General features: G+C 42.1%; 3 protein-coding genes across 4 annotated transcripts in view; 1 reads left to right on the top strand and 2 right to left on the bottom strand.

Moving 5' to 3' along the window:
• Htr7 (5-hydroxytryptamine receptor 7) overlaps positions 1–23,386 on the bottom strand; it is a 66,661-nt gene extending 43,275 nt beyond the window's left edge. The window contains exon 1 of the mRNA XM_059247135.1: positions 22,839–23,386. Within this exon, the coding sequence (XP_059103118.1) occupies positions 22,839–23,386 (548 nt within the window). The remainder of the gene's footprint in view (positions 1–22,838) is intronic.
• A 23,568-nt stretch (positions 23,387–46,954) lies between these two features.
• Positions 46,955–72,881, top strand: Rpp30 (ribonuclease P/MRP subunit p30). 2 transcript variants are annotated; one of them, XM_059258792.1, is made up of 12 exons: positions 46,955–47,082; positions 48,329–48,384; positions 50,108–50,164; positions 50,536–50,610; positions 52,985–53,056; positions 58,280–58,369; positions 65,572–65,688; positions 66,254–66,283; positions 66,634–66,671; positions 67,200–67,279; positions 69,576–69,674; positions 72,623–72,881. In XM_059258792.1, coding segments are annotated over exons 1-12 (798 nt in total). In that variant the 5' UTR covers positions 46,955–47,000; the 3' UTR covers positions 72,625–72,881. The 2 variants fall into 2 exon arrangements, with proteins under 2 accessions (XP_059114775.1, XP_059114772.1); XM_059258789.1 differs by lacking the exon at positions 72,623–72,881 and having other exon boundaries at positions 69,576–70,009.
• A 6,379-nt stretch (positions 72,882–79,260) lies between these two features.
• Positions 79,261–87,191, bottom strand: Ankrd1 (ankyrin repeat domain 1). Its single transcript, XM_059253758.1, has 9 exons — positions 87,165–87,191; positions 86,425–86,604; positions 85,384–85,521; positions 85,091–85,198; positions 84,066–84,164; positions 82,819–82,917; positions 82,555–82,653; positions 82,333–82,431; positions 79,261–80,009 (listed from the first exon to the last, which is right to left on the bottom strand). Exons 1-9 carry the CDS (start codon positions 87,189–87,191, stop codon positions 79,899–79,901), a joined length of 960 nt encoding a protein of 319 aa, XP_059109741.1. The 3' UTR covers positions 79,261–79,898.
• Between the last annotated feature and the right edge of the window lie 56,988 nt (positions 87,192–144,179).

The raw sequence follows: 144,179 nt of genomic DNA, 5'->3' as shown, positions 1-144,179 counted from the left end.
AGCAGAAGCCAGACTGTAGGTCAGTTTTCCAGAAGAGAAATGACTGGAGAAGGGTGGAGACTTGATGTGGAGATATGAACTAGGGCAGACTCTTTTCCATTTTACATTCTGGTATTTGATACTTTGTGGGGACACCCTGACCTAAAGACAGGCAAATCTAAAATTTGTAGGCAACTAGGAACAGCTGTGGACACACATATACACCAAGGTCAGCTCCCACCCTCTCAATATCAATATGATTCAAAAGGAGATAAATAAGATGTTTCTGCCAGCCAAGAACTTCATGCCCCTAAGTAAGTCGTGGCTACATTAGTAATTTGGTTTGTAATATTAAAATACATGATTCATCATGAGTAGATATTTTGCATCCCCTTCTCTGTGAAACTCAAGAGACATTTTTTCATCCCCATCTCTGTGAAACTCAATGATTAAGATATTAGGTTTAAAATAGACACTGTTGTGTCTAAATCCAACACAACAGTGTTAACACAATAGTGTTTGGTTCTAGGGCCCAAATTATCCTGGGTACGCTGATTAAACTCCCTAAGCCTTTCTTCATCTGTAAAATGGGAACATTAGAACTTACCATGTGGGGCTGTTATGAAGATTAAATAAGATGTTCATCAGGCAGCACAGGATTTGACTAGTAAACGCTAATGTTTATTATTAATCCCACACTGGGCATTTATTTAATAAGTAATTCTTGGAAGTCTGTTAATAACTGACCTGAGCTGCCTTCTTTTGCCTTCACTCTGGCTTTGGAAGCCTTTTTCACTTGACTTCTGGGGTTACCCAGAATGCTACAAACTGATCAGCAATTTATACTGGAGCAACACATTAAATGAATTTGTTTCAAGATTTATCACCTTAGACAAGATGAAATTAATAGCTTTCAGTGAGAAAACTGTTCATTTTGCAAGTACAAGTCTTTTGCATTGAAAAGAAAATATCTAAATAAAATATCAATCATCACATAATGCCATTTGAGAAATGTAATTTAGAAAAAGGAAACTTTGGCTTTTATCAAAAGGTTTTATTTTGGCTGATGTCTTTTATGGCTATATAATCCTATTTTTTAAAACTTGAGAGACTTTACTTTGATCTGTGGGTACACTGAGACGTCATGAGGATGGTCAAAAGGCACCATAATTGCAAAAGAGAATGTGAAAACACAAAGCAGTGATGATATGCTCAACACCAAGTTTTGAATAGCTAAATGGGAAGTGGGGAAGTCATATGTAAGGTACTGCTGGTGACAAGGAGGCAAGATTAAAAGATACCTAATTGATCTGATATATTTATTCTGTTTATCTGCATATATTTATTCTGTTCATCTGCATATATTTATTCTGTTTATCTGCATATATTTATTCACATTTCCAGAGTGGATGTTTGTGCCTGGCATTAGGCTTGAACTTACATAGATGAATTTTTTTGCCCCTGGGGGCACTGATCCTGTCATCAGAGTATCCAAGGTCTCCTAGAGAGACACACTCATACATAAACTTACCCATCTGGAGAGTATGATGGGCATTGTGCCATAATATGAACAAATCAATATGGGAACATGAATTCAGGAGACAGGAGAGTAAATTCATTAATTAGCTCTTGCAGAGTAACAAACCATTCTAAAATTGGTGGTTTCAACATCAGCTATTTATTCAGCTCACCATTTTGGTCCAGGCAGGTTTGATTCATCTTATCTGTTTATTTTATTACATGTCTCTGGTCAAGTGATAGATCTTCTGGTATCTGAATAATTTATGATAACTTCATTCATGAAATGGGCAACAGGCAGCCAAGTAAACGAGTTATACATCTCTTATCTGACCTAGGGTTCTTCCCAAGGTAACTGGCATCACAGGGTCCTCAAAGCAGCAACTAGAGAAATGAGCATCCTTTTCAAGTCAGATCACGTTTGTCAAAATCCTAATAGCCAAAACAGATTATAGGGCCAAGCCCAGAGCCCATATGAAAGGGCAAGAAAGTTCTACTTTTAAAGGGTTGTATGTACTGGGATGGAAGAAACTTAGGAGCATTTTCACAGCATATTACAAGCCTGTATACAAGTGAGACATCTGAGAAGAATATTCCAGTCTCCAAGAAATCTGTCAGAGTAGAAGCTATTCTCTGGAAGAATCAAGACTGGAGCTAGTGTGCATGGATAAAAATGTCTGAAGTTCAGCCAAGGTGTGGGAATGAACAGTGAGCAATGTGTTTAGGAAAGTTCTGGAGATAAAAATCAGGGTTCACCGTGTGATTTCCCATGTTGTGCAGGTATATTGGAAATATCTATGCTAGAGTGACTCCCGCCATATCACTCCCACTGTCAAGCTGTGCCTCTGAGGCTTAGAAACTCACCCAATAAGACTTCCAGAGATGTTCATATAATGAGCTATGCAGGTAAAACCCCATTACAATGATTGTCCTTACAGGAAGGCCTTGCTGACAAGAACATCCTGGGGATAAAATCAGCAGTGTCTTCATAAATCATATGAAGCAGAACTGTGCTTTCAAAGTCACAGACATATGCTGCTGGCAGCTATGCTGAAGGGAAGGAAACAGGCCCAGCAAGTCCAAACTGTGTCATCAATGGTGTGGCTTCCATGTCTCTTTTCACTTACCCCTGGCTACATGTTTTATGCTCAAGATTCAGGTAAATGGTCACTATCTGCTTCTTTGATTTGTTAACTTATTAATCCATTCATCCATTGAGCAAATGTATATCAAATACCTTCCAAATGCCAATAAGAGCTAGGAGAAAACAGACATGAAAAAACTCCCACTAAGGGTCTTACCATTTGATAAAGAGGAGACATAAATATAAAGCAACAGTCTCATATGGTGATGGCACAAAAAAAGAGCTTGCTGTACAAACTACACTCAGCCCAGAGACAGCATCCCAATAACCACTGTACTTTAGCTGAATCTCCAAGAATGTTTCAGAAATCAGCAGACACTGGGAGGGCTTTCCAGGCAGAGGAAATAGTTTGTACTGAGGCATGGAAGTAAGGGAAGGCATGGTTACACCCAGGAAGTATTACAGAGAGTAGACAAGAGCCAATTAAAATATGATGGTCCAACCATGAACCCTCCCTTCTCCAGGAGCAGAAACAGTTCCTGATTTGATGCAACCACATCTGACCTTGTCCATGGAACAGACTTTGGTCCCCACTTCTGACATGAGTAAGCAAGTTGTATAGTTTGAGGGACAGAATGAAATTTGTTAAAGCCTCATCAAGAACACATGTAGGCTTTTCATAAAGATAAATATGATTTATATATCCCCTTTAGAATGAAAGGAGAGTCAACAAGGACATCAGGGAATCCCCCCATTCAAACAACTCTCCAATTCTAGATGTCCTGACTGACTGGAGAACCTAAGTTCCTAGCGCAATGTTGAGCATTAGTGGATGTTTCATAAGAGTCAGACCATTGGCTAACCTCCTTACTGATATAATCTCATGAAACCACCATACTACTTTTATGGAGATATAGCTATAATTATAAATAATGAGGTTTAAAATTAAGGGATGACATGTGAAGTTACAGCTGGGGCATCAGTCAAGTTTGGAAGAGCCTGCAATCTACCCTCTCCTTTCTGTCTCAACAGACATCTTTGGCCTGAGACTCCAGGCTTGGGTCATGCTCATGACTCCAGGAACCTCAGTCTAAAGATCTCCCGTCTCTGAGTTTTCCTACCTGCAGCTTCTCTGTCTACAACCAGATTCATCAGACTTATTTATTCATTGAGGAATACATTTGCATCTCAACTGCTGTATGCGAGATTCAAGATATGAGACATGGCCTCAAGCCTAAAGTGTTCCTATTACAGTAGGATATTCCTAAAGTCACCCATCCATTCATTCACACTAAAATGACTAAGCACCTACTGTGTGCCCAGCACTCTGTAAGGCTTGGGATGTAGAAGCGAATAATGAACTTGAAGTTCTTGCCCATCCTAACGGAATTCAAGACATGCACATAAGCAATTTGCATCCGATATAGGGTTGGAATTTGGGTTCCTTGGTGAGTACCTGACAGCTAACCTTCTTGGAAGTGCGATTGCTACTTTAAATGTCCCACCACCATTGCTGTTCTACTTCTTTCCTCCATTCAAAGTCACCTCCATCCCCTGGACTTCCCTCTTACCACTTCCCTGAGACTACCCTTGTCAAGACCACCAGTGACTTCCAGATCAGCAAACTGATTACATTCCACCTTCACCAAAACACTCTCCCTTTAATTTCCTCTGTACAACCCAGGCATTTCTCATAGCTCACTGTCCGTCCTTCCTAAACTTTGCTGGCTCATTTTCTTCTCTTAACTTCGAATCACTTTATCTCCCAAAGGCTTGATACTGTGACCACTGGAATGCCTTTTCTTGTCTTCTCTCTCCCACTATTTCTTTTTTTTAAAAAAAATCATTACAGTGAAATCTGTCTCAGTTAAGTTTCTATTGTTATGAAATAGACCATAAGCAACTTGAGGAAAGGATTTATTTCATCACATAGCTTGTAGTCTATCATTCAGAGAAGTCAGGACAGGAGCTCAAGGTAGGAACCTGGGAACAGGAACTGGTGCAGAGGCCATGGAGGAGTGCTACTTGATGAATTGCTCCTCACAGCTTGCTCAGCCTGACTTCTTATAGCACTCAGGACAACGAGCCCATATGTGGTGTCTTGGTTGGGGTTTCTTTCTTTTTTTTTTTTTAATTTTGCAGTACAATTCAGTTTCTACTGCTGTGAAGAGATACCATGAAAACATTTAATTGGGTGGCTTAACAGTTTCAGAGGTTTAGTCTATTATCATCATGGTGGGACATGACAACATGCAGGCAGACATGGAGCTAGAGAAGAAACTGAGAGTAGAGAAGGAGCTATATCTTGATCCTGTAGGAAACAGGAAGTGATCTGAATCACTGGGAATGGCTTGAACATATAAGAGACCTCAAAGCCCATACCCACTGTGGTGATATTTTGTGTATGCTCTAACAAATAGAGCTTGCCTGAAGATCAGAGGGCAAAGCCAGTCACTAGTTAGCTTTAGAGACCAGGCAGTGGTGGCACACACCTTTAATCCCAACGCTTGGGTTCTCATGCCTTTGCTCCCAGTACCTGGGAGGCACACATGCCTTTAATCCCAGCCCTAGGGGGATTGAGACAGGAAGTGATATGGTTGGGCGCAGAAAAGGAATATAAAGCGGAGGAGACAGGAGCTCAGTCTTTTTCTGCTAAAGAGTTGGTAAAGTGAGAGGTGGTGACTATGGCTTGTTCCTTTATCTCTCTGATCTTTCAGCATTCACCCCTGGTATCTGGCTCTGGGTTTTTATTAAGACCAATTAGGATTCATGCTACACCCCACAGTGACACACTTCCTCCAATAGGCCACACCTACTCCAACAAAGCCACATCACCTAATAATAGTGTCACACCCTTTGAGGGCCATTCCCTTTCAAACCACCACATGTGACAATACTCACAGTGAACTGGGCCCTCCCACATCTATCATCAAAAAAAAAAAAAAAAAAAAATGAACCACAGGCTTGCCCACAGGTCAATCTGGTGGGGGCATTTTAAAACTAGCCAGAACAACACCCAAATTCATATCTCTACCCTTGACTTCTTTCTAGAATTGATACCAAATTTATCATTTAAAATACAACTCTTTCCTTTAACCACTGACTCTGCTACTCTCACATTACAGTCAACAGCATCACTGTCTCTTGGATTTCTTAAGCCAACAGCACAAGAGTGACGAATGAGCTTTCAGTCCATAAGCAAGGCCAACCACTGCATCTCAAAGACACATCTGGGATACCTCTACTTGTCTCCATTCTCGCCACCCTAAACCCATTTCAAACTACAACTGCCTCTTTCCTGAACCATTGCAGAAGCCTTTCAGTGGCCCTCCCAGTTTTTAGTCTTGTTCCCCTGTTAGTACCCATAAAGTAGCCACAATGAACTACTGGGACGGAAATCAAGCCTGCTAACCTATGCTCCAATGGCTACATCACACTTCAAAAAATTCACATTCTTTACCTGCCCTGAATCCTGAATATAATATCGGACTACTTTGATACTCTCATCTCCTCCAAGGTTTTACTTTGGGCCCTCCACCGCAATCACACTGGCCCAGGGCCTTCACAACAGTTGCTCTCTTTGACTGGAATGTTCTTCTTACTATACCCCTTACATTATTTATATCTCAGTGGATTTTTGTTTTGTTTTGTTTTCTAGTACATGCATGCGTGTGTGTTGAGGAAATTCCACATGTGGAGGTTAGAGGACAACTTGTGGGAGTCAGTTTTCTCCTTCCGCTATGTAGATCCAGGAATTCAGGTCACCAAGCTTGGGGAAAAGCCTCTTTATTAGTTGAACCATTTCACCACCCTTCGCATTACCTCCTTAGAAAGGTCTTCATGGTCACCCACTCTAATGTACTTCTCTATTTTAATTCTCCATGTCATACTTAGCCCTAATATATTGGTCTCTCTGTGTGTAAACTGTTTCTTGCCCATTTCATTTTATTAAAATATACAATCCCATAGTATAGTGTGTTTGTCTTGCTTAGGATATGGGAGAGTAAATGTGGTGATTATTTTATTTGTGCTCTAACAAATAAAGCTTGCCTGGGAATCAGAGGACAACACTAGCCACTATATTAAACATAGAGGTCAGGCAGTAGTAGCACAAGCCTTTAATCCTAGCATTCAGGAGGCAGAGATTCAGCCGGATCTCTGTGAGTTCAAGGCCACCTGGGAAGAGAACCAGGCATGGTAGTACATGCCTTTAATCCCAGCACTAGTTAACCATAGAGGTCTGGAGGTGTATACAGACAGACAGGAAGTGATAGAGCTGGGCAGAAAGAGGAAGTTATGTAGCTGGGCGGAGAGAGGAAGTAAGATGGCAGAACACAGAAAGGTATATAGGCATGAGCATACAGGAAATAGCTCTCTTGGGCTGAGAATTTCCTAGTGGTAAGAACTTGCATCCGGTTTGTTCTATTCCTCTGATCTTACAGCTTTCACCCCAATATCTGACTCTGAGCTTTTTTTTTATTAATAAGGCCGTTTAGCATAGCAATTCATGTTACAAGTAAACAATACAGATTAGAGAATCAATAAATGTTGAAGAAGTAAATAGATGAATCTCCTATAAATTCTATAATAATAAAGGGGTGTGTTAATGTTTCAATAGATATTTTAAAGACTTTAACTTTTGGAATTTAGAAAGAAAGCCAGTAGCATCATAGGAGCCTGTAGTACATAACATAGAAAACTGCCAAAAATGAAATCACAAGAAATCCATTCATGAGCAAGAAAGAATTTTAAGGACTTTTTCTGAGAACAGCAGAGACATTTTAAATCCAAGCATATAAAAATGCATTTCTCAAAATAAAATTCTGAAATATGTAGACAGTTGGACCATATTGACCACAGCTGGATTAGGGCATGCCCTGCAAGTCTCCCATGTTTCTGCCTAAATATTTATGGCTTCCTTTAGAGTATGGTTCTGCCTGATGTTTCAGATGACAGAAACATTCAGAAGGAAGACAGCTGTCTATCCAGATGTCTGTTGGAAAGTGGAAAGTATTAGAGTGTTCAGCAACACAGATCACCCCAGAATTTGAGTCAGAACAGAGGCCATGATGAAAACAAAAATAAAAATGGAAGAATGGGCAATAAGAATGTTCCCCCAAATAGAAGCACTATAGATGTCCCCAAAAGTCCACAGCTTCTCATCTTAAGACTGGCATCCCTAACTTCAACACACATCAAAAGAGTGACCCTTATCATACTTCTGACCTAGAGGGCAATCAATGCAGCAGTTCTTAAGAATTCTTCAGGCACAGAAAGCCTGTCTGAAAACAAATCACAGAGTAGCTGGTTTTTATTGATAGGAGAGCTAAAACATTCCAATTGTTTGCAACTAGAAGCTAAATGACTCATAACTCCTTCAAGAAAGGTCATACCACACAGGAATTAATGGTAATACAATATCTTTAACCGAACTTTTTCAAGCTCCAAAGTCTAACATGTGAATAAAATAATCCTGATACTCTCTGCTAGATAGCCCTGGAAGATGGGTGTGTGTCTTTATTCAGCTTTGCATCTTCAATATTTAAAGTGTCTAGGAAGCAAAGAAGAAAGATTTGCTTATCTCTAGTTTACTTATTCAATCTTTTAACTCTCCTTCCCTGCCCTCTGTGTCTGTGTGTGTCTCTCTCTCTCTGTCTCTCTCTCTGTCTCTCTGTCTCACTGTCTCTCTCTCTGTCTCTCTGTCTGTCTCTCTCTCTCTCTCTCACACACACACACACACACACACACACACACACACACACACACAAATCCCTACTCAAGTTCATCACTTACATTGTACCTTAAACCTGGGAAGGAGTGGGTCTGGTATCCCACAGTGATCTCATCTTAACCCTGCCCCAAAAGCTTGCATGGTAATCCAGTGAAGGACTCCCAGCTTATTAGAATAAGTGGGGCTCACTATTTTCTCCAGATTATACGCAGAAACTTTGACATGCAAATATCCTGAGCACCCAACACTACATGAGCCAGCCAGGAAAGGGAGTCCTGACGACAAAGGCACAGGTTATCTTATTAATTTTTATCCTACAAGTTTCAACTTACTAGGACTGTTCAATATTTTCTTAGAGATCCAATTCTTCTGTGCCCAGCAATAGACTCCCTGTTAAATAGAAATGCATACTTTAACACAATAATACTAACAATCACAATGGTTAACATATCAGCACTCAGTACGAACCAGGCCTGTGGTAAACGTTTATCCACATGCCACCCTGTCTATCAAAACCTACAAAGTGAAGCTTTAGTACTACCAGTTTTATAGGTAAGTATCTTGTACTTACCTCACAGAAGGGCAAGGGGTGTAGCTCAGACTATCATGCACAAGAGCCTAGATTAAATCCCTAGCATTGACAGCCCCCACCCACCAAAACACCAATGGCTTCAAATCCCAAGCCTCCATTCATTAGTTATGTGACCTTAGGAATGATTGCTAACCTCCTGAGCTTGATTTCTCTATCTTAAGAAAGAATCAACAAAAGCACCTTTACATGGGGCTCTAGAAAGGATTAAGCCAATGCAGCAGTACCTACTGTGTGTTAAAACTAATTTCAACCCCACAACTCTCACCTATAAACCTGACACCCCAAAAGTTCTGGTATCAGATCTTTCTCTTAAACTGGTTGTATCAGATTCCCTATGGCCACAAACTTAGCCCATAACAACAACATGAATTTATTATTCAATAGTTATTTGGGTCATAAGTGTGATACGCATCTTCCTTGGCTAATAGTGAGACATTAGAAGGCTGCAGTCCTTCCCAGACTCAAAAAGAACCCATTTCTCCCTCATCTTTTCTGATTTCTAGAAGTTACTCCCATCCTTGACTTGTTCATCCTATCTTCAAAGCTTAGCAGTGGTGGCTTGAGTCCTCGTCCCACAGAAGAGCACCACAACTGCTACACCACTGCATCGTCACCTTCTCTAACTCTCTTGCCCTCCTCTACCACATTTAAAGACCTTATGATTATATTGGGTACAACCAGACAATCCAAGAGAATTTCTCAACCTTAAAGTCAACTGGCTGGAAACCTTGATTCCACCTGCTACCTTCACCTCCCCTGATGCTTTTACTATATATACAAGGTCATATAGTTACAGGTTCCAGGAATTTGGATACAGGTGTACTTGGGAAAGCCAATTTTTTTCCTACTAAGTTGGTATTAAGCTTATGTGGCAGTAAAACATGATGTGAACTGATATTACTAATTTTTAGTCTTTAGTTTTTTAAAGAAGTGCAAACATACCCAGAAAAAAAAAAAAAACATTTTGGCATTTACATGAGTATCTCAATATAATCAAGATGACACATAATTAACTGTCATGGCAGATATATATATATATATATATATATATATATATATATATATATACACACACACACACATTCACTGAACTGCATTTCTAAACTCCAAAAAAAATTAGAACTCTGAAATACATAATGCCAGCTCAAAGGATTTCAGATATAAAATTAAGGAATTATGCTAATATTATAATTACAGTTGTTATTAATATCTTTATACTCTTATCTGAATGGGAAGAGAAAATGCTCTGTGGTTGACAGAGTTAACAGATCACGTTCACAATGCCAATGACAAAGGACCTGTGGAAGGCTCAACAGATCTAATGTCAAAGCACACACACATACAAAAGACCTAATGTCAAAGCACACACACATACACCCCCTTGCAATTGCTCCTTTCTCTCTGTGTATCCCTAGGAAAAAAATATTTACCAACTGTGGTTAAATAATGTGCTTCTCTTTCTCACCTTGGAGGGCTTTGAGTTCAGTATAAAAGTAATCATAATCATTAAAGGGATTAAATAAAAAGAATCATGTAAATCTGTCATTGGGCCTGGTATACAGTACACACCTAATAAATGGTATTTCTACTCCCAGCTGCTCTACCCAGGCACTGCCTTCATACCTAACACCTATGACTTTCTTTGTGAGATTCATGAGCTTAATTGAAAATGTGTTGATTCACTGAAAGAAAAGGCTTTGGAATTTTCATTTAATTTTGTTCGCATTTTTATCCTCATCTACAGCAATGATGGTAAAAGCCACCCCTGGCTTTCAGCCGCTAAGGCTTTCACATTACTGGCAACTTGTTAATGTCTGTGTTCCACAGGTGCAGAGAGCCATAAGTGACTCACCAGCTTACAATGCCTTGGGGGGAACCATTCCTTGGCTTTATCACTGCCTACTCCTTGCTTCTGTTCTCACTATGCAATCTCTTTCGTCCTAATTTGCTTTCCCAAGTAAACTCCACCTTCAACAAGAGGAATGTTCTGTAGAAGTTGGAGAACAAGAAGTTAGGCCCAGATATGTGGACTCAGGAATCTAAGACATCATTCCTTCCTTCTTCCCTCCCACCTTCCCTTTTCCCTTCAGTCAACCCACAAAGGCAACTGAACACTTACTGCTGCTGGGAACTAGAAATGCAATTTCTAGCTAGATAAGCCCAGATCCTGCCATGTAGACTGTACAGATGAGCCCATGAATCATGAAGTCATTACAGTCAATTTTCTCAAAACTTTAATTACAAATTGAAGTGACTGCAAGTAGGAAAAAGTGCAGAGTGATCTGAGACTATTTATGTCTGGGGATTCCAGGAATGCTTCTAAACACATTACCCAGTAGGCAATGGCTATAATGATGTAAAAGAACCAAATAAGCTTTGCATTCTTGCTATATGCAATGTGCATGGGTTTCCACAGCATTCTCACCTACAGAATAGTCTTAAAAGTAGTCATATATGTCATGTTCCCTTTTGATCAGAAGAGACACTCAATGTCAGATACTCAATAAATACACTTGCCAGGATGCTAGGAAGATTCAGTGATATAAATGGTTACTGTTAGATATCTATAAAGCTAAGTAACATAAGAAATACTCATGGCCGGGCGGTGGTGGTGCATGCCTTTAATCCCAGCACTCGGGAGGCAGAGCCAGGTGGATCTCTGTGAGTTCAAGGCCAGCCTGGGCTACCAAGTGAGTTCCAGGAAAGGCACAAAGCTACACTGAGAAACCCTGTCTCGAAAAACAAAAAAAAACAAAAAAAAAACAAACAAACAAAAAAAAAAACTCATGAATGGTAGATTATATCTGAAATATTTACATAAGAGAATGACACATCTACACTGAGGTTCGAGGAAATGTGGAAACATTTGTAGGAAGGACAATCAAGTTGGGGAAGAAATTGGTAGTTAGATGTAGTGGTTCTGATTGACTTGAACCATGTAATAAGTAGCACAGTAGCCATTGCTAATCAGTAGGAAGTTAAGGACTCCAGCAGTCCTTATTCTGGAAGCTGAGAAACCCTTCCTTCATACTCCTCCTCCTTCTGAAGCACAGTCCTTGACCAAAATGACCAAACCTCTAGTCACCAGGTTCCTATTCTAGGCAACAAGAAAGGAGAAAGAACAAAATAAAAAGGAGGGTTATGCTAATTGTTTTAAGGCATGCAAACAGAAAGCTGAAACATTAATAGCTCTATTAACATCTCTTGGACCAAATAGGGTAATATGACCACACCTAGCTGCAAGAGAAGCGAGGAAACAGTCTTTATTATAGGAAGCCTTAGCCTGAGGGGGGCGGGTATTTCCATACCTAAAGATGAAGGAGAGGATGGAGACTGGGGTGAGCAACTGCAGAATCAGCAACAAGGGGCAACGTCTTATTGACTTGGGTTTCTTCCTTGACATCCCTTCACTTGGAAGGCCTCTCTGCTCTTCTCTCTGAACTCACTCAAATGCTGTTATAGCCTCCATTCATGAGTGCTTTTCCTTTCCCTGGGATACTTTCTGGTATTTTCATCACCAATCTAATTCTACATTTCTATTGTGATCTAAGACAAGATTTACCCCCACCATTGGCCCATATCCCAACATCTATTATATTTCACAAATATGCTTTTTCTATTTTCTGTTTTATATTTGTTTATAAATAATTATTTATAAATTTATAAAACATATAAATATAATACATTCATATTTATATAAAACATAATGTATATTATACATTTATATATAAATATAAATATATATTGCTTTAATTGGTTTGAACATAGTTCCATCTCTGTAAACTGTATATCCTTAGACAAGTCACCTGTGCCCTCTGAACCTTTGGTTCCTCTAACAGTACATGGAGGTAAGAACAATCACTTCATAATGCTGCAGGAAGGATGAGAGAAGATTTGGTGTGTGGAAGTGGTTTATGAACAAAAAAAGCAACACTGTTAGTTAACATAAGAAGAAAATTCAAGTTGCTTGTGGGAAGTGTTTCCTCCCAAAAGAACAAGGGATTCTGTTTCTTCTCTCTAATCTTTCCTTAGCAAAGCTAGAAGATTCCAACAATTCTTAAAATGTATGTACAAGCCGCAAATTAATATAGAGTTGAGAAAGAAGGACTTCCTTCAAAGAGAAAGACGATCTGGAGAGGCCAGAATGCCCCTGCACTGCTGATAACAGCAGATCTAAGGCCAACAGCCGATCTCAGATCATCGAAGGCAATGAGTCATAGAACCTGGCAGGGAAGCAAGACTTCAGCCAGACACCAGTGGGAACTAAACACTGTGGCTCTTGGAAAAGCACCAGATGACTTCCTGTAACTGTGAACAACCCAAAGACGACCCCTGCCCCCACATAGGGAGCGAAAGACCAGGGACTGCTGACAGTTCTTAGAGACAATACTGCGTCTGCTCAGATTAATCAAACATCTCAAAGAGAGCCCAGTGCACTTCACAAGTTGGCCTCAAATAAATACTTTTGTTTCTTTTGCTACAAAATGACCTGTTTTGTGCTAGGAAATGCCTAAAGTGTGTATGGATGCTTTAACAATAATTTTAAACTCCAATTGCAACTCCAGTCCAGAAAGCGAGTAAGTATTGCAGTACCCACAGAAGCATGTCACCTGGATTACACTCTCTTTCCCACCTAGAAATGATAATTATTCTTGTCCTCCTTAGCCACATTCCCTCCTTATTTAAGTCACCAATAATACACATCCCTACACAATAGTGTCTATTAATTACTTTTCTTGTGCACGGAATCACATATAATTATTTCTTTGTACTTTCTTTCTTCTGGTCAACATTATGTATGTGACCTTAGAGTATTCATTGTTAAAATGATATGACATCTAAAATTTGATTTAATCAGTGCTGTGTGTAAGCTCTCTAAGTGGATCTGATTCATAGTCAATTTATTCAACTATCTCTATATACCACAATTTATTTACTCATTCTATTGACACATATGTGTATTATTCATCTCAAGCTCAGGAGTTTTAAATTGATGAGTACTATAAACATTTTTATAGAATGCTTTTAATAGGCAAGAGTCTCTCTTATATACACTTTTAGTAAAGTAACAAAGGCATAGTGTATATGTGTCCTCAGTAACACATGAAAACGGTAAAACATGTTAAATGGTTCATCAGTTTACAGTTCCACTGCTAACATAGGACAGCTCTCTTTATTCCTCATTCTTGCCAACATTTAGTATTTTTTCAGATATTTCATTTATTGCTCATCTGGAGGATTAGACATTTTTAAGCTTTCTAACTTAAGATCAAAGTTAACTACAATACAACATGGTAGTCCATGCCTGTAACCTCAGCACTTAGGGGAGGCCAAGGTATGTAAATTACCAGTTCAATGGCAGACTAGACTGCATTACAAGATCCTACCTCAAAAATAAATAAGTAGAACAAAAAACAAACCACCCATTAACTAGCAGAACTTCAAATATGAACTCAGCTTCACAAACACAGTCAAGCATTGCTTCTCCTCAGAGACTGGAGGTACAATCCAAGGGGTGCACTGTCAGCCAGTTTCGTCTTTATGGAAACACATTATTTGACCAAATTAAGATGGCCATGTAGTGATTTCAAAGAAAATAGCCTCCGAGTGGAGTGGCACTATTAGTGGCCTTGTTGGAGTAGGTGTGGCCTTGCTGGAGGAAGTGTATCACTGTGGAGGCGGGCTTTGAGATCTCATATACACAAAAGATATAATCCAGTGACTCAGACCACTTCCTGTTGCCTGTTTATCAAGATGTAGCCAGCACCATGTCTTCATACACGCTGCCGGATCCCACCATGATGAAAATGGACTAAACCTCTGAAAATGTAAGCCATCCCAATTAAATGTTTTTCCTTTATAAGAATTGTTGTGGTCATGGTGTCTCTTCACAGCAATAGAAACATTAACTAAGGCAGGCTATAACAACACTAGGTGATATAATTTTACGAGACTAAAATTGCATATGTAGTCCATCACTGATTGAAATGTTGTGATGGGGAGCTGGAGAGATGGCTCAAGGATTAAGGGCATTGGCTGCTCTTCCAGAAGAGCTGGGTTCAATTCCAACTACCCACATGGTAGTTCCTAAGTGTCTGTAACTCCAGTCCCAGATGATCCGACACACACATGGTGTACAGTCACACATGTAGGCAGCGCACCCATTCATATAACATCTTTAAATGTTGTTATGCAGAATATGACAATATTATTTAATGGTTTTTCTTGGAGTAGGGCTGATACAGGAAAATCATTTGGTATCATAGAAAAGAAAACAAAACAAAAAAATCAATATAACCAGAATGTAGAGAGCAAAACATAATATTTTACAAGATGTGGAGGAGCAAGACAGGAACAAATCAAGGTCCTTGTAAATATGCTAAAAGGGTTTTAATTTCATCCCAAGTGAAATGAAAAGCCAATGATGGGTTTTAAACAAGAAATTTACATGATGCTATTTCTATATTTGTATGTTTAAACTATTTCAGGCACACATTCACTTCTAGCTGTAATGAGATTTTCAGATGTTTCAGACCAATGTTTCCACTTAAAGCAACTATAAAAAGCATGATACAATACAAAGTGCACACACACACCTTCTTGTAGGTATCGCAGAACTGTTGAAACACTAGGACTTCGGGACTGAACGCGCTACAGAGACAGGAAGGTAGGCTAAAAGCCCCCTGAGTCATCAGCCAAAACTGGGTCAGGCCTAAAGGGCTGAGGATCCAGGAAAGAGCCTAAACACAAAACTGCTTCTAAGAGTCAAAAACTCCAGAAGAGCTTTTGGCAATCTTCTGGGACCAGAGAGACAAAAATTAGAGACTTGAGAGGCCAAGAACCCAGTGAGAAGGGAGGACCAGAAAACCAGGCAAGTACTGACCTGGCATCCCACTCAAGACACTGGCTGAATTCTGGAACAGAGAGCAGGAGGCCAAGAAGTGTGAAGCTCCCATACCGAAAGTTTTCAGTGGGAGTCTTGACAGCCTCACAGTTCTCAAGAGACTAAAATATAAGTAAGTCAGAGGGAGATGTCACTGAGAACACCCAAATCTCCGAGCCGAAATCCCAGGAAGGCTACATCCTAGAAAGGGGTGTCTGCCAGCGACAGCACTTCATCAGTAAAGTACGACTTAGGGGGACAGCTGGCGATGGCTCACCTTCATTGTCAACTTGATTGGATTTAAAATCACCATGGAAACATTTCCTGGTTGTCTCAAGAAGGTGTTTCCAGAAAAGTTTAACTGAAAAGGAAAGATCCCCTATATGGAGTCAGCATCATCTCATGGGCTAAGATGCTGGATATAATAACAACAACAACAATAATAATAATAATAATAATAATAATAATAATGGAGCGGGTAAGCTGAGCACCAGCATTCTGTCTTTCCTGACTGAGAACATAATGTGACCAGCTGTGTCATGATATTGTGAGCATGATTTTCACACTACAGGAAACTCTATCCCCTCAAACAACAGCCATTCTCAGGGATTGGGAGATGGCTCAGGCAGAAAACTACCAAACAAGTGCAAGGAGCCGAGTTCGGACCCCTAGCACCCAGGTGTGGCAGCATGTGTCTGTAATCCCAGTGCTCAGGCAGCAGAGACCACTGAATCTCTCAGGCTGGCTGGCCAGTATAGCCAGGTGGGTGAGCTCCAAGTTTAATGAGAGAACTTGTCTCAGAATAAAAGAGTTCTCCTTTAAATTGCTTTTCTTCCGGTGTTTGGGCACAGCAACGAGAAGCAGACCTAACAAAGAATGTTGGGAGCAGGAGTGCCACTGTTGTGATAGATCTGACGATGTAGTTCCTAGGCATGAAGAACCAGTCTGCAGGGGAGAATGGAAGAGTCTGGAGCTTCAAGCTAAAGACGCCCTCGCATGCTGTAAATGGAGCTCAGTGGGCCATTCTAGTAAGAGTCTAGAAGACCAGAATGCCAAGAGAACTGTGGAAAGTAGACATCTCGGTTCACAAGGTTTCAGAGTGAAACAAGAATTCTACCAGGACCTACGCTTAGAGGCCATTCATGTTATGTTCCTGCAAAGAACCTGACGCCGTTCTGCCTGTCCTGAGACCTTGAATGAGGATGGGTTTTTACACAATCGACTAATTTGTCTGGTAGCAGAAATTTCAAGACCGGATAGCCAACAGAGACACGACTGTCACTTACTGCTCTTACCCAGGTCTATAGTGAGCGAACAAGTGAAGCAGGAAGACGACACGGAAAACGCAGCTTGCTGAAGAAAGGCCTGAGAGAGCTTAAAGCTGTGAAGAGAGAGGGTGCCGAGAAATAGGCTGTGATTGTTGAAGTGATTAGCGACACCGTTAAGGGAAAACTCTCACCTGCAGAAAAGTGCTCTGGGGTAAGACCCCATCATCCACTGAAGGCTCCAGGTTATAATAATGTAAATACATTTAAAAGATCAGAGACTGGACAGAGAATGCTGGTGAAGGGATTCTCTGCTCCAAAATGAGCAATTAGGGAATTGTTTTCCCAGGGTCAGCCTCAAAGGTGTACAGGAGCTGCTGCAGTTATAGTCCACGGGTCCCGGGCTACATCTCGAGAGGCACTGTCTTATACGTGGTATTGATTTTTCAGGCATGAAAGATACAAGAGGGAACGGGGTCACGAGGACTTTCACTAAGGTTCCAGAGAGCAAATGAGGCCGGGCAATGTGTAGCAAAGTTGGATTTCCCCCCAAGAAAGCCTAGGAGACCATTTTATAAAGCTGGGAAGGTGAGGCTTATGTTGAAATGGAGACTCCAAAGGTTTAGAGATGCCAGGAACATAGGACATCCACCAAGGAAAGATAAAAATCACAGAGGAGAACTGATCCCCTCTCCCCTGACCAATGAAAGAGTCAGCATGTGCTGTCTGCGGCACAACTGGAGGAGCAGAGTTGCCTAGGGCTGTTGGTGCCCAGGTGATTCCATCATGAGTCCCAGATGGCAGATACGAAACTGAAGGGCTTGGTGTTTGCCCTGAATGGTTTTGGTTTTGTTCTGGCCTGGCCATTTCTTACTATCCTCCCAGTCCTGCTGGCATGTGAATGTTTAGTCCCTGCCTGTGTGCACTGAAGGCACAGACAGTTTGTTGTTGTTGTTATTGCTGTTGTTCATGGGCAATCATAGTTAAGATGTTCCTTTGAGTTTCAGAATAGACTTTCTGAACAGTGTTGGAACTGTTAAGTCTACAAAGACATTTAGAGATGAATGTAATGTATTTTGCATTAAGATGGAAATTAGACTTTGGGAGCCAGGAGTGGAATGTTATGATTTAAGTGATATAGTTGGATGTTGAATTAGAAAGACGTATTTGATGGTTATCTTCAATGTCAACTTGATTGAATTTAGCATCACCTCTGGGCATGTCTGTAAGAATGTTTCCAGAAGGTTTTAACTGAAAAGGGAAGACCCACCATCAATGTGGGCAATACTATATCATGAGGTAGTGTCCTAGAATGAATTACAAAGAGAAAGGAATAAGACGATTATCCATCTTTCTCTTCTTCCTGACTGTGAAAACAATGTGAACTATCGTTTTATGTCCTGGCACCATCCTTCCCCACAATGACGGTCCACACCCTCAAACTATAAGTCAAAACAAGCCTATTCTACTTTAAGTTGCTTATCAGATATTTTGTCACAATAATAAGAAAAGTAATACAGAGCCCATCCCTTAACTGAATTAAAATAATCAACCCCTCAATATGTCTGCTTTGCATCTATTTGAATGACATGTCACCTGCAGTGTCAGGCAGTTAACTGCTTCGTTCCCAGCTGATGGCACTGTTTGGGGAGGCTTAGGAGGTGTGGCTTTCCTGGAGGAAGTGTGTCACTGGAGGTGGGCTTTGAGAATTTAAAGTCTCTCATCATTCCAGGTTTGCTGTCTCTGCTTCTTGTTTGTGGTTCAGGATATGAGACCTCAGCTTGCCGCTCCAGCTGCCATGCCTGCCTGCTGCCACACTTCCATCATGGTGATGGCCTCTTACCCCTCTGGAACCACAGGCCCAAATAAACTCTTCCTTCTATAAGTTGCCTTGGTCATGGTGTTTTATCACAGCAAAGTGACTTGATGAGCAATCAACATTCAGAGCAGCTTTATACATAATAGCACAAACTAGAAACTTAAATTATATATGTATATATATATATATATATATATATATATAACAAGTGATTATATCATTGTACATTGACATACAACTCATAAATAAAAATAAATGAATAGCTAATTGGTTAAAACTGTAGATGAATCTTACGTACAGTATGATAAGCATAAGAAGGGGGATTCAAAGGAGTGAATGCCAAAGCTGAACATGGTAGCACACGCCTATAATCTCAGCACTAGGGAAGCTGAGGCAGGAGGATTGTGCAAGCTAGAGCTACATAATCACACCTTGTCACAAACAAACAAACAAAAAGAGCATATGCTATACAGTTCCAGTTCTACCTTTTTAAAAGTTCTAAGTCAAGCAAAACTATGTTATGACGCCCAAAGTCAGGACATTGGATTCTTTATGAAAATTACAAAACAATTTACTCTTCATTCATTCTCTCTTGAGCACCTAATAGAGGTTACATTGGTATTGTTGTTGTTGTTGTTGTTTTGTTTGTTTGTTTGTTTTGTTTTGTTTTTCGAGACAGGGTTTCTCTGTGTAGCTTTGCGCCTTTTCCTGGAACTCACTTGGTAGCCCAGGCTGGCCTTGAACTCACAGAGATCCGCCTAGCTCTGCCTCCCGAGTGCTGGGATTAAAGGCGTGCGCCACCACCGCCCAGCTTAGAGGTTACATTGTACTTTGTGAAGAACGAGAGGAGGGGAGTGAGGTTGACACTGTTATATTTTTTTATACTGTTGACTATAAAGATATGCTGTTAGTTACCAAGCTCTGTACTTAGAATGTACACTGTTCTATATGTATTTCAAAATGTAAGTTTTAAAATGCATTTCAGGTATATGAAAAGCTATACGAATAATAATAAGATTGCGTCTATGTCTGACACATTTAAAAAATTCTCAATATAGTTGACGTGTGCTGATTCCTGATGGTACCCACCCAAGATAATCTTTCTCCTGAACTGGATACCCATTAAGCCTCTGCACTAGTTTATATTTCTATTTCTTATATAAGTTCCAAAAACAACAAATAAAGTTTATTTCAAGTGTTTTAAAACTCCGTCTATTCGGTAATTTGAACCTGGGTGTGGTGGCACAAATCCAAGCATTTGGGGAACAGAAACAGGGAGGTCAAGAGTTCAAGGCCACTCTGGAGTTCCACAGCAAGTCTGGAGCTACTCTTATCTATACAACTTTATAAAGAAAGCTTGCTACAAAAGGCCTGAGGGAGCTTTGTAGGATGACGACGAAACTGTACCTTTCCTGTGCCATGGATCACATGGGTTGGACAAGACATTTAAGATCTATGCATTAGCCAATTGTCATTTCATAGCTGTAATTCAACATCTGGAAAGCCGAGGCAGGAAGATTGTGAGTTCGAGTCCAGCCTGAGCTACATGGGAAGACTTCGTTTCAAAAGAAAAAAAGAAAAAGAATGTGTATTTTATTATGCTTAGCTTTATCTTAACTATGGGCTGTTTTTTTTTTTTTTTTCAAAGATTAAAATGTTCCTTCCCTACAGTCTCTCTCACTCTCGGGAGTTTTTTAGCACTTTTTATTAATAAATCTATGTTCACTCTAATAATAATAATAATAGAACATTCTAGATTCTTCTTAGGAAATGGATGGGGGTGGGCAAAATGAAACTAGAGAGTCAAGTTCCAACACTGCAGTAGATCTGGTAATATCGAACTCACATACCGAACAGTAAAGAAGGAAATACAGTTGTGGGCACAGTTCTTTGAGCTTAGCCATGAAGTGGTATAAAATTTTCGTTTTATCTAAAAAATAATGCAAATCTAAAATTCTGCTTAGATGGGAATTCACCAATAGGTCAATTCTTAGAGGAATAAAAAGATAAAATATATGCCTATATTGCCATAACTCGTAACAATCACAAGGATATAGTTAATGAAAAGCTGAGATCTTGCCAGGAAGAATTAACTCGTACGCTATATTCAGGACACCCTGCTGGCACCACACTGCATGTGCATGCGGAGTGAAGGATGCCTTTAGCCCAAGTAGAGGAATCACAGTGTGAGCTCAGCAGAACCTGCATGTGCCCACTGCAACAGAAGCACTGGCTGACAGGTTAGCACGATGTGCTGCTTCTCATTTTCCAGTTACAAGATGAAGACAGGCTTCCAGAGCCGTCACGTGCAGCATAACTTGGGATTTGTTTTATTACACTAAGGTCCACTGACAAGGACTCTAATCGTGGAAGAACTGAGTTTTGGTTGGCTGAGCAGTCGGTGCCTGTGCATGTCACTCATGGATACACTTATTATGTATATCGAGTGCACTCTCCGAATTCCTGTTGTCACAGCCAGACTGTAAATGCATATGTTTTTTTTGTCATTTTTAACTGCAGTAATTCAGAACTTCAGCTGCCAAGTCTGTTGCCAATATTCTCACACAGGCAGTTCATGCTCCATTCTTAAAATAATCCCTTGTTTGCTGTCAGAGGCTCCTGTCATGACATAAAATGGCAGGATCATTTTTTTAAAAATCTAAATCACTACCTAAATACAACTACAGTGTGTTTTTTTTTTTCTTGACAAGCATTCCCTTTCCTACGGTTCCCTTTATTTAGTAATTATAAACTCTGGTCAAGCAGCAAAATGGAAGAACATTTCAAACACAACAAACCACGCACAGCAATGTTTTCAAGGAGGAAATCTCAGCTACATGCCAGTGCATCCTCTGAGGCACAGTCATTTTAAATGCAGAGGCATCAATTATTGTCCCCATGCTGAAAGATCTACACATTTAGAGGTTCTGCGGGTCCACTAAGAAAACAAGCAACTATTTCTCTGTATCATTAAACACCACAGGGTATAGTCCTGTGCTGGGTTGAAATCACCAGCAGAATCCTAGTGTGGGTATTGAGGTTTAATATTTTCAGTTACAAATGAAACAGAATTGTTCTGTACTCAAAGAGTATTGAAAACATACTTCAAGTTGTCGTTTGCATACATCTAAGGCCAAAGAGCAGCTCAGTCTCAAAATTCTACATTCTTAGAGTCTGAAGAAACTCCAAGGATTCTCCTACTCTACACCCAAAGCAGCATTGTTTTCCCTTTCCCCAGCATCTCTGATAGATGGTCAACCTCTGCTTCAATGCTCCACTGGGGGAGTTCTCCAGATAATATTCCTAGATTCCCAAGGAATATGACGAAAGACTAGAACCAACCTTTGAGACAGGAGTAAGGCTCCAGTCGGTAAGCTTGCAGGAAACTGGCAGCATGGCCAAACCCTGAAACCAGACTTTCACGAGAACAAAACTCAGAATTGGCATTTGTAAGAGCGCAGCGTTTAAGAACCCAATGTTAGGGCCCTTCAAAGGCCTTTCTTCACTGTCCAGAGTAGCTCCTAAAACCTGGGCAGCACAGTGCCTTTTTCCTCCCGACTGATTTCTTCAAGAGAGAAATTATTTGATGGGTGACAGCAATGGTTTGTCGAGCTATAGAGCATCAAACCAATTTCTTTTTTAAAAAAAAAAAAAAGAAAAAGAAAGAAAAGAAAAGAAAGAAACAGCAAAGGGACCCCCTGGTGGAATTCCTAGTGCTTTAAAAACTCTGGTCTTAGAATCATCACTACACTAAACCAGAAACATTTCAAGGTTTCTTTTAAAGGTGTGCTTAGCCTGTGCTTGAAGTTGCCTGGTTGGTGTAGGGGAATGGGTGTGGGGTTGTATTTTAAGCTCAGCCCTTCATCCCGCGGTGAAGTCTGGCTTGATCCTCCCAGGAAAGGCTGGCGCGGGCTCAGCGCTCAGCACATCCCCAGCGGAGCCTGGGACGGAGCCGCCTGGCCCTTACCTGTCGATGCTGATCACACACAGGGTCATGATCGAGGCCGTGCAGCACATGACGTCCATGGCGATGAAGACGTTGCAAAAGAAGTGGCCAAAGATCCACTTGCCCCCGATGAGGTCGGTGACGCTAACGAAAGGCATGACCGCCACGGCCACCGAGAGGTCAGCCAGCGCCAGGGACACAATCAGGTAGTTGGAGGGCTGGCGGAGCTTCTTGACGAAGCACACCGAGATCACCACCAGGCAGTTGCCCGCGATCGTCAGCAGCGTGATGAGCGTCAGGATGGAGCCGATCACAACTTTCTCGACTCTGCCGTAGTTGATCTGCTCCCCGCAGCCGGAGACATTGTCCGGGGGCGCGTCCCAGGTGGGCGCGGGGCTGGCCGTCACCTCCGGGATGCCGCTCAGCAGGTGCGGCATCCAGGAGCTCACCACCGGGTGGGCGCCACCGTCGGGGCTCAGGTCCTGCAGCCCGCGCCCTACCTCCGGCAGGATGAGCGAGCGGAGGTGGCCGTAGAGGTCGGGGCGGCCGCTGCTGTTAACGTCCATCATCGTGCCGAGCGCCGCTGCCCATGGAGCCGGCGCCCCAGCCAAGCGCTCCGGCTGCCGGCCCCGGGGCTGGATTCACCTTGCCCGCTCGGCTCCGCGCGGCCCAGGCATGGGGGCCGGCGCTGGCCACTGGGGGGCGCCCGGCTCGGCCTCGCGACCCCGCACGTCCCAGGGTCCCCCAGCCGCTGCGGGGTGACGCGTGGGCGAGGACTCCCCGCGGGAGGCGCCAGCAGTCCCCGACGGGCGCGCGGGAGGCGCGGGGTGGTGGACCCGGGCCGGGCCAGGCTGGCCACACCGCAGCCCCGCAGCGGCGAGCGCCGGGGCCGGCCGAGAGCGCCCGGCGACCGCGGCCGAAGTTGCGGAGTGCGCCCCGCCCCTCGCGCCCGCCGCCGCCGCTCCCCTGCGGCAACCGCGCCGCGTCCCAGCCACCGCCTCCGGCCGCCGCCAGCGCCCCGCGCGCTCCGGGACGGGCTTCCCCTGCTAGGCAACCCCACCGCGCCACATGGTGCGAATACCCAGCCCCAGCCCGGGCTCGCCCTGCCGCAGACCACCCCCCACCCCCAGCACTGTAGCAAATGACAAGCCGGTGGGGGAGGTTTGCTTTTTAAGAAGACTCGGGGGTCAGCGTATGAACCGGTGAAGAACCTTGTTGGAGCTTTTTTTTTTTTTTTTTTTTTAAAAAAAAAACCCTTTAATAAAAATAAATTAATTAATTAAAATTTAAAAAAAAAACCTTTTTGAGCATCACACCAAGCAACAAATAGATACTTCTGTTTCCCATTTTGACCACTTATGAGAGAAAGCGAAGATGGAAAAGAAGAAGCAGCCAGATGGGGTGGGTGTAGGAGCTCTGATAAAAAGGAAGAAAGAAAAAAATGGGGGCGGGGAGGGAGGAATGCTCGAGGCCCTGGCAGCTAGGCTGGCACTGGGCACCGGCCTCTGAGGTCTTCAACTCCTGACTAGCCTTCTTGAGGACTAGAAACAGGCCTCTCCTCTTGAAACTGGCCCCTGGATGCCGTTATGTTAAGGCTTCCAAGTACACAACACCCCAGATGCGGCTTGAATTTCCCTCAACATCCAGGAATTCTTGCACACACGTGCAAAGAATGACCGGTTATAATGTTTTGCAGAGGTAATCCTGGAGGTGTATGTTGATTTAATATCTATTGCCTAAAACCCCCTCTAATTCACATGCTGTCAAGGTGGCTTGTTTTTATTATTTATATGAGACTTTGCTTCATTCCATTTGTTTGAAAGTTTTATTGGAAGCTATGGTGATTTCTATAAGCTTTAGGCTCCAAAAATATTCAAAGACGTTTTCTCTTCTAGTTAGGCCCCAGTGGTTTATAAAATAGGAAAAAGAAGAAAAAAAAAACTCAAATATATTGATCTGGATCCTGAATAGTACTCTCATTTTTCAAGGTAATAGCCCTGTTTTGGCAGATAAGGAAAGAGTTACTATTGCAATCCAGTGGTTAAGTAACTACTGTATTTCAAACTCAGGCTTGGCTAATTACCAGCTCTATAATCTTCCCCTGTACACTAAAAGAAATGAAAGAGAAAAATATACGGCCTAAATGGTGGCCCAATGTTCACCTTTGCTAGGATCTACAATCCAGGACTGTCCTCTACTGAAAAGAACAAAGCAATGGAAGTGAGAGGTGGCATGCGATAATGCCCAGGCCGCAAAACACGATTGTCTAACATTAAAGAAGGTGGAAGAACATGGTTCTTAGCTTCACTTATTGCTGTATTTACTCTCAAACAAAAAATAATAATTTGTGCCTGGAAGGCAACTCTGCAATCATCTCTTCACCCATGTACAGAGGATGAAAAGGAAGCTGGAAGAGTGTTTCTCCAGGATTGTGTGGCCACATTGAAACGCCTCAGTGTTCACTTCTGAGGTTTAGACCTGTCCTCCGGCTTCTGAAAACCCTTCAAGTGGTTCATTGCACAAGACACTTCTGCTTATTTGAATTTTTAACTCATTTCTATTTTTCTCTTCATTTTCTTCCTTGTTTACCACCAGCTCTAATTGATTCAGCATATACATTCTGCCTCGGCAGAATATTTAAATAATATTTCACAATGGTGAATTATACAAAGATTCGGAGGTTGGTAGTTTTTACATCGAAATTTATAGTCAATGTATGTTCCAGCTACACACTTGCCTAGTTCTGTAATATTTTTTTTAAAGATTTATTTATTTATTATGTATACAGAAGCAGGTGCCAGATCTCATTATAGATGGTTGTGAGCCACCATGTGGGTGCTGGGAATTGAACTCAGGACCTCTGGAAGAGCAGTCAGTGCTCTTAACCTCTGAGCCATCTCTCCAGCCCTAGTTCTGTAATATTTGATAGTCATTTCTGGTTCTTGTCTTCGCTTTGTTTTACTCCACTCAAGCCGGTAGAGAAAAACACCATAGACTAACTAACTAGTTTTACAGGGGTGGGGGTAATTTCTCACTGCTCTGGAGGCCAGAGAATACAAAACAAAGGCCAACAGACCCAGTGCCTGGTGCAGTTCCAACCCCTGATTCGCAGCCATCTTGCTTTGTCCTCAAACTGTAGAGAGGATGAGAGGGCCTGTTGGAGTCTCTTATGTGAAGACACTAATCCCATGCATTAGGGCTCTGCCAGTGTGACGACCCCCCCCCCCCCAATGCCACAACACTGGGCAGCAGGATTTCAACATATGAATTTAATAAGGAAAAAACCTGTTTAGTCCATAACAACTTTTAAATTATGTGGCATATGGATACTCCAAGTGATCATAAAATACGATTTTCAAAATGTCTTTCCTTTTCATTGTCAATATAGCACATGGCCCAAACCCCCCTCTTTATAGAAGTCACCTCTATTACATTATTCTGAGTGGTGGCTGGGTTTATGTCCTAGGATTTGCTAGATTTTTAATTTATAAGCTGTCACAATGCATAAACATCGTTATTGAGAATCTTGGCTTCCACAGCATTACCTTGTTTATGTTGACTTTAAGTTTCATCTATCATTGTATTATTCTGAAATTCTGACGGAACAATCTGGAATTCTTGCAATTTCCCTCCAGCCTTCACGAACAAATAATTGTATCCTAATAAAAATGCTAAAATCTTGTGTCTGTTTCTCAATGCTTGTCTTACAAAGGAAAATTAAAGGTATAGACCCACAAAACAGTTACACAATACAAAGGCACTCATGTGAATTTGCGGTCCATCGGTTAGTTTCCTGTCTGTTTAACATGTGTATCAAGGTGCTGCATCCCTCACATCTCCCCCTGCCTCCTCGCTCTGTCACTTATGCTGGAGATAAGTGAAATGTTGGCATCTAAATCAGACCATGCCTTCAGTTTTTATCCCTTTTATTTCTTTCTACAGCTTTAAAACATACCGATCTTCAACCAGTCTCATTACCTATAAAACCATTCTCATGAAATCATCAGCGAGGGTGCCTGAGAATGCAGCTTTCTGGTGTTTCCAGCTGTCAGTCTCCTGCTCTCAAAACTGCTCTGGGAGAGTGCAGAAGGACACGGCACTGCAACATGGATTCTCATCTTTTCTATGTGCCCTTCCTTCCTCTGGGTACTCATCTGGCTCATCCAAATGCACATCCTTCATCATAACTATGCAAACCCACACCTGGCTGTACATAGGACATAAACTGAGGACAGTTTATTTTCCCATAAATAGAACATTGTGGTAAGCTAGTAATCCTTGCTTAAGGAGCCAACTCAGGATAAAGCTTCCTACGCCAAAGGGCCCATAGAAACTCACCGCTCAGTCACATATGCTGGTATCTGCCTGCTGGGATTCCAATGATTTCCCAGGCCCAAGGCAGCAGACTTCTTTGGTGAAAGGCTAGTATTTAATTTCTCCAAATTTTTCAGCCTCTGATTTTAATGCCCATTACCTAACTCAAATGAACTGATAATGTGGGTGTCCTTTGGCTCCAGAGTTAGAGGAGATAAGATTAAATAGGGATAGAATAGGTTGGGTATCTTTTAACTAAAATGGCTGAGACCCAGAAACTTCCCATTTCCGATGTTTTTCTAGATTTTTGTATTTCCGTAGGTATAATAAGAATCCATTCCTGACACATCCTTTTAATCCTCTCATAATCAGGTATCAGTTTTCTATTTGTAGGTGCTGTGTTAAATGCGAGAGGGGCAGAGTGTCCCTTTGTAATTCAGATTCTTCCAGATTGTGATTATCTGTCTAGGCATATTGAGATACCTTGGGGATGGGGCCCAGGTCTATACATAAAATCCCCTCAAGTCTCACACTAACTCCAGAACCTAAAGGGTAATTCTATATAATATTTTTAGGGCACCTGCATTTTACCTGTGGAATTTTCCTATCACACAGGCACTCAAAAAGTTCAGATTTGGGAACACCTTAGGTTTCAGATTTCCAGATTAGAGATGCTAAACCTGTACCAGGATTACTGCATGTAAATGTCTAAATCCTACCTGGAAGCTGTAGCTGGAGAATTTTTCTACAGCTCCCGCCACCAAGTCCCGCCAGTCCCAGAGCCCACTTATAAAATAAACACACAAACTCTTACATTATTTAAACTGCTTGGCCATTAGCTCAGGCCTGTCATTGTCTAGCTCTTACTCTTATATTTAGCCCATTTCTATTAATCTTTACTTTGCCACATGGCTCATGGCTTACTGGTACCTTACATCTTCCTTGTCCTGATGGCGGCTGGCAGTGTCTCCCTCTCAGCCTTCCACTTCCCAGAATTCTTTTCCTTGTCCCGCCTATACTTCCTGCCTAGCCAATGGCCAATCAGTGATTTATTTACTGACCAATCAGCAACACACTTGACATACAGACCATCCCACAGCAGGAAGCCACTGTAAGGGCTCTACAGCAGTAACAGATAACACAACATTCGTTCTAGAGCTGGGACACAAGTCTGTCACCAGAGACATTCTGAGGCTCCGTGATGAAAGCAAGTTAGCCTGGAATACACAAATGTCTTCTGCGACAATGCCTGTCACCATAGTTACTCTCATCCCCACCCCCCCAGGCTCTTGGGGAACTATTTCTGTATCTTTGTTATCGTACTTACTATTGCATCATATTTTATATTTTCACTTATTTCTATCTTTATGTGTGAGTGCTTTACGTGAATGCATGTTTGTGCACCACATGCATGCCTGGTGCCCACAGAGGTCAGAAGAATTTTAGTTCAGACATGTGCATGTAAGCATGTTACTTTCATTTTCATTAAATCTTCATATACTTAAAAATGTACTTACTTACTTCCATTGAGAAACTGATCATTCTCTATACAAAATAAAGTTTACATTTGTAATCTTTAAATTTTTTTTTCTTCTACTGGGCATGGTGGCACATGTCTTTCATCCCAGCCCTGAGGAGGCAGAGGCAGGCATACCTCTGATATCTTTTGGCGTTCCAATCCAGCCTGGGCCTTGAGTTCCAGGCCAGCCAGGGCTATGTAGTGAGACTCTGTCTCAAAAAAAATAAAATAATAATAATAATAAATGAAATCTTTCAATCAAGATGACTAGAAAATCAGGGAACAGATGGGCATGGTGACACATGCCTGGAACATTAACACTCAGGATGCAGAGCTGAGTAGGTCATCACAAGTTCAAGGATAGTCTGGCCTACAGTGAGTTTCAGGCCAGGTGGGATTTCTTTATCAGGAAGGAAGGAAGGAAGGAAGGAAGGAAGGGAGGGAGGGAGGGAGGGAGGGAGGGAGGGAGGGAGGAAGGAAGGAAGGAAGGAAGGAAGGGACAGATAAGGAGGAAGGAGGGAGGAAGGGAGGGAGGGAAAGTCAGAGAACATATATATTCTTATTTTAATTGTTCAGTGCTTTCCCTTACTAGGCCCGGTTTTTTTTTTTACATATAGGTGATACATGTGCGCCCTCTAGCGGGAATTCTATTCAGCAGTGGAAATTCTGCAAAGACAATATGCAAGGAAAGCCATGGAAGAAAAATTGTCAAAGAACAAACTGTTACCAGGTTCCATAGTCCAAATCTAATGAAAAGAGAAATAAAGCTCCTAAATTTAAAAATAACAGGTAAAAGTAGCCAAAGGACAAATTTAATATGAGATTATCTTGGATATTCAAGTGCAGACGTCAAGTAAGCAGGCAAAAGTTCAAGGGAAAGTATCCCAAGAGGAATTATAGAGGAGCAGCCTGGGGATGCCCCAACTTCCTGAGGCAAGGGAAAGGAAAAGAAGCGGGAAAAGACTGGGGAGAGGCCAGTGCACATGGAGAACCAGCAGAGACTGGACACATAAAGTCCAAGAAAGAATATGCTTCAAAGAAGAACATCTTGGTTATTTTTCTATTGCTGGGATAAAACACTACGACCAAGGCAATTGACTAAAGGAAACATTTAATTTTGCTTGTGGTTTCAGAAGATTAGTGTCCATGGTGGCTGAGCAAGGAACACCCGAGAGCTCATATCTTAATCTACGACCATGAGTCAGAGAGAGGTGGGTGGAGAGGGGAAAGAGAAGAGAGGGGGAGAAGAAGACAGACAGAGACAGAGAGACAGAGACAGAGAAACTGGGAATGACACCGGTGTTTTGATACTTCAAGTCCACCCCTAGCGACACAACCACCTCCTTTAACAAGGTGACACCTCCTAATCCCTCTCAAACGGTCCACCAAGTATTCAAACGTCTGAGCCTATGGGAGCCGCTCTCAATCAAGCCTCCACCGAGAGGGAAAACACTAAAAACGGCAAGAAATCTCAGTGGAGTGGTAGGAACAAAAGCAGGCTGGAATGGATTCGAGGACAGGAAAAGTGGCAGCGGCAGGTGGCATTCACAGGAGTTTTCTTCCAGAAGGAGCCGGCAGTTCAGGCAGAAGCCACAGGAATGTGTGGTGTAGAGAAAATAAAAAGAGGGGCTTTCACTGAAGAAATGGGGGATGGGCTACCTCTAAATCCATATTTTCTAAAGCTTTTTGACGTGTTGGGAGTCCTGTGTTCTTCAAAAATTGTATCTGAAATGAAAATTGCCAAGGTGGTGTTAAAGCAAAAGCCACACCTCTCATTTTAAAGGGAATAAGAGTTTATTCTTAATGACCATGGCCTGGGAACACAGACTTAGGTTTCCCTAAGTTCCATGTTCTGACGTGAAGCAGTTTCATGAAGTTTTTATAGTTTTACTGAACAAAGAGAGTCATAAATCAAGGCAAATTTAAAATACATTGGTGGGTATACCAGAGAGGCGAGTACAGTGAGATAGTGGGGGGGAGGTTATCATGCACTCCTAAAATGCTGTTTGATAACATTCTTTGCTTTTGGATTGGCAGAAACTACTATTCTGCTAAGTCAATAGATAATAAAATATTTTTGTCTATTGTCAAAAGATGTTAGTTCCAATACAATGTAAGGCAAGGAATGGCTATTCTAGAAAGTTAGAAATAGCAGAAGACAAGGTAATTTCCCACTGAACCTGCAAAATTCCAATCTCTTCACAGTACTGAAATTCTGATCGGTCCATCAGTCTCTGCAGACAGACTCCTTCCAGGACTTTTCATTCACAGCCAGACACAGCTTCTTTTCAGGGATTTTTATTCACAGTGGGGTGTAGTTCCATGGAACAGCATATGCTTAGTATGTACAAGGTGCTGGATTTTATCCTCAACACATTATAATAGGGAAAGGAGGAGATGGAGGATAAGAAGGGGGAGGAGGAGGAGAAGGAGGAGGAAGGGAAAGAGGAGGAGGAAGCCTTACCTGTACCCAGGCAGGTCTATGGTCAGTAGTTAAGTATGGCAAGCTCTTGGCTCTGCAGACATTAACAGCCTCATAGAAAGACAAGTTAAATAATTACAGTGCAGTATGAATAGTATATTAATATAGGTGTAAACCAAAGAAATGTGCTCTCAGAAAAGTGGCATTAATACTGCCTTAGAGAGACTAAAGAATCTATTGAGCTAACATTTCAGCTCAAGAAGAAGGTTCTAAGACGGTCCATGTAGAAGACTGGAGAAGAGAAGAATGCAGTGCCAACAACATCCATAAACACATGAAACATTCCTCATATCTGCGGATGTTGAAATGCATTGGGAATTATGAGGGTGGACTGGGGATGGATCATAGAGAAACCTGTTTTCATACAAAGTAAACTGGAGTTTTACTCTGTGTAAGGAGAGTCCTATTGTCTTCCTGTGTCCCCAACCTACTTAACTGACATTACTCTGATTACTCCAGATTTTAGTGTGTTTTCTCAGTCTCTTCCCTGACACCCAGGTTGCGGGATGGATCTAGAGTCTTATGCTCCAAGAATATTTTAGAAAGCTACTTGGTTCTACACTGTTGTCTAAGACCATGTAGCCCCACAAAACAACAGTTCAGTTCCTCTGCACTTCAGAAGTGTGTAAGCCTTGTCTAGATTAGGTACTGGAGGGGAAGGCCCTTATCTTCTTAGGTACATAGAACATCTCTGTCTTATAAGTTTGTATACTTCCCTGAAGGCCTTTCTTACCATATATTTCCTTCAGTCAGGTGTGATTTCTTTTTCCTTCCCATCTGGCTTTCTGAAATACCTCTTTAAAAAGGGGTGGGAGAATCACCAGTACACTGGCCCCATCATTGCTTCACACAAGTATCAAGTTACTAGTCAAGGACTTTGTCCTCTGGTACATTTTTAGCAGAGTCTAGAATCATCTTCGTTGCCAGGACTGGAGGGATATTATGAGCATCTGATGTTATCCATCAGAGAGAGGAGTTGCAGAATATCATAAAAGCTCAAGACAAATGCTGTAATAAGATTAACTGGCCCCAGACATCTTTTATGTAAAAGTTGAAGAATCATGCCATAGATTGCATTAAAATTGAAAATGCATGGAGTGACAAATAAAATATTAGCTAATTTATAAATGAAATTCAGTATTTCTTTGATTTAGAGTGGAAAAACGTACTATTTTATCATAGGACAAAATGAAGCATGCTGGAGTTTTTATTTTGTTATCATTGTCCTTACCATAACTATCTTTAATTAGTATTATTTTGCATTATTATGTACAATACAGAATTCTGCCTTGAATCCTCTAACTGGAAATAATATTCAGTCTGATTCATATTCTTAACCAAAAAGAATTGTGGGGAAATATAAATACTTATGAAATGAATAGGTCTTTTATATAATGAGGTTTATTGTCATATACATACCATATACACCTATACATACATAGATGTAAATATATCTGTACAGATATATTCATACATACTACAAGCCAAACAGCTAATATTTCAGGCTTTCCAGATCAAAATGCAAAATTGTGCCTGTTTGACATTTAAATGGCTAGAGAGAAAACGTTTCCACAAATTTTAACTGAAATTCAAAGTGTAACAACACAGTGTAATTTTTTGTAATATATGTTTACTACTGAGAAGAATATCATTAGGTCTAAGGGGTAATATTTTGCTTAATTGGTGTTCAAAATTAGTGATCTCCTACCATCAAAGCAATTAGATATGTTCACTTCTTAATGATGCTCTGTAATGAAATTTTAAATATTTCATCTTCGAAAAGACCCTTTCACACGAGTCCTGCCAAATGCTCCTGACAGTCTACAAGCATATGTTTTTTATTAACATGAAACTCACACAACCTAATATCATCTATTTGAAAGTGTGTAATCCCGTGATTTTCAATATATTAATCAAGTTGTGCAACCCTTACTTCTAGGTAATGTCATCATCAAGTTTAGTTTTCAACATGCGAACATAACCTTAACCCCACACGCATTAAGTGGTCCCTCTCCAGCTCCTTTGTCTAGGTGCCTAGCAGTCACTGATCAGCTTTCTGTCTCTATGGATTTTTCTATTTGGGGCATTTCACATAAATGGAATGATGCAGTTTGTACCCTTTGGTGTCTAGTTTCTTTCTCACTAAAAAATTCCAATGTAATCCCATGTTGAGACTTGTAATATTGCTATGCCTAAGTAATTTCCCAATGAATAAGTAACCCAAATTTGGCTTAGCTCTTCATCAGTTAATAAACATTTAGAATGTTTCCACATTTTGACTGTTAAGGAAAATGCTATTATGAAAACTTATTTATAATATTTTGAATGAACTTGTCTTTTTAGTTATCTTGCATACTTGTGAAGAGAACTATTGGATCATGAGATACCTCTTTGTACAAAGGTTTAATACGTTTCAAAGTGTTTTCCAGGGTAGTTACACCATATTGCATTCTCTTAAAGAATTATGAAGCTTACAGTTTGCTACATCTTCATCAACTCTTGTCAATTACTTGACTTGGATTTGTTTAATTACAGACATCCCAGTAAGTATGAAGTAGCATCTCATTGTTTTCATGTAAAGTTCTTTAATGACGGATGGTAGTAAGCATCCTCACAGGTGCCTATCATCCAGTGTTTGTCTACTTGGAGAAAGCTCTAAAATTAAGTCTGTTGGCCTTTTAAAAACTGGGTTGTTAATGTCTTGCTGTTGACCTGTAAGAACTCTTTACACATTCTAGATGTAAGACCCATCTCAGATATATGATTTCCAAATGGTTTTTCCAATTCTTTGAGTAATATTTTCACTTTTCCAATAACGTACTTTAAAATACAAAGATTTTGCTTCTATCCTGGCATCATGGCATCCCTATAATCCTAGCACTTGAGAGGCTGGGGCAGAAGTCAGGAACTCCAAGCTACCTCAAGATACACTGACCCTGTTAATCCCAGAAAATCTACAGTTTTGACCAGAATAGTTTGCCACTTTAGGATTTTGGTGCCCTATTTAAGAACAGTACCAGGAAAGATAGCTCATCAGTTAAGAGTATTTGTTGTTCTTACTGAGGAAATCTGGGAGCAAGAGGGGTGGCCCTCCCCAGGGAAGAGCACACCAATTGATTGTCCAGGGCCAAATGGTCAACCCTGAAAACATACGATACAAGTAACATTATAGAGACTGAATGGGTTATATTTATGAATATATATGTATATACATGTATGCATGTAATAACAATTGTTGTGAAATTAGTGAAAAAGTTGGCCATGACTTTGATGGAGGGCAAGGAGGGGTGTATGGAAGGATGTTGAGGGAGGGAAGAGAAGGGAGAAATGTTGTAATTAAATTATAATCTCAAAAGTAAAATAAAATAATGAAAAAGATAATAAGTAGAAACCTTTTTTAAACAAAGGAAAAATAATAAAAAGGAGAGAGTACCTGTAGTTCTTGATGAGGAAGAGATTCAGTTCTGAGCTCCTACGTGGTGGCCCACGACCCTCTGTAACTCCAGTTCCAGAGGATCCAATGTCTTCTTCTGTCCTCAAGCTCCAGAAACACGTGTGGTATACATACACACATGCAGGTAAAGCACTCATACCCATAAAATAAATTAATAAATCTTTTTAAAAATGAAGCATTTTCCAACTCCATGAATTTTTTTTTTTTTTTTTTTTTTTTTTGGTTTTTTGAGACAGGGTTTCTCTGTGTAGCTTTGCGCCTTTTCCTGGAACTCACTTGGTAGCCCAGGCTGGCCTCAAACTCACAGAGATCCGCCTGGCTCTGCCTCCCGAGTGCTGGGACTAAAGGCGTGCGCCACCACTGCCCGGCCAACTCCATGAATATTGGCACCAGCATTTCTTTCTAAGACCTTTGCGTTTGGGTGTTTAACCCATTTCAAGTTACTTTTTGGTATATTATATGAATGAAACTCATTCTTGTATGTCTGAGTATTCAGTGTGCCAGCATCACTGGTTGAAAAGATGATTCTTTCCCTATGAAAACTCATTGGTCATGAACATGTGGCTTCACTCCCGTGCTCCCCACTTTCTTCATTCCACATTTGCTACACTGCTTTGTTCTTAGCAAGTACATGCCCTCTAACACATCCTGCTTCATCAAGGTTTTCTATTTGCAATGCAATATGAATTATAAGCTTAGCTTGTCTAATTCTTCAAAAACAAGAAAACATTTAAAACTGTTTCAAGGACAGCTGGGCATAATGGTGCACACCTTTAATCCAAGCACTTGGAAGGCTGAGACAGGTAGATCTCTGTGAGTTCTGGTCTACAGAGTGAGTTCCAGGACAGCCAGAGCTATATGGCAAGACCCTGTCTCAAAAAATAAAGATAAATTTAAATTTAAAAAAAAAAAAACCTGTTTCAAGAGAGCATGGAGATGTAAAGGTATTGGCCTCCATGCCTGACATCCTGAGTTCAATCCCCAAGAACCACATAGTGGAAGAAGAGAACAGAATCCCACAGGTTGTCCTCTGACCTCTACAGACACACCACGGCACAAGTACACGCTCAAGTCGGAGCACACGCACACATGCACATAAATAAAAAATAAAATGGTTTTGATTACTTTTTACATCTCTGATAAAATACTCAATAGAAACAACTTCAGTTATTTTGCCTGAATTCATGGAAGCGGTGCTAAAGAGATGGGAGGAATAATGATCCCCTTAATGAGATAATGTACTTTTCCTTCCTAGAAAGCCTGCCCCTGGTACGGTCTATGTAACCATAGCCATGAGCTGAGTTAACCCTGACCACTTTAATGAATTACTTTTCCTCTTTTTTTAATCTCTTGCTTTTGGGTGCTGGCCAGAGCCTAAGTATGCTTTCACCGTTTCTCTGAAGCTCTCCTCCCCGCCATGTGGCTACTTACAAATGGCATGGCTCTCTCTTCCTTTTCTCTGTCTCCCTCTGGACAATTACCAAATTGACAGCTTGCCTGCCCTGTGGTTTTCCTTTTAAAGTCTAATAAAACTGTCTCCAAGCTTACTTCCAAGTTTGTAATTAAATTCTTTTATTAATGAGACAAAAACTCCAAGAGAGGACCCAATTTCCTGGGTAACATATGGCACCCCAGGTGGGACTCCCCAATTTTCTAGTAACAGAAGAATAGAAGGTTGGTTGGTTTTGGAAAGGAGCTGACATAAAATTTCCTTTCAGAATTTTCATTATCAGGAGAGAGGGGGAGGGGGCTCCTTGTGAACATGGAGAAAGGTCATGAGTGGTCCTTGAAGTACAAGAGCACTAGAAGAGATGAAGCATCAGACTAGCTACAGCATGACAGGGCCTTGGGAAGAAAGAGAAAGCCTTCCCTCCAAACTCAGAAGGAAGCTAAGTTATTAGAAATAAGGCCTGGAAGTTGGGGAGCCCTCAATCAGGTCTAGAGGGGAACCACATTAGGAGAGAAGGCTGCCACGTATTATGTGACAGAGGGCCTAAAGATTAAAGAGAAAAAAATGAACAAAGGCATTCTCTTATTTTTATAAATTTTCTAGAATAGTAGAATGTTGTGGAATAATCTTTTTGTATACTGTGAAGAAGTGTCACTCTGAATGGGTTAATAAAAAGCTGAACGGCCAATAGCTAGGCAGGATTTCCAGGCGCAGAGGACACTGGGAAGAAGAAGGGCAGAGACACAAGTGACGTGGAGGAAGCAGGAAAGCAGGATGGACAGTACGAAGATGAGGTAAACAAGCCTTGCAGCAGCACATAAGTCAATAGAAATGGATTAATTTAAGTCACAAGAGCTAGCTACAAATGAGCCTAAGCTATTAGCCAAGCTTTCATAATTAATAAGAAGTCTCTGTGTTGTAATTTGGGAGCTGGCAGGTGAGACAGAAAAATCTGCCAACAACAGGAAGCTCCACACAATGTGACTTTTTCTAGACTAATCTGATCTATGTGCCAAGATAAGGTACAGGGTAGGACCCCAAATGTATCTTGTACTTACAAGTGGGAGATACCGAGATCATCCCACTGAGATCTGTGTGCTGTAATCGTCACAGTAGGGGCTGTTAGTTACTTAAAAGGGACATATTGAGGGCACAGGAGGATGGTCTGATTTTAGGGCAAGAAAGATGAGCAGTTCAAGAATCTGTAATCTAACTAGTTCACTTTAGTTTATTGTTTCAGCGAGATTTTTTGTTGTTCATCATAGCAAAAGAGGCATGGTTGCAGGAGTGGATAGAAGAGTCTTGTTCACATGGCATTGTGCTAAGAAACAGAGTGCTTGGTCAGAATTATGGGCTGGGCTATTATTTCTATGGCCCACTCCTCAAATCTAGTTTTTCTAGGCAGATCTCACCTCTTAAAGGTTCCATAACCTCTAGAAACAGAATTACCAGACATGGAATATGTGTCAAAACATGAGTCTTTGGGTAACATTTCCTGTTCAAACCATAACAAAAATATAGATACATTTGGATAATATTGACATCCTAACAATACTAAGCCCTCCACTTCAGAGATGTCTTTCCATTTATTAGGTCTTACTTAATGTTTTCTAATACTGCCCTAATTTTATGTTAAAGTCTGGCAATACCTTGGTTAAATTTATTCCTAATTATTTTACTCTTTTGATAATACTGTTTGTTGTTTTTTTTTTAATTTTCATTTTTGGATTACCTGTTGCAGGTATATAGAAATAAAACTAACTTTTATATTGATCTCATATACCAGAGCTTAGCTCACTTATTAATGCTAGAAATTTTTACGTTTGGCTTCATAAGCACTTTACACAAATGAGGTAAAAATCACCTGAGAATCTGGATGCCTTTCATTCCCTTTTCTTGTCTCCATAACATTACAGTGAAATACTGAATAGCAGTGGCAAAATTTGCGTCCTCATTTTGTTACTCACTCTGGGAAAAGAACAGGGAGTAACATTTCAGTATTTTGTATTTGAGTATGATGCCAGTCATGGGCTTCTCGTAGATGGTCTTTATCAGGTTGTACTGGCTAATTTTATGTCAACTTGTCACAAGCTAGAGCCATCAGAGAGGAGAGAGCCTCAGTTAAGAAAATGCCTCCGTAAGATCCAACTGTAAGGATTTTCTTAATTAGTGATCAGTGGGGGAGGACACAGCCCATTGTGGGTGGTGGCACCCTTGGGCTGGTGGTCCTGGGTCTACAAAAAAGCAGGCTGAGCAAGCCATGAGGAGCAAGCCAGTCAGCAGCACCCCTCCATGGCCTCTGCATCAGCTCCTGCCTCCAGGTTCCTGCCCTCACTGCTTTTGATGATGAACTGTTCTATGGAACTGTGAGTGAAATAAACCCTTTCCTCCCCAAGTTCCTCTGGTCATGGTGTTTCATTACAGAAATGGTAACCCTAACTAAGACACAGATCAATAAAGGCCTTTCTATTCTTATTTTTGTAAAATGATTTTATAATTGAAAATCGTTGATGTATGGGATGGGAAGGTTTATGCAGGGTGGGGTTAGGGGCTAAGCATAGTGAAGTGTGTATGAAAAAGCCACACGTAAACCCAGTGTCTTGCAACCCAATTTAAGAAAGAAAACTAAACCTTATGAAGTAAAAGCCAGGTCTAGCAAACAATGCTAGTCCTGGATTACTTGATTTTAAAACAGCACACACACACACACACACACACACACACACATATACGTAAAATATAAAAACAAATTAATGTTTTTACAGAGCTGGGAGAAGAACTTTCAGCAGAGCCACAAAAAGGCAAAGCATTCCTGTCTTTAATTTTGTAATTCTTTACTGTGAAATAGCTTGGAATGTCAGTTCTGTTTTGAGAAAAAAAACAAAAAACAAAAAAAAAACTGATAACTGAGCAAGAAAATGTAATTGGCTTAGAAAATTCTTACTCTGATAAAAATTCCTCAAACAGTGAAAACATTATTATTATTTTGTTGTTGTTGTTGTTGTTGTTGTTGTTGTTGTTGTTGTTGTTTTGAGACAGGGTTTCTCTGTGTAGCTTTGGAGCCTTTCCTGGAACTCGCTTTGTAGACCAGGCTGGCCTCGAACTCACTGAGATCGGCCTGGCTCTGCCTCCCACGTGCTGGGATTAAAGGTGTGCGCCACCACTGCCTGGCAAAAAAACATTATTTCTTAAAGAAGAGTTAGAAGGCATACCCTGAAAAAAATTAAGATCATGCTGCTTGGCAATGCGATGATCGTGCGATTTTGTTGCCTATTTGTGTTGGTATGAGAGACAACATCTGTTGATCTTCACTGCTGAATCATCCTTAAGTCTCGAGGTAATCCCACTTGGCTGTGGTTGTATGATGCTTTTAATATGCTGTTGCACTGAGGTTTATGGCATTTGTTGAGTATCATCACATCCACATTCATAGGAGATATTGATCTTTATTCTTTATTGTGGGGGATTTTTCTGTCGTTACTAAAATAGTAGTGTTAGCCTATGTTAGCATAGTGAAAATGTTCGTAATTCTTATACTTTTGGATAGACTTTGTGAAAATTGGCATCCCAGAGTGTCTTAAGGTGACATATGACTCATTATAATACAAAAATTGTATACCCCTGGGTGGAGACTTCAGAAGCATGGGATGCATGAAGTCGTATTTAGAACTATGTGTGACAGCCAGAGCACGTGCCAGAAAGCCTCTACTATGCAAATGTCCCTTAAAGCCCAGGTAATGAGCCATAAAAGCCCTGATTCTGTACACAGCTGCTGCTTGAGCTCTTGAATTTCCTCTTTGCTCAGTTCACTCCTCCCATAGACACGTCCCTTACTATCCTGTCTCTGCTTCTAATGTAACTCTGTATCTGCTCATTTCCTGTTTGAGGATACTAGAACTCCTGGCAAGTACCCAGCAAACCCCCATGTCTACCAGTATCACCGCCACAGTTTTATGTTGCAGTAGGAAGTGAGTCTTTAACTTTCATATGTAGACATGAGCTGCAATTTTAAAGAAATGTGCTAGATTACTGCTAGTCTAATGAGTTTTCCAAAGAAAGCATTTTACTATATATAAGCAATTCAGTTTATGTTTCCTTGAAAGGTAGAGTACTTCGGAGTTTTTAAAGAGGCCATAGTGCCATCAACTGAAAATTCCGGTTTTTGACCCACTCTTCACTAACACACTAAGGTGGAGATTGTATCCTTGAAGACATTTACAAGTAAATTTCTTTTGACAGTTCAAACATCTCTCAATATTCACTATAGTTATTTGGAGCACGAACTATGTGGGAGTTATGTTAATACTTTAGCTGTCATTTGTACGGTTTTTAAATTTAGAGCCCAAAGTGGCTTTGGGTCAATGGCACAATAAATTGGCTTAAATTCTGTGCTTCGATGAAGCCATGTCACATTGTGCTTGTATTCCATAAGTCTAAAGTGAATACTGACCCCTGCAGGAAGCCCATCTGTTGTCATGGTTACCAGTTCTGAGGCGTCTACTTTCAAATTCTCAAAACTCTTCTCCCTACACAAAAATAAGCTGCTTCTAAGATTGTACCTCTGAGGAGCACCATTTCTAAAAGGTTTTTAGTCTTGTCGAAATTCTCACATCACGGGCTGGAGAGAAATGGCTCAGCAGTTAAGAGCACTTACTGCTCTTACAGAGGACCTAAGTTCGATTCAAAGAACCCACGTTGAGTGGCTCAGAATAGCTATAACTGCAGGTCCAGGAGATCTGATACTCCTGGCCTCCTCAGGCATTGGCACATACTAATGCACACACGTACATAACTGTAGGGCCCTGGCCCCCCATTTTGGGTAGCTGTTGCCTTGCTTGCTGATCTTGACCAGATGTCCTCCCTATGCTGATTCCCTGCCGGTTTCCTTCTTCCTGAATGCTCACCAGAGGTTCTTTGTTTGTGTATCCTGCATTTGGTGTAAACAGCTTAGATGCAAGAATGTAGAACATTGGTAGCGAACTTCTGCCCTCCGGGGTTCTCCCATTGTGCTGTAAGCCTGTATTTAAGGCTTCTTCCCTCCTTCTATAAACAGCATTAGGCAGGCATTCTGCTGAGGCGAATGACATGCTGTCTCTTGTCTCTGTTCTTTGACCCACAGCCCCTCTCGGACATGGTGAACGGGTGGTGGTAGCACGGGCGTTACCGCTACACATAACTCAAGCATAAAGTAAAATTCTCAGAAATACAAGTAGATTTGGAGCATCTAGTCACTTAAGAGCAGCAATGAAAAATGCCAGACGTAAATTAGGTTTCTTTGGGGTTTTTGTTGTTGTTTTTTAAATGGGACTTGTCTTTTGAATTTTTACCACAACATACTAGACAATAGGATTTCTAAGTATTACATTTATAAATGCTACTTTGTTTAGGATCTGCTCTCTCCTCTAGCCTTAATAAATGCCCCACGTAAACGTGCCTGAAATAAAAAGGGTTGTTTGAGCATCTGTTTGCAGGTGATGTGGAGCAGCATTGCTTTGCTGGTTTGTTTTTTGTTTCGCTTTGGTTTGGTCGGTTTGACTGACCTGTGGATGGGGAGGACACCATTCTAGTTTAGGCTGTGAGTGTGCTTCTCCATGGAGTTTGCATTTTAGTAAGTAGACTAAGTCAAATGATTGCTCTCCCTGATCTGCTTTATCCAGTCTGTTGAAGGTAAAGCCTATGCACACAGAGCTCTCTTGCCTTGTGGAGCATTCCTCCACTACCATGAGCTGGGACATCAGTTTTTCCCAGTCTTTGCACTCAAATTGAAATCCTAGCTCTTCCTGCATCCTCAGCCCGCATGTCTTTGGACAACACTGGCTTTAAAGTGAGACTAAGGCAAGATGGAAAGATGGGAAGTTATGAGGCCCTGAGAAGGAACTCAGGAACTAAGAAGTCCTGTAAAGAACAGAGTCTGCCTCTAGGTGGAGACACGCCCTTGACTCTCTCAAGAGTCAATAAAACCTGCCTCATCTGGGACCTGACTAGGGAACCACCCCTAGGAAAGCAGGTTCACCATTTAATGTGCGTTTTCTTGCCCAAATCTCCACCCACTATGGCAGTTTCTACTATCTGAGCCTCCATCCACGTTCAACTGGATCCAGCCACCTTTCTGAGGCCTAACTCCCAATGCAGTGACCATTTCTACGCCGGCTAGAGCCTTTAAAACTCTCTAACCAGCGCTCCGTGCCTCCTAGCTTTTGTTCTAAAGCTTGCCTTCCCAGCCTGCCACCAGGTGGCTGACCTCCATGCTGCTTTATTCCAAGCAGAATCGCTTTTGTTCTTTTCCATTCTCCTCTTCCTTACAGGCAGCTGTGATGTATTTACAGCTTGGCTGCCCTCGAGTTCTCCTTTTAAATTCTAATAAATCGTCCTGAGTTTCTGCTTGAGCCCATTCTTTGTCCTCCAGCCTATTTGTGTCTATTCTTTAATTCTTTTATTGATGAAACTAAGAACCCCAAAAAGTAACTCTGGCTTTCCAAACATCATATGATGGGTCTCCTGGGACTCCCCAATATTTTTTCCTACCTCCTCCAAACTTAGAAGTCTTTGGATGCACTGACAGGAGCCCAAAGGCTCCTTTGAATGCAAAACCCCATCTTCTCAGTGTGTGAAGTGAGGAATGACCGCTTCAAGGTATGGTTGAGAAGGGTTTTATTGCAGATATGAGGGAGAGTACAGCAGAGGCATCTGGAGGAGTCCAGAGCAGCAAGAGGAAGTAGTACAGAAACATGGCCAGCAGACTGAACCAGGCCATGAGAGGAGAAGGAGGATGGGATGCGGAGGGAAAGAGAGTGTGCCAAGAGAGAGGGGTCAAAGGGGAGCAAAGAGAGCATATGGCCAAAATGGCAGGGCTATATATGAACTCTCTGGGTGGAGAGTGTTAAGGGTTTGGGGTCACTCAGAGACTCACAGTGACCATGAATAAATTCTAACAAATAAGAGGCTTTATTAAATACTGATGCCAGGTCTGCATCTTTAGATTCAGGATTCTTAAAACGCAGCACCTAGTCATATTCGCCCTAGGCTTATAAGGGCAGAAACACAAAGTTACAAAGTTACAGCTTTTGGAGGGTTGAATTATCTCACGTCCTGGGGTGCCTAACTTTGACAATAGACATCCCGTAGATGTCTCAGTTATCTCCAGCAAGAGAACAGTTTTTACAGAAGCAAAATTATCAATTAGTCCCAGGACCCATTGTCTTGCAAAAACAGCAGAGGCAGTAAAATTTGCTAGGATAGATAGTTTCTTAAGATTAACTCAACTATTCCATTCCCAGAAGTTATCTATCTTGAGCAAGTTCACTCACGGTACATTTCACAAACTAGCAGCTTACAAGCTGAAGCAATTTTCTCATGGATTCTTTAAGTACAATAGTGTTCAATTTTTGAACATGTTATTCACTATCACAGGGAAGGAAGCCTGTGAGCTGGATGAGTCTTGAGTAGAGGGCAGGGTGAGAAGAGCCAGTATGCCAATACAGACTCTGTAACTGGTACTTGAGACACTGAGACAGTCTGGAGGCCAGCATGCACATTGGTATGCTAGTAGGCATCACAATTAGCTATTTGTTCCCTGTTTCTTTTGGACCTGACACTAAGTTTCACTCTGGAAGAGATGTTTATTTAATAGCCACTATTCTAAAGCCCAAGATAACAAGAACCACCATCAACACACCACCATCACTACCACCACCACCACCATCATTACAGCACCACCACTACCACCACCACCATCATCACCACACCATCACCACCGTCACCACCACCACCACCCTGTGGACATCTTTTGAGAATTAAACCAGCAAGCATACAGTGCAGTTGTGTTCCATTCAGGACTTTCTAATGCTTTCTTCAAACTTTACATCTTGCAGCCTCTGCCACCCACCCAGGCTGACACCTGACATTTTATGCCCTATCACTTCCCTACCCCATCCTTTCCCATCTTCCCAATCCTGCCTCCTCCTCTATCTCCTCTTCCTTCCTTCCCACTCCCTGCTTCCTCACTCCTTCCTTGACCTCCTTTCTTTCTTTTCCTCTTCTCTCCTTCACTTGCCAGCCACAACTGTCCTCTCTGCTTGCTTTTCTCAGGAGACAATATACTAGGCAGCAACTGGGCCAAAATGCTTCAAACCGCCATTATATTGCCTAAGCCTTAGCTGCTCAAATGTCAAAAAAGTGGGTGTTGGTTTTTAAAAAACAATACTTAATTGTTTTGAAAATTAGTAACACACACATAAGTAGTTGCAGGTGGTCTGCCTCATTATAGTGCTCAATGATTTTAATCTATTCATTATTTCTCACTCTTTCTTTTCCTCTTCAATTAAGCTCAGGGTATAGAGCAAAGAGATTTTAAATGGTGAAGTCCACAGCAACATCACCATGACTTTAAAACAAGTATGTCCTCTTCAACCTAATCTTAGCATCAAATAATTAAAATTTTTAATCTTAACTAGGTCCACTACACAGTGGCCATACTACTAACCAATCTAGATTTTTCAATCATGAAGATGCCTCTCTATGCCTACAAAAGTTAGCACTAGACATTCTGATGAAAAGCAGAAGTTGTTTTGTTTGGGGGAAATATCAAGTACTGGAAACAACCAAATATTTTTTCTTTATGTAAAGTAACCAAAGCTAGGTCTGCAGTGCACAGCTGTAATCCCAACACCCAGGATGCTGAGGCAAGAAGATTGTGAGTTTGAGCCCACCCTAGGCTACTGAAAATACTCTGCTTCAAAATAATAATAACAATAATAACAATAATAGTCTTTCTGAAATCAGTAAGAAACTAGAGACCATTATGTTGAGGAGTATTACTTAAAGTGTGATCAGAGGGGGAAGACCACATACTGTTTGTGATTAGTACAGAAATTGAAAATGTTTCTAAACATTTTCAGCACTTTGTTATGGTCCTGATGGACAAGTTCCTGATCAGTGGACTGTAAAAATGTACGTAGGCTTGAAAGAGAAAGAAAAAGGAATATATACAGTTATATAAAGAAATAAATAGTTTTTAAAAATAAAGTCTTTAAAGAGACAGTAAAGATAGTATAAAAAATAAGCCACGTAAAAATGGATATTACACAGAGAATCTGGATTGTGTTGTCTTTGGGACTTTTAACTGCAGAAAAACATTTGATTGTAAAAGCTATTGAGTTATGCCAAAATGTATATTTTAAAGATACCTTGACTTCAAAATTTGAATGTAAGGATATGTTACTTTGGAAAAGAGACTCTGCTTTTGTTCCCACAGAAAGCCAAAGGCTATGGATTTGTTCCAGATTAAGATACATCAGGTTTGACCAGCCAAGACCCCCTGAAAGGTCTTCGATGACACCATGGCCCAGATGATCCAACATCCAGAACGATTTGAAGGCAACTGACTCAGACGATACAGCCTCACAGACTATTCCATAATCCTAAAATTTTCTTTGTATCCCCATAAGATACAGCGCCCCCCTCCAGCAGGAAGTAGTAAGAGAAGCTACGCCCAAATTCCCAAATTATATGTAATTTTACTTTGTTAAGGTTAAAACCTTCCTTTTTGAAAAAAAAAGGGGGGGGAGTGCTGTGGGATGTTCTGTATGGCAAATGTGTTGCTAATTAGTCAATAAATAAAACACTGATTGGCCATTGGCTAGGCAGGAAGTGTAGGCGGGACAAGGAGGAGAATAAAGCTGGGAAGTGGAAGGCTGAGTCAGAGAGACACTGCCAGCCTCCATGATGAGAAACAGCATGTGAAGATCCTGGTAAGCCACGAGCCATATGGCAAGGTATAGATTTATGGATATGGATTAATTTAAGCTGTAAAAACAGTTATCAAGAAGCCTGCCACGGCCATACAGTTTGTAACCAATATAAGTCTCTGTGCTTACTTGGTTGGGTCTGAGCGGTTGTGGGACTGGCAGGTGAGAGAGATTTGTCCTGACTGTGGGCCAGTCAGGAAAACTCTAGCAATAGTGGACTTTTCTTATTTGAGAACCCGGCAATTCAGATATCGTACTAATGAGCTGTACGAGGCTGGAGCTGCTTATTGGTAATGCATAAAGGATTCCCATGCTGGCCAACTAGAGATTGAACGAAAAGGAGTCAAGGACTGGTCTTCTGCATCAAGTAGATTGAAAATCAGGCCAGCATTTTATGTTGTCGGATAATTGACCTGTCAATATTCAAGAGTTAATTTTTAAAGTTGAAACATCAAGTGATATTTGTATATTTCTCATGAAAATTTGTAAACAAAAAAAAAGTTTTCATTTTTGCTCCTTCCTATCAAACCTCTGGGCTAAAAGAATGCAGGCGCCAGGCGTTCATCTTTGAGAGCACCCTGCCATCTTGTGGTTGTAGATGTTGGCTGTAACAGACAGCCGTTATCTTAGACTTAGCCCCAGAGCAAGCGCTTTTGAAAGAATGGAAAGAATATTAGAGAACGGGAAAAAAAAATTCCCCTGTCTCTTCATTTATGTCACAATTCATCTACTCTGGAGACTATGTAACGCACTGTCCTGGAACTCACCGTGTAGATCAGGATGGCCTCGAACTCACAAAGTCTCCTCAACCTTCTTCCAAGAGCTGAGATTGAAGGCGTGCATCACCACACCAGGCTCTCCCAGCTCTTCAAACGGGACTTCAGGACCTTAGATGTCTGCTTGATCTCAGAATGCTCCACGGTTGTGTTCGAAATGTATCACTTTCTACATTGTTGTGTGGTAGTATCATGAGGGAGCCCCTGCGGAGTCTACCAAACATAATGGTTCAAATCTCGACAAAAGTGAAGCTGTAGGTTTGAGCACACTAACTTCGGCTGTTTCCTAGAGGATAGGGAAGTCTCCGTAGAGACCAGACGATTGAGAAGGAAAAACCACAAATCCCAGGATGCCCAAGTGACAGCCTACAACTCCCAGCATGCTCTAGGAGCAACACGGCGGCGTCGCACACAGGCGCGCGGGTGCTCCTGGGCCGTCAGCATGGCGGTGTTCGCAGATTTGGACTTAAGAGCGGGCTCGGACCTGAAGGCTCTGCGCGGACTGGTGGAGACCGCTGCTCACCGTGAGTCTACTGGCTTCGCGCTGCGAGCCTGCCCCTCGATGCCACCCATACCGTCCAGTTTGCTTGGTAGCTTTTCCAGGTGTCGTTCTGGTCTCTCGTGCAGTCTGCCTGATTTCCCTAGGGGCAGATGAAAGCTGCGGTGTCGCCCGGATCCCTGGCGTGGGAAACTCAGAGGCTCTTGAGGAAGCTGTTGTTGCCTGGGCTTGCCCAGTCTTTCATGCAGAGGGAGAGAACAGAGGCCAGAGGGGTCGAGAGGTTGGCATAGGGCCTGCAAGCTGATGAATGGTAGAAACTGGGACTGGACTCCAGGTGTACAGTCCCCTAAGCCGGTGCTTTTAAGTATCAGTCCTTTTTGACGCACACGACCATCTGTCAAATACAAAAGCTGGTTCATAGGCAGGAACTGCTGTGGAAGCTTAGAGAATGGGGAGGGTGTTCCCTTATTTCTCTCGTGCATTGTAAATTCCTTGAGGATGAGCATTAATCATGTATGCTCTCTCTCTCACCTGGCATAGGGCCTGTCAGATAATGGATGCTCAAATACCTTCGACAGGAAGGAAACTAGGGAGTTATTGGAGTAAGAGATAAGAGGAAAGACCGCTATTTTGTCATTACCATGCATTATCTTTTAATATTAATACCCTGTCACCTTGTTGGTATTTAGACAACTTGAAGACAGGAGTTGTGATTTAGATGTACTGGAGACATAGACACATGTCCAAACGGTGCTCGCTGTTGTGGTGACGAGGCAAACCTCTAGTGTTCCCTGTCTCTTACTGTAGAGCACCTCAAAAGAGGTATAAGGGAGTCATCCCTCGAAGGAGCCTTGCAGAGGAAGTGAGTGATAATGAAGGCAACAGACACATAAACTTGATGGAATAAAAATGAACAAAGGGACAGGAAATCCTGGGAATGTTGTCTGCAAAGCAGAAGCAAGGCGTTTTTAGTATTGTGTTAGCATGAATCACAGCCTAAATGTGTGCCTGGCACTCTTCTAAAATGCAAGAGCTATTTCACTTAATTTCCGTGACACTTGAAAGTGCTGTCTGCTGTTAACATCACTTGACAGATGTAGAACCTGAAACCTAACGCTAAGTATCAGGAAACAATCGCGCTTAGATTTGCTAAGCAATCGTTCTGGCACTTAGCTGCATCCCCAACCTCATCTCATACTCCTGAATCTAAGATCGGGAGGATCATTATGAACAAGAAAGAATATTTTTTAATTAATCTATTTTTTTTTCAGTTGGATATTCAGTTGTTGCCATCAATCATATTGTTGACTTTAAGGAAAAGAAACAGGTAAAATAAGATTTCTCGGATTAATTAGTTAATAAATATTAAGAATTTACAAATGTTTGTGTCTGTGTTGGCAATGTGGAGCTAGAAATAAGTGTTAGTTACTTGTCTTGTTGCTACGACCACATACTTGAAAAAAGCAGCATAAGGATGGAGATGTGTATTTTGCTTATACTTTGAAGGTACAATCCATCATGGCAGCAGAGCAGGAAGTGGCTGGTCACAACTTCTCCTCAGTCAGGTTCTTCTTTTTAGTTAGTTCGCTCAGGTCCACAACCCATGAAATAGCACAGCTCGCATTCAGGGTGGGTCTTCCCTCCTGGATTAATTCTTTACGGAAACACCATTATAGAAATACAGAGATGTGTTTCCATCATCATTTCTAAATCCTGTCAAATTGGCAGTGAAGGATAAGTCATCACAAGCATGCTTCTTACCACCACCACCCCTTCAGTTTTTCAAGACAGGGTTTCTCAGTGTTGAACTCACTGTGTAGCCCAGGCTGGCCTCAAACTCAAAGAGATCCGCCTGCCTCTGCCTCCCAAGTGCTGGGATTAAAGGTGTGCGCCACCACTGCCCGGTGCATACTTCTTTTTTTGAGACAGGGTCTTATACTTCCCAATCTGGTCTGGAACTCACTGTGTTGCCAAGGATAACTTCCTGCCTCTGCCTTCCAAGTGCTGAGATTACAAGCCCATGCCCAGTTTATGAGATGCTGAGTTAGAAGCCAGGGGTGTGCATTTTAGAAAGCACTCTACCAGATGAGCTGCATTGTAGCGATTTTTTTTCTCTGTATCGCCAGCTCTCAAATAATGACACGGAGACTTATTATTAATTATGAAAGTTTGGCTTTAGCTTAGGCTTGTTTCTAGCTAGTTCTTGTAACTTAACCCATTTCTATTCATCTACATGCTGCCACATGGCTTGTGGCTTTTACTTCTCCTCCTGCATGTCCTGCTTCCTCTGCGTCCTCAACTCTCCCTTTCTTCTTCCCAGAGCTCTCTCTGTCCAGAAGTCCCACCTATACCTACTTAGCTGTTTAGCTTTTTATTAAACCAATCACAGTAACATATCTTTACACAGTATGATCAAATATCTCTCAACACTGCATCTCCAACCTTTCTACCAACTGAGCTGCATCCCCGACCCTCAACTATATTTCTTTAAAACACCCTGTGCTTATTATTTTTACATTAATAATTGAACTGATATATATTCATACAAATTCAAAGATGTTTACAAGTACATTGCTGTTAAATGAACTGTAACCACAATATCTTGTTGTTTACTTTGTTGCCATGGTCTTATTAACTGACTTTTTTTTTTCTTTTCAATAGACTATCAAAAAAATATATATATATATATAAATGTCTTTTTTTCAGAGCTGAGGACAGAACCCAGGGCCTTGTGCTTGCTAGGCAAGCGCTCTACCACTGAGCTAAATCCCCAGCCCCAAATATATATATTTCTTTTTAGGTGAACAACTGTATCTTACAGGTCATTTCTGTCTTCAAAATTGGTTCTTATTTTTATTTTCTGATGTCCTTAGCAGCTTCTCTGTTCTTTAGTTTCTTTCCTTAAAAAAGAAAGAGAAAAGCTATTTAGTAAGTTTGAATACCAGAAATTAGCTTTCTTTGATTTTTTTTTTCTGAGATGCCCTTAAAGTGTTTTGTTGTACTTTGTTCTTTAACATGTAACTAGAAGTAGTGTTTATCATTTATTGTAGGAAATTGAAAAGCCAGTAGCAGTTTCTGAACTCTTCACAACTTTACCAGTTGTCCAGGTAGGCATATTATTGTTTAAGTGTAGTGTCTGTTCATGTAATTCAGCACCTTCTGTGGTATTCTCTAACTTCAGCAGCACCTGCCTTCGGCCAGTTTCCCGTTTCCATCGGGGCTCACCTCTTCACCAGTGTCTTACTGTCCATCAGTACTTGTTTGGCATCCTCCTTTCCAAAAGTCCTACGGCTGTTAAATTTTCTCATCGTGTGGTTTACTAGATATACATAGTATTTTCCTCTGCTCTTATAAATTCCTGTGGAAAAGCATGCTTTGTTGATCTTTACTCTTCTCTGTAACTTTTACTATTTTCCATTGGTAAAAAGGATGAATCAATTGTGTTTTATCTTTTTTAATAATGTGTTTTTGTTTATAGGGAAAATCAAGACCGATTAAAATTTTAACTAGATTGACAATTATAGTTACAGATCCATCCCACTGTAATGTTTTGGTGAGTTCATTATTTTTCTACATTTGGCCTTCTAAACTATATTAACTAATATTGTTACATTTTATCTCACCCCATTCTTCCACCCCCTTTATCCCTCAAATCCATGACACCTTCCTGCTCTCCCTGTGTGTAGAAGCTGCACAATATAATGTGTCTCTTCCAAAAAGTTAGAAGGTGCCAACAGACAGAGAAATATCATACATTATTCCAGCATTCAGAGATTATATATTTTGAATATATTTTTCATTCTCATATACAATGTCAGGTTTGAGGTTTTCCTTGTAAGCAGTAACTATGATTTACTGATATATTCTCCTGTCCTAGAACAAAAATATTTTCTTATACATCTGGCATTAATTTATATTGAACAGTATTTTCATTGTGAGCTTGTGTGTTACAGTCATGTGAATTACCTACAACACATGAAATAGTCTTATCTAGCTATGTCTAGGGGGAAAATGCTAATTCCATTGAAGGCTGTCTTAGTTAGGATTTCTTTTGTTGTGATAAAACATCATGACCAAAAGCAACTTGTGCGGGAAAGTTGTTGATTTCAGCTTACAGTTCCACATTGTAGTCCATCATTTTATTAAAGGAAGTCAGGGCAAGAACTTGAGGTAGAAACCTGGAGGGATGAACTAGTGCAGAGGCCATGAGGAACGCTTCTTACTGTCTTGTTCCTCATGGTTTGCTCAGTCTGCTTCCTTATAGCACCCAGGACCACCAGCTTAAGAATGGCATTGCCTAGAATTAGCTGGCCCTCCCACATCAATCATCATTCAAAAAAAATGCACCACAGGCTTACCCACAGGCCACTCTGATGGGGGCATTTTCTCAGTTGAGGTTCCCTCCTCCCAAATGCCTCTAGCTGTCAAGTTGACATAAAATTAGCACAGTTGACCTCTTGTCAGCTTCACACACAAACACATCACTGTTAAACTATAACCTTTCCTTTCTTGTTCATCCCCAGGATCTCATATATGTAATAGAAATCATGATATAAAACATTCCAACTTTTAAAAGTCCCACAGTCTTTAAAAATTCAAACACTTTAAAAATTCAGTTTCAATGGGCAGTGTTGCTGCACGCCTTTAATCCCAGCACTCAGGAAGCAGAGGCAGGTGATCTCTGTGAGTTCAAGGCCATGCTGGTTTACATGACAGCCAGGGTTGCACAGAAAGACCCGGTTTTGAAAACAACAAAAGCCAGTCTCGTTAGGCAATGGTGGCATATGCCTTTCATTCCAATTGTCAGGAGGCAGAGGCAGGCAGATCTCCAAGTTCGAGGGCAGCTTGGTCTACAGAGTGAATTCCAGAACAGCCAAGGATACACAGAGAAACCCTGTCTCAAAAACAAAAGACAGGAGCTGGAGATATGGCTCATGGGTTAAGGGCACTGGCTGCTCTTCCATAGGTCCTGAGTTCAATTCCTCACAACCATCTATAATAGGATCTGATGCCCTATTCTGGCATGCAGGTATACATGCAGAGCACTCATACAAAAAATATAAGTAAAATTTTTTAGAAAATTTCACTCTCTTTAAAATATTCAAAGTCTCTTTCAAAGTTCAAGCTTCTTTAAAATATCCAAATTCTCTGTAAAATTCCAGTCTCCTTAAATTCAAAGTCTTTTAACTGTGGGTGCTGTAAAATAAAAAATAAGTTACATTTTTCTTTTTTTTTTTTTTTTTGGTTTTTCGAGACAGGGTTTCTCTGTGTAGCTTTGCGCCTTTCCTGGAACTCACTTGGTAGCCCAGGCTGGCCTCGAACTCACAGAGATCCACCTGCCTCTGCCTCCCGAGTGCTGGGATTGAAGGCATGCGCCACCACCGCCTGGCATTACATTCTTTCTTACTCCAAGAAACTGGGGATGAGCTGTCTCCATGTTCCCTTTTCCCATACACAGAAGGCTGCAAGCTTACAGCACCTTCTAGAGCTTAGTCATATTTATTATCATGGAAAAAAAGATTAATATAATAATATAGATTAATAACTTTGCACAATATAAAGCTGTCTCGGGATTTACTCTTAGTTCTATTTTTTAAAAAAAAGAAAAGAAAAACAAGTAACAACATTTCTCTGTGTTCTCTGGTTTCAGATCTGGCTTAGAAAGGACTTTTGTTCCCTAAAAGGCTCCCACTTTTGTTACTTTTGAGTCAGTCATGAAAATCTAACCATGATCATTGACTTTCATGTTTATGCTCTCCTGTGTCAGCTCTTGAGTGAGTGTTGTGTACACAGGGACTTGCAGCCAGATGTGGAGGCTGAGGCAGGAGGATTGTTTTAAGGTTGAGGATGTTGGGTGTTGCTAGATGACCAGGCATCTGTTTATATTTTTTTGTTACTGTGTGATAAACATTCATTTTGCCTTATAGAGAGCAACTTCTTCAAGGGTCCGGCTGTACGATATTGTTGCAGTGTTTCCAAAGACAGAAAAACTTTTTCATGTAAGTGACGGGAGAAAGAGAATAATGGTTTCTCATGGTGTAAGTCTGTTGTTCTACCACAGTAGACGCCCTGTTCCTCTCGATTCTAGTTTCATTTCTGTTGCTGGCATCAAATAACTGGACAAAAAGCCACAGGGAAAAAGGACTAGTTACTGTTTGTCATTATGGAGAAGCAAAGCAGGAATTTCAAACAGCTGCTGATAGATATCTACAGTCCAAAGCAGAGAGGAATGCACATATGTGCACTTGGTTGCTTGAACCCAGCTCGATTTCTCCATTCTTCAACATCCAAGACACTACCATCACCACACTACCACCTGCCTAGGGAGTGATGCTGCCCACAGTGGGCTGGGTCTTCCCACATTGTCTTAATTAAAATAATTCCTCATAGACACAATCCATGACCAACTCAATGTAGATAGTCCTTCATTGAGACTCTTCCCAGGTTAAAGAGTTTATCTAATTATTCTTTATCAATAAAAACTCGGGAGTCTGATATCAGGGTAAGAACCTGAATGATCAGAGAAGCAGCAGAGAATTGAACAGTGACCTCCTCTCTCTGTGCTTCCTCAATCCAAAAGGGCTAAGACTCTTTCTAAACCCCACCCTACTACTTCCTATGTCTCTCTATGTGTCCTTGTCAGCTAGTAGCTAGCTCCACCCCCTGATTCAAAGTAAACTTTGTCAGTCTTGGGAGTGTCAGGATGTGATCAAACTATCCCACACCACCAAGTGATTCTAGGTTGTGTAAAGTTTACAATTAAAGCTAACCATCACAGGCCTCATCTGGAAACTCTGTATTTTCTGTTTGCACCCAAAGTCATCCTAGTGGACATTTGATGGATTCAGTGTGAAAGAGCTCATGAATTTTCTCCTGTTTCTTTCTCTATACTTTGTTCATTTGAAATTTCTCCTTGGTAAATTCATTCCTTTCTACTCAGTAACCACTTCAGTTTTTGGCTTAATCTCCTCCTGCCTGTGAGAGAAGAAAAGGGCAAGCCCCTCTGTGGTCCAGCTTCCTCCTTCGCAAGCTCTGAGGTGTAACCGTGTGCCAGTGTGCGTGTCAGCCCTTGGTCCTCCAGACGCTCCTCAGGGTCAGCCGTGTACTAATGTGATTCCCCTTCCCCTTCCCTGAGCCTTTGGGACTTGAATTCCTTTTGTTCTTTTAGAATTGACCTGTTACTCTTTCAGAAAAGAAGGAGCTTAGCACATGGGCTCATTTTGTCTTCAAGATAAACTGCCCTGTTCTTTCAAATGATTGTGGGGGGAGGGGGTAGAGGGACACTGAAATGTTCTTTTAAGGAATGGTTTTTTAAGAAATGCTGAGAAAAATGAGGTATAATTACTTTTAGATGGAGTTATGAATGTTTTCCTAACTTAGTCTCAAAAAAGATCCCTCTGCCAAAACAGTATTGAAGGAAAAAAATACTGGTCTTACATTTTTAAACTTTACACCCCCCCTTTTTTTTTTAACTGGAGTATTTTCTTTTGTTGTTGTTTATTTTTGAGATTGTGATTTAATTAGGTTTTTCTCTTCCCTTTTTTCCCTCCAAAACCTCCTGTATACCCCTCCCCACTTTCTTTCAAATTAATTTCTATTGCATACATATATGTATTGTATATACATATATATTTCTAAATATAACCTGTTGATTCCATATATGTTACTTGTATGTATGTTTTCAGGGCTGACCATTTTTTTAAGCAAAATTTGTCCTAAAACTATAGACAGCTCTTTTTATCCCAAGTTTATCCAGTAGAGGGAGCCATTGACTATAAAAAGACTGATGCAGTGTCTCAGGGTTTAGCGTCAATTGCTAATTATGTTGATAGAGAGAAACACCACAGAACCACAGATTATCTGGGATGCCTGTATGTGAACACATAGACACACCACACTGGTTTTTGTGGCTTTTATGAAATGAAAGATGATACTAATTCTCAAGTATTTTGTTATAGATTAAGGAATGAGTAGAAGCAAGTACTTAATCATCAAAGACCTGTGGACCAGGTGTGGTGGCACAGGCCTTTACTACCAGCATTCCATTACCAGTGCTTCAGAGGCAGAGGCAAGTGGATTTCTGTATCTGAGGCCAGCCTGTTTACAAAGTGAGATCCAGGACATCGACCACACCAGCAGAGAAGTAGCGTTAAAAAGTTGTGGTTTTGTACTGCTCCTGAAGTCTTTCAAACCTGGCCTTTGCAGGATGCTGTTGTAGAATGTCAGCATGAAGGGAGCATCTTTGAAGGCAGCATCTCTCAAGATATGGTCTGTGTCTTTCAGCTTCAGATTTATCTGGGACTAAGTTAGAGATTATTAGGTCTTGTGTACTGAATGAATCCCTGGAAATATAGCCTAGCCAGCCATTTGTGATAGTTTTTAGGTGAATTTTGTGCACATGTACAGTTGAGAGCTACTGTTTGTGGGCACCTCTCTGCCTTGGCAAGCCTGACTTTTTCTTGTGTGGTATGATAAGTGCGGGCATCAATGAAAGACCTCCAGGGCAAAGGGATGGCTGAGCCCTACCCTCCTGTGCCTTGTGTTCCACAACAGTAAAAATATGCATATGTTTGTACATTTTTATAGGGACAAACTTCTCTCAAACCCTCATAGATATCTCTGCCCCTCCAAAAAAAAAGTTAAAGATGGCTAAGTAAATTCATATATAGTCTGCCAATATTCAGAAAGAGCTGAGATACTTAGCTCTAAAACTATTTTAAACATAATTCAGTCATTTTAGTGATTTGGGGGAATATTAGATTAAGCCTCCCCGGTGCTGGGAGTATGGGCGTGTGCCCCCGCTTCACATAGTTCTTTGAATGACAGTTGAACGCTCAGATTGATGGGAAGGTAAATCAGAGTACTTTGGTTAGGAACATTTTACATTCAAGAGGTCAGAGGAGCCAAAGGAAGCTGTCCTCTGTGGCTGAAAGTTCCTTACGATGCCACCCTTCAGCCAATGCCGATTCCTTGTTCAACTGCCTCCCCCATAGGAGAGAGGAAGAAACAAAAAATGTATGATGAGAAGAAACCTAGTTCAGCTTTATCAGGGGAATCATTTAAAGCCATCTTTTCATTAAAACTAATGATGTTCATGATAATAAATTCAACCACCACAGAAGTGTGTTTGTAAAAAGCACGCTGAAGTTTCTCCAGAGGCAGCCAATACTGACTTTCCTGTGCATCTCCTCAGAAATGCCTCCCCACGAAACTCCTTGCTTGTTCACTCCAGAGGCAACCACCGCAAGCATTCTGTGGTATTTTTTCAGAAATGCTTGCCTGCTTCTTTGACTCATTGTCCCCTGTCTCTCCCTCTGTCCTTGTTGTCCCTGCTCTTTGTATCGTACAGTATGTGAGTTCCATGATTACAAGTGTTCCTCGTCCTTTAAAACACTGGCACATTCCCAACTATACGAGACCCAGGGGCCGGTAATTAAGTGAAGTAGAAGTGTTTTTCTTCTGTCCTCTCTCGATGATTGGCCTGGCAATGACTGTTCTCGCACTATTGTCCCTGACCTGTGTGGAATTTATAGCTATAGAACATAATAAAGTCCCTATAAAATATGTCTATAAGTGATAGTGCTGGTACGAACATAGGAATTATTAATGTTTACTGGAGCTGTGGCTCGGCGGTAGAGCATTTGGCATTCTCAAGACCCTGGTCTGGTCCTCAGCAGCAATGAAGTAAAATGTTGGTGGTCTTGCCATCATGCTCTTTACTGTGCTCCTAAAAATGGACAGATGCTGAACTCAGCTCTGTTCCTCCGCAGAGCTTTTCTTCATTCTCAACAGTCTCTGTTCTTTGTGAGGTAGACAACGGGAGCAGTTGGATGGGCAGGTTCTTTAGGAGCCAAGTGCTTCTGCCAAAACAACATAGTTTCCCAGGCTTACCGTGTAACTATGACCATCTCCAAGCCAGGTGGTCTCGGGTGACCACTGAGCCATGGGGCTAGGGCAAGAATGACCTAAGCGGGCATTCTGAGGATAATGGGTGAGATGTGACATCTGTCACTGCTGAAGAGTTGTGCCTGTCCTACAGGCATTACCAACACTTAGTTTCCCCTTGTTTCTTACACACTTTCCCCTGTTCTTGCTGCAGACACTGGCTTACCAGGTTTGCTCATGAAGCCTGTATGCATCAGCATTCTAAGTAGGGGTGGTTTTCTCATCTGCTTTTTCTTATGTCTGTGAGTATTTGCCTGCATGCATGTATGTGTGCCACATGTTTGCCTGATGTGCACAGAGGACAGAAGAGGGTGTTGGATCCCTTGAAACTGGATTACAGATGGTTGTGAACCATCATGTAGGTTCTGAGAACTGAACCCAGGTCCTCTGAAGAAGCAACAAATAAATGTTCTTAACTGCCAAGCATCTCCCCAGCCCCAGCAAGGCTGTTTTCAACATGGTACAATACAGTCCATCTTTTTACCTCTAAATCAAGTAGTAGCTGAATGATTGTTGTCCAGGCCTGTCCAGGCCTTTCTTCTGACTTGTGCTGAATAATCTGTCCACTGATTTGCTTTCCTCCCTGATTTTTCTGTTTCTCCTGGTTGCTTTATCTGTTTCATTTATTTTGTATGTAGTTTATACAATTACTTTCAAAGCTCTTAGCGGTGAGTGCAGGGAATTAATCAACCAGAAATGATAAAAACGCATTCTCCTTTGATTTCTCTCAGCTCTGCTTTAACCCTCTGTTAAATTGTTTCTGTTAGTCTATGAACAGAAGGCCATCAGCCATATCATGCTGTTTCTTAGTCACAGTATAGTCTGGTTGGAACTAGAACCCTGGACAATTCCTGGTAGAAATGTGCTCACTAAATAGCTTGTGGAAAAGATGGACCATGCATGCATTCATTTTGGTTTTCCAATTCCTTGGATTCTGTCAGAATGGTTACTTTCTGCTTTCTGAAATAATTAAAAGTAATATTCTAGATACTGACCCTAAATCGCCAACTCATTCATATATTAAAAAACTATATATATAAAAAAGCTGAATTAGAGGGCCTTCGGGCCCTGGCCTTTGAGAATTGAACCATCCAAGCCAAGCCTGAAAGAATAGTAAACAACTGGCCTTCTAATAGGTTTGTTACAGTTCAACACAGAACCATCATGGCACCTATGGAATAAGCCATACTATTTATGTTTCTGTATATTGAGTATGACCATGTTTCTCATTCCAGTGCATGCCAATTTTCTGTTCATCTGTTTTTTCTTGTTGACAGGTTGCTTGCACGCATTTAGATGTGGATTTAGTCTGTATAACTGTAACAGAGAAATTACCATTTTACTTCAAAAGACCCCCTATTAATGTGGTAAGTGCTGTTTTTTCTCCTCAAAACTTGAATGTGTGGAAACTTGTGTCTGCAGACTAGAAAAGAAGCAGAAGGAACTTGTGTTCCTAGAGACCAGTACCTGGGTAACTGGTAATTGGAGCAGATTCAGAAAAGAGAATTTTGGTTTTCTAAGCTGACTAAAAGAGAAAGTTAAAATAGAGAGTGTCTAAGCTGGGAGTTATGGGGTGGCTCAGTGATAAAGTCTTTGCTGTGCAAGCGTGAGGTTAGGAGTTTGGATCCCCAGCATCCACACTAAAGCCAGGCAGCACGGCAACCTGCTTAGAATCTCAACATGGGGGAAACTGAGACAGAAACAATCTGGTAGCTAGACAAACTGAATCAGCCAGCTTTGGGTTCGAGTGTGAGGCCCGACACCCAGTGTCTACCCCTGGCCTCCACATACACTGTTCATGCACACATAAACATATGCAAACACACACACACACACACACACACACACACACACACACACACACACACGAAAGGGAAATATCTAAGCTGATTGTATTGCTACTTCTGGCTACTCAAGAGGCACTTGAGCCAGAAGTTCAAGACCAGCAGTAACACACTGAGACCTTGCCCCGCCCCAAAAAAGTTTTATGAAGAATATTTCTCAAGTTGATGTTTAATAATGATAGATATTTAAAACTTCAACATTACATTAAGATGGAAAAGAAAAGGTTAAAAAAAAAAAAAAAACAGCCAGGTAGTAGTGGCGCACACCTTTAATCCCAGCACTAGGGAGGCAGAGGCAGGTGGATCTCTGTGAGTTTGAGGCCAGCCTGGTCTACAGAGCGAGTTCCAGGACAGCCAGGGCTACACAGAGAAACTCTGTTTAAAAAAACAAACGAACGAACGAAATAGAGAAAAAGTAAAAAAAGATAGAGTCTTTGAGACACCCAAAAATTGAGATACAAAAGGCAATGGTGTGAAGTCAGCAGGGAATGGTGAGTGGAATTACAGTACCCACTGTGGCATGCTAGCTCCCATAAAGAACCATTACAGCAGGGTAACCATGTATTCAGAGTTCCTTTTATTTTCCCTCTTAATAGAGACTTTTTCTCATTACCCTACCATAAGAATTTCTCTTTTCCTATACCTTTCATCTTCCATCTGCCATATTGCCTTGTAAGTCTCACACCCCACCCCACCTACTCCCACCCCCCATTGCCATTATAGAATGGTAGTATTACCTCACACCAGCAACTGATTTGGTAGTTATGAGGTCACTGCAGCTGGTAACTATTTGCTTTGCCAGCTAGAACATAGGAATATTGTTTAGCATAGTGACTTCCAGAACTCAGTTATATTATGAAAAACTATTACCCAAGAAAAGGTTTAGCAAGCAGTCCAAATCCCATGTCAGAATTCAAATATTGTTTTCAAAGTGGGCAGTTCCCTTTGTAGAATTATATCTGCCTCACTTTTGCCTCCCTTTTTCGCCTGAAGAATTTCTGCTTGTTCCTGGGTATTGGGGCAATAGTGAGGGAGTAAATTATCTAATGTATGGTGTAGAAAAGTATAAGATGACTCAGGTTCTAACCCTGGACATCTACTACTAAGATGGTTTTTGAAAAGTACAAAAGTGTGTGGGAAACTATGGAGGAGCTTTCCTGAGAGTGCTGCAGAACCTGAACCCCAACTCTGACGGTGGGGGCACTCCTAGATGATGAAGTGAACATCCTCAACCCCAGGCATCACACCTCAGACTCGGGGATCTGTTATTCAGCAGCTCACTTCTCAAAAATGAGGAATGAAGGCCGTCAAGTCATCGGCTTCAGACAGGTCTGATTGTGCCTGTCGGGAAGACCTGTGTGGTCCACACATGGGAGCAGCTCCCAAGCGCTTGGTACCTAGATACTGTTAGCTACAAAGGACCTAAGTTTATGGTCATCTTGTTGACCTCCTGTATTCATTTTTTGTGTTGAAAAGGCAATCTCTGCCATACAAGTTTGCATCTACTTGCCAATGCACCCCACAAAATAGCTAGAATTAGACAGGCAGCCAATGTGTATATTTTTTGTTACATTTAACAACATTTTCAGCTTAATAAACTAGGAAGCCTATTTTCTAGGCAATTTGTCTGAATAAGCTTATGCACAGTTCTGTGTTCTTGGCTGGGAGGAAATGGTGACATGTGGTCAAAATATGGAAAGGAGCAACACATACCATATAATTCCTCGTGGCACAAGACGATTGTCAGATTCCTAGAAACGTATGTTAGTGAGAGTTTATAAGTGAGTCTCTTGTGAGTGTGCCTTACCATGAAAGCAGCCTCTCAGCTTCCATAGTACATCAACTGTGGCAAGGCTTTTCCAATACCCCAGTGCCAGCCTACGAGACCTTCCTGAAGTAGACTGTTGAATTGGTGTCTCTAAGTTAAATTAGCAGTGACCATTGTGGGGAATCTGGCCAAGGTGCTTATGATTAGTCATTAGGTAGTTGCAGTGTCAGACAGGAACATAGGCATGAGAGAAGTGGGTGGGTACTAGGGTAGCGTTAGGAGAATGGTTCGCAAGGCAGGCCCCAGGACACCACCATCTGCCAATTCCGTCTGGAAGTGCAGAAAGGTTGCTGCTGAGTGTTTGATATTTCTCACATGATTCCCACATTTTCACTTTAGAAAATCTGAAAAGTAAAAAAAAAAAATTGACAAGGGGTATACGCAATATTTAACACAGTGTCTATTTTATAAAAAAAAAAAAAAGAAAGAAAGAAAGAAAGAAAGAAAGAAAGAAAGAAAGAAAGAAAGAAAGAAAGAAAGAAAAGAAAAGAAAAGAAAACCTCCGGTATGAGCATTTTGCATACGTTGTTTAATAAAAGCTAGGTGGAGGTGTGGATGGAAAGGCTGCACTGGATTACATGTAGTCTTCATCTGGTGTGTAAGACTGCAGTGTGAGCTGACCAGGAAACAGGAAAGTCCCTGTTAATTTATTCACTTATTTTCATGAAAGAGAAAACTAGAAACAAGTACCCATGTTTTTGTGTGGGGAAAATTGTACTGTAGGTGTGTGCAGCAGGACAGTAAGTGCATCGTGGTGAGAGCAGTGTGCTACATGCACACCATACACACATTTAAAATGTAATAAAACAGCTCTCACTTTATGATAGCCGGAAGTTTGGGAGAAAGAAAGGACGAGGACAGGGTCCTGACATTCTTCCCAGTCACATACCACAGAAGACATTTGCTCCTTCCTTGAGGTTTGTATCAGTTACTTTCAATGCTGAAATGTAACAAAAGCAATGTACTGGAGAAAGGGTTTGTGTCTGTGGGGATACAGTCCATCACTGTATTGGGAAGGTGAGGCCGCAGTGCAGCTGCGGCATCTTACGTGGAGATGCAGAAAGTCTATAAAACCTCAGTGACCCACTTCCTCTAGCAGAGTTCCACCTCCTAAAGGTTCCACAGCCTCACAAAACAATACCACCATCTGGGGACCAAGTGTCAAACGTGTGGACTTGGGAGAGACATTTATACATTCCAAATACAACATGGCTGCAAGTCTGAAATCAAGGTATGAGCAGGCTGTACCCCCTCCAAAATCTATGAAGGGAACCTTTCATTGAGTCTTCCTGGCTGGTGGTGACTGGTTGACAATGGGTGCTTTGCAGCCACAGTACCGCCATTCTTTGTCATCAGTGTGTTTTCCTGTGAGTCTCTGGCCATCTCATAAGAGCACCAGTGAGATTAGGAGCCTCCTGTTTTCAGTGTGACCTCCGCATCTTGGTTACACCTGTACTGTCCCTCCCCAAAACAGGTTACAGTCTGAGATCTGAGATACTGAGGGTTAGGAATCTTTTTTGGATGGGGACACAATTCCGCTCACAGTACCCAGCTGTCCCACCCTCGTGTTTATCCTACTGATAATTTGAAACAGCCCACATCTATTAGTAAAGGCTTGCTAAACATTGTACCTGATGTACCCCTACAAGAAATGCTAGGCAGCTGTAAAAGAAAAGAATTTACAAGCTGACATGGGAAGGCTTTCAAATCCGGCAAGATAAGAACTTAACAAGCCACCTTCTAGGTAAGAAAAAGGAAACTATGACGTGTATTCACAGTTGCCCGTATTTGTGTGAGGAAACTGGAGGAACACATAAGAAATAAATGAAAGCAATTACAGCAGGGGTGGGGCAGTGAGAGCAGGTTCAGGGAGAACTCGCTGGTTCCTTCTGTGGCTTTGATCAGTGAGTCAGGAGATCTTAACAGTGATGTGCTGGAAGGCTGTCTACTGCAAGTTCAGCGTGGGCACTGATTCTTAAGGCAAGCAATCCGCATGCTGCCCTGGAATCAACTCTTGGTTTCCATTCTTCCTTCTCCAAAACTTAGCTTAAGTTTTTAGTGCTTGGAACTTTATGATCATTATTTCCTGACCCAAGTTTCACAGGCTGCCCTTGGTGACATCATTGTGACTATTATTTCTTCTTAGTAAGAAAAAAAATCTCATCATCTGCCTATTCAGGCACGTCTGTTCAGACATGAGAACAAAAGCCAATCAGGCAGACACTCATTCTCTGTAAAGACATTATTATGAACAATCATATGATGCGCTTACAACAATTTACATAAAAATGCTCTTAGGAGCAGGAGACCAGGTAATGACTGTATTTTATTCATCTAAAACAGTAAAGTTTTGTGAAAGAAATGCTCACAGCCATCAATAGCACATTATCTTTAATCTCTCTCTCAAGAGTGTTCTTAGCAGTTTTAAAGTGAACCTGATTAATGTACCAAGACCAGAATCATATGTGAAAGAAATTAAGCTGGCAATTCTATCCTGTTTTCCTCGGTTCTCTCCCTCAGAGGGGTTTTGATTTTGTTGTGATTCCCATACAGGTGTGGAAATTTAAATGGACTCAACTAGAAACACTTAGAGATCAGATCATCAACACCACATTGCTCACATCCTTTATTCCTGTCTTCATCCTACTGCCCTGTGGTTTACTTCTGTAACTAACTAGAAGGGTGGGGAAATGGGAGTCAGACTCCTTTGTCCAATTAGCTTTAGCGAAAGAAATAGGTGAGGAGTAACTTGAAATGGCCGAGGAGTAACTTGAAATGGCCAAAGGGATGCTTTCATTTATCTGAATTTCCTTACCAAGTTCATCCCAGTTCCTAGATAATCCACAGTGAACAACATTGTCACGTGGCCTCTTTTCCACAAGCAGTCATTCACTCAAAATATACTTGCTGTTGCTGCTGCTGCTGCTGATGATGATGATGATGATGATTATTTCAGTTACGAAGAGGAGTTTGTACCAGCTGTAAGAAGTCGAAAAGCTAGGCAGGGAAATGAGGTGTTTGTTGAATTACACTGCCAACATTATGGCAGCAAATGCCATTCCTAGAAGGAATACAAGCCAGAGAACTAGAGATGGGAAAAAAGATGTCCGAAGAGGGGAAAGTAGTGTTTAAATTCCAGCTAAACTTAGAGATGGAGGAAAATCTAAACGCTTTAAGGTCAGAAGGCAAAAGGAAAGAAAGAAGGTGGGGGCAGGACATGGACAAGGAAATCTTTCAAGAAAGGACAGAAGGAGCCTTCAGTGCCTACCTGTCGATGACTTCAGGTCTGTGAGATCAGTCCCTCCACTCCCGGGGACCCTGAGTAGTGAGGCCTGTAGAGCCTCAGCTGCAGAGACTGAGACTGTCCTTCCTGGACTAAGCCATCCACCCTCCCTTTACTTCAGAGGGTCACCATAACCTACATGACTTTGGCAAGTTTCTGTCTGATTCCTGCCTCCAGGGTAAAAAAAATTAAAAAAAAAAAAAAAAAAAACCCTCATGTGTTTCCTCTTGCTGGCAAGACTGATTAAGCCTTGTCACCAGCAATTAAGATCTACACACTGGGGGCTGGAGAGATGGCTCAGAGGTTAAGAGCACTGACTGCTCTTCCAGAGATCCTGAGTTCAATTCCCAACACCCACATGGTGGCTCACAACCATCTATAGTGAGATCTGGTGCCCTCTTCTGGCCTGCAGGGATACGTGTGAACACTGTATACATAATAAATAAATCTTTATTTAAAAAAAAAAAAAAAAAAAAAAAAGCCAGGCTTGCCTTAAAAAAAAAAAAAAAAAAAAGATCTACACACTGGCCCTTCCCACTCCTTGTAGCCTTAGTTCCCACCACAGGACTCCTGCTCATCTTCTCCAGCCTCTGGCTTTCTCTCCATGCTCCAAGCCCAGAGCCTGATGGTGTTCTTTTGCCCCCTGAAAGTGCTCTTCCATCCACCATGCAGTTGCTAATTTCTCTTCCCCACACACTCCTTGCTCACATATACCAGAGCTCAGAGAAGGCCTCGGCTTTGACAATATTTGACAATAATTTAAAACGTATCTGTTATGAATGGACAGGCACTGCACCCTTTAACCTAGGAAGCTGAATTACGTACTGGTGAACTACAGTCCCACTCCCGTGCTTTGCAGACTTTCCAACCTTAAGAGTACACTAACTGAGAAAGAACTTTTTTCCTCATGAAAAGACCAAGCCCATGTGGCAAGCTGGGCAAGATCCTGAAGGGCCCAGACCTCTTTCACCTTTTCTCCTGAGCTACAAAGAACTTTAAACAATGTTACTTAAACAGAATGGGCTGAGGACACGTATTCGAGTCTCAGCCGCAGCTCTTTTCCAGGTACCTCAGCCTCGGTTAGCATGCTCCTTGGACGTAGAGTTCAGTTAGTCACGGCACTTGTTCTGTCATTCAACAGTGTGCAGTAAATGACTTAGCTGTAAGGTTTCCCGTTCCTGCTTCCCAGACCCTTCAGATCTGATCCTCCTTTTCCTTCGTTCTTGGGTCAGGTTGCTCAGCTCCCTGTTGACTCAGTTTCCCTGCATATGGGAAGCACATCCTTTTCCTTGGACCACTGCTGGAGTAGTAGCCCTCTGCGCCACTGCACTGAACTGACTTTGCTGTCCTCAGCTTCTTTGATTCCTGTTTTTAGAGTTAGCTTCCCACGGCTAACCTAAGCTCTGTCAATCAGGTAGAGCCTGGAGTCTTTTTTCCTCACTTTGTGTGGGTGCAGAGGTGTGGGTCCGCCACCTTTGTTGAAGCCAGTCCCTTGCTGTGTAGGAGGTGTGCAGAGAGGGAAAGGAGGAAGGTGGAGAGACTTCAGTGGAAAGGAAGTAGTTCGTGTGCTTGTCTTTGACAGTTCACAGTGTCTCTTCTTTATCTCTGGTGAAGGCAATTGACAGAGGTCTGGGCTTTGAACTTGTCTACGGCCCTGCTATCAGAGACGCGACAATGAGAAGGTATACAATTTCCAATGCCCTCAACTTGATGCAGATCTGCAGAGGAAAGGTATAGTTCCGGAGCCAAGGACACTTTTTACCTCTGGCGGTCACTAGTCATGTGCGGGTGCTGTCAACTCTCCTGTAATGTGCGGGTGCTGTCAACTCTCCCATAGCCTTAAGCAGAAAATTCTACGACACTAGATTCCTCCATTTCAGTGAGTCCTATGGAGTTTTGTGATGGAAACTCCTGAGGGAGAAGTAAGGTATGGAGGGAAAAGCTGTGCCGAAAGCCTTCATTTTTGATGAGGGTTTGCAGTTGGCCACAGTGAAAAGACTCCTAGATAGATAACAGTTGTTCATCTCTGAGTGAATTAAACTTACAGCTTTTAAACTTCATTTATCTGCGCTAAGATTCCTTTTTGAGGCTTATTCTGCTTTTTGAATTAGCTGCCTTGAGTGTGACATGAGCATTTTCAATATTTTCACATTAAGTATTTACCTTATCTTTAAAAGAAGTTGGTGTTTGAGCCTTAAATGTTGGGGGGGGGGCAGTTGCTATTCATTCGTATTATACAGTTCTTCAATTATTTTATCAGTTATAGGATTAAAGTTGCTCACTTTCTGTTTTATAGAATGTGATTCTGTCCAGTGCTGCAGAGAGGGTAAGTATGGCGTGTGGTATTTGTCTTTGTAGTTACTGAAATAGCAGTGTGATGTATTGCCTGTCTGTGCTTTAACTGCATTTTCCATAGTCATTGCTAAAATGTATCACATTCATGTGGGCTTCAGGTTTTGCCTATATATATTTGTTTGTGGGTTAATTAGAATAAAGTGATTTTATTTTTTCCTTTACCTTGTTAAAAATGCTTTACATGATTTATTTATATTTTTAGAAACCTATCACAATTATAAGAACCTTATGAAATTTACCTATCTCTGGATACTTAGTTGTATCTTATTTATTGTAAATAATTAAAATGTTAACATTTTATTTTCCATTTTCTTATTTTAGCCTTTGGAAATAAGAGGACCATATGATGTGGCAAACTTGTATCCTCTCAATGTTCATTTTAAAAGCCTATGTTCATATTAGGTGGAGGGTGCATGTGTCAGTCAGAAAACAACTTTCAGGAGTCAGTTCCCTCCTTCATCTTGTGGGTCCTGAGCATCAAACTCAGACCGTCAGAGTTGGCAGCAGGCACCTTTCCCTGCTGAGCATGACACTCGACTGGAATTTTCCCTTAGAAAATTTAATCAGGAGTGCTACTATAGTTTAGGCTGACGTTTTCTTACCCTTTAGTTGTAAGTTTACTATCAGTAGCCTCAGAAGCAGATTTGAGCAGGCTGTAAACTTCTTCATCCTTGTGGTTTGGGATTAAGCAGCAGGAAAGAGAAACAAGGGACTCCCCATGATAAACAGTTAAGTGAGACTTCTCAGATGCAGGTTTCCGTTGCGCTAAGAACTGCTGTAGAGTTAACGTGTCTGCCACAGAGCGGGTGAGCTGTCATTTTCGTCGGTGTTGGTGTGGTCTCATACTCTTGGCTGACTCTGGGTTGAAATCTTTAATAACCTATCAGAGGGCTGCTGTTTGGGCTGTCTGAAAGCGAAGCCAAGGCTGCCGTGTCCACAAATTGCCGAGCTGCATTTCTCCATGGAGGTGAGCATGTTACTAGAGTCAAATCTGAATGGTCACGTTAGAGTCAGGCTACTACCAAACAATTGACCTGTGCCTGCTTTATTACCCTCTCTACAGAGTTCCTACAAGACTGTCTTTTCTCAACCCGTTCTAACCATACCCTCTGCTCCTTACCCTCACTTTAAGTTTTACTTTCTATAGTGTGTGCATTATATATAGTTTGCATTACTGGAATGACCATTGAATGTGTTCTTTCAAACAACACAGTGCCCCCTGCCTACATTTTCAGAGGCTTTTAACATCCATCCTGCTTGCTTCTCTCTGGATAAGCTTGCTCCTGCTAAAAATAATGAGTTTCAAAAACAGAAATGGGAATAGTGGTGTTAGTTTAACAAGATCTAAAAGTGCCTAGCTTCAGACTCTTTCGTGAGGGGTTATCTAGGTTATGGTTAACCCTGAGAATGTAAGATTGGATTAATGGGTATGAGAAGACCTACTGTGGATGGGACCACTCCCTGGGAGGGAGAAATGGGGGAAGCAAGCTGAGCACCAGTGTTCCTAACCTTCTGCTCCCCGATTGTGAGTGTGATGTGGCGAGCTGCTTCCGGTTCCTGTCTCCCTGAGCTCCCCTCCATGATGCACTCTACCCTTGAACTGTGTGGGCTGAAATAAGTGGGAAAAAATAAGTTGCTCTTAGTAGGGTATTTTATACTAGGAACAGAAAAGTAACAAAAACAGTATGTTAAACCATTAAGAAGAAAAACAAACAGATTTCTTTTAGTTTTTTTTTAATCAAAGTATCTAAAGTCAATCTGTAACTTTTATTTTTATTATAACTGAGAATGTTTCATTTCTTATTTTGGTTGACATGATCATGTATCTACTGATCATATATTTTGGGTGTATTTTTCCCCCAAGGTGTTTTGTTTTGTTACTTATTTGAATATATTATACTAAGTTACATAGGGCCGTTTCTTTGTAACTATAATATATGTATTTTGAACATATTCCCCCCATACCCCTCTACCCACCTTTTTCTCACCCCGTTAGTCCTTTTTGTGCACATTACCCACCACTAAAACACACACACACACAGCTATTAGTTCCTTTTGCTCACATTCTCCCCGTTAGTCCTCTTTGTGCATAGTCCCTCGGCTGCCTCCCATTGTCCTCTTTGTTCATATTCTACTCCACTAACCCCACTTGGTCCCTTTGTACATATCCCCCTCGTACCCCCATTAGTCCCCTGTGCTCCTTAGACAGTTTCCTTAGATTTCCGGACTTCCATTTCCACGTGATCTGCACAGGTATGATTTATGTGCCCACCCGTGTGAAATGGAAGGCCCACAAGGGAGGCCGAGCCCACATTGCCTTGCAAAGGCTGCTGCTCCTCTGTTTCCTTGCTGTGTTCTTTCTGGTGTCACTTTTCATGGTGCTTCATTGGTTAACCCAGGTGGTTGATCTCCTATGTGCCTTCATTTCTAATGTCTATTTTTATGTATTTATCCCAACAGTTTGAACATTTAAAAACCACTGTTAGGAATCGTATTCTCTATATGGCAGTGCCTGGTCTGTTAACCTCTTTTAACACAGATTTAAGTTCAACTCTGCTGCCAAAGTGAGCATGGAAAGTACCTCTTTGACAGTGATAAAGGATGGATAAATCTGAGTTTGATTTTATGTGTTTGCTCAACAGCATTTGTTCGATGAATGTTGTATACCAGGCCATTGATGGTCAATACTGCGTAGTGTTCAGAGGTACATTATCTACTGAGAGTGATGGCATGTGCTATAAAGTGAGGTCAGCGTAGCCCTTGCTGTGGGAGCAGTACAAGTGACTCCTACATCTGTGCTTGTGATTTGTCTGTCGTTTTACCATATATAAGCAGTTGCTAGACTGGTACCTAGGGCTGGTTCTGACTGCATAAGATGTCATGGAGAGAGCAATGGAGAAGCCCTGCTCTGCAGTTTAACCTGAGGTAATCCTTAGGAATGGACTAGATGTTAAAAATACTGCCCTTTGTGCATGTTGGGAAAAAACAACGATCGTAAATAGCATCAACACTTGTAAGAGCTCTATCTATGGTTTTCTTATTTCCTATGCTATAGGCCAAAGAAATGGGTTAATGCTGGTTAAACCACTTCTCCTTAAATCGTATCTTACACCAGGTATGGTGATGCATTGCCAGTAATCCTAGCTCTCAGGAGGCTAAAGCAGGAGGATCGGAGTTGGTTGGACTGTAGGAGGAGTTCAAGGCCAGCCTGGGCTACATAGTGAGATCCTATCTCTTCACTCAATGTCATTTCTATTTTACAGAAACTAGAAAAACTGCTTTTGGAATTATTTCTACAGTGAAGAAACCTCGGCCCTCAGAGGTGGATGATGATTCTCTTCCAGCTTGCAAGAAAGCTAAATGTGAGGGTTGATGAAGCCTCAGTCCCCATCAGCTGCCTGCCCCCTTTACAGCTCATCAGTCACAGTGAAAGTAAACTTCTGCTGAGCTGATATTTTCATTAAACTAGAAACCAGCAGTCTATAAAAACAGCTTTATATTCAGACCATTAAAAGAGCAAATAAAACCCAGTGAGGCGTTTTCTAAAGACTAACGGTTTAATTAATTTAGATATACTTTAAGAAAAAAAGCTATTTTATCCTTTATGTGAGTAATGTATAACAGTAGATACACCAAAGTAAGATGTTTCAGTATTTTAAGACATTGAAGATAAATAAATTAATGTTTTTCTACTTGATACATATGGATTTTTGTATTTTACTATCCAAGAAAGTAGTTATTTTGAAGACTTAAACCCTATTATGGGGGTCACCTTTATTTATTGAGTTAGAGTTGTTCCTAAGGACTGCTGACCTTGTAGAAGCAGAAGGGACACTCACATGAGATTACTTGTCCCCTTCATTTGCTACCTTCTACCTTCGAGCTGTGCTTTAAATAGCTTCCTCCTTTTAGTTAGAAACTCCCCATACCTAATAGTGATTTTCCTAATTGCTATACAGTTCAGAGTATTTGACTCCAAAAAAAGGCTTTGGAATAATTTATTTTTAATAACAAGTTCGCCAGGCTAAGTAGAAGTTGTTATTTTTGTAAATATCTGCATTTATGCTGTATTGATGAAAGGACCCCCAAGACATAGGGCATTTAACTGGGGGGAGGGGGGAAGAAGAGCACTGAAGATAAGGGTAAGTGATTGATGACGACTGTAAAACCAACATCAGTGTTCATTGAATACTATTCACAATCACCTGCTGCAGGCCGAAGGAATATATCATAAGAACTCAGCTGGTTATGGCAAAGTCACTACCTGGAAGGATCAAGGATTTCCTCCAGAGGAAGCCAAATTCCAAGGAGCTTTTGGTGTTACTTGGCTTGTTATATATCAGCTGTATTATGTTATGAAAATCATGTGTGCCTTCATAGTTTTCCCAATTGACTTTTCCCTAAGAAGGGCTAACAGTGTGGACTGATCACTCTCTGGACATACACATTCCAGGTATTTGGAGAACAGCCTCAGGAAAGGCTTTCTCTGGAATCAGATATCTAGATATCTACTTTAGCCATTTTCTTTTTTTTTTTTTTTTTTTTTTTTTTTTTTTTTTTTTTTTTTTTTTTGGTTTTTCGAGACAGGGTTTCTCTGTGTAGCTTTGCGCCTTTCCTGGAACTCACTTGGTAGCCTAGGCTGGCCTTGAACTCACAGAGATCCGCCTGGGTCTGCCTCCCGAGTGCTGGGATTAAAGGCATGCGCCACCACCGCCCGGCTACTTTAGCCACTTTCAAAGACTAGCAGTAATAACACTCCACATGAAAGTCTCCTGATTTAAGGTAAATTCCACAAAGAGACACCGCCTAGGTCAGGTTAAGTTTACACAGTTTAGCTCAGACCCTCCTTTCTTACAGCCTTACTAACTTGATAGACCTCTAGCTCCTTACCTAACCACTTCTAAGAATATTTAGATAACCTTCTGTGCTAACAGCTATGCTCAGCCAGAACCCCAGTTCAGGCCTCCCTGTAATTATCATCATTGGCAGCATCCGGCCAGGTCCATCCCCAGATGGAGGAAAGTACCTTATCAGAGATACCTCTGTACTTTCTAAGAACAGACTTAAGCATCCAGGTTACCTGTTTGAGAAGGCCTGGCAGATGTGCCAATTAAGCTTAACTTCCTCCTTTCCTAAATCTTACCTCTAGTTCCAGATCTCCCTTTAACTATCACCAGAGGCATCTAGCTGTACACAGGTTGCCTAGCGACTGAGCACACTTTCCCCCACCCTGCAGAAAAACTTGGCAGATAACTTGGACAGATAGGAGCCACAGGAAAAAAGAAGACAGTTTTACTTTCTCCCATTGACCTAGCAACTTAAAGATTCTTAACATTTTCTACTAATCACGTTTAAGATTATAGTTGAGCACATAAAAGCCCTCTTTTTAGGTATTACCTGAATTTAGCCTTTAGTTAATTCATTTCCCCACTGGTCACTTCCCTTTTGGGTTGCAAATGATAATTAACAATTACTGCCTCTCTATGTGATCCTTATCACCCCTCCGTTTGACCCTGGAAGCCTGGCTTTGCACTGCCAAGGGATTACTGCTTGTAAGTGTATATATAACAGGACTCCCAGGACACGGGAGGACAAAGAAGAGGAAAGAGAATGGAAGAACTAGATGGGTAAGAAATTGAGAGGAACAAACTGAGATGGGGAAGAACTAGATTGAAGGGCTAGAAGAACAAGATGAGGAAGAATAAGGTGAGAGAGAAAGGAGATGGGAGAGGAGCTGAGATGGGAAAGAACTAGATGGATGAGAACATAGTAGGGGGAGAACTAAGATGAAGAAATTAAGATAGAACCTAGCCGGGCGGTGGTGGCGCACGCCTTTAATCCCAGCACTTGGGAGGCAGAGGCAGGTGGATCTCTGTGAGTTCAAGGCCAGCCTGGACAACAGAGTGAGTTCCAGGAAAGGCACAAAGCTACACAGAGAAACCCTGTCTCAAAAAATAAAAAAAAATAAAAATAAAAAAAAAGATAGAACCTAGAGGGGACAACAGATAAATGTAAAGAGAAGAGCTAAATATGAGAGCAGAGTATAAGTTTGTAGAGAGGGAACTGACAGAATAATAAAGTGTATAGACTAGGAATTTCGTGTACATAGACTCATTTCTTTTCATCAAAGATTAATTATCAGCTGGTTATAGATTCTTCCTGAACCCTGGGAGGGGACTGTCGAGGGGCTGGACCCCCATAGTCCCCAATAATCACCAAGAAGAGGAACCAGCCTAGACATCTATCAACAGATGAGTGGATAATGTGGTGCATTCACTGTTATTGTTAACACTGATAATCAACTTGACAGGATCTCGAATCAATTGGGAGACAAGCCTGGAAACATGCCTAAGAGAATCTAGTTCGTTGAGTGTCGCCATTCCACGGGCTGAAACCTCAGATCTTCATAAAAAGGACTTATGATATGTATCTATAAAAGTTAGCATGTACAGGCATTCATCACTGCCTGCTTCCTGACTATGGATGCCTCATGCTCCGGCTGCCATGCCTTCTCCTCCATGATGGACCTTCTTCAAATGCAAGCTAAAATAAACCTTTCTTTCCTTAAATTGCGTTGGACAGATACTTTGTTGCAGCAATGAGAAAACTAATACAGACATACAGTGGAATTTTATTCAGCCATGAAAAAGAAGGAAATCAAGACTCCTGCACCTGCTGCTAGTCCTGATGACCTGAAGTGGGTCCAGGACCCACGTGTTAGAGGCAGAAGACTGACCTGTGACCTCCACGTGTACACCACGTTGTCCCTCCCCTCCCACAGTTCCCATGTTTCCATACACAAAATAAATTTAGATATTTTCTTTCCTTTTATTGAAAATATATTTTTACATAAAATATCCTGATCATGGTTTCCTCTCTATTCCCAGTCCCTCCCCACTTCCCCTCTTTCATCTCCTTTCAGTCTTACTAGAATACAAACAGGTTTTTTGGTTTTTTGTTTGTTTGTTTTGTTTTGTTTTGTTTTTTCAAGACAGGGTTTCTCTGTGTAGCTTTGGTGCCTTTCCTGGAACTCACTCTGTAGCCCAGGCTGGCCTCGAACTCACAGAGATCCGCCTGGCTCTGCCTCCCGAGTGCTGGGATTAAAGGCGTGTACCACTGCCACCCAGCTACAAACATGTTTTGAAGGGATAATAATAAAATATAATAAAATAAAAACTAACACATTGGAATAGGACAAAACTACAAAAGGAAAAGAGTCCAAGAAAAGTCACAAGAAACAGATAAAGACACAGAGACCCAGTCATTTGAATACTCATAATTTCATGTATACATAAAATTTTAAAAATTAAAAAAGAAAGAGCCCTAAAAGATGTTATAAGACAAGGAACCTCCAAAGATGTCATTGGATTCATTTTCTGTTGGCCATCTGCTGCTGGGCATGCAGTCTACTCTTAAGAGTAGTTTATCTCCCCAGTGAAACTCCTTTGGAGAAAACTAGCTTTTCATTTGCGAGTAGCTATGAATCAAGAGATTGCTTCTGGGTCAGACATGGGGGCATGTGTTCATTTCTTTTAGTTCTAGGACCCCATCTGGTGCAGACCCATGCAGTCCCTGTGCATGCTGCCTCAGTCTCCGTTTCATGTGTGTGTTGGTCCAGTTGTGTTTAGAGGGCCTTGTTTTCTTGGTGTCCTCCATTCCCTCTGGCTCCTGCACTCTTTCTGCCTTCTCTTCCACAGGGTTCCCTGAGGCCTAAGGGGAGGGATTTGATGGAGACGTCAAGTTTAGGGCTGAGTCTTCCCAGGTCTCTAGGTATGTCTGGCTATGGGTCTCTGTATTTGATCCCATCTGCTGCAGGAGGAAGCTTCTCTGATGATAGTTGAGCACGGCAATGATTTGAGTATAGCAGAATATCATTAGGAGTCATTTTATTGTTACTTTTTGTTAAACAGTAGTATTTGGTTTTACCCTAGGTCCCTGGGCTATTCTCAGAGTCTTGGTCACCCAAGTAATAGGTTCCATTTCATGGCATGGATCTTCAGTCAAATCATATATTGGTTACTCCACAAGCTTTGTGCCTCCATTGCCGGAGCCTATCTTGCATGCAGGACACCATTGTAGATCAAAGGATTTGTGACTGGTTTCTCCTTTGGTAGCATGCAGAGTACCTTCCTGTACCAAAGTCGCTGTCATGTAGGGGTGAAAGATCTATATAGGCACCAGCTTGACTTCTCCATGTTCAATGAGTTGTGTGGGTGTTGTCTTCAGCAGTGAGGCCTCGCTGTCAGTTTGTGGAGAGCAACCTATAGTCTTGGCCACAGCCTGGGTTTTTTGAAGATTCCCATGGGACCCCTTTGGCCAAGAACTCAAGTAGATGTAACTCAATCCTGGTATTGGAGGCTTCATTTGGTGACAAGAGATGGCCAGTTGGGGCTGTCTTCCTCATTATTTGGCAATTTCATTCAGATCACCTTCATATATGTGTATATTTCAGAAAGCTTCCACTGTATTCAGTTTCCATACTACCCCTCAAATAGCCCTTTATTTTATGTCTCTCCCCCATCCCCTCCCTTGTCCCCCTCTTCCTTCCCAATCTCCACATGATCCTCCCAATCCAGTCCCTACCCCATCACATCCAAACTATTTATAACTGTTCTATTCTGCCTTTCTAGGGAGATTTATCTGCACCATCCACAAGTCCCTGACTCTACCTAATCTAGATTGATTATCATTTATTTAATAGCTAATAGCCACAAATAAGCAAATATGTATATTTGTCTTTCTGTGTCTGGGTTACCTCAGGATGATTTTTTTCTAGTTCCACCCATTTACCTGCAAATTTCTGGTTTCTTTTTTTTTTTTTTTTTTTTTTGTGGACAACTGAGTAATGTTACTTTGTGTGAGTGTAACTTTCCTCTGCCCATTCTTCTGTTGAGGGACATCTAGATTGTTTCCAATTTCTGGCTGTTATGAATAGACCAGCAATGAACATGGTTGAGCAAGTGTCTTTAGTAGGATGAAGCATCCTTTGGGTATATGCTCAAAAGTGGTGTAGTTGGATTTTGAGGTGGATCAATTCCCATCTTCCTGAGGAACTGCCACACTGATTTCCATAGTTGCTGTACAAGTTTGCACTCCCACCAGCAATGGAAAAGGGTTCTTCTTCTTCCACATCCTCTATAGCATGACCAGTCACTTGTTTTGCTGATCTTCAGCCATTTGAGTTTCTCCTTTTGAGAATTCTCTGTTTAGATAGTGGTAGTGCACACCAGTAGGATTTGTTAAAGGAGGTGGAGGCAGGAGGATCATGAGTTAAAGGCCTGCCTGTGCTACATTTTTTTATGATTAATATAATAAAAAAAATGGCCATCCTACCAAAAGCAATCTACAGATTCAAAGCAATCCCCATCAGAATTCCAACATAATTCTTCACAGATCTTGAAAGAAGAGTTCTCAGCTTTATATGGAAACACACACATACACACGGGAGCTAAAACAAAAAAATAAAAATAAAAAGCTACTGGAGTTATCACCATCTCTGACCTCAGATTTTACTACAGAGCTATATATTGGAAAGCCTTGCTGGCTAGTCAGAGGTTGCAGTCTATCATGGCCTGGCAGCTTTTTTCCAAAAGCTCTATGATACAGAGACTCACTCTCTCCCAGTGAAACTTCCTGCTCTCTACCTGCCCTTATCTGGAGAATGTCCCTGGGCCTGGAGAACTGACCTTATCTGAAAGCTGTCTCTAAGCCAGATGCCTAATTTATCTTTAGCTTGACCCTTGGCACAGATCCCTGCTCCACATAACCAATACTTGTGCTAAGAGCTCTGCTATATGGCTCTACTGCCACATAGGAAGCTTTATGATAGGAACGGTGCCACTTAATGCAACTTAGGATTTGTCCCCAGGCTCAGTATATGTTTCTTATACTCTGGAATGAAGTTAAGATGACTCACCAGCTGTCTGGAGGCACAGGCCTGTAATCCCAGCTACTCAGGAGACCAAAGTGAGAGGGTCACAAATTCAAGGATTGCCTAGACTACAGAGTGAGTTAAAGGCCATCCTGGGCAACTTAGGGAGATCTTGCCTCAAAAAAGCAACAAGCAAAAACAAAACAGTAGGTAGGGGTGGTGATACAGCTCAGACTTAGGGTACTTGCCTGTGTGCATGAAGCCCTGGGTTTAAGCCCCTATATTGAAAATAATAAAAATTAGCAGCAGCCAAATTTTAAAGATATTTTAAGACAAGTTAAGGAGTCCCAAGAGAAATGGGACACCACTGAAAGGTTTAATTGGATCAGATTTGCATTTTAGGAAACTTCTGGCTGCAACTAAGGACAACAGAATAGGGAGTGGGGCTGGAGATGGCTCAGCAGTTAAAAGCACTTGCTTTACTTCCCGAGGACCTGGGTTCAGTCCCCAGCACCCACACTGGGTGCCTCAAATATCTTGTAACTCCAGTTCCAGGAGATCCCATACCCTCTTCTGGCTTCTGTGGGCTCCTGTACATGCATGGTGCACAGGTGTACACACACACACACACACACACACACACACACACACACACACAGATAATTTTTTTTTAAAAGAGAGTGGTAAGTAAACCTGAAGGCCAGGAGGCAGGAGGGATGTTTCAATAATTTTGATGTTGCAGGCCTTGCCTGGATTGGAGGGCACAGATACAGGGCATTCTCACAAGATGTCAGCATGTTTGATAAGACTTGGTCGCTAATCAAAAGGGCTGAATGAAAATAAAGTCAAGAACAACTTCCAGAACTCTCCATCAGCCTATGAAGTATGCCCTTCAGGGAGAAAGGGAACACACAATAACAGACCATAAGCAGAGCCGGTTCAGGGGGAAGACAGGAACTTCTAAAATCTGTGATAGATACGGGATTTCCCCCTTAAGTATCTCTTTCCCACTCCCAAAGATAGAACCGGAGCTGGTGTCCATCTAAATGCATTCATTCTATGCTGCCTCTTGTGCCCTCCACTTCTTTATTAGGATAAATATTTAAATGGGACAATGCAAAGCTTGCTTTTATCTCTTTTTCTCCTTTTAACCCCCAGCTCTTGGGGTCAAAGAGGCTCAAATAAGACACTTTGGTCACATACTAACATATCCAAGTAATATCAGTCAAATGTCACATGAGCAAGAGAAACACTGTCTGCATTGGGAGCACTTACTGGATCCCATAGCTTAGATTACTGGTTTTCAACCTGTGGGTCGCGACCCCTCTGGACCCTTTTCATAGGGGTTGCTGGAGATCATCAGAAAACAAAGATGTTTACATTATGATTCATAGCAGTAGCAAAATTACAGTTACGAGGTAGCAATGAAAATAATGTTATGGTTGGAGTCATCACAACATGAAGAACTGTGTTAAAGCGTTGCAAGTGTAGAACTGCCAGCTTAGATCTCTAAGTGACCCAGGATGCTATGGGGAAGTCAGAAACAGAAGGGTTAGGAGAGAGAGTACTGAGAGAATGAATCTGCCATTCAGTTCTCAATGGGAGGGGGGAGCTTTGTGGGTTGGTAAGAAAACCGATGGAGAGGAGCCAATAACATTTCAGATCATCCTCCCAACTCCATGAGTGTCCACAGCTGGGTGATTGGAAGATGTCTTGTACTCTCCCACCAAATGGTAGAGGCATGTGTGAGAGATTGATTGGTGTATACAGTCCTACTTGGCGTGAGTTTCAGGGGAGCACAGTGCTGGGGTCTGACATGAGTCTTCCTCAGGCAACAGAGGTCCCAAGTTCCAAGCATTCTCCACACTCATGAGCTTGTACACTCTCTTCTGCTGCCTGCAGAACTCAGACTTGAATAAGTCCTGTTCATCTTTCAGCATCTCCCTCAAGCTTGACACCTCCAAGAAGTCATAAAATCCATCTCCACCACATATGGGCCTCCACATTTTAGACACTGAGAGAGCACTCTAGAGTTCCCCTTCATTGGCCCTAAAATGGACTGATGTGATCTATTTATTTCTACTTACTTTAATACTTGTCTGTCCCAGTGGGGCCGAGACAATTGTGTTTCTCACCAGAGGTCTTTAGCTCCTTGCTCAGCATTTGACAACAAAACTTCCCATTGGAGGTCAAAAGCCATTGACCCAGAATGTTCTCTCATGGAAGGCCTTTAACCCTCTCTGCGCCTGTCCACAGTACAATGATTGATAAGCCCCTAATTAGTGAGTCAAGCCCTGATGAGCACTCAAGAAGTGCTTGTTTAACCTGCAGTAATCATTCTTCCCACCAGGGGTCTCTTTTTCCACACCATTGGAGCCAAAAAACAGCTTTTTTTTTTTTATTTTTTTTTATTTATTTTTTTTTTTAATCGTAGTTCTCAGCCCCCTACCCGGTAAGGCAGGAGCTGGTAAGAAATGCAGATTCACAGGCCCCATCTGATACCAGCTGAGGGCAATTCTTCAGTTTATCAAAATACGTGGGTGACCCATCAGCGCATTAAGTACTGAGACTGTAGTTTCTACAGGACATTTCTTTTTTTTTCCCTTCCCCTCCTCCTTCTTCATTTCTTATTAATTTAGATTTATTTTATTTTAATGTGTATGAGTGTTTGACTGCATGTATGTACATATGTACACCATGTGCATGCCTGGTGCCTTTGGAAGTCTGAAGAGAGTATCAGATCTGCTGGGATTGGCTTTATGGGGGGCTGTGAGCCATTATTTGGTGCTGGGAACCAAACTCAGGTCCTCTGCAAGAACAGCAAGGGCTATTAACCACCAAGCCAACTTCCCAAATCTCTAGACATTTCTAATCTGGAAAAGTTGGAAAACCCCAATAAACAAGCATCTTCCTAAATGACTCTTCTTAAGTGAGAAATTCCCACCACTGCATGGACAAAGAACTTAGAAGAGGATTTAGAATTTGTTCGAATTTATTATGAATATAAAATAGACATACAACACAATATACATTTACACATTTACAGTGTCTTTCCTGTTGCCTTTTATTTCATCAGACTCGGTTTATCAAGGCCTCCCTACCCACTCCCTCCACCTCCCTGCATCTACACTCAGGACGGTCTCTTCACCTGGGGACCTTGTGTGACCTGGTAAACAACCGATCAAACCAAACCTATGGGTGAACGGCGGGCTCCGGTGTCTGTCCTGCAGAACTGCTTCCATTCCCTTCCTGACGCCACATGCCTTCTGTCGCTTCATTCAAACACTAGCAGCAAGAGTTCCGAAGAGCGCTGCCTGCAATGATCCCCCCTTGCCATTTAAAAACGCCTTGAATAGCTCTATGCAACTGAGGACAAACGTATGCAATTAGACATCATTCACCCACAGGGTTTAGGATCCATGGGAAGATTCTGAATGCTGCATACAGGTTAAGTTTTACTCCCCCCAAAATGCTCGTGAAAGCCTGAATACCAGTGTTCGGAAATAAATAAATAAATAGAAATAAATAAAGATGGTGAGCATCATCACTAAAGGAAATTTTGGCACCTATAACCCAGTGCTTTCTTGAAGCGTCTTTAAAGTCTATCTCTCTACCCTCTGGCAAACAAAAGCTGGATTTTATAACTGGTGTTGCTCTTCCGGTAGGCAATGCTTTGAAAATGCCTGTGAACAGCTCCTGTTGAGAGTCTCCTTCCTCAGAATGTGGCTATGCGAGAGGTTTTGTAGCCATTCTCCTTAAGGCTGTCGAATATTGCTTTGGTTCCATTCTGCCAGTGCAGTACCAGATCCATGGGGGTCTTCCCAGCCTACACAGAGAAAGGGGAAATTTGACTTCCAGGTGGGAGACGTCTGTCAGCTCAACACACTCTGTATCTATGTTGATGAGGTATATTATCAAGGTATATGCTTTTTACTATGAGTGGTCTACTGTTTATTCAGACTATCCGGTCACTGATTTTCATGTTATTTTTATTGGCTTCTCCTTCCGCCATCCACAGAACTATCCCAGGTATTGGTAAAAAAAAAAAAAAAAAACCCTGGTCCTTAGGTACTAAAGTAACAAGAGCCTCAAGTTATTGTGAAATTCAAAAATGTATACAGATGTTTCCAGAACCTTGCAGAAGAGCTCTGAGAAGGCAGTATCTAAAGACTGATGGGAAGTATTCTGCCATGAGTAACCAGCCAGCTGCTGCCTGGCTGCTGACTGCTCTGTAGGTTTTTCACAACTTCTCAGAATTTTCACCAGGGCTTCTTATGAAATTTACTTTCTTTGAAATTGATGTTAGTGACATGTAAATAAATAATTTTTCAGTCCCAAATTTGATCTCCCTTATGCACATGTCTCAAGATATTTACACATAGTAAAACCACGGCACTTCTCAATTCTTCTCTTTACATATGAGAAGTCCCAAGTATTTCTATCTATATTCGGCTCAGGAGTACTCTTGATCCCAGAGGTTGTAGCCCGGCAGCTTTGATATGCTAATCAACGCAGAGACTTGGTTTTGCTCAGGTAAGGAGAGAAAGAGAGGGAGGGGGGGGAGAATCAAGGTATTTTCTATGTGAATTTATGACTTTTACAAAAAAAAGTCAGGAAAGACTTCTGATTCCACAGTGCCTCAAGGTACTGGATTGGAGAAGAGCCACCATCAAGTAACCTGCACAGACTCTAGTAGCCACTCACTGATGTCATTTATGTGGCCTACCTGGCTCTGGTGACTATATGCATACCATTCATTTCTGCTTGTAGGCCTGCATAGCTTGTAAAAAGAAATAAACAAATAAGCCCTTATCTTTTGCATCTGTGAAGATTTCCTTGAATGTACTTTAGGTTCACTTTTAAAGGGAGAAAATTTGGGGTGACACCAGTCCCAGTGCCTAGCAGAGGGGACCCTACTGCTAACATTTCCCAAGCCAAGCAGGCTCCATCTAACCACTTCTCATCTATTATTCTTTCTTCCAGTCACTAAGCCAGGTTCCCATGTACACTCCACTCCATGTGGAGTACACTCCCAAGCTAGCCTTGAACCTAAGATCCTCTTCCACGGGTGTCCAGTGCTGCTGCGACTGGGGCACACTCAGCTTCCTTTTTAATTGTCCTTTCAGCCTCACGGTAACACAATAAGAGGACGTGGTCATTTGCCTCAAGAAGACCTTTCCTCTTTTGTAATATGGTTCTCCAAAACCCTCAAGGACACTTCTTTGGTGATCTATGACTGTTCCTCCTGCCAATCTTCTTTAAGCTATGTCGTCTGGGGATTGCAGGCATGAGAGTAAGCTGCTTACATTCCCCGTGTACAGATGAAGTTAAATTAATTTGTATACTTAGGTAGGAATTCTTGGGAGCCAATGTAGGAAATTATTTCAAGGCATGTGCATATAAAATGGGGGATGAATGATGGTTATCTTTTTTGGAAAACGTCAGAAAAAGCATGGTGATCTCTGGAAGATTGGCAACATGTTGTACTGCTATAAGGGAAACAGGACTGTTTGGAATTCCCCAGACTGGGTACTGATTCATTTCAGTCTCGGTGTAATTTGGAGCTACTTCGAGAAAGCTGGGTGCATTCATTCCTACCAACTCCCAGCTCTACTCAGCCAGGAATGACCAAGGCAGATTAGGATTATCCAATGTGCTTTTGATTTTTATTTTTTAAGGTTTGTTTATTTATGTACTTTACGTATATGAGTGCTCTGTCCACATGTATGCCTGCATGATAGAAGAGGGCATCAGATCCCATTATAGATGGTTGTGAGCCACCGTGTGGGTACTGGGAACTGAACCCAGGTCCTCTGGAAGAGCAGCCAGTGCTCTTCTTAACTGCTGAGCCAGCTCTCCAGTGCCACAATGTGTATTTTAAAGGTGACAATTTTGACCATTTTTTACTCAAGACCAGTCCTTCAAAGAACTATCTAGGCTCCAAAGTCAGAGCAGTTCTATGTAAATTGCCTATAACTGACCCTGTGACCTGAGTCCTTGCCAAGTCTCAACCTGTCCTTATGGAAATGACACGTCTGAGCCATCAGTGTGCCTCAAAAGTTACTACCATAGGAATAATATTTTCAAATATTTGAGAAATTCTGGAAAGTAGGAAGCTGACCAGTGGTACCCTTGCTTTGAGTGCTTACACAGTTCTTGACGTTGAGGTCCGCCCCGAACGTCATCAAGAGCCGAATCATCTTATAGCGGTTCAGCCTCACAGCATCGTGCAGCGGGGTATCTCCTTCCTAAAAGCAGGGTAAGGAAGTGTGGTAAGTGTGAAGCCAGGAAGTGGGTCCTGCCAGGGTACCCCAGCTTGCCTGGGTGATTTTAAAGACGCTTATGGTGACTCAGCCTGGTCAGCTACTCACTCGGTCCTTGGCATTGAGATCGGCCTCGCAAGCGATGAGGTGCTCTGCGCACTCGTAGTGACCAGTCCTCACCGCCACGTGCAGCGCTGTGCTGAGCAGCTAAAAAGTTCGCAGACGGGGAAGGAGTGAGAACAGACACTGTCCAAGGCCTCAGGGCGCGTGCAAATGGCGTGTGTGTGGCTGAGGTGTCCACAGAATGAGGGCTAGCAGAGGACCCCCGTGGGCAGGCAGGGAGCAGAAGCCTGAGGAAAGGCAAGGAAATACCTTGTCTCGGGCACTGATTTTGGCGCCTTTGTTCAGCAACAGTTTCAGGACATCCGGGTTTCCTCCACGACATGCCCAGTGGATGGCTGTGGATTCAAGCTATTTGGGAAAGAAAGAACACAAGACAAGACAGTGTGAAGGAGACTCTTTTTGGGGTGGGGGTTGGTCTTTGGTTTCAAAGGCTGGGAGAATATGGGCAACGGATAGCTCTAGGTGCTCCTGGTCTTGAGAACCACTTCTGAGGTTCTTCTAACTATCTCAGCTAACCTGTGTGTGGGTGGCTGGATTTGTGTGTGTAGTCAGGAAGCTTTTAATAAGTCTGATCACATTCCAGAATATCTTCATCTGGATCCAACACCTCATCCCAGGTAGCCTTGTCTTTCTTTGGCCATCGCCTGCTGGCTCCGTGCTGTTTTTTACACTGGCACAGCCTAGGAATCTCAGCTGTCAATCACTGTGGTCACTGTACACTGCACTTAGAAGAGATTGCCACCTCTAGGCTTTGTTTGGTTTATCTCTGGTTTGGGCCTCTCTTCATCCAAATTTTGTTATTATTAATGTCTTAAATTTTTTCAATATTTTGTCCTTTGATTCAATTCAGGCTAAGTTCTTGGGATTTTTTTTTTATTCCTTTTCCATTTTACCATAATGTCAAATCGAGCTGCATATAAACAAATGAAGCATTTTCCAGTTCAATCTTGAGGGTTTGAAATATATTGTATACTGGTCTTTATGGAAATCAGAGCGGCTGATTGTTAGGGTCTGAATAGCAGCCACTTTCCTTAGACGGGAGTCATTTAGTATGCAGCCTGACTCCAAATCTCCTCGGTGGCCATTGGCATCCATCATATAAAGTATGCAGCTAGGAAATTCTCATGCATTGCTGGCAGCTGAGGGGCCAGGAGCAGGCTGCGCTTTCTGACGGAAGGAGTGGTGTGGAAAGGCCAGGAATGCCACTGACTTGACAATGACCCAAACTCTCTGGTGAGGTTACTGAATTCTGCTCAACAACTTTCGCTTCCTCTCTTCCCTGCACCACTCCTCTCCTCTTCAGTCTGTCTGGAAAATACTTTCCACATGACCTAGTCTCATCGCCCAGCTTCCCTTTGTACGGAGACATGAGCTTTTCACTAGTTTTCTCAGACCAATTTTCAATCCAATTGGGCCGGTTTTTCATTGTACGTTTTCCTGAGCTTTCAGATAGTCTGTTTATTTTGGCTCATTTCCAAGCAAAGAAATATATTTACCATATCACGGAATTCAATCTGGGCTCCAGCCTCCATTAACTTCTCCACAACTGCCAAGTGCCCTTCTAAGCATGCTCTATGGAGAGCGGTCCGTTTATACTGTCAAAGATTAAAACAAGAGATAGTGGTGTGTATAAAAATGCACACAATCCTTTAAGAGCTGTGAAGCTGGGACTATGATGACCTAAGTGATAGAAAGGCCAGGATTTTTTTTTTTTTTTATGAATCAGAATGCCAGAGCTCACTGAAATTGCAGGATTAGAATAATTAACTGGCAGCTAACCTGAGCTTCCTGTCCTAGACCCTTCCTAAGTGCTAACGGCCAAGGCAGAAGGATGTGGACTTCAAACCTCAAAATCCATCTCAATGCTGAAATGTCCCTTTTTGCATTTGCACATGCCAAGTACAGAAGATGGTTTTCTTCCATGCAGAATTGGTGCTAGATTGAATGTCAAAAACCACTGAATCCATTTTTAAAAGAAAGGAAACTCAGCTTTGGCGGGAGCTGCGCTCTCAGCTCACGGCACAGGAGAAGCAATACAAAGTTGCGATTTCTGACAGGTTGGCTTTGTAGTAAGGAGCCATTAGGCTAACAGAATGAGACTGCTTACAGGTGGGCTGAGAGGAAGACAGCGCAGGGAAGCTACTCCAAATCGGGTAGTGACAGAGGTAGACTGGGAATTCCATCTTCCCCTTCTAATGCTGAGCTATTTGGGTCTGATCAAAGACACTGCTAATAATATCTTTCTCCAGGAGAAACTTTTTGACCTTGCCTTTATGGAAGTCTATCCGAAGGATCTAAGAAGTTAAAGACAAAATGTCTTCAGATAAATCAGACAGAATTATATGAGAACAGGAAAAACTCCTTGAAATCCATTATGCTAATCCCGTATTTGGGGGTTGTGGGGGCAGGGAAGAATACATTCATGTTTATGCTCCTGGCAGATGTAGCAACAGCTGGGGGAACTTAGGTGGAAGACATCGCAGACTGTACTGGCCAGCCTACAGGAAGGCATGAGCCTTACCTCATCACAGACGTCAGGGCTGTTCTTGTCTGACAGGAATTTCTCTACGACTGGCAGTTTGTTCTCCAGAGCAGCTTTCAGAAACCTCGGCACATCCACAGGTTCAGTCTAAAGTGAGGGTGGAGGAGGGAGAGGAAGAGACAGAGAGAGAGCAGGAGAAGGCAGAGGAGGGTGGGAAAGGAGGGAAAAAGGAGAGAAAAGGAAAGTGGTCATGGGCTTTGCAGTCTTTTTCCACAGCGCTCAGCCCTGGAACCCACGTGGATGTACAATCCTGGAAAACAAACAGTCCTTACAATAATTTCAGGTTCCGGTTCCTTCACAACTGGAACTTTAGTTTTCTTGTACTTTTTTCTTTTCTTCAGTTGGACGATTATTTCAAGGTCCTCTAGGTTTTCAAGCTTTGATCTTTGTTCTAATTTTTTCTTTTTGAGCTGAGAGAGAGAGAGAAGAAATCAGACATTTAAAAATATGGTGAGTTCTAACTGTGGTGGTGTATAAACAAAACCTGTAAGGTCTGAGGGAAGTATGTGAATGGTTTCCTCATAAAGAAAATTTAAAACGCTTTTAAGTAAATGTCTGACTTCAGTGATTTTTTTTTCCATTATGTATCTGGGGTTTAATTTTAATCTGAGTCATATTTACTTTCTTTGCTTGTAGAACTAGTTCTTGACTAATTGGATGGAGGTACAATGGAGTCTCTCAGTTATCATTTTGTAATTAGTACTGGCAGAAAGAAAACTTCAGATTTCTATGGAATTTGTTTTCTTACTCTCAGAAACTAAAGTATGTTTTACCTAGGAAAGAAAATACATAAGTTCTCAAATATCAATGCATTCTCTCTCAAGTGGCCCCCACTACTCAGAGTCTCAGAAACAGAGATCACTGCCAACGAGTGCACATCTTATTATATTAGTCAGCTAAAACAACTTCAATAAAAACTTCAACAAAAATAAATATCAATAAATATAGCAAACTTTTTCTGACTATGATCTATGATAACTAATGTTATCAAAAAGAAGAAATCCTGGTTCAACATTAAGTAAACAGTATGTGCCATTGGGGCTTCCCTGGTTATGGTTCTTTTTCTCTTTTGATCAAAACATGGCCATAGCACAGAAAGTCATTGATTCGGAATCCAGAGGTCATGGTCTTATCTAAGAATCATTTCCCAAATCATTTCCATGTATACTGCTTCTTTGTATCTTTGTGGGTTAGAATTTGGTGGAGACGTCTTTCGAATGGTTATTTATTTATTTATTTTCCTTCTCTCTTCCCTTCTTCTTCAAGGACCTCCACACCCCAGCCTTCCACTAGGAGATTCCACGGGTCCTCACCTCCGTCTCTCGCTGCTTCTCACGTCTCTGTTGTTGCTCCTCGAGGCTCACACGGTGGACTGGAAGCGTCTTCAAATCCTCTTGTTTCTCCAAGGCCACAGCAGCTTCATATTCTCCATCTCTGAAATCCCCAGGAAGGAACTCTCCTGTGGCTCCATTGCTATTCTTCTTCCCTGTTACCTATATGTGAGGAACACGGTGAGGTCAGAACCAGTGCTGCCCATCCCAGGGTCACTCTCCACAAAAGATGCTGCAGGAGGTCCTCAGCCCTTCCTCCCTGAGGACTGCCACATCCAGGCAGGGCACTGTCAGAGGCACAGAGTAAGACAAGGTGTGCATCAGGTTGCATTTACTTTTAGCCACACAACCCACTTTCTCTTAGGAAATTCTCTAACACACCCCCACTTACTTTTCAATTCTTTCATTTGAGCCTTGAGTTGTAAAGTGTCCAGATATTTATTTTTGCGGTAAAACCTGTACCCCAAGTTGTGTAACTACATTATTGCACATTATAGTAATGAAACCCAAGGAGAAGACAATAAACAAGAAAATACATTGCTGTCAGCTCTGTGGTTTTTTTTCCCCACTTTCACTTGTGTATCACATAAACAAACCCCATTCCATACTTGACATTTGAAGACTTCCCTTAAATTACACCCAAAAAAGAAAGAGCATCTGAACTTTCGAATAAAAGCCAAGATGAACCAAGCTTTGTCAGGCAAGAAAGACGTCTTACATACCAGCTCCTCCACTCTCAACACCATCATCTTGGCGGCAGTGAGTCTGTATGTTTTTCTCTCTTGTGGATGAACCCCTGGAGTTGGCCCTGCGGAGCCCCTCCACACCAGCTGGTTATATAGTCAGGGCTGGGTGAGATAATCTTCCAACCTGGGAAGTCAAGTATCACCCCTGCCCCCACCAGTGGCCAACTCAGAGGCAGGTGAATTTTCATTCCAGACTCAGTGTCTGGGAAGCCCAAGAGGGAGATGACAAGCTGGCCTCAGTGTATACGAATCAGGAAGAAATGTGAGAGGGCCATTCCTTTGGCAGTGACCACACGGCTCAGCAATGCGAGTCATCCTACTTATCGGGAAGCCAGGGACAGCTGTCTGTTAATATTGCACCACATCGCTGCTCTTTTTCCTTCTTTGCCAGCTTTCATATGACTAACCTATCAAGAAAATGCAAGCTCTGTGCATCACACTCACAGCAATATCTTTCTGATAACTGGACTTATCAGCACTCCAGTTGGGGGAAGTGTTGCTTCAGGACATCCTATTCCTGTGGATAAACAGCCCGAGGCGAAGGAGATGGGTTTTGGTGGCACTTGTCTATATCTGTTTGGAATTCTCTGGAGTGATGTCTGGGGCTAAAATGGCCCCATGACATGCCACCTTACCATCATTATAAGAAATTGAAAGCATTAAGTAATGCACTTTTATTTTATGGTGTCACTGGCCATAATTAGCACATGGCATGCTTACTGTGTTCTAAAACTGAAGGCTAATCAAGAGTGTTTCCCTCAAAATGGATCAGTGTGGTCCAGAGAAAGATAGGAGGCCAGTTATTAGCAGAAACACGACCTTGACACTGCCATTGAGATAAAGCTTTCAAATGCTGTGAGGGAAAGTTTGATTGAGCCTGAGAAAAATGCAGATTTGGGGCTGGAGATTTGTGGGCTAATGATAGAGCATTTGCCTAGATGCATGAGGCTATCATGTTCTGTTCCTCACACTGAAACAAAAAAGCCACAAGCTTTGCCCCTGTGAGAGGTAAAAATACATGCTTCTGGCTTCTCATCGCTGAGGTGTTAAATTATGAACAATATAAATAGTTAAGTCTTTTTATAGTTCAAGGAAAAGATTCTATCTTCAAAGCCACTGGCAGGACTTTTTTTATTTTTTTAATGAAAGAAGAATGTAAGGAGGGTGTTAGTACTGGAGGGAAGTGTTAATTAGGACGTTATGTTTGTTATGTTGACCTTTTATGTCTGTCCTTCCTCAAATTCACCATTCATCGAACGTGGTTGCTATTCTCATTCTTCCCGGCTTAAAATGTCCATCCAATAAATCGTGTTTCTAGAACCTTCAGAATGAGACATTGTCCTGAAAATCAACACACTGACTACTACCTTGTGTTCCAGGAGTTCACCTCTGCAATGTGCTGTCCTGAGAGAGCTGTTGAAGGACAGCCGCAGCTCCCTCACCTTTCATGGCTGACACTGTTTTCTTTGGTCTCTTGAAGGAGAAGCAGCTGTGTCTTCGCTTTTTTCATCGTTATATTCCAGGCCTGACTCAGCACTAAGAGGAGCATGGGCGCTTTCCTCTGAGGAAGGACTCTGGGTTGTTGAGCAGTCTTGAATCCCAGAGTTCTTTGTGCCTTCCAGGCTCAGCAAAGCCAAGGATCTGGTTTTACAGAGACGCCACCGAGGCACAGAAACACTCAGTAACTTGCTGTAAATGCCCAGCTAGATAGTGGGGTTCTCAAAGTTCCACCCCATGAGAAGCAGAAAATCACGAGACCAGATCAAATTTCCTCTCACAGTTCCTACCCAGATTTGCTCGGAGCCCAAACATAACTGATTGAAGGCTTTCTGTAAGCACACCACTTCCAAGAATACAAAATGGATGCCGGGCGGTGGTGGCACACGCCTTTAATCGCAGCACTCGGGAGGCAGAGCCAGGTGGATCTCTGTGAGTTCGAGGCCAGCCTGGGCTACCAAGTGAGTTCCAGGAGAGGCGCAAAGCTACACAGAAAAACCTTGTCTCGAAAAACCAAAAAAAAAAAAAAAAAAAGAATACAAAATGGGCGGGGGGGGGGGGAGGGGGAGGCTTACCCAAACTGTTGCCCTCTCCACTCAGGTGGTTTCCTCCTAGAATCAGGCTGATCCTGAATGAGAAGCTCCTGGAAATCCCAATGAACACTTTGTAGAGATTGGGCTTGAAGGAGTGTTGGAATGAGCTGAATTTCACAAAGGGGATGAACTAGGAAGCACTCAAGGTTGGCAAAGCCACTGCCAGGCTGACTTATCCCCACTGGGTTAGGTTTGTCATTATTAAACATGACAGGATCTTTTGAGTGCTTATTCTGGTTTGGATTTTGGGTTTTCACAGTACTGGGCATGAACACAAGGCCTCATGCTACCTATGCAAGGGCTGTACCACTGAGCTAAACTTCAGTCCTAAGTGTAGATTTTTTTTTTGAGCCTAGATGCAGTTAGGTCCCTAACAACAGATAAGGAAAAATTGTATTTTAAATCATTTGTATTCATCAAAATCGAGGGCAAAACTCAACTGGAAGAGAAAGCTCCCATCACTTGATTTTAAGGCTTTTCCTTCCTATAAAAGTTCACATAGCAGATAAACTCAGAGGTTTGTATGTTTGGCTTTATCACAGCCTCTGGGCATAGCTTTTCTTTGCCAAAATGGATTAAGGCAACAAATCTCTTAGTTGAATCTCTAATCATTTAGCAATGTATTATCAAGCATCTTTGGTGAGGACCAGCAAGAGAATGACCCTGGGGCTCAGCTGGTGGGACTGTGCTGTCTTCTTGGGATTTATGCGTTGATGGATGAAATGACAGATGATCAAAATCCTCTGTAGAGCAAGAGAATATGTGAGACAGAAAAGCATTCACTACTAGTACGCAGCACTTGAAAAGGTGCTCAGACCCACCTAGGTTCAGGTGCTATATATAGTTCAACTCCAGGGGTAATTTTGTCTTTCTGCATGAATACCAAATATTTCATTTTCGCACATCTGGCTCTGTTTTTAATTGCATGAGTAACATGCACATCACTTTGAAAGATCAATAACCTAGAGAATATTGTTCTCTTGAGCTCTTACTGAGTGTTGATTTGATGTATGACTTTTTCCATTGCTAACAGGTCTTGGAGATCATTCTCTACCAGCACAAACAAATCTACCTCGTTCTTTTAAGAAGCTGGATGATTTTTGCACTGGAAATGCATATCTTATTTGACTTCTGTTTACAAGCAGGGCACTTTTTCACAATGGTTGCTTTTATTTGCTGTAATGGAAGGCATTTTATAAAGCACATCAAATTTTATTGTTATTAACATTCCTTGACCTTAAACAACCTAACTCAACACTAAAAGGAGAGCCCCAAGGACTGTGGCCAGATCCTGACTTGGAAGACATCTTGTTCCACTGTTGCACTTACACTTGTTTCTTTGCCACCCCCTTAATAGCCTCCCAGTCCCAGCTCCTGCTCACCTTCCTTGGCTCAGACAAATGCCCTGAATCCAAGCGTCCTTACAGCCAAGGATGACTCATTGGAAAATGCCAAAGGGAAGTCAGGAAAGCAAGCAAACAAGCTTTAAGGTTGCTTCCCCTCACCTGCCAACCAGGATTGGAATCATCCACATATGAACAACACAAAAGTGCTAGGGACATTTTGAGCAGAATTGTGGCATCCACTGTCAAGAGACAAGCATGAAAACTGAAATGCTTCTACTCTGGGCTCTGGATGGGACTGTCTCGAGTGGACAGAGAGTTCCTGTTCAGAATACTAGAGGCCTCCTGACACTAGGTAGGTAAAGGCTGGAGGTCTAATCCCAGAGGCCTTGATACAGTCGACAAAAGAAATCCCAAACAAGCCCCCAAAGTGATACAGTCTGAAAATGATGCCACAGTCTAGGGTTCCTGACTGGGTTTGTTTTCTCTGCCAGTGAAAGAATTAAAAGGTAGGAAAATTCTGAAGCACAACAAGCAGTAGTAGTGAATTCTTACCACAGACAAAATTAGGAGTAAACGCATTTATTGGGGGTGAGGAAACACAATCATGTAATAGACACACAGAGAAAAAGACTCTCTGTGAGCAAGGGGGAGACTTGAGAAACCAAAAAGATCTAGTCTCTCCTGGAGGTCTGGGGGTTTTAAAGCCTCTGAAGAGTTTTCCTCCCTTAATTTAGGCTTGGTCAGTTTGAAGATGGGTAGGATGGTTGATTGGTCTGCGCCTGTTGTATGACATGTCCTGATCCAGCCTTGAACTTGTTGAGCCAATCCATCAGCAGGGGGCCTGCTGGCCCGAGACAAAAGCTTCCAGGCTTTTGTCTTAAGTCAGAGGTTGAGGAAGAAGCTGGCCACCTTGGAAATTCACCCTTCTTACCTAACCACGGCCCCTCTCCCTATCTGTCTGGCTCCTGGTCTCTCAACCTGACAGTAGGTAATGTGCAAGAGTAAATAAAGCAGCTTGCTGTAAATTCTGCTCTTCACATAAACTCATCTCAGCCAGTGGGCACAACGACACAGATACTAGAGTCAGGGAAAACGAGTCAATGGACAATGTCCCCTGTGAAAAGTTTACTTGAGGTAAATGCAGATAATTCCATTCTAGCAATTGACTTCAGCTAACTTTCAAGATCTGACTGAGTCTTAGCATTCACTAAGGGCCTGGGACTTCAAAGGCATAGACAGATGCTAGGCAAGCCATGGGGCTAAATAAATATTTAGCTGAAATCCAGTGAGATCCTTAAATTCATTTCTAGCCAAACCACATAGCTTGAATTCTCCTTTTAGTGTGAAATAAATTACACCATTTCCCATGGTAACTGACAGGTAATCCTGTAGTAGTAAAAGAAGTTAAAGGTAAATGCTTATGGCTGAGGATTCTGAAGGGTAGCACTTCATTATATTCCTTCAAATGCCAACACACCCTAAAGAGTGCAACCTCCCAGTTAGAGTTCCAGAGATGTAAGTTAACATTTCCTAGGGTGGTGGTTCTGAGGACTAGTGAATCTTGGAGGGCCATGAAGCTTAAAAAACAAACAAATGAAAACTCACACTCAGGATTCCAGATACATAAAATACAAATCTCTGCACTATAGAACAAAAACTAATGTTTAAGAAAACTTCCTGTTTTTAATTTCCACTCAATTTTCAGAATATTACTCTAGGATGCAGATTTACATATGGGTGTGCTCTTTAAGTTATACTGGACAGTCCAGCTGTCCTGATCTTGACCTCAGAATTTGATTATTAATGACTGTCTTTATGAAGACCATGGGAAACAAACAAGTTAATAAAATGAATTCATTCCAGGCTGAGAGTGTAGCTTGGTGGTTGAGTTCTCACATGTCCAGTCCCAGTCCCTAGGTCTAGTTCCCAGCACTAGGAAGAGAGAGAGAGAGAGAGAGAGAGAGAGAGAGAGAGAGAGAGAGAATAAAAAGAAAATTACTTATCTAATATTTATTTGGCCCTATTGTGTGTCATATTTTTTCTCCTCACGAGAAACAGACTTCTCTGTCCTTGTGGGGTTTATAGTTTTGCTGAATTATTTAAGAAAAATTGTACTGTAACACACTTCATCTACCCCAACTCAAGAAGAGTGAATGAAGAAGGCAGAAGTTATGGTGTGTGTGTGTGTGTGTGTGTGTGTGTGTGTGTGTGTGTATGTATCTTATGAGACAAGGAAACTTGTTTCTCCATGTTGGCTTTACACTCTTCATCTCCATGTCTGATGTGAAAGTACTCTTCACATCTCCAACTCCTTTCAGCTTTGTTGACTCACAACACACTTCTCTCTCTGGTACAGGTTCTACTCCCTTTTAGGAGCTTTCCTCAGCAGGTATTCCATGACTCTGGCATCTTCAACATTTTGGGTCTTCAAGGCACTCTAGGCTTCACTTTCATAGCTTCATGCAATGGCCTCTCAAGGCTTCCATGCAGTGACCCCACTGACACATGCCTGGCCTCAGTGGCTTTCCTTAGTTGTGGAGGGAGATTCCATAACCCCTTTCTTGTATCCTTAACTCTAAAGCCAGAACCACATGGCTGAAGCTGCCAAGTTCTGCTACTTGCTGGGGCTGAGACATACACCCCCCCTGCCCTCTCCCATTCAATTACATCTTCATCAGCTTTGTTTTCAATGGTTTCCTTCACTGCCTAAGTGTTCTGTAACTTTTTCTGTAAACCAAGCTGGCCTTGAACTCTGAAATCTGCCTGCCTCAGCCTCCTGAGTCCTGGGATTAAAGGTGTGCACCACCACACCCAGCCCCTAAACTTTTCTTTAATCCCTTTTCACAACTTGGAATTCTAGCTGGGTGGGACCTTGCCCTGAGCTCACCACCCCCTTTATTCCATTTAACATCAGGCTTTTCTTTAATCGGTTTCTCTTCTTGAACACAAGATTTATCTCTATTTCACTTCCTGGTGCCCCTTTCTTCCTCCAGCTATACATTGTGTATTTTTCCTTGCTCAGCTTATTCCTTTTCATTATAGGTCTGCATAAGAGTGAACACTAATAACCAGAGTCAGTACTAGGCTGTTTCAAGATTACTTCTGCCAATGTCATTAATACAAAACTCCTCAATTTAGCCTCCAACAGACTTTTCAGATGAAGGCGAAAAGCATCTTAGCTAAAACATCATAAGAGTATGTATGTGTCTAGAACACATACACATACTCTTCTCCTCTGAAACCTCTTGAGCCAGGCCCCCCATAGTTCAAGTCACCCTCAGCACCACTGCCTTCCATGTTCCTACTAGGATGTCCCATTAAGCCCCACTTAAAGTGTTCAATTGCTTTTCTAATTTGAAAGTCCCGAAGTCCTATCCTCCAAACAAAACCATGGCAGACAGCAATACCCCACTTCTGGTACCAACTTCTGTCTTAGTTGGGGTTTTATTGCAATGAGGAAACACAGTGACCATAGTTACTCTTACAAAGGAAAGCATTTAACTGGGGCTGGCTTACAGTTCAGAGGTTTGGTCCACTACCACCATGGTGGAAAGCATGGTGGCACACAGGCAGACATGGTGCTGGAGAGGGAGCTGGGAATTCTACATCTGGAGCTGCAGGCATCAGGAAGAGACTGCCACACTGAGTATGGCTTGAGTTTTTGAGATCTCAAAGCCCGCCCCAGCAACACACTTCCTCCAACAAGGCCACACCTACTCCAACAAGGCCATACCTCCTAATAGTGCCACTCCCTATGGACCTACAGGGGCCATTTTTATTCAAACCACCACAGGGTCTAAAGTTTAATTGAAACCTTGGAAATCACAGAATCAAGAAATGGAACTAAATGCCCATAACTGCAACATCATGTATCGATCACAACAGTAATTTTTCAAAACCTCAGAAAAGGAACATGGTTATAAGGCTTTCACCAGCCAAGGGAGCAGCCAAGGCCAAACCCCTCCAATTGGAGTTTTTGTTCAAGTCACACCTTCTATTGACATGAATTAAAATATCAACATCAAGCTCAGCCCCAAACCAAACCAATCATAGGGATTACTTTGAATATGTTTGTTTTCTCAGGTTTACTAAGTAGCCCAAAGATTGGAGAAAGAGAGGAGGAGGAAGAGGAGAAGAAGAAGTCATTGTCTCACTGTGAGGTCCATACTGGCCTTGAACTCATGATCCCCCTGCCTGATTCTCTTGAGTGCCAGGATCACTGCTGAACCACCACACTGCAATTAGATATTTTGATCAACCCTCCACTTTAGTGTCCTTTGTGATAAGAGTCAGAAGGATTGCCTGTGACTTTCTATTAAAATTCATATTTCCCCCAAACAATAAATTATTGTTTAGACTTCTTCACTAATTTCCATAGTTTTAGAAAGGCAAAAATCCTTAAGAATCATTCTCAGGCTGTGATAAGGATGACTTTACTATCTATTACAACTTCAAGAAGAATCAGTTAAAGTATGATTGCATAATTATTCCCCCTCAACTCTTTGAAAGGCCAAATTTATTGTGGATGGTGAAAAATTGGTAATGAAGCAAGGCTGGGTTTTTTTTTTAATTATATTTTCAAAAGAAGTAATTGTCATAGCAACGCCCTGAAGAGATTCTGATGCAACTTTGGAATTACTTCACACCCAATTACATAGGACATCCGCTTGGGATGAGAGATAAATGCTTCTGTGACTGCAAACGTAGGGAGAAAATCCATCTTAACATTTTTAGCCATTTATTAAAGCAGGAGAAAATCATTTTTAAAATGCAATTTCTGACTTCAAGAAAGATTATTGGGAAAAAAAAAAAAGAAAAGAAAAAAGTGTCTTGGTGCAGTTTGTAGTTCCTAATAAAACAGACTGCCACAAGTCATCTCCACTATAAATCTTCTGCAGTCAAGAGAGACACTGGCAAGGCACTGTCTAGCCACAGGCCCTTTGGAATACCCAGGGGCAGGCAGGTAGACACCAAGGACTAAGACCTCTGACACATCACGACTGTGTTGTGACACAAGTTTCTCGTGGCTCACCTAAATCTTGGCAGTTAGTCTGTTTGCCTCAACATCAGGGAAGACTATCACCATCAACAATGATTTCTACAATGATTTCTGCTTAAGTAGAGAAAAATTGAAGTTCCTGCCATGGAACCTGTGTGAACTACCACACTCCCTCCACGGAAGCCAAACTTTCCTCAAAGGTTACTCCTGCTGAGCTTTAGGTTTTGGAAGGTAAAAGGGGCTTTGATATTGTCACATCTAGTCCCCTAATTTCACATGTTGAAACAAGTGACTCCTGAAGAGGTCACACAGAGACAAATTATCGACTCAGTATGTGTTTATTTAACTTATTCTTGTCACATTTCCCAAAATCACTAATTTCTGAAACTATGACAACTAAGAAACACAAGGTATTACTTGTGTAAAATCCTTGCAAAATTGTCTAACCTGAATCTGACCGCAAGGGAACAGGCAGACAAATGCCAGCTGCAGGACATTCCATGAGACAGACAGACGACAAGGGTTCTTCAAAAGGCTCTGTGATAGGAAAGAGGGATTCTTCCTAAACTAAAAGGAACCAGCCTCAGTTAGATCTTGTCACTTAAAACAGAAAAGCCATAAACTGTGTTACTGGGACAACTGAGAGCTATGGGTGTCATTGTAGATAGCATGGTTGAACTGAAGAGAACCCAGCTTTTCGTTTTATCTTGTTTTTTATTTTTTGTTTTCCAAGACAGGGTTTCTCTGTGAATGCTTGGCTGTCTTGGAACTTGCCCTGTAGACCAGGCTGGCCTTGAATTCAGAGATTCACCTGCCTCTGCCTCCCAAGTGCTGGGATTAAAGGTGTGCCACTGCCTGGCCAAAGAGAGTCTTTCTTGAGCAAGACAATGGCTTTGCCAGTGATGGAGGAGAATCTTATGCTTCCAAGATGGTATTCTGAGTGCTTAGGAATGAGGTACTTGCTCTAAACTTTCAGAAACAGAAAAGTGAGGGAAAAGTGAGTACACATGAACACCACACCAAAGGAAATAAAATCACTAATATCAATGAATAGCAAAGATGGTATAGGCACGCTTAGTACTTTTTCTTCGACTTCCTACATGTTTCAAAAATTAAAAAAAAAAAAAATTAGTAAGACAGGGACCCAACGACTTGGGTTCCCTGAAGCAAGAGTATCAGTTTCCCTCTACGCCAAGCTCTTTGAGCAGTCCTGGCACCCACTAGGCACTGAGTGCTTAGACTAAAGAGAAGATGGTCCCAGCTTAGCTCTTTGGAAGGGGCAAACCGGTGAGCAGCCAGTCTGCTCTCACAAAGCAGCAGTCATGTTCCCAGAGGCGCCATGGAGCCACAGCAATGCCCAGAATCAGGCTCCTCTGGGCATTGTGCTCTCTGTGTGGCAGGGCAGCTGAACGGATTAGGAGAAAAGACCCATCAGACCAGAAGAACGCCACCATGACCTGTTTTCTTGTCACTCAATGAGGCTAGAAATGGTGTGGGGAGTATTTTGAGGATGGTACAAGGACAGCACACTGACTTACCCAACCACTCTATATTCAGGAGAAAATTTGACCCTTAGCCCTCAGGGACCATGAAATGCATTGTCCCCAGTGCAGAGGGTAGAGCTGAGGTCTTTCTACATTTCTTCCCACCAAAACGACATCTTATTTTAAAAGACCAGTCTTCTGAGATCCTGCCAGGTGATAATTAACCAGGCCATTTCTAAATTCTGGGTTAAAAGAAAGACATATTTTAAAGATTTATTTTTGAATCCACTATTTTATGTGAATATGGTTGTGTCCAAGTCAGTTTACGTACACCGTGTGTGGGCAGTGTCTGAGGAGTCCAGAAGAGGGCATTAGAACCCCTGTAACTGGAGTGACAGTGGGTCCAGAGCAAGCATGTAATGCTGGAAACCAAACCCAGGTCCTCTGAGAGATGAGTAAGCACTCTTAAAACAGAGCCACCTCTGCAGCCCAAGGAAATGTATATTAAGAAACTGCTAAACTGAAAATAAAATCTTCAGGAAGGAGGGTTAATGGGGGGGGGGGTAGGAGCTACACAATCAACCTTTCTCCTACTATTTATTTTTCTCCTGCCCCTTTTATCAGACAGCCTCTCCCATTATGTAGACCAAGGTGGTCTTGAGCTCACAGAGATCCACCTGCCTCTGCCTTCCAAGTGCTGGGATTAATTATCTGGTGTCCCACCTCTAACCCTCCAGCTCAGCACTTGGAGGGCACATTAGCCTTCAGGGAAGTGGAGTTGGCATTCATCCTCTGATAGTGACGGGGTTCAGATCCTTTTAACTGTTCCCCTCCCGCTGACACCCGGGCTTGTCATTTTCCCTCTGTAGATCTGCAAGTGCGAAGTCAAGGTGACCAGTCTCTCTCATGGAAGGAGCCTGCCTGAGCTTTCTAAGCTGCATCCAAGAAAAGGAAGGGCCTGTTTGCAAACACAGACTCTCCTGATGCCAGGAGCAGAACTTTCAGGGAGGAGGGAGCCTGAAGCCCCTTGGGGATTTCTGCTCTCCCCTGGAGACAAGGATCTTGGGTTTCACGAAGGAATTCACAGAGCCGTTGATGCCTGGGGGTTGGATGGGCTGGGGACGAAGCGGAGCAGCAGGAGAGCCAGGCACCCCTTCTCGGCTGTGGCAGGCCGGGGTTGTTTATCAGGGATGAAAAAAAAAATGTCCTCTCACTTAAAAGGAATGCTTGGCAAGGAAATGGCCCCTGGAAACCTACCAAAAGGCTCCCCGGGGAGCCAGTTTGGCTTGGCAACAGATCAGAATCACCAACCTGGGCTAGTCACACTTGGGTGGGGCAGGGTCACCGGAGCTTTGGGAAAAGGACAGCTGTTCCCTTTTTTAGGTTAATGACGAATGTCAACAGAAGGAGGAGGTAAGAAACGAAAGGCCAGAAATCACGGGAAAAAGGAAAGGAGTGTTTGATCTGTTCGTTTCCTAGCTGCACCTCTCGGCTCAAGGCAGCACCTAGGTCTCTTCCAAACCATGTTTGGGGATGCTGCCGTGAGCGAGGCAAGTCGCTCTGCTCACTGGCATGCACACAGATAAGGTGGAGGAAAATGATGTCCTTCCTTATTTGGTGGCCTGCAGAGCCACGTGCTTCTGCCTCTCCTGGCCAGCAGCAGAAGCCCGCAGACTGCTTAGCACTTCCTTATCTAGGAATTCCAAGGCCCACCACAGTCCTCCGGATGTGCTTCAACCAATGGCTTGCCACTTGCCTCCTCTCGTGATGACAAGCAGATTACATAGCTCACATGCCTTCTGCATACCAACCAGACCCCAGCTCTGAAAAGGAAGCAGCCACAAACCGAAGGGAACGCATTTTTTTTTTTTTTTTTTTTTCCGTAGACGTGGCTCAGACTCTGCACTGAGCCTAGACCCAAGAGAGAAATGCTTCCGGCCCCAGGTGAGCTCTTCAATCACTCTGGTAGCTTACAAATGAGGAAATTAGCAGGTGCAGAGGCCAATTAAATACTCACACGGCGAGAGAATGTGAAGGGAGGGGCTACAATTCAAAGTCAAGCTGACTCCTACCTAGTGCAAATGGCAGTCGCTAATCAGAGAGCTTTGTCAAAGTCGGCCTTTGTTGACTTGAAGACAAGGCTCCTTTCAGACATTGTGTCTAAAGGTGCACTTGGACTGGGCATCAGCATCACCATGGTTACAACCAAAACTCATTTTCAGTCTCCGAAGATCCTGTATCTGAGGATAAGAGAGTGAAGAAAATATATTTACTGAATATACCAGTAAATGCATGAGTATAATATATGAACAAAGGGTCCAGTGAGATGAGTCCAGCAAAAATAGAGGACCCGCTGCCCATGCCTGATGACCTAGGTTTGATCCATGAAAACTACGTAAAGGAAAGAAGAGAACCAACTATGTAAACCTGTCCTCTGACCTCCACATGAGTGCATAGCAAATGTCCACAACACACACACACACACACACACACACACACACACACACACACACACACACACATTGACCTCCACATGCATGCAATAGCACATGTCCACCCGCACACCAATAATAATAAATAAAAATTTTAAAATATGAATTAAAGTGGAAGGAATATAAGACAGATCCATTCATAAATCTCTAAACATAAGTGAGTTACATGAGCCCCTTAGGTGACAGCTAGTCTTAGGAACTAGCAATTCTACCTCTGGCTATAAACCTAAGAGGATTAAAAACAGGATCTTGCAAATATTTTTTTAACATTTATTTATTTATTTATTAAATATTTATTTTATTATTGTATTTGCATGAGTATTTTGCCTCCATGTATGTATGTGCTCCACATTTGTGCCTGATGCCAAAAAAGACCAAAGAAGATGTCAAACACTCTAGGACTGGAATTACAGACTGCTGCAGGTCACATGTGGGTGTTGGGAATGGAATCCCGGTCCTCCACAAGAGCAGTCATTGTTATTGACCGAGGAGCCAACTCTCCGGCCCCTTGAATAGATATTTATACACTCACATTTATAGCAGCCTAGGCTAACATGCGGAAGCATCCCAAGTGTCCATCAAGAGAGAAACAGAAAAGACCTGAATAGTATTTACATATAATCAAATATCATTCAGCCTTGGGAAGGAGGGTTCTTCCAGCATAGGATACAATATGGATGAAACTTGACAACATTATGCTGAGTGAGGTAAGTCCCAAAGACAAGCACTTTATTATCTCACTTGTCTTTGGCACTTAGTTTAAAACAAAACCATGGAGTTGGAAAGTCAAGTGTACTCAAAGACTAGGGAAGAGACAAGTAGGGAGTTGGAATATGGAGTTTGGTTTTACCACGTGTCAGGAGTCATGGAGGTGAGTGGTGGTCACAGCTGCATACTATGACCTTAACAGCACTAAACTGTACACTTACCCAAGGTAAAACTGTATCTTACCACAAAAATCAAGAGGAAAAGTGAATGAAACACAAATTATCTTAAGAACATAAAAAAGATACTTTTTTGTTTTTTGTTTTTTCGAGACAGAGTTTCTCTGTGTAGCTTTGCGCCTTTCCTGGAACTCACTTTGGAGACCAGGCTGGCCTCGAACTCACAGAGATCTGCCTGGCTCTGCCTCCCGAGTGCTGGGATTAAAGGCGTGCACCACCCGCCACCCCCGCCACCCCTCAGCTAAAAAAGATACTCTTATTTACTGTAAAACATTGAAAACCCAAATCTATGCTGTTTATGAGATGCTTATGCCAGAACGACACTGAGGCCAGGCTTGGTGGCTCATGCCTGCGATCTCAGCACTCAGGAGGCTGAGGCAGGAGGCCATGAAACTCGAGGTAAACCTGGGCTGAAGAGTAGGACTCTTGTCTAAAAAAAGAAAAAAAAAGAGGGCTGGAAGGAGATAGCATATAAATGCTACTAAAATATATAGAAAGGACAATAATAGTACCAGGCAGAATAAAATCCAGAGCAAAAAGCTGAAGTGCTACTCTAATTATTCTTTATCAATAAAAATTCAGGAATCAGATATTGGGTAAGAGCCTGAAAGATCCATGAAGCAGAGAAGCCACCAGTCCTCCCTACCTGCTCCTGTTCCTTCCTCTAAACAGAGAGCCAGATCCTTTTCTGCCACGCCTTACTACTTCCTGCCCTAGCTGTCCTCAGTCTTCCAAAGCCTCTGTGGTTAATTTAGGTCGGCCAGTGGCTCACTCCACCCTCTGACTCCAAGCAAGCTGTATTTGTCAGAACACGATCAAAACACCACACAACAAAAAGCAATACATAGAACAATGAAGAAAAGACACAACACTGAGAAATGTTATACTAGTAGCATTTTTTTTTTGCACAATATACAATACAGCATCAAAATATCTTCCAAATCCATGTAGCCAGGCATACTAAGAATGAGTAAATATAGTAAAAAGTACTGTTTTAGCCCAATAGGAACTTGCTGTCTTGGAAAAATCGTCTGTGGTTTATTTAAAGCAGAGAGCTCAGGCCAGATTTCCAGATTGGAAAGTTCTGGGGTATCATGGGGAGGAGTTATTTATGCTGTATGCATATTTTACATCAGGGAAGCATTACAACAAACAGATCATGGAAGTTACACAGCATCATAAGGAAAGAGACAAAACCCCAGAAGATTCTTGGAGTTTCCTTTCAGGAAATCCCCAAAACTCGGGGCTCTTACCAGAGCAGGTGGTAGGAGGGTGGGAGTCGGGGGTAGGTGGGGGGTTTCCATAATTTTCCTCTAACAAACGCATTCCAGCATCAGAAAATGACAAGTCAACCGAACTTTAGGGGATTAATAGCTGGACAGTTTCGGAACTACAGGGCGTGATTCAGGGAAAGAATTCATGCCAGAAAATCAAACCCTGTTCTAACCAAAAGACTAAGAAATAAAGACAGAAACAACAACAAAACAACCAGGCAGGTACTTTCAGCTAAAACATACCACAATTTAAGCAAAAGAATTGGGGTGCTGCTTAGAACTTGGCACACGTGAGCTGAAATTCCCAGCAAAGGTGAAGCAGGCTCTCTGTATTTGAAGGGGTGTTGACGTAGTCAAACTCATTAGTGTCTATATTCTATATGCAAACTACACAAACCAAATTACCATGTCCACACTCTGTGCCAATGAGGTTCAGGTCTTTCTGGGGCTGCCGTTATGTTGGTGTGTGTGTGTGTGTGTGTGTGTGTGTGTGTGTGTGTGTTACTTTTTTTTTTTTTTGGTGTGCGAGTGGGTTGAGGACACCCACACATTCTATACTAATGTACCTATGTGGATGGATAAGCAGATATTAAGCTCAAGTCTCTGTCTTTCTGTCTTAAATTGGCCTTTCCTTTCTTCCTCCCTGGTCTGTGTAGTGGTTTTGGGGTCTCATTTCCTTTGTACCCCTGAGAAGGGTATTCTTGTCTCTCTAATGGGACACAGTGTGTCTCTATCTCTGCTGTCTGCCCTTTTTTCCATCTCCCACCTTCTTTTTTTTTTTTTTTTTTTTACTTTCTGTGTTGGCTGTGGCTGCTGCTTGCTGTCTGCTGCTGCTGCTACTCGGGTGCATTTTCTGTTGATGGAGTGAGCATTACAGACGCCCAAATATGGTCAGAGGTTTCAGTCAGGCCTGAGATCACCATAGATGAGCAATGCTTGCATCCTGCCCAGAACTAAGGAAACCAAGGGCTGTCAGAGATGATGGTCCACTGAAATCCAGACACCTCAGGTCAGGAAGGAAAGGGACGCAGCCAGATCCCTGTTTATAAAAGGCAGCAGAGACATTCTGCTGGCAGTTGCCTCTTGGTGTGATACAGTCAATTTTCCATTCCACATCAATTTGCATTCCTGCCTGTATTACGATCGCTTTGCTAAGCACACGCCTTCTTCCTCAGCTCCCCTTAGATTAATAGAGCAGATACGACAATGAAACTATTGAAAGATTTTTTTTTCTGACACACTCTCTTTTTCAAAGAATGTCCAAAGAAATTGGCTACCTCAAGGTTCTAAATGTCAAAAATTCCTATTATTTCCTGCTGTGGCTGTAGCCAAGAGCCTTCTAGAATGCTAAGATTTCTTATTCCTTGGAGTAAAAGATAAAGGATAATTTTATTTGCCTGAGACTTAACCCACATGAGAAATATTTCCCCCTACCCCCGTGGTGATCTTTGAGTAAAAGTCTGCTTGAAAAATTTCTTACAGACCCATGGGGAAATCATTTTTTTTATTAAAGTACTTTGATTAACTAAGCACTCAGAAGGCAGACTGTTAGAATGTACAGAAAACCTCCTGAACTGAGCCAACTTCAGCCACAATGGACAGCTGCCTGCTGTTGATGGACGTGGGAGAGAAGCTACTGAACAGTATGTTGGGACTACCGCCCAGCTTTCTTTTCATTATTATTACTGTGTGTGTTGTACATATGTGTGTACATGTCTATGTGGGTGTGCTTGTCCTGTGTGAGCACGTGGAGGCCAGGGGTCAATATTGGTGTTTCTTTATTGCTCTCCATCTATGGTGATGATGATGATGATGACGACGACGACGACGACGACGACGACGACGACGACGACGACGACGATGATGTAGGGTCTCACCTTGTATCCCTAGTTGACCTGGAACTCACTATGTTGACTAGGCTGACCTTCAACTTTCAGAGATCTGCCTACCAAGTGCTGGGACTAAAGGCATGCACTGCTATGCCAGGCTCTCAGTGAACCTGGAGCTGACCATTTGGGCTTGACTGGCTGGTCAGTGACCCTCCAGGATGTACCAGTCTTTCTGTCCCACCCTCAAAACTCAGTGCTGAGGTGACAGGATCTTGCTGCCATTGGATGCTTTTATGTGTGTGCTGGGGATCTGAACTCGGGTCCTCAGGCTTGCACAGGAAGTGCCTTAACCACTGAAGCATCTCGCCAGGCCCCCAAAGCCTGGTTTTCTGTTTTCTTTTTACAATTTTTCTAGGGCAATCAAAGCCAGAAAAGCAGGGATGCTTTCCTCTTCAATTCACAGCTCATGAAATGGATTAGAAAAGATTTTAAAGTCTTCAGCAAGGCTCTATGGGATGTAAAAGTTCCTACCTGGGACAAATTCTAAACAATATAATGTGACATCCCAGCCCTGCTGGTTTAATGCCATCGATGGCCACTTGCCAGGTGCCAAGCTTTGGGATGTTTGACGGGTTCATTTTAAGAACCTCTGTGGAACCCTTTAATTTACCGTATTTTCCGTTTTATAGATGAAGAAACTGAGTTCAGTGCTTTAAGCTAATTTGCTCCAAGCCTCACAGCTGGGAGGAAGAGATCTGTGATTCAAACCCTGGTGTGCTAACTTTGCCATCTGCCCCTTCAAATCCTGTGCTTACGGCTAAGCTCCCCACTCTGAACGCAGCTGGAGAGAAAACTGGCAACAAATGTCATCTGTTTGCCTTCCTCTGAGTGTGTACAGTCATCTACACAGCACACAGTCTGTGCAAGACTTCACCGAGACCATAGGAGCAAGAATTGTTCAGATGTGCCCAACCACGCCATTTGCAAAGCCTGATGTCTATGGTCTCAGATGGTCATTTTAAGAACTGTGTGAAAAGGGGTCATTGTAGCCGAATTTCTAAGTGGTCTTAATAAATAAAAAAAACACAGAGCCAAATATAGGGGTGAAAGCCTTAGAGATCAGCAAAATAGTGAGAGCTACCAACCAACCTTACCTCACCAGCTCTGCAGCTTCCAAATGCCACGACTTCCTGTCTACCCAGGCTTTTATTGCCTTGCTGTTCTACCCTCTCATTGGCTCTTAGCCCAGGTACCTCACTTCCTTGTCACTGTCTATCTGTATAGACCTCCAGGTCTCTATGGTTGGTATTGGGATTAAAGGCATGTGTCACCACACTTGGCTCTCTTCCCTAGTATGGCCTTGAACACACAGAGACCCTGCCTGCCGAGTGATCAGATTAAGGGCGAGTGCTACCACTGCCTGACTTTTGTGTTTACTTAAAACGGCTTGCTATTTCCTCTGATCTCCAGGCAAACTTTATTTATTAACATACAAATAAAATATCACCACATTTCAGCACAAATAAAATATCACCACATTTTCCCTTTTTTTGTCTAATAAAAATAAAAAAAATTAAAAAGTTATAACTAATATAAGAAAAACTATATACAATAAGTACAATAACTATATACAATATATACAAGCAATAAATACATCAACAATGTCTAGTCTATTTGCATTTGACAAACTCAGAGAAAATATTCCATTATCTATCCTATTTTGGTAATCCAAAATGTACCTGATTCACTTTCTATCCTAACTTATATTACTAACAGAGAACTATCTTATAATGTCTTTCAAATTAAGAAATACAGATTAATAATTAGGCTTCTATGATAATCAAATTTATAGTCATGTTAGTTAAGTTTTCTAGGTATACATAGATATATCTCAATTAAATAGGTAATCTTCAAACACTTCAAAGACCTACAGAATATGGCATTTAAAATGTTTTAAAAATTTAGACTTTCTGGACAGTGAGACATGTCTGCTCCTGGCAGCACTAATTTACTTCAGAGAGAAAGATGGGCATCGAAGACACTCCATATAGAGTTTATCTTCTTCTTGGCAAAAATAGCCATTTGGGCAAGAAACTGTTCTTGCCTAGACTGCTTGACAAAGCATTGTATCAATTGGACATGCAGGACCCATAGAAAGGTGACCACTGAACTTTGTAAGGTGAGATGGTCCTTCAGGTTCCTGCTTCACAGAGGAAACTTCCAGACATTCTACAGGACACAGAGAAAAGTGACTGAGAGACTCTAGGCCTGTGGGCTGAAGATGGAGGCCCCAACATTACAGAGGAATTTTGGATAACTGTCTAGACAGGCAGCTGTCTCTGTCATTCTAGATTTTTGGAAGTTGCTTACAATGCATTTCCTGTTTACTTAGGTAATAATATTACATCCTTCTGAGGTCTTTGACGTAGTTGAAGACTAGATAGTTATAATTATAATTTTCCTTAGTTATCATAAAAGATAAGTTAGATATGAAACCTTAGCCTCACAAATATAGGATAAAAGGAATATTTTCTTTGAATTTGCCAAATATAAATAGACTAGATATTGTAACTGTAATTCTTGCTTGATAACTGTTTTGTTATTTATAATTTTACTATGTTAAAGTTAAAACTTTCCTTTTTAATTAAACAGAAAAGGGGAAATACTGTGGAATAATGCTTTTGTACACTGGTTTAATAAAACACTGATTGGCCAGTAGCTAGGCAGGAAGTATAGGCAAGATAAGCAGACAAGGAGAATTCTGGGAAGAGGAAGGCTGAGTCAGGAGATGTCAGCCCACCACCCAGGGAGCAGCATGTAATGGCACACAGGTAAAGCCACGGAAAATATGGTGACATATAGATTAACAAAAATGGGCTGAGTTTAAGTGTAAGAGCTAGTCAGTAGTAAAACTGAGCTAATGGCCAAGCAGTTTTAATCCATATAAGCCTCTGTGTGTTTACTTAGGTCTGAGTGGCTGAAGACCAAGAGGGACACAGAAAAACTTCTGGCTACAGGTCGTTTTTATATTTTAACAGAAAAGGAGACTAAGAGCCACAGTGGTTAAGTGATTTCTCAGTGTCACATGGCAGCTGACAAAGTTGAGACTTGGGTCTATGATGGGTCTTACTCCCTGCCCAGTGCTCATTTGGCTTCTTTGCTGGTCATCTGCATCAATGGATCATGACTGGCTGGAAGCATCATGTTGATAAAGAGTCCCAGAATATGTTAAGACTTAACAAGAAAGGTGTCACTATTGATTAAGCTTGTAAAAGAATACCAGAATTGCGAGTGGCAGCAGCACACTTGCCACAAATATGTCATCTCTGACCTACTTTGTGCAACCCCATCATTCTACAGAAAGGAAAAATGGAGGCCCACCTTAGACATTTGGAAAATTTGCTACATTCTCTCAAGAGTTAATGGCAGAGGCAAAAAAACAAAAAACAAAACAATAACAACAAAAACCAAAAATACTCTTCCCATAAGCAAGCAAGCAAACAAACAAACAACCAATAACCAACCTATTAGTTTGAAAAGTTCAGATCACTTGCAATAGCATTTAAAATATTAAGCTCAGGTTTTTCATGTTTGTGCTCATTCTGTCACAAGTTTCATGGTCTCTTATGTGTGGATGGAGGGAAGGAATAAAACTGAGCTGGGATGTTTCCAGGGAAGATGGAGATTAATCTCACAATGCTCAGCCTTCACCAAGCATCTATATCCATCTTTCTTTTCCCTCTCTTTTATTAGCACCAGCACTGGCCCCTCTATCCCAATCCTTGGCTAATCCTCCTGTCTTTAAAGAGTTGTATCCTAATTTTTCTTACAATCATGAACTGTTCAGTGTTGGCTGAAGACATTGTCTTGCTCATCCACACACTCTTCTTGGCTTTGCCTGACCTTGTACACATCCTCACTGCCTTGAATTAAGGTCAGCCAGGGGTCCAGCAAGATGGTCCATCTCATGAAGACACTTATTACCAAGCCTGGTGACCGGTGTTCACTCTCTGCCACTGTCATGGAAGAACAAGGGGAGACTCAACTTCCACAAGTTGTCCTCTCATCTCTATTGGTGCTCTGTGGCAAGAGTAGACACACACACACACACACACACACACACACACACACACACACATTTCTTTCTGGCTGAGTTCCAGAACCAACAGAAGGCTATCATAGAATGAGAGACTCTGTTTGTGTGTGTGTGTGTGTGTGTGTGTTCTGGTCTGTCTCTTCTTAGAAAGCCAACAAAATTTAGTAATGAGAGATGCACTTATGTCTTGTCTAATCCTACTGATCTCCCAAAGACTTCATCTTTAAATACCATAGTTAGATTAAATTGGCATATTTATGAGACCTCTGGGTGAGGATTATAGTCCAACACATTCAAATCACCAGAAGCAAGTTAAAGCAATATCTGATATTCTGATTCTGTGGTCCAACTGGACTTAACTCCTGAGATGATTTTGTTCTACCACAGAAAGTGGGCTGAGTTTAGGGTTTGATGATGAGGTCAAGCTTTGTCCTTCTAGTTGATTATGAGGGCACATGAAAGTCAACATTCTCATCTATAAAATAGAGGTAATAAATCCTGCTGTGTAAAAATGAAGATGAGACTAGATATGTTTAAAAAAAACAAAAAATGAAAACAGCTCTAACTTGAAATTAAAATATATAGCATTACTTTTCTGGGTTAAATATAAATGATGAGGAGTCATTTGAAAGAGGACCAGGCCAAGGACAAAGAGATGGAGGCATTTGCATAACCCAGCTCCAGTGAGTGACCTATGACTGGAACTTTCTGGCTTTATAAAAGTCATGCATTTTTAAAACATTTTCCACCGCAGCTATTAAATGAAATAACGCCAGATGTGATCAAATGCCACTTTTTGATCCCTGAATATTTTGGTTTCTGGCTGTTGGTTTGTTTCAATTTATGTTTTCATATGTGTATGTGGGGGGGGATATAAATTAAAATCGTGAATATTATTGCCTGGATCTCTCTTTCAGAAATGTGTGAACGATGAGGGTTCCCAGCTGATGGAGTCTGTGACTAGCACACATAAAGTCTCTCCAAGCGACTTGTAGAGTATTTTGAATCTGCCAACAGATTTGAACTCAAGCATCTGGGTCTAAGCTTCAAGTTGTCAATGTGGTGAAACAAGCCACAGGCTGGAGCTGCAGTTCAAGCTCTTGCAAAACCGGCTTCACTACTAGTAAGTTTGTGGGCTGCTACGATGAAGACCACACACTGCAGAAATTTCTCTTCTAAGTCTGGTGACTGGAAGTCTGGAAGCAAGATGTAAACAGGGTTCTCCCATCTGAGAACACTGAGAAAGTAGATTCTTTCATGGCTTTCTGGCTTGTTGTAGGTTGAACTATGTCTCTATAAACGTCTTATTTTGAAGTCCTAACCTCTCATGCTTTAGAATGTGAACTTTTCAGAGATAAAGTAGTTACAAGGCTAAGTTATAGTGAAATCATGAGGGAGGACTCTAATTCAGTATGAATGACATCCTTCTAAAATGAAAAAATTTGAATACAGACTCATAAAAGGAAAGCAATATAAAGACATAGGGAGCAGCTACTTAGGAGACTGAGGCAGGAGGATTGCTTCATGCCAAGTGTTTGAGGTCAGCCTAGGCAAGACACATGGAGGGTGATGGGGAATAGATCTCTCTCCTCAGAGAGCAGAAGAAGCACCTGCTGATTGACACCTTGCCTTCAGCCTTCCAACCTGCAGGACTGTAGGAAGGTAATTTTCTGTTGCTCAACCTGAGTGTGGTCCTCTCTTCTGATAGTGCTACCGTGCTAACAAACTAGCAAGGTATGGTGTTCCAAGGTATTTAAGGCGTAAGGACGAGGAACTAGAGCTGCTTAAGCTTTTAGGATTTTGAGCAGCAGTTTAGCTGAGATCCATTCGGATGAGGACTCAGAGGCTTCCAGTCTGAGGAAACAGGGTCAGCTGAGGAACTGGCGAGGTGAGGTGGCTGTGGCTTGTTCTGCTTCTCTGATCTTCCAGCATTCACCTCAATACCTGGCATCAGGTTTGATTTTATTAATAAGAACTTTTAAGATTCGTACTACAACAGAAGCTTCCAGGACGCTGGGAGACAAGGGTCTTTGTGGAGGGGACCAAAGTTGGTGCAACAACCAGCAGGTTTATGGGTGAATGCCTAGCAGACAGCTGCGACACAGTACCTGTTCTTGAATGACCTAAAACTATTTTATTTCGTGTGTGTGTATGTGTGTGTGTGTGTGTGTGTGTGTGTGTGTGTGTGTGGTCAGCTACCTAAAACTATTTTATTTCATATATATGTGTGTGTGTGTGTATGTGTGTGTGTGTGTGTGTTTACAAATACATATGCATATACATAATTTTCACAGCTTCATAGTGAGAAAAATAAAAGGAACAATCATATTCCCAGACACATTAAGATTACACACAGTTCAGGTTGTAACAAATAGAGCATTCTCAGAACACACACTCTTCAGGCATTGTCTGGTCACTTCTGTGTCATAAGACAGATGTGAATATTGGCTACAGAGACCGTATGGCAATCAAAACCTAATATACAGTCAGTCTGCCCTCTGTATCCTTGGTAACCACAGAATGAAAATATTAGAGGAAAAAAAAAATGTGTCAGTGCTGAGCATATACAGAATGATTTTTTTTTTTTTTTACCACCATTTCCTAAATGCTGAAACCAAGCAGCTGGCCTTGGCATTTACATTGTACTGAATAAAAATAATCTACGGATTATTTAAGATGTAGGAGTGTGGACACAGGTCATATGCAGACACTATGTTGATTTACAAGAGGGATCTGAGAACCTATGGGTTTTGATGACCATGGAGGGTTGGATACATTTCTCATCCAGTCCTTCACAGATAAGGTTTCCAACCTCTGTCCTATACATAGTTCTTCAGCTTAACATAGACACACTAGTGAAATCTAGAGGAACCAGTCAGGTGTGTCCAGCCAATCCAAGGCTCAGGTGAAAAGTCAATTCTGCTTTAAGTCAATTTTGTTTTAATTACTTAAGTTTAAGGATGTTTTACTATGCCATGAGACAGAATATTTTTTCATAGATTCTATTAATTTGTTTTTGATTTTGTATTAGCTTACAAAGAATTAGGCTTCATCGCAGCATTTTCCAATCAAACATTGTAATAATTGTTTCTTTCTCCCCCTTTCTTGCCCACCTCCCTCCCCTTCTCGTGCCTTGGACATCCTGTAATCATGTCACATGTGACTTTTTTTTTTTTAAGTCAGAGTCTCACAATGTAACCCCGTCTGGTTGGGAACTCTTGGTGGAGATTAGGTTACCCCCAAACTCACAGAGATCCACCTGCCTCTGCCTCCCAGAGTGCTGGGAGTAAGGGCGTGCGCCACCACTAGACTCAGGCCACACGTGACCTTTTGCCCAGCACCCTCCTTTTTTTTTTTTTTTTTTTTTTAAAGATTTATTTATTATGTATACAGCATGTATGACCAGAAGAGGGCACCAGACCTCATTACAGATGGTTGTGAGCCACCATGTGGTTGCTGGGAATTGAACTCAGGACCTCTGGAAGAGCAGTCAGTGCTCTTAACCTCTAAGCCATTTCTCCAGCCCCAGCACCCTCCTTTTTAAAACACACCTCTCGTTGTCCTCTGGAGGTTGGCTATCTAGTTAGATAACCATCTTCTAGAGAATTTATTCACTTGATTTTTAGTTAAAACAAAGTAATTTTAATATCTGTTTTTTGAAAAAAAATGAGTTTGAGAACTAAATATAAACCAAATATAAAAAATTCATATGAATGACTACATTTTCCAGGTAACATATTTAAATAAAATATATAGAATAAATTATTTTTTAAAATACTTTATTTTTAAGTGTGTGTGTGTGTGTGTGTGTGTGTGTGCACAAACATGTGAATACAGGTGCCCACAGAGGCCAGAAGAGAGCGCTGGATTCCCAGGAGTTGGAGTGGTTGTAATCTACCAGATATGGGTGTTAGGAACCAACTCCAATCTTTTGCAAGAGCAAGTGCTGTTACCACTGAGCCATCCCTTCAGCCCCTGGTTATTTATTTATTTTTAGGCAATGTAGTGTGTGTTCCAGGATGGCAAACCTGATACACATCAAGAATTATGTTTAGCTTTTGATCCTCCTGCCCCTGCCTGCCAAGCATTGAGATTGCAATCATGTTCCACTCTGCCTGGTTTACCTGGTGCTGGGGATTTAACCTAGGGCTTTGGGCATACTAGACAAACATTCTATGTGAGCTTCATTCTCAGAGAAAGTGATTAAAAGGATGAAAACTCCCCATTAAATGTTGCTAAATTCTGTGGTTCACTTTGAACTTTATTCTAAGTCCCAATTTTCTGAATTTTGTGCTATTTGGCTAGTAGCCTAAGATTTGGACAAGATCTTTAGACTACTTATGGAAACTCTTTTCTCCTTGCATACTGGTGATGAAGTTGAGCGGCTCTGAGATGAACCTATGGAGATATCAATTGTGCTACGTTGTTTTCTAAGCAAGGTATGGTCAACTGACTTCCTGTGTAAAAGGCAGAGCTATGGATTAACCACAGAAATGTGCAGTTGACAGTGAGAGCTGGAACCATGAGGTCTGGGAGAACCTGGGCCTTCATCATAACTTAGGATCGTGTCTCAACCACAGCACTGAGGAAAACACTAAATTAAGAAATAAAGTACCTAAGTTCACATCTTGTGCCAACCGAGGCATCTCCTCCACAAACCGGGTGAAAGATGATATTTAACCCATTCTTTATTGTGCTGAATGTTAACAATGTGCTAAGCATTATGGTGTCTGCAAAGCTAAAAACACAACCAAATCCTTGATTCCATGAAAAAGAGAGAATTCTACAGTGTGTGTGAGTGTGTGTGTGTGTGTGTGTATGTGTGTGTGTAAACAGTACTCATATAATCAAGAATGTACTGTAGACTGCAAAAGTCCCATGAAGAAAAACAAACCAAGGGATGAAGTTTTGTTTTTGTTTGTTTGTTTGTTTGTTTTGCAACATAGAGTGATTGAGAGGAGTCAAAGAGAGGACTGAACAGACATTGACTTGGGTATCTGGTGGGAGAGCCTTCCGAACAGAGCACACAGCATGTCAACAATTCCTGAGGCAGAAGCAGGCTTAGTGCTCCGAGAACATCCAAGAGGCAGATGGCTATAGCTCAATGAGGCCAGATCATGCAGAACGTTCTAGATTATTGACAGTATATGGATTTATTTCGAAGGACAAGACAAACACTAGAAAGCTTGGAGACAGGAGGGGCATTTTAAAAAATTGCATCGATATTTTTATTTAAGCAATGCTTAAAGTTGTAGGGCCCTGACCTACCATATTGAGTAAACTGTTACCTGCTTGCTGACCTTGACCAGATGTCCTCCGTGTGCAGATTCCCTGCCGGTTTCCTTCTTCTTGAATGCTCACCAGAGGTTCTTTGTTTGTGTATCCTGCATTTGGTGTAAACAGCTTAGATGTAAGAATGTAGAACATTGGGTAGCAAACTTCTGCCCTCCTGGGATCCTCCATTGTGCTGTAAGCCTGTATTTAAGGTTTCCTCCCTCCTTCAATAAACGGCATTTGACATTCTGTTGTGGTGAATGACTCGCTGTTTCTTGTCTCTATTTTTTAATCCACAGCCCCTTGCTTGGACATGGTGAACGGGTGGCAGTAGTGCGGGCGTTACTGCAACATAAAGTTTTAAGGATCTTCTGTCATTTACACTGAGCATGGACTGCAGGACAAGGGTGGAAACTGGGAGACAACCGAAAGGGTATTAGAGTAGGCCAGCTGGGTGTTGTGACTGAGTACAACAGACATGTAAAAGGTCCATGAAAAATGGGTATGCTTGTAGGCAGAACCTAGCACTGTTAGATGGAAAACGTATAAGGTGTGAGAAAACAGTCTAAGATGACATCAAGTTTTTATTTGAGCCATTGGATAGAGACATGAGCTGACATTCATCAAACAGGGAAGAATGTTCCAGGTGAGAAGGAATTGGGGCTGGATTTGGGGCCCTCTGAACCTAAGGCATCTATTGGACATCAGAAAGTAATGGAGAGTATGTATTTTAATTTGAGAGTTTGGAGTTCAGGGGAGTAGTTTACACTTGGGGAGATACTTCCAAGTCAGTAGTATAGAGGTAAAATTTGTTGCATAAAGTGTTTTGCTCCATTGGGCTGGTTGCCATTGTGAGCTACAGAATGGGTTATTTTGGGAGAGAGCATATGTAGTGAACCAGGGGCTGATGTGTGGCTCTGTGGCTGGAGCAGCTGCAGTACAAGTGTCTGGGAACCAAAGACAAGGAAGTCGGTTAGACACTGCTCACACACAGAAGAGGCGCTTTTGTAAGGAAACCATTCTGGTTCTGCAGAGCAATCTTCCTGACATGATGCTACAGGAGGACCGCCTCCGAGGGGTTGGTATATAGTAGGACAAATGCCTTCCATAATGGTCCGTCAAGTAAGACGGTATCCTCACTGTAAGGTAGGCTCATTGATCTGTGTTACATGGAGGGTAGCATACTGACAAACTGGGCATTCTGTGGGACCTTAGAGGTGGTGTGTGGAGCAGTACTGGAGGCAGAGGAAAACAAACCCCATTCAGAAGGAGTAGATGTCAGTCTACTATAATGTCAGTCTTGATGTCAGTCAAAATAAGGGTAGATTACTGCTTCCTCCAGTGTGGAAGGCTCCAACAGAGCCCTTTCCAACAGACTAGTAATCATACGATCAATAATCAGTGCTGTCATGTGACCCACTGGCTCCCTCACCATAGAGTGACACAGCAAATTCTCGGTGTCAGTCTCTGAAGCCATCAAGAAGGACATTTGTGAGTGACAGTGGTTAGCAGAGTCTCAAGGAGAGGAATCCCATTGGTAACCCATCCCTGCTGGGATGCCACTCACAAGCCCACTGCTCAAGGCCCACGGTGGCTGAGAAGAGGAACTGGCTTCTTTCCATAGGATAAGGTATTCTGCTGACTATTCAGTGTTTTGTTTTGCTTTTGTTGTTGTTGTTGTTTTCAAGATGCAGCAGGTTGCTGTCATTTCCACAAACTCCCTTCTCTCTGGTCTTCCAATTGCTTTCCTTCTGGTATCCATGCCAGACAGATCTTTGTGCTTCTCTCTGGCCAGTGTGTGTGTGTGTGTGTGTGTGTGTGTGTGTGTGTGTGTGTGTGTACCCAGGCTGTTTCTCACTTTATATAAACAGAGTCTTCTGAATGAGAAGCGTGTTCTGTAGCAGTGTCCTTTAGGGTATCTTGGAAGAATGCCAGGATATGATCTATGTACATTAGTGTCACCCATCTATGAAGTGGGCTATGATTGTTTCTCCTGTATTACAGGGGGCTCCTTAGGCGTTCGTGACAGCAGGAATGAGGAATCTCTGCAACACACATCGGTCTTGTACCATGACTCCAAGTGGTGGTCTATTGTTTGTTATAGATGGAAGGGAGAAATGATTATATAATAATCTTAAAAAAATAAATAAAATAATTAAAAAGGAAAAAACACACTAAATTTTAAAGTGAGAAAGCAAAACCAAATGGAAACTCACTCATCAAGTACTGAGAAAGACAACTGTGTGAACAGATACAAGATTGTTTTTAGGTTTTTAATTTCACTGGAGTATTTCCTGGTTAAAGCAAAAGGCAATAGCAGGGCTGGAGAGATGCTCAGTGGTTAAGAGCACTGGCTGTTCTTCCAGAGGTCCTGAGTTCAATTCCCAGCAACCACATGGTGGCTCCCAACCATCTGTAATGAAGATCTGGTGCCCTCTTCTGGCCTGCAGACATACATGCAGGCAGAACACTGTATACATAATAAATAAATCTTTTTTTTTTTTTTTTTTTTTTTTTTAAAGGCAATAGCAGTGGGAAGAAAATGACTTCTTGGCCATGAGTAGATTCCATTCCTCCCCAAGACATGGGTCCTACCCCAAGCAATCAGAAAAAGTCCTGCTGACAGAAGATATACACAAGTGTATCATGTTGTAATGTCAAGGCCAAGGGCAGTCACTAGATTTAAAAATCCTTTCATAGACAGGATGCCGGAACGGACTCTCAACCTCCTGAAAGTCCACGTCCTGAACTATAATCAAGAACTGAGTTAGTCTGCATGGTTTCTCAGACCCGAGACTTTAAGAGTTGAGATAATGGAATGTGCTGATGTTTTATAAGTAAAAGAAACAACTGTTATATAAATAAGTGCTGTTTGGAAATCCCCTCTCAGCTTGCAGCTAGAGACAGAATTTAGATTTTAACCAAAGATGATCTTTCCAATCTCTCCAAACATTTACAATTTGCTCTTTGGCTCACTGCTTATATTCCATTATAGATCAAGCCAAACGCATCCTGGCCTGATTAAATAAAAGGAAGACTGAGTACCTCGAGCAGGTAAGTGAACCCATAAAACTGGAGACTGTAGATGTAGCCAACCATCTTATTAAATAAGAAACACAGAACCAATGCAAAGAAGAAAGCCAAGAGGTCAGAGCTAAGAGCTAAAACCTTACCCTTCCTCCTGCAGTGGTCCTACCTCTCCGAAAGAGAGCTACTTCCTGTGTTAAAGTCTTTGCTTTCTGTTCTGCCTTCTCATTGGTTGTAAACCAAACCACATGACTGCCTTGTCACTACCTGTCTGTATAGACCTCCAGGTCTTCTATAGTTAGTATTGAGATTAAAGGCATGTGTATCCAATGCTGGCTGTATCCCTGAACACACAGAGACTTACCTAGCTCTGCCTACCAAGTGCTGGGATTACAAGCGTACGCCACCACCGCCCGGCTTTCCTATGGCTTGCTAATAGCTCTGACCCCCAGGCAACTTTATTTATTAACATACAAATAACATTTTAATACAAATAAAATATCACCATAGGTGACGCTAGCAAAGATGTAAACTACAGATCACGGGGACAATAAAGGACTCCAATGACACATGGATAAAGAGCAGGGTGCCTTTGTCTATTAAAATGACCTCAAGACTAAAGGGACATATAAGATCTCCCAGCACCCAAGGGCAGGCAGGGCAGCAGGCGAATGGGGGCTGGCATTGTCCTTCTGCCAACTAGCGGGCACACAGTCTCTCATCACCACTTCTCACTGCCTCTCTACTTCCCCTGTGATTAGGAGCTGTGGGTCCTGATGGACAAACTGAGGAAAAGACCTGTTGAAAAGTACAGAAATCCCAGGGAGGCTTTGTCATAATAACATCTAATCTTTGGGTTTAGTTGTCTGTGGGTCTGCTTTTAAATGGTGTTTGCTGTCTTGGTTATGAGCTGCCATGTGGGTGCTGGGAATTGAACCCAGGACCTCTGGAAGAGCAGCCAGTGCTCTTAACCACTGAGCCGTCTCTCTAGCTCCAGTGGCTTGATGCTTTACTGCTAGAGAAAGGTTGGGGACCCTGGCTCCATCTCTCTTCATATCTGTGCCCTTATCTATGTAACTTAATTTTTCTAAAGCACCCCCTTGAAAGACCTGCAACCTTTTCTTCTTTTATATGTTTATGTGTGTTCTCCTATCTCCCATATTTTGTGTTTCTCACTCATATACTATAGCCCATAGTGTCTACCAATACGAGCACAGTAGCAGACTGTGTGTAGGAAGGTAAGCCCGTAGAATCTCACCAATATGACTGTCCAAACATGAGCTGAACACGGACAATTCCAATAGACATGCCAAAGTGGATGGGGAAAAGCCCATGAGGCCTCACCCCTAGACAAAGAGCTACAGGCAGCTAAAGAATGCTGCGAGGAGAAATCATCTTCCCCAGGGAGTAGAACACCAACTGGTTGTCCAGCAACAAAAGGTCATCCCTGAAAACATACACACAAGTAACATTATACGGACTGAGCAGGCTACGTTTAGGAATATTCATGTAAATACATATACGCATGCAATAACAATGAGTGAAAAAAAGGGGCCATGAGTTTGAAAGACGGCAAGGAGAGGTGTATGGGAAGATGTGGAGAGTGGAACAAGAAGGGAGAAGTGGTGTAATTCTAATTTCAACTCTTTTAAATGTCATTTTTTTCTTAATTTTTGCAAAAAAAAATTATTAATTCATTGAAGAGCTACTCCAGGCAAGATATAGAGTCTAGTTACTGTGATGGGGAATAGGGAAGGGTATGTAAGGAATAAGCCTTTTCTTGAGGAAGGTTCAGACCGGGCAGGTAGGAAAGCGTTCTCTTCTCTCCCACAACATGTGACTGTAGGGAATCCTTTGGAAATGGAAACTCCGGGATTTGGGGGGGCAGAGGTGCTTTCTGGGTTGACAACCCTGCTTGTTGGGTTGTCGACCGGGTCACAACCATCATCTGTGCCTTTTTCTTATCAAATATACGTGACATCAAGAAGCTATGTGGCTCTTTCCTAGAAGGCTCAGCTCATTTCCTCAAAGATCCTGAGGGAAGCAGGCAGGACGCAGGCAGGGAGGAGGTGAAGAGGGGTCCTATCCTGTCCCCTGTTTCCTGGTACCCCCTTAAAGGATTACACCCTCACACGTGTGCCCCTTTCTCCTACCCCCGTTTCTCAGGCCAGCTCTTGCTCATATTCCAGGACTTAGGAACGGACTGGAGGAAGCAGATGTCTGGATGATGAGCACAGGGGCTGCAGTGAGCTAGAAGGGGTGGAGATGGAAGTGGAGACAGAGTTCCATTGGCCAGGCAGAGGGTGCACCTTCTGCTGGTAACACCCACCCCACGTGGCCTAGGCAAGGAGTTTCTCTTCTAGGCAGCCCCTTGGCCCTGCTTCATGGGAAACATTGGTTCTAACCCTGCCAATAGCTCTGTCCCTCACTATTCAGTGTTACTGCGAGGCTTCCTGGTGATAAATGACAATGATGGATGCCACCATCCCTGATTTCTCCTTCTTCCCAGGTAAATAAATGAGAAGAAGATAAGAGAGAGATCGAACAGTCTCATAGCAAAGAAATGTAGTGCTGATGTGAATCCCCGCAGGATCTTCCCAGAGATGTCCATGGGATCATGGAAGGCATGAGAAGACATTTGAGTTCAGGGGTGATGATGCTTTCTCCAGCTACCCTTCTGTACACACTGGGTGTACAATGCATACCCAGGGTAATGGCTTTATTTATTTCATCTGCTCCCCGTGTCCATAGACTGTGAGTGAGTTGATAGTATCGATACTGTCCCATCACCACCAGCAGCAGGAACAGGCTACCTAAGCCTGCCCCCCACACCGACACTGGCACACAATAATTTTTGTTAAAGCAGTCCTTTGCCTTCATTGTAGTATTTAGTAGGGCCCTGCCCCTCTCTTCTCTAAGCTGGTCACAGTTACACTATGAAGTCAGCCTATGACGGATGAAGCAGGATATGCAGAAGGACAAATAAAAGGCAGATTGTCTTCCAGGCTGGCAGCAGGAGGGGTAGAGAGTTCTATCTAGTTCCACTGACACGTCTCCATTGGCATCGAGTGAATGGCTTTGTCGTAACTACGTACGGAGGGCGGAACAGTTGAACAACACTAACCAAGAAAAGGGCGAGCTCATGGACCAAGAAGCTGCAGCATGTCTCCTGCTGCCCCATAGCTGTGATCTGTTTGTTCCTACTTGAGCAGACAGATCAGTCTACTCTCTTGAAGCCATAAAATATTTGAGTCATATGCATAACTCCCCTTGATCTGACCACATTCTCACCAAGTGACTGGCAAATTACAGCTTGATTTCCCCATTAGTTTATCAATGGCCCATGTTGTTGTTAGAAGGTCAAAAGGGGCTTATCAAAATGTATCTGCTTCAATCTAAAAGATATAAGCGAATGGAAAGGGACACCATGGGCTTAGGGTTTGCCTGCCTCAAAGCCACTCCGTCGTTATGTTTCTCCTCTGGGGAAACCACTGAACTCTCAGGTATAATTGTACCATCTCCTCACAGGTTCCTAGAGGAGGGTGGCACCCACACCTGATCAGTCTGGGGACCCCTTGTATCCACTGACAGAAGCTTGGCCAAATCACTCACAGAAACTCACCTTGGGATTCTGGGGTGAATTCTATTTTGTTGTTGTTGTTGGTTTTGGTTGTTTGTTTGTCTGTTTGTTTGTTTTCAAGACAAGATTTCTCTGTATAACAGCCCTGGCTGTCCCGGATCTAGCTCTGTAGACCAGGCTGGCCTCAAACTCACTGAGATCCATCTGGCTCTGCCTCCCAGGTGCTGGGATTAAAGGCGTGCACCACCACCATCTGGCGAATTCTGAATTCTGGTGTGAAAGAAGTCTTCCACTGGAATTGCATGTGCTGCCAGCACCCTGGAGCGGAGGGGAGCCAGGGTCTGAGAACAGAGCAAGGTTATGTGGTAGGGAAGGAGACTTCACTTTAAGGAAAAAAGAATACCAAATCCAGCCATGGATGAAGCTTCACCAACTCCTGGACCGTTTTCAATAGACATAATATCCTCCCTGCCTCCTTATTTGAGTTCCTGGCCATTCTCAATTAGGGGTCCTAATTAATTCAGTATATTTTAAAATATGGAGTAAAAGAGATGAAACTTGAGAGAAAAATCGTGAAACTAGCAGTAAAATGAGCACATGTTCCCAAACATGCTAACTTTAACTTTCAGTCCACTCACTGGTGTGGGCCACCAAGTCAACACAGAGGGATTCATGCTTTGTTTCGTCACACCACTTACCCCGAAGATGGAAACTAACCAAGACACTCAGAAATGGAGCTAGTCTGAACTATGAACTTGAAAGGAGTTTTCTCCCTTGGGACCCTGATGAAGAAGATTCTGTGTAAGATGAAGAGCCACGTCCTCACCAACGTTCGAGAGTAAGCACAGTGACCAAGCAGTGTGTCTCCTGGGACTACCCCTTACACCATCCCCGAAAGCAAACTGATGATGATACAATGCTGAGCACAGCTCAGCGGTCAGCTTGCTCCCCACTGACACAGGGTTCCGATTGTCACTATGAAAGGTTTGAATTTTAAATGAACTCTTGGACAGTGGCCACGTCCGTCAGTTCATTTGACTTTGACACCTGTCTCGTCCTCTGTGTCTTTTCTAGAATTATTACAAGAACCATGCAGCTTGGGCTTCTTCACAAGTGTTATCCTGTGATGTCTAAGGAAGACAGGATAGAGAAGATAAAGAGACTGGAAAGTATTTCTGTGTCTTTCCCAGTGCTCTCCAGAATTGTTTCATTTCTATTTTGTTTTATGTGTGTGGTGGTGATGGTGGCAGTGGTGTGTGTGTGTGTGTGTGTGTGTGTGTGTGTGTGTGTGTGTGTGTAAAAAGCACATGTAGTTGACATTGACAGCCTTCCTCAGTTGCCCACCATCTTAGTTTGGGTTTTTATTGCTGTGAAGAGACATCATGACCATGGCAAGTTGTTGTTGTTTCGAGACAGGGTTTCTCTGTGTAGCCCTAGCTGTCCTGGAATTCACTCTCTAGACCAGGCTGGTCTTGAATTCGTAGAAATCTGCCTGTCTCTGACTCCCAAGTGCTAGGATTAAAGGCATGAGCCACCACTGCCTGGCTGCCATGGCAAATCTTATAAAGGAAAGCTTTTAATGGGGCTAGCTTGCAGTTCAGAGGTTTAGTCTATTATTGTTACAGCAGGAAGCATGGCAGCATTCAGACAGACATGGTGCTGGAGAGGTAGTTGAATGTTCTACATCTGTTTCAGCAAACAGCAGGAAGAGAGACACAGTGGGCTTGGCTTGAGCATCTGAAACCTCAAGGCCCACCCCATAACATGAATCTTAAAAGGCCTTATTAATAAAAACAAACCCAGCCAGGCAGTGGTGGCACATGCCTTTAATCCCAGCACTCGGGAGGCAGAGGTAGGCAGATCTTTGTAAGTTCGAGGTGAGCCTGGTCTACAGAGTGAGATCCAGGAAAGGCATCAAAGCTACACAAAGAAACTCTGTCTCAAAAAACAAAACAAAACAAACAAACAAAAAACCCTGAGCCAGGTATTGGGTCAAATGCTGCAAGATCAGAGAAGCAGAACAAGCATAGCCACCTCACCTCACCAATTCCTCAGCTGATCCTGTTTCCTCAGACTGGAAGCCTCTGAGTTCTCATCCAAATGAATCTCAGCTGAACTGTGCTGCTCAAAAGCCTAAAAGCTTAACCAGCCTCTAGTTCCTCGTCCTCATGCCTTAAATGCCTTTCTGCTTCTTGCCATCACTTCCTGGGATTAAAGACTTGAGTCACCATGTCTGGCTGTTTCTAGTATGGCCTTGAACTAGGCCGATCCAGGCAGATCTCTGCTTCTGGAATGCTAGGATTAAAGGCGTGTGCTACCACTGCCTAACCTCTATGTTTAATATTATGGCTGTTCTGTTCTCTGACCCCAGATAAGTTTATTAGAGTGCACAATATTTTGGGGAACACAATACCACCACAAAGAAAGAAAGAAAGAAAGAAAGAAAGAAAGAAAGAAAGAAAGAAAGAAAGAGAGAGAGAAAGAAAGAAAGAAAAGGGCTGGTGGAAATGTGGAGAAAGAACTCTTAAACACCTTAAACACCAGTGTGAGAATGTAGACTAGTACAGCCATTGTGGAAGTCAGTGTTTCCCCCAAAATAAAACCCCTGTATGACCTACCACACCACACAGATACTTGCACATTTGTGTTTATTGGTGCTTTATTCACAACAGTAAAGATGTAGGACCTGCCTAGAGGTCCATTTTGTCAATGAATGGATAAAGAAATTTGGCATATATACACAATGGCAATTTATTCAACTGTAAAGAAGAATGAAAACTTGACATTTGCAAGAAAATGTTTGGAACAGGAGATTGTAGCTAGAGTTTTCCTGCCTGGCCCACAGTCAAGGCAAATCTCTCTCACCTGCCAGTCCCACAGCCACTCAGACCCGACCAAGTAAACACAGAGACTTATATTGGTTACAAACTGTATGGCCGTGGCAGGCTTCTTGCTAACTGTTCTTACAGTTTAAATTAATTCATTTCCATAAATCTATCCCTTGCCACATGGCTCGTGGCTTACCAGGATCTTCACATGCAGCTTGTCATGGTGGCGGCTGGCAGTGTCTCTCTGACTCAGCCTTCCACTTCCCAGCTTTATTCTCCTCCTTGCCCCGCCTATACTTCCTGCCTAGGCAACGGCCAATCAGTGTTTTATTGATTAATCAGCAACACATTTGCCATACATCCCACAGCAGGAGATCACTGTACTCATCAAAGTAAGTCGGATGTAGAGACAGCGCCATGTTTTCTCTTTCTTGTGTGGTCTAGATTTAACTTTATATATGTATATACTCAAAAGTAGAGATGGGCTGTGAGAGAGGAGGAAGAGGCCTACGCGGTGGATAATGAATTATGAAAGTGGAATTACTTACCCTAGTCTGTATTTTAACATGGAGGAACCTGAACTCAAATGTACTGGGCAGCAGGGCAGGAATGACGCTTAGTGAGTGGGTGAAGTCCTTTACCACCAAGCATGAGGACTCAAGTGTGGATCCTCAGTATGCATAAAATCAGGATGTGGTGGCACACTTCTGTCACCCCAGCACCAGGGCTGGGAAGTTCAGGGGTAGAGAGGGTTGAGGGGTAAACAGACAGGCTGATCCACTGTGTACATATTACAATTTCTTTATTCATTCATCTGCCGACAAACAGGCTGATGCTATAGTGTGACTATCATAAATAGAGAACAAACATAGATGTACAGGTATGTCTATAGTGTCTGAGTTTAGAAACTTTGGATAACCAACCAGGAGTATAGATGGCATACAGCACTTGTATTTTCAGGGTGTTTTGTTTTGATTTTAGGAACTTCCATTAGTGGTTTCTGTAGAGGCTGGACCAATCTCCATGCACATCAGCAGTGTATAGTTTCTCTTGCCCCGCATCCTCGCATCCTCGCCAGCATCTGTCATTGTTCTCTTGTTGATTGACATTCTGACTGGGGCGAGATGGAATCTCAGTTGAGTTTTGATTGTCCTTCCCTGGGTGTGCCTTCAGTTGCTCATTGACTGTACTCCATCTTTCCAGAGCTGTCTGCTCATTTCATTAGCTCATTTATCGTGTGGGATGTTTGCTATGTGGATTATCGAGTATTTTAAAAGTGTGTGTCTATATTCACATGCTAGGATGTGCCTGTGGAGGTCAGAGGACAGCTTGTGGGAGTCAGTGTTCCCTTTCCACCGTGTGAGTCCCAGGGATGAAACTCAGGTCGTCAGGCTGGACAGCAGGTGTCCTCACCTGTTGAGCCATCTCACTTCTCATTGATTCGTTCTTTACATATTTTAGATACTAATCTCTTCTGTCAGATGTATAGCTAGCAAAATTTCTTCCTATTCTGTGGGCTGTCTCTCCCTTGATGATTTCTTTTACTGTGTGGAAGCTTTTTAATTTCAAGCAGTCTCATTTATCAATTCCTGGTTTTAATCCTTTCAGGGTATTCTCAGCAAGTACCTATTTCTGAATCTGGAAGTGTTCTCTTCCAACACTTCAGAGATCCAAGTCTTACATGAAGACTTTGGACCAACTTTGAATTTATTTTGTGTAGGAAAAGAGACATAAACTTAGTGTCATTTCTCTAGATGTAGATATATAGTTTTCCCAGCACCCTTTGAGGAAGAGGCTATGCTTGTTTTTAGCATCTATGTTAAAAATTGGTTGGCTGTGCCTTGCTCCTTTATTGTACCCATGGTCTGTGTCTGCTTTCATGACAGTACCACGGTGCTTTTGTCACTGTGGCTCTACAATGTGACTTGAAGTCAAGGCTTCGATACCTCCAGCATTATTTTCCCCCCTCAGTACACTTTTGACTGCCTGGGATTTTTGTTATGCTTCTATATGAATTTTAGCATTTTTTTTATTTCTGTGAAGATTATCATTGGAGTTTCTATGGGTACTATGTTGAATCTATAGATAATTTTTATAATGTAGCCATTTTATGACATTAATTCTATTAGTCCATGAAAGAATTTTCTAGTGTAGTCTTCAATTTCTTCCTTCAGTGTTTCAAAAATTTCATGTTAGAGGTCTTTCAGTTTCTTGCTTAGGTTTATTCCCAGACATAAAAATTACTTACTTTGTTATTTTAAATTATGTGCCTGTGTGTAGTATGTGTGCCTATTGGGAATGTGTACATAAGTGCTGGTGCCCTAGGAAGCCAGAGAATTCAGAGCTCCAAGGAGCTGGAATTGTGAGCCACCAGATGTAGGTTGTGGAACTCGAACTTGGGTCCACTGCATGAACAGTGTATGCTCTTAACTACCAAGCCATCTCTCCAGTATACCTAGGTGCTTGTTTGCTTGCTTATTTGTTTGTAAGGTATTGTGAATATGGTTGTTTTCTGATGTCTTTCTCAGTTATACATCTTGATAATTTGACAAAACTGGTCGTCAGTTCTAAGAGTATTTCTGTGGAAACTTTTTTTAAATATAGGGTCATGTTTCCTCCAACTAGGGATATTCCACTTCTTCCTCCCTTTGTGTCTGTTTTAGCTCTTTCTTCTGTATTATGGCTGTAGCTAAGAATTTAAATCCTATACTGAACAACAACAGTGAAAGGGCACCCTTGCTTCACTGCTGACTTTAGAAGAAATGCTTTCAGGTTTTCCCTGTTTTGTGTATCTTCATTAGGTGCACACAAGTCATATGAAGGCTTTATCAGGTACATGCTGGTCATATGCAGTCTTCAGTAGATACACACTGGTCATATGTAGTCTTCAGTGGGTACACGCTAATCACATGTAGTCTTTATTAGGTATACACTGGTCATATGAAGTCTTTACTAGGTACATGCTGGTGTGGAATATTCCTTTACATTGTGTAAATTACAGTGTGATTGATTTAATAAAGAAGCTGACTGGCCAACAGCTGGACAGGATAGTGTTAGGCGGTAGAACCAGACTAAGAACACTGGGAAGAAGAAAGACAGAGTCAGAGGGGTACCTATCAAGATACAGAGAGAAAATAGGAGGAGCAAGATGAAAGAGAGGTAATGCCATTAATAGAAATGGGTTAAGAACCTGGAGAGTAGGGCACCCTCCTGCCCTAGGACACCAGCTAGTAAATACATTAAAAAAAAAAAAGAAATGGGTTAATTTAAGTTGTGAGAGTTAGTTAGTAATAAGTGTGAGCTATTGGCTGAGCATTTATAATTAGTATTGAGTCTCCGTGTTGGTTGTTTGGGAATTGGCAGGCTGAAAGAAAAGTCTGCCTACACATTGGTCATATCTAGTCTTCACTTGGTTAAGAAATGTTCCTTCTATTTCTAATTTCTTGGGGGATTTTATGAAGAGATGTTGGACTTGGTCAAAAGCTTTTTCTGCATTTATTGTGATGATCATGTAAATTTTGTCCTTGAGTCTATTTATATGATGCACCACATTTATTGATTTGCCTACATCAAACTATCGTTGCTTCCCTGGAATGAAGCCACTTGTTTGTAGTGAATATTATTTTCAATGTGCTATTAAATCCTGTTTTCAAGAATTTTTATGAAAAGTTTTATGAAAAAATTGCATCTATGTCATCAGAGAGATAGACAGAGAGAGAGAGAGAGAGAGAGAGAGAGAGAGAGAGAGAGAGAGGTAGGGAGAGAGAGAAAGAGAAATAATACCAAGTCACTTGTGTGGAGGTTAAAAGACATCTCTGTGAAGTCAGTTCTCTCCTTCCATGTAGGTCCTGGTGACCAAACTCAGGTCACCAGGCTTGACAACAAATCCTTTTATCCACCAAGCCTCCCACCAACTTTCACTTTACATATTTTTCTCATTTCTGCCTTATTAATTTCTACCCCAGTTTTTAATGAATTTCTCTCCATCTACTGATGTGGGGTCTGATTTGTTCTTGTTCTGCAAGAACATGAAATACATTATTAAGTTATTTGTTATTTTTCTGATTTTTTTAGTGTAGGCATTTATAGTTATATTTATACCTTTAGAATCTCTTTCATGATACCTCCCAGTATCTGATATACTGTGTTTTCAATTTCATTCCATTCCAAGATTTTTTTAAATTTTCTAGCTTATTATTTTTTTAATGACTCACTTAATAGTGTGTTTGCTAAATAACCATGAGTTTAAACATTTTCTGGAGTTTCTTCTACTATCTATTTCTAGTTTTATTCTGTTATGATGAGACAGAACACAAGAAATTATTTCAGTTTTTTTGTACGTCTTAAGACTTGCTAAAATGTAGCCTATTACTAGAGAATGTTCCATAGTCTGAGTAGAATGTGTATTTTGTGGTGTTAGACTGGAGTTTTTGTAGATGATTGTTAAGTAAGTCCATTTGGCCTATTAATGTCATTGAAATCTGATGTGTATGTGTTGGTTTTCTTTGGGGTTCTACATGACCTACTAGTGAAAGTGGAATATTGTGGTGGCTCATTACTGTGTTTAGGTCAACCTGTGTGTCTGCATTTACTGCTGTTTGTTATATTAAATAGGTTCACCCAATGTCCAGTGAATCTATGTTTAGGATTATAATATGTTCTTGATGAATTGTTTTCTTCATATGAAGTGGTTTTATTTACCTTTCCCAGCTAATTTTGATATGAAGTCTATTTTGTCAGATAACCAACACATGCTTGAAGTTCCATTTGATTGGAATGCCCTTTTCCATCCTTTCAACCTGAGGCTGTGTTTGTCTTTGCTAGTGAAGTGTGTTTTCTCACAGGCAAAAAATATTTGGATCCAGTATGTTAGTCTGTGTCTCTTGATTAGAGAATCAAGATGATTAACATTTAGAGCTGTTATTGAAAGACATGCATTGAAAAATATCTATCGGAAGACAAGTTCTCACTGTACAGCCAAAGCTGATTGCTAGTTTGTGACCCTCCTGTTTCAGCTTCTCAAGTACTGGAACTATGAACATGTGCCCCATTCCCAGACTAAAACAGAAAATTTAAAGATTTTAGTTGCTCAAAATATTAAAATTTAAATTCAAAAGGTTCAGACTTCTGCTTTTGCGGGAAGCCAACTGAAAGAACATACATTAAAAGAATGCAGAATAATGTTGCTTTCTAAAATGGAAATAATGTTAGCTTCAAGAAGCTAAACTGCTCTGAAAGACAGCGGGACATTTTCTTTGAAAGACAGAAAGGTTATGTCCCTGCAGCTGTGTTTTGTGGTGGTATTGTGTTCCCCAAAATATTGTGCACTCTAATAAACTTATCTGGGGTCAGAGAAGAGAACAGTCACAATATTAAACAGAGGATAGGCAGTAGTAGCACACGCCTTTAATCCTAGCATTCCAGAGGCAGAAATCCCTCTGGATCTCTGTGAGTTCAAGGCCACATTGGAAACAGCCAGGCGTGGTGACTCATGCCTTTAATCCTAGAAAGTGAGCCTTTAATCTCAGGGAGTGAGGCAGAAAGCAGAAAGATATACAAGGCATGAAGACCAGAAACTAGAAGCATTTTGGCTGGTTAAGCTTTCAGGCTTTCGAGCAGCAGTTCAGCTGAGATTCATTCTGGATGAGGACTCAGAGGCTTCCAGTCTGAGGAAACAGGATCAGCTGAGGAACTGGCGAGGTGAGGTAGCTGTGGCTTGTTCTGCTTCTCTGATCTTCCAGCATTTACCCCAATAACTGGCCTCGGGTTTTATTTTATTAATAAGACCTTCTAAGATTCCAGCTACAGTGTTTACCTTAAATAATAATCTCCCCCTTAAATAATGTTTACAATGATAAGTTTTGTTATGTAAACTTTACTAAAGTAAATAAATAAATTTTAAAAAGTGAACCTGATCAAATCATGTGTTTGTTTTTTGTTTTCCTTCATTTTGGGTAGTTAATATGGCCATATTGTTTTCAATAAAAAAATATAAACAGTACCTCTGCAGTCGGCTCCCTAGATAATCCATTTTCTTCTCCAGAGGCAAACAATAATACCAAAATTTTGGAATTCTTACAGAGATATTTTATGCATTCCCAGGCAAATACAATTTTCAAAAAATGTTTTTGACACAAGTGGTATTGTATTTCACACACTGTTCTGCAATTTGCTTTTTCAACTTAATGAAATTTTGGGGGGAATGTGCCATATCAGTTGATCAGTGTTCCAGAATTTGTGGCTACAGTTTTTGCCAGTTCATTGGAAGTTTCCCCCTGTGGTGAAGTGTACATGTTTTGAATCATGTGCTATTCAAAACAGTGGATAGTTTTTTGCACATGTCATTTTTCATATATACTTATTCATAAGATAGTAATACATGGACTTGTCTAGCTATGGTTTTTAATCATTTTTTTTATTATAAGTGAACAATCTCTTACTGCTCAAACATTGAGTAGACAATTCAAACCGTGGTGCTGACAAAGACCTTAAATTTGAAGAGTCAACCAGAAAAGAAATTATATTAATCCCATTCAGAGACCATTTTTGTCTATTCTTTGTGTGCGAGCTAAAGTTAGAAAACCATAAATTAGCCCAAGAAGTAATGTACAGTGAGTGTGTATGTTCACATGTGTATGCTCTCATGTGTGCACATGTGTGTACAGTGAAGCACATCCATGTGCTGTGCTGAAGGCAGAGGCCAGAGGAGAACATCCGGTTTCTTCCTTTACTGCTCTCCATGTTATTTCTCTGAAACAAGATCTGCTTCTGAAGCTGAAGCTTGCCATTTCTGTTAGGTTGGCTGACCAGTGAGCATTTGAGATCCATCTGTCTCCATCTCCTAGGGTTGGAGCTCCAGATACATGTGGCCACACATGACTTTTTTTTTTTCTTTTTTTTCATGGGTGTTGGGTATTTGAATTCAAGTCCTCATGCTTACACAGCAATTACTCTTGCTCACTAAGCTACCTCCCCAGCTATCTCCCATAATGTCCATTCTTTTCAAAAGCAACTCTGTCTAGTAGAGGTGCGGTCAGTCCATACCGCAAAGCTACCTGATTATAAGCAAGCTTTCTTGGAATCATTCCTTATGTTTTCTCCACTGTGATGTTCTATGTTTACCTCTATGCTATCCATTCCTGTTGCAACTAAGATACCTACTGGATAAGCAAAAGTAAGAAGAAATATTATTTGCATATAATAGGCAAGAAAGCAGAGGGACAGAGGCTAACAGAAGTTGCACCTTGCCCAAATTCACCAGCAAGTGTGTGGAAGAGTCTGGAGTAAAATCTAAGTCACCTGAATCATCCTGAGCTCTTCCTAGATCTCTATTGTCTTTTCCCTCCAGCTGTTTCTAACTGACCCTACTGGGCCCAAGAGATATCTCAGTCTGTGGACAAACATTTGATGTCACCACTCAAGAAGGAACTGAAAGTGTACTTGTACAGAAGATCTTTTTTTCACTATATGCACCAAAATTCTAGGAACTATTTACGTTCCCATATGCAGTGTGACCCAGAGGGCATAAACTAGAGAAGACATTCAGGCTTGTAAATGGAGAAGATATGCTGACTACCTCAGATGATAAATGCTGCACTGAATCAGGGCAACTCTGGGTTACAGACCATCCGTGAGAAATTCACTCCAAGTCTGAACTTTTAGTCAGAGCAGAGAGAGAAAGGAAGCATTCTTAGAAATTGCTATTCCCAGCCTCAGTCTATGTCTAAGAGATCAACATACCCCCAAAGCTCTTTACATTAACAAGGAGTTACATCTTGACCAACTCAGTTCATGTGGTTGTATGGGAGGAGAGCAAGGAAGCCTCTGCTCCCTGTGGTCACTGACTTGACATTGACCGCATCTGCCCACTGGCCAGACCTCAGTCAATGGCTCCCCCTGACTGTGCTCTAGAGGATCAGTAGGATTTGTGAACATATACAAAGTAGAACCTCTGTTCCTGAAGTTTGAACTGCCTCAAACTAAATGGTAAGAGACCCAATAGAGAGCAGCAAATGTGAGAGCCAGAGCGGAGAAAGGGAGGGAGATTTGAACAGGACCAGACATTTGCCTGCAGAGAAGTCTTCAACAAGAGGGTTGTGGAAATTGATTCAAAGACTCCACTGCACATTATTTACAGCTTGTGGGGCACAGCAGTATATCAGAGTTAACCATAACAAACTGCACAGAATCATCATTTCATAGTTGTAGTCAATCATCCCGCATTAGCCCTTCTTGCTGTCTATTTCAAGTCATGGGTTGAAGAACCCTGCTTGATACTTCTACTATGAGGCATCACGTGGGATGGGGAAAATATTGGCAATTGAGGTCAAGGCTCGTGTTCCTATTCCAGTAGCATAGAGAAGGGATGCCATCTTAAATGAAGCCACGTCTGCTGGGCTTATTCCTGTCTGATGTTTGCACATTTCACTGACACCACAGAACAACTAGTGTGTGAGCAAGTGTCATCTGTAGGGTCCCTGGCTTTGTTTAAACCACACACTGTGACAAATCTCAGGGAGGCTGAAAAATAAATGCCCTTAATCAAAGGAGGTGGCTATTATAAAAAGAGCTTTGTTTTCAAACCCAAAGTCTCATGAGCCTAGCATTAAGATAAATGTCTGTTTGCCTGCAAGTCCTAACATTGAGAAAATATTTTCTCTGTATTTCTGAAGTAGGAACCTCCTCTGATCTCAGAAATGTGAATGTCTACAAGAGAAGGGCTGCCAGCTGGGGTTCAGGGGATGCATAATGCTTACATGAGGATATTTCCAGATTGATATCTATTCAGAGGGTACACCAAGAAGGCAACTGGAGGAGATCCATATTTCACATGACACCATATGAAGCTCAGTCAACAGTCTGTGGAGAAACAGTAGCTGCCTCAGGGTTGCTGGACAGCTCCCAGAAGACTGGACCCTGCTGGCTCTGCAATTACAAACACCTGCAAAGCGGTCTTGCCCATAGAGCGGTGAACACCACCAGCTAACATCTGCTTGGAGGAAGGAAAGACAGGGCATCACCCTTTCAAAGAAGAGAGCAGGCATCTCTTCTGTGGTCCCCTGCCACACTCAGCCACACTCTTCACGGCCCCTTGTCACCCTGTCATGAATTCTAAGGCTTTGTTCCAGAGCTTTCTATCTGCACGATTCCCAGAGATCTGTTGCCCTTACCCATGTGCCCTCAGAGAACCTTCGTTTCTATAACAACAGATCTTACCCCTGCCCACCCATTGTGGTATGTAGGACCATCTGCCAATCCACATTGACGGAGCCCAGCCCAGCCCTTCCAGACCTGAGGCACTTGTTCAATGTTGACCAGCAGTTATTTCCCAAGAGTGGAGAGAGGGAAATGGAGACTCGCGTAAACAATAAATAAAAGCAGAGCTTTCATAAGCCCTTCTAATCTTGATGGTTTGCATTTCCTTCACTGTGCTCTATCTAGGAACATTCAAGCTGCAGCAAGGAGAACAGGAAGTCAGCTGCCCATGCATTGCCTTCCTATGATGTCACCTAATTATCTTCTGCAAGAGAAGTTGAACTTAAGGTTTTATTTTTAATCAAAGACAGCTGGGGTGTAGGTCAATCAGCAGAGTGCTTGCTAGCGTGCGTGAAGCCCTGGGTTCAATCTCTAGTATGGCATAACACAGGCATAGTGGTTACCAGTGCCACACAAGCATAATTGCAAATGCCTTATGATAGTAGCAGTCAGGAGGTGACTGCAGGAGGATCTGAAGTTCAAGGTTAGCCTTGTCTGTCTGTATAGAGTTCAAAGCTAGCCTTGGGCACAGATGATCCTGTGTCAAACAATAAAAATAACTAAAATCAGGGAGGAATATGATGCACTCTGGGAGACAATATTTTTGTGAATTTTCTGTCTTCCATGGGTAGGTTTTTCTGGAAAAAAAAAATTAGCAGAAGAAAATAGATGCGGAGCTGTCCTGAGGGCTAGCTTCAGTAAGAACCCTGCACTCCAGAAGGGCTAAGGTTGCAGAGTAGAACTAGGGAAAACAGAAATATATGATTTTTTTAATTGCAACTGTATTCACCTTTACAATCATCCTTGTCGCTGGCAGAGCCATGTGACTAAATGAACTGTGCTCTAGAGGAGCTAACAGAGCTGTGTATCCTGCTGCAGAAGCAGGCACAAGGTACCTTGGGTTACGAGAAGCACTGCTCCTTATACTTGCAATGCCCACTAAAAGCATCAGTCCTCTGGGGTTGCTCCTTCAGGACCAGACATCGTGGCTGAGAGCTGGTGACCTTGCAAACTGTTTTAGCAACTTTTGCTGCTTGGAAACTTTCTCTTGGGAACATCAGAAGCTGGCATGGTAAATCTTTTACTCACTATGTTTATATTCTCACTGAAAAGTTCTGTTTCAAACAGGGAAGATTTTTGTCCCCCAAACAAACACAACTGATAGAAACACACTTTTGCATGTTGCTCCAGAGGTGCCAAACAATTATGATTAATAATATCAGTTTTCATTCCAATAACCTTCACAAGTCCCATTATACTTGAAATTCAAGGTTACCACAGGAGGTAGGCAGGGATGACCTGACTGGCCTCCCTATCAGAAGCATGTTGGGATTAAATGGCTTGCCAGTGTCACGGGGTAAGTAGTTGGCACAAACTGCAACACAAACACCCTGATAAATAAGTTATCAGACTTTCTACTCTACCATTCTGTTACACTTCAGAAATAATCCCATGTGCTTAAAAAAATGTAGTACGTATTCATGCACACACCTCCAAGAAACTTCAGTTACTGATGGCAGGACTCGGGTCTGTGATACAAGGGATCATTAAATGCTGATGGGGGCAGGGGTAAGGCAATCAACGCAAACAAGTATCTTGTCACATAGTCATTTGAAAGGGATCCAATGGCAGGAGCTTTCTCCCAACAAGGGAGATGCTAGAATGTACCAGTTTGTATGCAGAGGCATGTTATACTCTGTACCCTCCAGCCTATGGGGGAACCACGGATTCCTGAAGCTTGCAGATGGGGCAAACCTGAAATAATGTACTGCAACTCCAAGCTACAGGGGAGGGAAAACAGGTTCAGTTCCTTGCTCAAAGTTACACTTGTAGTAGTTGACAGAAGTAAGAAAAGACCCCAGACCCTCAGATACCACTCAGCTCAGAACGTGGTGCCTCTGAGTCCCTGGGAGATGCTCAATCACTAAAGCACCGGTACATTATGTTCAGTTGAATTTAATCACATGAGCGCAGAAGGCCTTTTGGTAGGACTTAGAGCAACAAAGGCTGAAACCAAAGGTCTTCACCTGCTTAGGGCTGTTCTGACCAAAAGTGGGCTCTCTGGAATTCAGCTTCAACCCTGCTTTGCCCTGGGCTTCAGCATCAGAGTGTGCAGCCAGAGTTGGCTGGAGCTTGGTGTGGTGTGATGCCTGGGACAGGGCTTGGCTCTGTGTCGCCCGTGCTTTCTACACAGCTTAGTTTATCAGTCAGGGTACAGCGAGAATCCCAGAAAACCAGGCCAAACCAATCCAAACGCGTGTAGCAAGGGGCTATGGAATCTACTCAGGGGCTCTCTCAGAGGCCTTTCCAAATCGTCCATTGGGAGGTTTGTTTTCAGACCTCAGTCCAAGACCGAACCACTTACAGTTATGCCAGCAGCTTGTCCAAGGTGGCCCTGAGTGGCTGTCAGCAGGCTTCTAAAGGAACACACAGGCTCGGGGTGTTACAAGCTCTGGGGTGGCCTGAAAGCGGGGTCAATAAGAACATTTCCCTTATGTCTCTGTTCCAAGATCTCAATCAGGCAACTTGAGGATGCACCGTAGTGTGGTAAATGCTGTGATGTGCTGGGTTCCTCCCAGGGGTTGTGACCTTGGTGGAGATTGCAGCCCCTTCTCTGGGAACAGCCTGCATCTGAAAACTCAGGGTTAACCTGCTTGCTCCATCTGGACTATCTGTGAAGGGCTGCCCAGCTTCACAGACCCCAGGATAAGGTCTTCATGCCATCCATTGAGGGAGGACTCCAGCCTACGCCCAGCCTGCTTTCCTGACTCCTCATAGATATTCTCCCTAAGTCCCTGGTACCCCCCTACCCCCGTCCATGGTCAGTCTATTGTATGCAGCTCTTGATCCAGAATCTTTTATTCAGGGAAATAGATCTGCCACACACACAACATACACTGATCGAGCTCTTTCTCTTTTGCCTTCTTTGGGACCAAATTCTTCATTCCTGCTCTTGATGGAGACTCTTTCATTGACAATTTCATATCAAAAACATGAAAGGGTTTTTTTGTTTTGTTTTGTTTTTTAAATCAAGACAGTAAGAGAAATCTCTGTTCATTCCCTGGGGCCTCTATAACAAATAACAACAAACCTAATCTCCTAACACAACACAACGTTGTCCACTACTACAGGAGGTCAGAATCTACAGTCACTTTCACTACAATCAAGGTCTCAGCAGGGCTGGCTCCTTTCAGAACTCCAGACAGAGAATCTCGTCCACAGTTTTCTAGCTTCTAGAGCAGGATTTTGCATTCATTGACTCGCAGCCTCTCCCTCCACTTTTCTAAGTCAGCCGCACAGCATTCTGCCACCAGGCCACACTGCCTCCTTGTTCTGTATCAAATCTTCCAAATCTTCTGTGTCCTTTTTGTGACTGCACTCAGGTCCCACCTAAGTAATTCAGGATGACCAAAAAAAAACCTTAGTATTCCCGTCTTCTAATCCTATCATCTCTCTCTTAAAAATTTTTAATTATGCGTAGTCATTTATAGAGGAGTAGGTTGGTTGCATGTATGACAGATGTGCATGTCTCGGTCAGAAGACAATGTAACTGAGCCCATTTTCTCCCTCTACCAAGTGGGTCCCAGGGACTGAATTCGGGTTGTCAGGCTTAGTAAAGGGTGCTTTAGTCCACTAAGCCATTCTACTTTCCCAAAGGTGCTTAATTTAGTCACATCTGTATTAGTAAGGGTTCTCTAGAGTAACAGAACTCTCTCTCTCTCTCTCTCTCTCTCTCTCTCTCTCTCTCTCTCTCTCAGAATACACACACACACACACACACACACACACAAACACACACACGATTTATTAGAATAACATGCATGCAGGCTGTGATCCGGCTAATCCAACAATGGCTGGCGATGAATGAAAAATCCAAGAGTCCAGTAGTTATTCAGTCCATGAGGTGGGTCTCACTCAATTAGTCTTCGGTGTATGCTGGAATTCCAGCAAGGCAAGGACAGGCAGGCAAAGAGCAAAAGCTTCCACCCTCCATGTCCTTATATAGGCTTCTAGCCAAAGGTGTGGCCCAGCTTAAAGGTGGGTCTTCCCTCCTCAATATCTGGATCAAAGGTATGTGTCTTCTACCTCAAAGGTCCAGACTAGAGGTGGATCCACTCACTTCAAAGCAAGCAAAAAGTCCCTCACCAGTGTGCCCTCTGTTTCTGGATTCCAGGTAATTTTAGATGTAGTCAACTTGACAACCAAGAATAGCCATCACAACATCCATTTTCTGTTTACCATATAAGATAACATCCATAGGTCCTAGAACTTAGAACCTGTCGGCAATGACAGGCTATTATCTAGCATACTATAAAACCTGTGGAGCGGGCGGTGGTGGCACACACCTTTAATCCCAGCACTCGGGAGGCAGAGACCGGCAGATCTCTGTGAGTTCGAGGCCAGCCTGGTCTACAGAGTGAGTTCCAGGAAAGGAGCAAAACTACACAGAGAAACCCTATTTCGAAAAACCAAAAACCAAAAACAAAACAAAAAACCTGTGGAGGCCCACAAACATTTCCTAGTGAGATCTGAGCTTGCTTTACCCAGCAGAGCTGCGTTAGAGGATTGCTTGACCATGTGCATGGTTACCAGGTGATTGGAAGGGTCTGCACTTGGCTGAGCTAGGGGGCGGTCTATTGCTCCACCCCTTGGCATTCCTGTAAATAGCCCGTTAGAGGAGACAGAGGGGGCCGTGGATAAGGTTCCAGGCCCTTCTGAAGCTGTCCTGTGTTTCTATCTGTTTCTCTCCCTTCTATCCTTCTATCTAATCTCTTATCCCTCTCTCCTCCAGAGTACCCTGTCGTAAAGTGTGGGAGCCGCTCACCCAGCTGGGCTCCCACAAAAACCATATGGCAAATTCTGAAGGGCATTCAGCTCACATTTGCTGATCTCAACCTGTGTATCCTCTTCGCTGAAAAGTGAAGCAATCTTTGAATTTCCTTTTTTGTTACCTGCTAGTTGTTGTGTCAGGACGCCTGGCCTCAGCGGGGATACCTGTGTTTTGATTGGTAATTTTATGGGGAAATACCAGAACATCAGTAATAGGCATGATCTACTTGCCATTTCTAAAATCTGTTCTTGTGTTTGCTCCCTCCCTCGCGCCCTACCCTCCAAATCCAGTGTCTGCCCTCACCCTGGAGGGTCCACTGTCTAGGACCGAATGAATGATACTCTCAGCACACAGTGGTGGTTGGGGATGGAGCAGGAGAGGGATGCCCATGCCTGCTGGCAGATTCCGTTGTCATTTCCATATGGCTTCTTAGGCAAATGAAACTTGACACCCTTGACCCTTTTGATGGGGAAGCTCCATGGCTGAATTTCATTCACTGACTGGAAATAAGAGGAATCGCCCATTCTGTCAATCCCAAGAAGTGCCCCAAACTTCATTTCCCCCTGCCCCATTTCTTCCAGCATGTTTTTCTTTTGCAGACCTGTGTTAGTCAGCTTTCTGGCACTACAACAAGTGTCTGAAATAAATCAACCTAACGGGGAACCAAAGGTTTACTTTGGCTCCGCTTTGGAGGTCTCGCTCTATGGTCAATTGGCCCTCTTGCTCTGGGCCTGTGGCCAGGCAGCGTGCCACGACGGAGGCACCTGATGAAACCATTCACTTCATGGTGGGGAAGCAAAACAAAGAGGAAAGGGAAGAGACGGGAATCTCCAGCTCATCTTTTTGAGGGAGTACTCCTAATGGCCAAGCACCTTCAACTGGCCTGACCGCTTACAGTTTCTGTCACATCCCAGTAACGAGCTGGGGACTAGGAATTCAACACACAGGCTGATGGGGGAACATTTAAGACCCAAACTGTATGTTGCAAGATGATACAGATTCATTTATCTCTTACTGTCCCCTACGTTGGCTAGACTGCCAGCTCCCCTTTTCATCTGTCTCCATACGCAATGCTCCAGGGTCACCCCAGAGAACATGACCTTTGTAGAAGGAGCCTGCTACTTGTAGTCCTTGAAAGATTCTGTCATCACAGCCTCCCTGGCTGTACCATGCAGGCAAGGACAGGCACCAACACCGAGAACATTTTGGCACTCAAAGGGAACCTGTGACTGCCATCTGCAGACGTGACAGCCAAGGATATGACCCTGGGGGAAGCCCTTCACATGGGTCTTTCCTTGTTGCATTTATATTTAGCACAAACAAAAACAAAGCCTACAGCTGTTTTTCTCAGTGGCAGGTATTGCATAGCAACCCAAAATAATAAGGAGCAATCACTACCTCCCCCCCCCCCCCCAATTAGGACAGGCTCTCTCCAATTTCGGGGACTTGTAGACAGCTAGCTCACCCGTGCCTGGCTCACGTGATGTGCACAAATTTTATTGTCTTGAAAAAGGTTCAGAAAGAAAAGGATTGCATTTTGGTCTTAAATGTTTTAGAATGATTGGCATATTCAAATTTTTCAATAAGAAATATTTGGGCTGGTGAGATGTCTCAGTAACCAAATCTGACAACTCAGGTTCAATTCCTGGGACCCACATGGTGAAAAGAGAGACTCAACTCCTGTAAGCTGTCCTCTGACTTCCACGTGTGTGCCTTGCCATGGGCATACGTGGGCGTGAACACGTAATCTAAATAAATAATGCAGAAAAGAAATATTTCAAACCTACACAAAGGTACGGAAAATAGAACAGACAAACATTTGACCCGATTAAACGGCTAACATTTCCCCACATACTGACTAAAGCTAAAGCCACGGCCCCTTCCTTTGTCCCCCTACTTCCTTCCTTGGGGACTTTGGTCTGGATTGGTGTCTGTTATTCCCTCCCATGATTCTGTCCTTTCACTACATATTTATAAATCCCAACATTTTCCAATTATTTTGTGTGTGTTTAAATAGCGTAAGTAGCACACACATATATACAGTCTTGCAACTTGCTTTTCTTTTCCAACCATGAATTTTAGCGATTTGCTTATGCTGCATGAATACAAGCACAATCCTTTTAACCTCATTCTAGGGTGCCACCATTTGCTAGTCTGCCTTCTGAGGGACGGTTCCTTGTTTGTGCGCTTGTTTTTGCATTTGCTTGTGAATGCACTTTGTACATTCCTTGACAGAAGTCCACGTGGGTGGAATTGTGAGTTGGTAGGCACGGGTGCCTCGCCTCCCGTGGCGCTGCCCGTGGCTGTGTCCATGTCGCTCTCAGGGGAACAAGTTTGTCATCATTTTAATGCGCATCTCCCTCGTGACTCACTAGCAGGGCGTCTTTATTTGTTTGCTAGCCGGTTCTGGGGTGGGGGTGGGGTGTGCGCCTGTGCGAGAGAGGGATTCGACCCCCTTGCTCTCTTCTCAGATATTTGTTCCTATGTTTACACGAAAATGAAGTCCTTTCAGTTGTAAATATCCCTTCTCAGTTTCAGTTCCTACTGCACCCAAGATGTTCTCCCACTCATTTTCTGAAGATTTGAAGTTTTTGCTCTTCACAGTTAAATCTTTGTCCATTTGAAATTCACTTTTGCCTATGTGGTGAAATGGACATCTAGATTTATCTTTTTTTTTTTTTCCCAATAGGAAGTTAATTATTCAGGATAATGCAGACTTTCCCATTATTTGAAATTCCACATCCTTTAAGTCTGTATTCGTGCATACAAGTTGATCCTTTGCTAGACCCATTTTACTATTCCACGGGTTCGTCTATCTGTACAGCTGTATAAGAATGCTAACGTTACTTGAGCTCAAGGGCAGGTCTGGTAGTTGAAGTGACCCTTCCCCTTTCAACCTGATGTGTGCTTTGGACTTCTTTCATCCTGACACTCCCAGTATTTCCGGATCAGCGAGTGGGCTCCTGTAAAAAGCATTCTAGTCGGTGTTATCTACGGATGTATGCTTATCTGTCATTTTCTTTGAAGCTTTACTTTAGCCATACCTCACAATGTTTTTGCACACATACATGTTGTGTACATGTGGTTTGCACATGTGACAGCACATGTGTATGAAGCAACACACATGTGTGTGTGTGCCTGTGTGTGGAGATGATGTCTATGTTGGAAGTCTTTCTCTATCAATCTCCATTTTATAGATTGAGGCAGAGACTCTCACTGAACCTGAGGCTCATGTTTTTGTAAGTCAGGTCTGCCGGCTTGTTCCAGGAATCCTGTCTCCATCTGCCAAGTGCTGGAATTACAGGTGGGCTGTCATGCCAACTGGCTTTTACATGGGTTCTGAGGATCTGAACTCTGACTCTCACACTTGAGTGGCAGGTGTTTTACTGTCCGAGCATGTCCACAGCTGCATCCCACAGTCTGATCTACTGGTTTCCCTCATCATTTAGGTGGAGGCATTTTTGAACTTCAATTATGATTCCTACTCTGACTCATTACTTATTTGCAAGTATTTTAAAATTTCCAAACATGGTTCTTGTTCTTTCTCTCTCTCTTTCACTCCATATATATATGCTTTTTGGAATGCATCGACTCATTTGTTACTTTTTAAATACTTGCTTCATGGTCAAATGTGTAGTCATTAAAAAAAAAAACCTCAATATGGATTCTTTGTTAGGTACAGAAAATGCTGTGTTCAAGTATTAACTGTGTTTTTAAATCTTTTATATGTTTACTGAGAATTGTATTTGTTTGAGCCATTTGCTGCTGAGCATCATGGTAAGATATTTTATTGTGGTCGTGGTTTACTTTTAAATTCTCATTCATGGTGTTGGACTACATAATTATTTAAACAATATTTTTTCTTATTTGAAACTTCATTCATTTATACAACACATTATTGATTATACCCATTCACCAATACCCTCCTCTAGCTCCTCCCAGTGTCTCTTACCCCATCTCCCTTGCAACTTCACATCCTATTTTTAAAATTGTTATTAATAACTTGAGCCCAATTAGTGCTGCCCGTATACTATGGGGCATGAGCGATTTATGAGCAGTTACATTCCCAAAGGAGAGTGACCTTCCCTGATGCCCTCCATCTGTGCTGAAGTTTTGACTGGTTTTATCTTATACCTGCCATGTGCAGGTGACTATAGCTGCTATGATTTGACGCATGCAACGGCCATGTCATGTCCTGAAGCCCTGAGTCACAGCTCTCCCCTCTATGTGCCAGCTCTTACGTTCTTTCTGCTCCTTCTCACTAGTTCCCTGATTCTTGAACGGTGGGAGACTCGTATAGCTGACCTGTCCACAGCTAAGTGTTATTTACACTCAACCTTTTAACCGTTGTGAGTCTGCATTGATGGCTAAACATTGAAAAAGGAAGCTTGTCTGACCGACATTGAAAGCAGCACCAGTCTATGGGTACAAACGTAAACCGTCAGGATGCAGTTTGGCAGCATGACCATTAGCAAAACAACAGCAGTTTCCCTTCAGCACCTGCGATCTCCTCTTCAGGCATGGGCTTTTGACTGGGTTTACAGGATCACGTTGGATGGGAGATTATATTATTAAATGTTTAGACCCAGGTGGACAGCACTCAGAACTCAGGAGGCTGAAGCAGGAGGATCACTCTGAGTTCAAGGCCAGTTTGGACTACATAGCAAGACCCTGTCTGTTTCCACCCCAATATCTATTGCCTCAGAAAGTTGTGGTCTTCCTGGGGGGATGGTTTCTAGCCTGCTGATGTGATCCCTTTTCTTCTGATTCTTTGCCTTTTTCCTGTCGGGCCTGAATCAGGTCCCTAATACTTATCCCATGTCTACCCAAGAACTTCACTGTCCACTGCGCCAAGGAACATTGTCATTTATTTTGCAACACCTGCTTTTAGCCACCTGCTAGGTTCCTAGGTTTGCCAGCACTGGAGAATGAAGTTTATTTCTTACTATTATTCTTTGCATTTGGATGCTTCCCAAGACATGCCGATCTCTTACTGCCATCTCCACTGGCATGTTGATCTCAGGAAGCCTCACACTGTGCTTAAGCGCACCTGAGGCAATGCTGATTCTGGTCACCCCTTGTATGACACGGTTTTGCTGTCTAGTATTTTAGTTACACTTTGTTTCAATCTGTTCAAAATTGATTATGATCCACCTGGGCTTGTTTATATTTCCCCAAATATGCACTGATCCTTCTTCCTCCTCCTTTCCCCTTCCTCCTCCCCCTCCTCTTCCTTCCTCCCCACATCTCTTCAGTGTTGGGGATCCAGCTCAGGACAGCACGCATGCCGGGCAAGCGTTCCGCACTGATTTCACCCACTGTGCCTCAATTACCTTGAAGGTCTTGGACCCATAACAGACAAGCTTTTAAACTCAGCGTGGAACTGAGAATGGTAATTTATGGGATCTTTGCTTTCCTGAAGATGTCTTAGCTTGCTTTCTGTCTTGCATTTCAGTTTAGCTGACAATAGAGTCCTAGGCTGTCTGTTCTTTTCCCTTCAAGCACTTAGAACTCAGAGCCACACTTTGTACCAGCTATGACTAAATTGGTTGGCAATTACATTTATAGTTTCGCAAACTTTGTTTCTTTATTATTTTTATAAGCAAAATTATTTTGAGTACAGACTTGTAGAATAAGTACACATTACATCTACATACATACGTGTTAACATACTAATTATGTACATAACACAACATATGGAAAATAAGAACATAAAAGATTACCTATATAAAACAGCCTAAAACTCAATTTTGTCAATATAAAAAAAAAGCATATTGCAAGGCATAGTGGTACACACTTTTTATTCCAGCACTTAGGAGGCAGAGGCAGATGGTCTCTGTGAGTTCGAGGCCAGCCTGATCTACAAAGTGAGTTCCAGAATAGGCAGAGTCACAAGTGTATCAGCTTTTGACAAATTAATACGTTTAGCTAATAGTATTTTAAGGAGAAAAATACAGACAGAAATACTACATTGGCTTGGAAACATATGAGTCAATGGCACGTAAGCATGAAGCAGTAAAGGCAGCTAGCCGTTTGGCTCATTTCAACACTTAGATTCAGGGGCTAGCACTGATAACAACAAAAAATCATCATCACCACACAAAAACATGTGACTGCAAATGACACAAACTGCACTGAGCAGGATGTGACGCCCATTTTCCCAGCCACGCTTAACCAAGATCGCTGTCATCTTAGAGGAAGAAACGGCAATTGAGACAATTTCTCCCTTAAATCAGGCTGTAGCAGACCTGTAGAACATTTTCTTAATTAGTTACTAATCAGGAAGGGCCCAGCCCATTGTGGGTGGAGCCATCCCTGGGCTGATGGTTCTGTGTTCTATAAGAAAGCAGACTGAGTAAGCCATGGGGAGCAAGCCAGTGTGAGCAGACCCTCCATGACCTTTGCATCAGCTCCTGCCTCCAGGTTCTTCCCAATTGGAGTTCCTGCCCTAGCTTCCCCCAGTCAACTGTGGTTCAGGATAGTAAGGCAAATAAACCCTCTCCTCCCCAAGTTACTTTTGGTCGTAGTGTTTTATCACAGCAATAGGAACCGCACTAAAACACTCACAAAAGTTCTTGTTCAAATTTTACTTAATTAAGTTTCTCATTTCCTCCAGATGTCAACCAATTGTTTACACAAACTATTAGGAACTTGTTGCGATTTTATATTTTCTAAAAGACCACAGTCAACTCACTATACTCTTCATTTGGAAGAGTTGCAGACAGATTAGAAAACTGTTACATGATGCTGTGTGTGTGTGTGTGTGTGTGTGTGTGTGTGTGTGTGTGTGTTTTAACATGCAGATATGAGAATTAACGCCTCTCCCCTGCCACTTTTCACCAGGAACACCTTTACATCGTTTTGGTGACAAATACATTGTAACACTTTGAAAGATGTTCCATATCTCTAACAGCTGGAACCACTTGTGTTAGTTCTCTGTGCTTCTGGTGGCAAAATTCTTCTGCTTTTTGTGTTTCTGTTTCCTTCATTTGAAAAACAAGAGCAGCTGGCAGAGAAGGCCAGGATGCCCTCCAGGTGCTCCGGCTCTTGGGCAGATACTGTTACGTGACTCACCACATATTCATGCGGTGGAATACTGTGCGGCCACGAAGAAATCAGGACACTTTGTGCTACTCTGGATGAACCAATGTGTTATTTAAAGAAAACAGCAAGGCTCAAAAGAGCATGTAAAACACAACCCCTTTGTATGAGTCTCTTTAAGATGGAGAGATACAGAGAGTCTGATAGGAACAATTTTGGGTGTAGACTATTAGCCATCAAGGCTTAAGTAACAGAAAGGACCAGGAAGGGAAAGCTCATGTTGGCTCTTTCTATTGTACTTTTGGGAAATGTCTGAATTGTTTAAACACATATAACATGTATACATACTATTTTATAGGAATTTATATGTACAGTCAATCCTCTGTACCTACGGGTTTCACATCAACCAAACCTGGGTTGAAAATATTCAGGGAAAAGGAACTCGTGTAAAGAATGTTCTAACATTTTTCTTGTTGTTATTCCCTAAACAGTACAGTAAAACAACTCTCTCCCTAGTACTTACACTGTACTAATATTACAATTAATCATAATATTAAAGTCTATTAGAGGATGTGCACGGATTAGATGAAGTGTGCTACTT

The sequence above is a fragment of the Peromyscus eremicus genome, chromosome 1 (genome assembly GCF_949786415.1).
Source record: "Peromyscus eremicus chromosome 1, PerEre_H2_v1, whole genome shotgun sequence".
Classification (NCBI taxonomy): Eukaryota; Metazoa; Chordata; class Mammalia; order Rodentia; family Cricetidae; genus Peromyscus; species Peromyscus eremicus.
The sequence above is the reverse complement of the archived record's forward strand: the minus strand, read 5'-3'. Positions and strand labels throughout refer to the sequence as shown.

Coding starts and splice junctions, on each gene's coding strand:
- Rpp30 (XM_059258789.1), top strand. CDS start 47,001: ATGGCGGTGTTCGCAGATTTGGACTTAAGAGCGGGCTCGGACCTGAAG. Junction 53,057..58,279: donor AGACAGAAAAACTTTTTCAT/GTAAGTGACGGG, acceptor TCTTGTTGACAG/GTTGCTTGCACGCATTTAGA. Junction 66,672..67,199: donor CCATATGATGTGGCAAACTT/GTATCCTCTCAA, acceptor ATAACCTATCAG/AGGGCTGCTGTTTGGGCTGT.
- Ankrd1 (XM_059253758.1), bottom strand. CDS start 87,191: ATGATGGTGTTGAGAGTGGAGGAGCTG. Junction 85,522..86,424: donor AGAAGCAGCGAGAGACGGAG/GTGAGGACCCGT, acceptor TCTCTCTCTCAG/CTCAAAAAGAAAAAATTAGA. Junction 80,010..82,332: donor ACCTCAACGTCAAGAACTGT/GTAAGCACTCAA, acceptor TTCTCTGTGTAG/GCTGGGAAGACCCCCATGGA.